Raw genomic sequence first — 143,165 nt, forward strand, 5'->3', positions numbered from 1 at the left:
TCCCTAAGATAAGGATGTTGCTGGACACTGCTAGTAATGGTAATTTTCTCAACAAGGATGTTGATGAAGGTTGGGATCTAGTGGAGAACTTAGCCCAATCTGATGGGCACTACAATGAGGAGTATGATCGCAATATTCGATCTTCTGGAGAGGATGATGCCAAGTACAAGCGCGACATGAAAGCACTCAATGACAAATTGGACAAACTCCTCAACCAGCAGCAACATGTCCATTCCATCTCAGAGGAAGACCGGTTTCAGCGACAAGATGAAGAGAGTGCTCAGCTAGAGGATGTGAACTACATGAACAATCAAGGAGGGTACAATAAAGGGTACAAAAACTACAAACTGAACCCGAATCTCTCATAACGTAACCCGAATGTTGCAAACCCTCAAGACCAAATCTACCCGTCCGCAGTCCAAGGCAACCAAGGCCAGCAAAAGCCTTTTGTCCAATACAATCAAGGTTATGCTCCTAAGCAGCAGTATCCTGGAAATTACCACCAACCAATTGCACCACCTAGATTCCAACCACAGCAAGGACCACATAACCAGTCTCAAGAAGCTGACTTACGCGACTAATTCAGTAGATGATATAAAGTCAAGCATCGGCAGCAATGGACAATGCAAAACGGTTTGCGGAGATGAGCAACAAGACCGATTCTTGGTACAATGACCTGAATGCCAAGTATGAGTCTCTCAACACTAAGTTAAGATACCTAGAAGGCCAACACAACACCCAACCACCTCCAAAACTCAACCAGCTTCCAGGTAAAGCTGTTCAGAACCCAAAAGATTGTGCTACTGCCCAGGCCATCTTTCTTGACGATGTTGATGACTACCTCACTGAGGACAGCGATGTTCTAGATGGGGAGGATATGGATCACAGTGAGATTTATGAGTACCAGTATGAACCCGATCCTTCACCTGAGGAGGCTGATCGAGCTGATGATTGAGCTCTGGTTCGAGAATCACAAACCAATGTACCACTCCAGGCTGAACCCGATGACGCACCCGATGACGCACCCGATGACGCACCCGATGATGGTGATCGGATGATCCATCGGGTAGATGTTCAGATGACCGATCAACCTCAACTGCCTGCAGATGAGGAAGGGGAATTCGAGGAAAGATTCTGAGCAGCTCTTGACATCCAATTAGAGGCGCTTGCAAAGCGTATGTCCAAACGAAAAACCCCACCTCCTAAGCTCTTGCCACCACATGCACTTTGAGAGGAAATCATCAAGGAGACAGCTCAACTGGAAATTGAAGTAAAGGAAGCTGTTAAAGAGATTGGGAATGCAATTCTGAGGAGTGGAGTGTGTTTAGATCCTGAACTGCAAATTGATGAGAAATTGGAGGATCCTAGCTCTTTTACTTTGCCATGTTCAATAGGCCTTCGGATTTTCAACAACTGCTTGTGCGATTTGGGAGCTTCGGTTAGCATCATGCCACTTTCAGTTGCCAACAAGTTGGGTTTCAGCAGTTTTAAACCAAGTAGCATGTATTTGGTCCTAGCTGATAGAATAATCAGACACCCCATTGGTATCCTGGAAAACTTGCCTCTCAGGATCGGAAGAGTGGAAGTTCCTACAGATTTCATGATCCTTGATATGGATAAGGAACCAGAAGATCCACTGATCCTAGGAAGACCATTCTTGGCAACAGTAGGTGCAGTGATTGATGTAAAAAAAAAAAAAAGGGACAGATCAGCATTGAGCATGGATAACACTTCAAAATGGAATTTGGCATCAAGAAAGGAATTAAAAGGCCAACCATTGATGGTCAAGTTTTCTCCATCTAGACAAAACCAAGAGGAATCAAGCATCGCCAAGAAGCTAATACTACATTTGCTGTGGAACCAAGACAAGACCAGAAAAATCGGTTGAATCAGTCTGTTCCAGTGGAGAGGATCCCAAAACCTCTCCCTTCCAAAAATCATGCTTGAAGAGCATGGAGAGTCAAGCTTAGTGACTTAAAACAAGCTCACTTGGGAGAAAGTCCCAAAGGTATCCCCTATTTTCTTATAATTTCATTTTATTTATTTTATCTTGTTTAATTTGGATTTTTACAATAATATATTGTTTCTATGAATTTACATATATATTTATATAAAAAAGAAAAAAAACAAAAAAAAAAGAGGAAAAAGGAAATTTTGGGGAACCCGAGGCTAAACCCGAATCGGTACCCGACGCATCTGATCGTGTTCCCACTCAGGCGGCGAGTGGAGTCCGAATTCCACAAAACCCTAGCCCACTCTCGGTGAAGCCCAAGGATCCAATCCTTTCTATTTAAGGAGTCTCAACTCCACAACTTCATAATTCCATAAGTTTTCTCTAAACCCTAAAACTCTTTGTCTTCCAAACTTCTTCTCTCTTCCTATAACCCTATTGATCTCGGTTTAGTATCTTTTTCTTTTTTCCAAGGAATCACCAATGGCTCCAAAGATGAGGACATATCAAAAGAAGGGATCTAAGTTTACTTCCGCCGCTGCTAGAACCGGAGGTGACGGTGTGGATGCTCGCGATTCCCAGGCAGGAGGAGACGTTTCACGTTCCCAACCGCTGAGTGGATGTTTCCAATCCCAAACCCGATGCTCAACCTGATTCGTCACCCGAGCGGGTGCTCGAGCAGCCAATCGTGTAGACCCCTGAGTTCGCTCACCAAGCCTGGTGGCGAGTGCTGTCCGTAAATATCTTCGACGTAGGGACCTGTCTACGTCCGAGCGAACTGTCACAGAACCAATGGAGGTCGATTCATACGCCGACGGAAGAGAACGGGAGGAGAACCAAACCTCACGGTTGATGAGCAGAGCCGCAGTTGCAAGAGGGAAGAGACCAGCTTCTGAAAAGGCTGAGTAGGTAGCTGAGAGGGTGGCGGAAGAAGAAGATCGAGACATGGAGGGTGAGAGTCTTGACCACGAAGAGGAGCAGAGAGAACACACCGGGTTGGCATCGAGGAGGCTGAAGCAAAGAGAGGTGGAGAGTCCGGACAAGCTATTCAAGGTCCTCCACAAGATGAGCTTCGTTGGGACCCGGTACCCCCACCGCGAAACGATGAAACAGTTTGGAATCGTTAGAGATGTCGAGTTTCTCTTTGACATGTGCCACCTTGGCCAGATGATGCGAGCCAACCTCGAAGTCTACGAGGAGGAGACGGTTCACTTCCTTTCCACGCTGCGGTTACATTATATTGAAGACCACCTGACCCTGCTACCCGATGGGGGGATCGGGTTCATCACCTTCTCCGTGCAAAACAAGGAATACCGACTCACCTTCAAGGAGATGGAGGAGCTGTATGGTTTCAAGGCTGGTAGTGGAGAAAATATGGAAGTGAACAAAGAGGAAATGAAATCCCTATGACTGACAATAGGAGATAAGCCTCCCTACAAGTCCACATGCTCCAAATCTGCTCAAATAAGGAACCCTGTTTTGAGGTATTTTCACAAGTCCCTAGCTTGCACTCTATTTGCTAGGAAGAAAACTGGGAATTTGAATAATCATGAGCTCCAAATGCTAGACATAGCCTTGTGTGGAATCTTGGATAATGCTAGGGATTGTAGACCGCTAGTAGGGGATGTTGCAAATACTAGTTTGGTTTTTGTGTTGCTTGATCTGTTCTTGTATCTGAAATCCTGGGCAATGAAATTTGAGAGGCGGGAAGGAGCTGGAGAGATCTCAATAGGAGGTTTAGTCACACCAATTTTGGTAGCTTGCGATGTGCCCCTGAAGGGAGTGGTACATGAGCCGAGATGGCTAGACATTGACTACCTCACATTGGCAAGATTCTTGGCTTATGAGAAGCCAAATGATAGGTTGCTCTTCAAGTTCGTTCATCCAGCAGTCGGAGCTACTCAAATGATTCTGCCTAACGTCGTGTGCGCAAAAATCCGGCTAGGGGAGAATATAGACTTCAGGCTACCATTGGAGGAGCTGTACAACCCTGACAAGGAGACAATTCGGAGGACTATGATTTTGAGGAGTATGTTTGCTCTCAAAAGCAACCAGTTGGGGTGAGAGAAGCTCACAAGAGGATCAGATGGTTGAAGAGAATGAATAAGTTCTTAGCTATGAAAGTAAAGGACCTTACCGACACAGTGAAGGTAATGGGAGGACCGATCAGGGAGTTGCAAAACAAGGCAAGCTGTGCCTCAGCTCCCACTTCAACTTATGCACCCACATCGATGGGGAGGAGCGGACAACTAGGAGGAATCCGAGGATTGGCACCTCCAGAGCCTCATAGGGCGTCATCCTACGAGCCCCAAGCAGAGGAAGGTGTCACCAGATCCGATAGATCACAGAGAAGCCATTCGGATGCCTATCCGACGCCTCACCTGACGGGGTACACGATGCAATACCCAATGCCTCCATCGAGCACACATTCGGGTGACCACTCGAGTCCTTTCCCTCAGACCTACCAAATGCCGTATCCAATGTCTTACTCGATGCACCCTGCGAGCAGCTACACTGGTGAACATTCCGGACCTCTTCCACCATACTTGTCGTACTACCTGATGCCCTACACGATGACCTACGCGATGCCTTACCCAATCAACCCCTCGGATGCTAGTCCGAGCAAGTCGTCCGTGCACATAACCGAGCTCTCTGATGAGCGAATTCCGGCACCTTCTGAAGCCGGTGATGATCCTGGGTACACGTTAGCGAGCATGGAGGCTGCCGCAACCTCCTTCTTCACCAACCCATGAGGTACCATTTTCATTCAAATCATTGTTTATACCATTGCATTTTATTTTGTTTCATTTTGTGTGATTCTCAGACTTCTTTTTCAGATTTTTCTTTACACAAGGGATTGTGTAATTTAAGTTTGGGAGAGGGTCTGAGAATGTATTTAACATTGTGTTTTATTTTCTTATTTTCTTAATTTCAAATTTTTGCATACTAGTTTTATTCATTTGAGTCTGCATCTATTTGCATAAAAAAAAACCAAAACAAATTTGAAAATTAAAAAAAAAAAAAAAAAAAAAAAAAAAAAAAAACCAAGATTGTTCATATAGTTGCATTTACATATTAGGATTGAGTCTAGATTGCTTCATATAAGATTGTTGCATATGCATTTTAGGGGACAATGATTAAAACTACCTTGTTTAAAGTCACACCTTAGGATTGAAGCTATAGCCCTTAATCACAGTTCATTGTTGCTAGATCAATCTTTGGAAAAAATGAAAAATATTTGGTTAAAACCTTGTGTCTTTTGAAAGCTTCCTCCACTTGTGTGAAACTTGCTTGAACATTGCATCATCTCTATATTATTGGACTTAACCTAAACTTAAATTATCTTGCTTATGGGATCTGAATGTTTGCTCATGGTAACTCTAAACTCGGGTTGACACTCCAATTTTGCCAATCTTTTGTTTAACCCGAATTGTTTTTCCTACCCTTGAACCCAAACCTTTCTTTCAAGCCTTGTTGTGAATTGTTGAGTGAGGCCTTTTCATTGTGCTATAGGTTGTGAAACTTTGAGAGTATTGAGTCGACAAAAAACTGGCTCTTGGTTTAGCTAAGTTTAGAATCATTTGGACTAGCTAATAGAATCGGTTTTGAAAGATAGGTGGTTAGCATGATTTTTTGGGGTTGGGTTGAGGAAATAAATAGAAACTAAAGAAGAGAGTCCTTAAGGTTGAGTTTAATTAGCTCTAAGTCTTTAAGTAAAAAAAAAAAAAAAAAAAAAAAAAGATCTTGCTATAGTCTCCGAAAAAAAAAAAAAAAAAAAACAAAGAGTTTAGTTAAGTGAACAAAAGAAAAAGAATTTTGTAAAATAGAGCAAGATGTTTAAAGTTAAAATCTTAGGGATTGTTTACAATTTTTGTTTCGATGTCTCGGAATTTGTTGTCATGTTTGCCACATACAAAGGAAAAAAAATTGTTGCTATTTGATCAAATAAGATTGTAAATAGTTTAATTTTCATCATGTATATGATTCTTCTTACATGTGTTTGTTAGAACTCCCTTTTAAAAAACACTCTCTGATTTCATTTGTTTAATAGTGATATCAAATGGTGGACTGATTTATGTACATATGTGATGATAGGGTTCAGGGTTGAGGGTTTAAATCTTTTTTAGCAATCTAAGCACAAAGATTTAGAGTTGTTCCACTAATTAATGAGAAATGGATCCTAACCTTAGCCATAATTATTGTGATTAATAGAAGCAAACATTAGACAAAGCAACCATTAGTGGAAACTCAAATGTATTATGTAGAATTAATATTATTATTATTATTATTATTATTATTATTATTATTATTATTATTATTATTATTATTATTATTATTATTATTATTATTATTATTATTATTATTATTATTATTATTCTTCTTATTATTATTATTATTATTATTATTATTATTATTATTATTATTATTATTAGAGAAATACCATAAACTAGCACTATTTTAAGTTTTTATTCCAAAGTTAGCATCTATTTTCAATTATTCCAAATGTAGCATTTTTAATATGAAAACACTAATTGAAAAAAATTGAAAATTAAAATTTGGAAACGGAGTGATTGTGATTCTTTGTGTCATCCCTTATACTTAACTCTGCTGACATGGCAAGAAAACTCCAGAGGGGTTTACGTTTCTTATGTCTCAACTCAATTATGCTGCTCTGATGGTTTGGCCGTAGTCTCTGCAGCTATGTTACAAACGGTGGTGGTAAAATCAAATTCACGATTTGAGATTTCTCCGGCAAAACTTGTGTTCATTCCTTTCATCTGAGATTTTCATTATTAGTTCATCCTCATCAATTTTTGTGAGAAATGCCAAGACGATTTGTTTATTTGATTCACCGTACTCCACCGCTTTAGCCGCTACAAACTCCGCATAGCAAGAAAACCCAACCCAACCTTACTCTGGACTCACGACGAGACTCTCTATGATTGTGGTCCTCTTAAATAGAATCAATTCACGGGGAAGAGATCGCCGTCGTCGTCTCTGCTTGTTCTAATGTTGAATGGTCATCTATCTCGATTTGGCCTTTATATAATCAAATGGAAGAGTTGGATTAGAACCTTGCTCTTATCTCAGCCTGTTCTCTCACACGACTGCCTCCAAATTCGAATAATCACTACCAAGAGGACAAAGATGAGGATTATGAAGAAGAAGATGAAGAGAGACATAGTAAATTGAGGAGTATTAACTACATACTGACAAGATCTGGTACAATTTATAGATTTGCTGGAGTTGGTGGATCAATGACTCTTTTCATGAAGACAAAGAGAGAGATCTTTAAGAGGAAAAGGAACAACTATGGAGATGGTGGTGAGAGGCAGAGGAAAAGAGCAAGAGCCGTGGTAGCAGATATTAGAGTGTTTGATGAGAAAGTTATGGTAATGGAGAAGAAGAAGGTAGAGTTTGCGAAGGAGACAATGAGGCTTGAGATAGAGATTAAAATGATTGATTTGATTAAGACTTTTAAGGCTCAACTTCTTTAGTTTTTTCAGCTCTTCCTTTGATTCCTCTTGCTAAAGAGAAGAAATTATTATATTAAGCCAATAAAATAGAAGATGATGATATGTTTATTGTTCTTCCTCTCTCATTTAGTTATGTGGAATAAACTGGGAATCTAAAGTTAGCCACATAAGTGTTGGTTTCAGACATTTAGGAAGACCTTCATAAAACTCAAGGACATCTTCCTAAGCAATATGAAATCTTTCTTAAATTTAAAGAAATGAGTTTTGACCTATCTTTTTATTCATGGTTTGCTTCAATATATTGCAAACTACTCCATTTAGTGAAGAATATTGATTTTATTTTTGTGAACATTCTGATGTTAAGAAATTCTAATTCTTTATGAAGGTCTTCCCGAATTTCATACAGTCCTGCCCGAATTTCATACAGTCCTTCCCAAATTTCATACACTCCTTCCCGAATTATATACAATCCTTCCTTAATTTCAAATAATGTTTCCTGAAGTTCAATCACAAGTAAAGCAAAGTGCTAACAGAAACATGTGACACTATTAAAATGCATACAAGTACCAAAACAATCTTAAAAAGTTTCACAAGTTCCATACATGTCTAAATAACAAATAAAGTAAAATTGGATCACATAGCTTGAAAAAATCTTCAAGCTCTATTTCCTGCGATAAAAGGTTATTTTTATCAGAGAATATGTTTCAGGAAAGCCTTCTTGGATTCTCAATAATGCTTCCTGAATTTTTAAATGTGACTAAAAAATACATCAATATACAATAAACAACAATAAACAACACACAAGCAATAAGCAATAAAGATGAAAACATGGTATAAGACTATAAGTACAATAAGACAACTGAGTACTTATCAATCACTCTCATAATAAGAAATTATTAATTAAGCCAATCACTCTCTTTAGTTCTTTCAAGCTTTGGCACTTAGTACGATGCTCAAGCTGTATATATCTCAAACCATATAAACATATAAGATGTTTTTGTTTAACTCACAAAAGAAACACTTCAAAAGTACCAATCTAAGCCAAAATAAACAACCTGATCAACAAAATTGTTAAGCGATTCAATACAAAGAATCTTCAGCCTTTCATTCTCTCTAGATTCCAAATTCTATTAGAACAATTTAGATACCTCAACAAAGACTAGCAAATATGATGAATGCAAAGCTAAAATTAAACAGCATCAACAAACATTTTTTTAAGAGGTTTATTGCTAATCTCAAGAACCTCTCTTCTGCTGGTATCAACATCGACCTCATTCAATCTGCTTCTAAAATCCTAAGAGAAACAAAATCATGAGCTATATATGTCGAATCCTTCTAACGACTTATAATCACTTTAATGCATTACGAGAGTCAAATTTTAAAATATGTATGGATTTGTTAGTACCAGTTTCAGTAACCCCAAAATTCCTCATGGCGAAGAACACTTCCGCAGCTTCAGAAACAATCTTCGATTATGTAAGTAATAGGAGAAATCGTGTTTCAACGACGATACAATAACCAGAAGACAGAGAAAAGCTCTTCCTGTGTAAATCTTATCTAATCAACGAAGAGAGGATACCACGAGCCGTTTCGATCAGATACTGCTGGAGAAGAACTCGAAGATTTTGTAGCTTTTGTGTCGCTCTTTCTCTCCGGTGATGGGAATCGCAGGCGGAGCTTGTTTGGGTTGAGAAGATGAATTGTGTCGGTGGAAGCAGAGAAGAAACGACATAACCTTTAGTTTTATAAATAATTTAGATGTTCCCAAAAATTAACAATCTATAAGTTTGTGCTAGTTTTGGAACATTTGAGAAAGTGTGCTAATTTTAGATTAAAAACTTCAATTGATGCTATTTTTGAGAAACTCTCTTATTATTATTATTATTATTATTATTATTATTATTATTATTATTATTATTATTATTATTATTATTATTATTATTATTATTATTATTATTATTATTATTATTATTATTATTATTATTATTATTATCATTATTATTATTATTATTATTATTATTATTATTATTATTATTATTACTGGTCTTTTAGTTTACCAATTTCTCTAATCTCTATTATCTTCTTCCGAAGAGGTTGTGATAACTCTCTGATTTACATGTTTTAGACACTCATTTTTGTCCATATTTTGCATCATTTATACCCTAATCTTAGAATTTTTAGGTCCTTAACTGTAGGAATTTGCATTTAGGCCATTTAGGGTGCTACATTCTGATATGAAACGAATTCCAGAAATTTCACAAACCAAAAAAATTGTTTCTCTTTAAAGATATATATCTAAAAGAAGTAAAAAATCAAAACAATTACACAATAAAGCTAAGAAATATAAAACTAAAAATTATAGATTTGTCGTAGTTTCTTAAAATCATAACTAAGTACAAAGGAATGGTTTTGTTTCTACTTTCAGACATGAAGAATCGATAATGTCAATAAAGAGGAGAAGGAAGCTTACAATTGATTGAGTTCTAGCTGTTTGTGGAGAACCCAAAGATGGGGCTATCGGGTATCGGAGGAAACAGGTTTGGAGATCGAGTTTGAGGGTTTTGGTTTATAAAACCAAAAGATTCTTGAAATCGGACAAAATCTGGCAAGTTCGGCATGGTTATGATTTTTTAGGAAGATTAAGAAGGATTCGAAGAAGGAGAATAAGGCAAACTGATTTCCGCAAATCTACATATGTGATACAGTGATATCTTGTATAAACGTGTTCTCGGGTATAAACAGATACTCACGGGTTCTCGGGTTCGGTTCGGATAATACCCGATACTTGTGGTTATTTAAAAATAAAAACCGATTGGTTATTTATACAAAATCGGTTTTGTGTCGGGTTCGGGTATTTTCGGGTCGGGTTCGGGTCGGTTCCTCGGGTTCGGTTTATTTGCCCAGGCCTATACTTGTATATAACATTTACATTGTACATTTTAGTTCATTAATGAGAAATAAGAAATTACTTGAATCTTTCACTCTCTCAACTTCTCTCTCTTTCTCTAAGCTCACCTTCCTCTCTCAGCTACGGGGCTTGGTTATATTAAACGACAATTAGGCTACAATCACGCATTTAGAAACAACGGCGCACTACAAAATAATGCAATGACCTCTCGCGAAAGATGGATGACTATAAAAATAATTGGTACTAAAAAAATCAATGCCCTTGATTGTTATACTAGGTCATCAACAACATATAAAGAAACAACATTCTCCAACGATCGACTCTACAATTTTGATTAAAAATCCTTCCATCTCCACTCTTATTCGCCTTTTGGAGACATCACGATCAATGAATTTTCCTAACTCTTTGCCGATGGTATGAATAATGAATTCTATGTGCCTGAGAGAGTTTCAAATTTGAAATTTGTCGTGAATTATTCAAAAACATCCTTTCCAGCTATTTCAAAAATTCAGGAAGCCTCTTCTAAACTAATTACAATGATATTTTAAATTATTCACAAATTAAAGAAAATATATATCTTTTTTGGGAGTTGCCTCTGGTGCTAACTCTTTTTTTAGAATGAGATTAATCAAAGAACTTTTTAATTTATGTGACAATGTAAACAAATTCCTCTTTTACATTTCTTTCACAATAAAGCTATTACATTTTATATCTTAGTTTTCTATCTTTCTAAAGATAAATAAGGTTTGATCTATGTATCATCTTGTTTTGAGATTACTAACAAAACTTACATAGATTTAAGTCACTATAGAATAACGATGAGTAATTCACAGTATTGGTTTCTTCTTCTGCGTGCTTCAGCTTCTTCAACTTCTTTTTCATAAATTGGTGCCATCTTCATTGCAGTGTCAGTTCTTCCAGGGAGAAGCTTAGCTAAAATACAATAAACTCTATATATTTTATTTTGAACATCAAATATATTCTCGTGAACCGTTACCCAATCGGTTCAACCGGTTTACTGGATCACAAAAGTGAACTTCTCTAGGTTTTTATATTTTTCCAGATAATTATTACTAAACCTAAATTAGAGAAGTATGATCCAGGTTATGGGTTAACCGGTGGGATTAGACGGTCCAGATTGGGCATGAAAACATTTCTTTGAAATCCAAAAAATAAACAAATGAAAGTAGGACAAAAGTTAAATTATAAATTTCACACTTTGAATATTGACTGCCGTACGTGCAGGCATGCAGCATGCTATATATAGAATTTGTCTTTGGGATGAACTACTCAATCATTTCTAATAATGATTTATTATTACCTATTGAATTAAAATTAATGACTATTACACGCGCATGCATATATATATATATACATATATATCTCTAACTACATCAATATTTAACGAAGGTCTCACACATCAACGTACGTTAAGTCGTTAACAACCTACAGTCTTCGAAAAACAGAAAACAAACTTTTCTTTTTTACCAAGGTAATCTTCTATTTCGATTTGGTTTTAAGAGATTCTCTAAATTACCATATATGTAATACTTCTTTTCCCAAAAATATTCAAAATCCAAGATTTCCATTGCCACAAATTCTTAGATTATCATTGGCAATGGAAATGGAAATTACAAGGTTTAGCTAGGAATTCAAAACTGTCAAAACCTTGTAATTTTTTTTTTGCCAAATTGGTCTATGAATAATTCCTAGCTAAATCTTGGATTTTCATTTAGCTAGGAATTATTCATAGACCAATTTGGCAAAAAAAAATTACAAGGTTTTGACAGTTTTGAAGTTTTCTTTTTGTCATCAAATTTGTGGTATTTTAATAAATAAGCTAAAAATATGTTATTTTAGAATGTTTCTTTTTAAACTGTTAAAGCAACTTAAATATTTTTAAAATTTATCTGCAGGTCAAAACACTTTTATAGTCGAAAATGACATCCCATATCGATAACAATACAACAGTAAGTAATTATTTTCCATGACTCACAAAGTGTATATGGATTAACATATATATATATATATATACACATTAAAAAGTAATGGGTCATAACAAATTATATATATAATCGTTGCATTTTCTAAATCGTAGGAGAGTATAATTTGGACAGCTGACCTTGACGTAACGTTTCTCACAATATTCCTCCAAGAGAGTAAAATAAAGAGAAATGATCCAATCAATGAAACCCAAATTGTTCGAACTTTTTCTGAGCAGACCGGTCATGAGCTCAGCTGGGAAAGTTTAGAAAAGAGAATTTCTTATCTTGATAATCTATACGGCAGCATATGCGAGTCATGTTCATGGGATCCAATGACTGGAATGCCCATAATGTCTGACCAAGTGTGGGAACAACTTACTAAGGTGTGTACATGTTTTAATGACTGGATTTTTTTTTGTTACATTTGAAACTTTTGATTTAGGATATATTTAAAACTTTTTGTTCATTAATTATTTCAGAGACATCGCGAATTGTCAGAGCCACTACTTGACTTATTTATAGATTTAATGACGTCGAGACTACAATCCAGTTTGAATTACTATTCTTCTCTTGATTCAAATGGCTTTGATTGTCAAAAGCAGAATTCCAATTGCTTGGCTTCTCAGATGGATAACACTCAAGAGCAGAATTCCAATTGCTTGGCTTCTCAGATGAATAACACTCAAGAGCAGAATTCAAATTGCGTCGCTTCTCAGAAGAATAACACTCCTCCCCATAGGCCAGAGTCGCTGGGGAAATTTGTTGATAGATTGTCTCATTTTGTTGAGAATGTCTTTTCAACAAAACAGAAGATGAGTTAATGCTTCGCTCCTCATATGTATAAGCCTCCTCCCAGGCCCCATAGGCGATTTCTCATTACAAAATAAGGCAACATAACAATGATAATAATATAAAATTTAGATAACAACAAATATATAAATCATAGTTTTCATTTCTGCTTGTATAATCTGAAAGTAAGAACACTTTAACAAGATTGAAGTTTTTAATTTTTCATTTGCTTAACCTTCAAGAGTATCTTTTACAAGAGTATTTATACTCAAAAACCATAAACCCTAGATGTGTTTTGGATTACTCTAGAGTGTTCTACCAGATGTCACAATCCTCTTGAGCTGCAAAGATCAAGGGTGGCAAAGCGATTTGACAGCTTGATCTTCGTAGTCCGTACGATCTTCAATGACTGGTTGTTTGCCTGGTTGTTTGTCATCTTGTGAGAGTGCCGTTGGAAGAGATGACTCAGTCTTGGTGGGCTTCATCAAATTGGTCTGGCCCATTACTTCCTTTTCCCGAGCGACACCGTTTTGAGCAGGAAACCAAAACTCTTGTTTTGGTGTTGTTCTGTTATCATCCCCCCCCCCCTGCAAACTTTGTGTAGATGGTAAGCCAACACCAAATTTGAGTCTCAGTCGAGCAAAAGCATCATAAGGGAGCGACTTGGTGAATATATCTGCTATTTGCAGGTGACCTGGAATATGCCTCACGATTAGAGTCTTCAATGCCACACGTTCTCGAACATAATGATGATCAACATCAAAATGTTTTGTGCGAGAGTGAAAAGCTGGATTCGCTGTTAAGTAAACTGCTGAGAGATTGTCACAGTATAGCTCAGGAGTCGTGGGCAGAGGAACATTGAGATCGCGTAAGACAGAGCTCATCTACTTTATTTCCGAGGCTGTTTCAGACATGCTTCTATACTCTGCTTCAGCAGAGCTTTTGGAAACAGTCGGCTGCTTCTTTGATGACCAGGAGATAAGATTTGAACCCATGAATGTACGGTAACCACCAACAGACCTTCTTGTGGCTTTGCAATTTGCATAATCACTGTCGTTGTAGGCTGTGAGAGCTTTGTCATCGTCATAGTCGCTGTCACTATAAGCACTGATTGTAGAATCACCAGTCCTTGTATAGATCATTCCCATCGTAATGGTTCCTTTGATATATCGCAAAATACGTTTGAGAAGATGAAAATCTGACGTTGTTGGCTTGTGCATCTTCTAACACACATAGTTTACTGCAAATTGAATGTCTGGCCGCGTTAGTGTGAGATATTGAAGCTTTCCAGCTAAACTCCGAAAGTAAGTTGGTTTCGGAAACTCTGTTTGTTGATCTGGTACTTTGTCAAGTTCCAAAGGCAGAGGCGTTGGCATTGGAGCACAATTCTCCATCTGAGCTGCAACTAGAAGATCTTCTGCATATATTTGTTGCGACATAAACATACCATCAGGAAGATATTGAATCTGTATGCCAAAGGAAGTAGTGTTCTTTACCCAAATCCTTCATGCAAAATTGTTTACTGAGTTCAGCAAGAAGATGAGTAAGAGTTTTAGAGTTGCTACCAGTGATGATCATGTCATCGACATAAAGCAATAGAAAAATCATGTCGTTGTTGTGTGAGTACACAAAGAGAGATGGATCCCATAAGCTGCATATGAAGCCAAACTCCAAGAGAAAGGTGCTAAACTTGTCATACCATGCTCGAGGGGATTGTTTCAGACCATATAAAAACTTGTGAAGGAGACACACATGATCTGGCTTATCTTTGTCAATAAACCCTGCTGGCTGCTTCATATAAACTGTTTCTTCGAGGTCTCCATGAAGAAAAGCGTTTTTGACATCCATTTGCTTTAATTCTCAGTTGTTACTGACTGCAACATGGAAGACCATTCGCGCTGTAGGAGTTCGAACTACTGGACTGTAGGTTTCCAAGTAGTATATTCCTTCTTCTTGGTCAAAGCCTTTGGCTACCAAATGTGCTTTTAGCTTGTTTAACGTACCATCAGCGTTTAACTTGGTACGAAACACCCACTTGCTTCCTAGTACATTCATATCAGGTTCTGGAGGTATTAGAGACCAAGTATTTACCTCTTTGCAATTATGCATTTCTTCTCCCATTGCTCCAGTCCAGCCTGCATTTTTCAGTGCTGCTGAAATAGTTTTCGGTTCTGGATAAGAAATCTTGAGAGACATTAATGCGTATCTTGGATTTGGCTTGCGGATACCATATTTTCCTCTGGTGATCATTGGATGTAAATTAGTGATGGGAGCAGTCTGTTCTTTATCATCACTCTCAGTGTATTTAGGCGGTGACACCGTTGAAGTACTTGCTTGTGATTGAGAAATGTTGTCGCCTATAGAGTCAGGATCAAGGCATGTCGTACGCTCAGGACACTCATTCACAGGTGTACTTGAGACTTGCTGATTTGATTGATTGCTTGGCGATGGTGGGAGATCTTGAGCCGGTGAAGCAGTGTGTTGTTCTGTATCTACGCTGGACGAGATGAAGCTTTTGTGTCAGGCAGATAACAAAGGAGTTACTATTTCCGGATGAAGTTCTATGTAGACTGTTGAGAAAGGATAAGTAGCTTCATCAAAGAAGACATGTCTACTTATGTAAGCTCTTCCAGTAGGAGGATACAAGCATCTACATCCTTTGTAGTTTTTTGTTATAGCCAAGAAAAACACATTGTAGCGATTTTGGATCCATCTTTGTCGAAGCATAATCTCGTAGTGTTGGAAAACACGCACAACCAAATGTCTGTAAAGAAGTGTAGATAGGCTTCTTCTTATGCAACTTCTCATACGGTGACATCGAGTCTGCTAGAGTCGACGTTGGTAAGAGATTGATCAAGAAGTTGGCTGTGTAGAACGCTTCCACCCAATACTTTAGAGGTGTCTTGCTCTGAAACAACATTGACATACCTAGTTAAGTGACATGTCTATGCTTGCCCTCAGCTAGACCATTTTGTTGAGGTGTGTGAGGGTAGGAGATAAATTGTTGTATTCCATGCTCTTGTAAATGTTTCAGGAATTGTGTACTAATAAACTCTCCTCCTCCATCACACTGAAACCCTTTGATTCTGCATTCAAACTGATTCTCCACCGTCTTTTGAAACAAGACAAATATTTGAAAGAAATCTGATTTCATCTTGAGAGGATAAAGCCAACTGAACCTTGAAAAATTATCAACAAACACTACATAGAATCGAAATCCTTGAACAGACATTATTGGAGAGGGTCCCCACAGATCACAGTGAACCCTCTCAAGAGGTTTTGATGTAGAAAAATAAGAAACAGAAAAAGGAAGTCTTGAGCTCTTGCCAAGCTGACAAGCTTCACTCACTGTCTTGGTGACCTTAATAATTGAGATGGAACCGCATTTCTCAAGCTGCTGGAGGACTTGCACATTCGGATGACCAAGCCTTTTGTGCCATACTTCATCACTAGTTGAGTGTTTATGTGTGGAAAAGAAGACATGAGGTGTTGGATCCTCCAGACGATATTGATCATTATGCAGACTTCCCATTACCAGGAGCTTCTTTGTGGCCTTATCATTGATACATACACCGTCACAGTCAAAATTAACCGAGCATGGATAATCCTTTGTAAGTTTTGAAACAGAAAGTAACGATTTAGCAATGTCAGGACAAACTAGTACATCTTTAAGAGGTATTTTACCTGAGGTATAAGCTATACTGGTTGAACCTGTGTGAGTGATGGGAAGGAAGGAACCATCACCCACCATTACCAAATCATTACCGTGGTATGGCTGAGACTGCCGCAGGTTTTGGACTGTATTGGTGACATGCACTGAGGAGCCAGAATCTGGAAGCTAGTATGTGCCTTGTTGATCAGTAACTTCTGTAATCCTCATCGCAGCTAGAGCTCTTGGAACATCTTCATACTGATACCCATTATCAAACCAATGCCAACATTTGAGTGCCGGATGTCCTGTTTTACCGCAGATCTGACAAACCACTGTACTTCGAGCCATTTGAGACCCATCGGATGAGATTTGTTGATGAAATCCTCGTCCCCGCGTAGAGAATGAGCCTCTACCACGACCAGACCTGTTGCCATTCCCTCTTCCTCTGAAGTTGTTCTGGTGGTAGCATGCACTTGCGGGTTGAAAGACGTGAAAAGCAACAGGAGGTGTGATAGATGAAGCAGTTTCAGCTAGATATCCTTGAAGTCGATCATCGTAACCAGTCAACTTTGGGATAACATCATCCAAAGTCAAAGCACGGGAACCATCAACAAGAGTCTCAATGGTGGTTTTGATTGGTTCATATTCTCTGCCTAGACCATTCAACGCAGCAAAAATCTTCATCTTTTCATGAACAGGACTATCAACAGAAGCTTACTGATCACAGATCCCCTTAAGATTTTTAAGATATGATTCCATAGACCTATCTTTCTTATCTAGGGTCTGTAAACGCCTCTGAAGCTCAAACAGCCTAGATGAGGACGCTCTATTAAAGTGGTTCGCAAGAGACATCCATACCTAATGTGAAGTAGAGCAGCTGGCAATGACACTTAGTATGTCTTCAGAGAAGGACCCTAAAAGCCACAACTTGACAACCTGATCCGTACGGTACCATGTCGAAAACTATGGATTTGTTGACTCTGTTCTGGTGCCGTCTAGACTCGTTGCAACCGCCGTAGTACTTGGTGCAGGGATGGAGCCATTGACGAAACCAAGTAAACATTGGCCAGCTAAGAACGACACTGACTTTTCCAGAGAATGTAGTTTTTCTGAGTGAAAGTAACCGTAACATAGTTTGAGATATTGAGAGAAGGAACCAAATAAAAGGCCATGGATGCGATTTCCATGTGCTCTGATACCATGAAAGTAAGAATACTTTAACAAGATTGAAGCTTTTAATTTCTCATTTTCTTAACCTTCAAGAGTATCTTTTACAAGAGTATTTATACTCAAAAACCATAAACCCTAGATGTGTTCTGGATTACTCTAGAGTGTTCTGCCAGATGTCACAATCCTCTTGAGCTGCAAAGATCAAGGGTTGCAAAGCGATTTGACAGCTTGATCTCCGTACGATCTTCAATGACTGGTTCTTTGCCTCATCGTTTGTGTTCTTGTGAGAGTGCCGTTGGAAGAGATGACTCAGTCTTGGTGGGCTTTATCAAATTGGTCTGGCCCATTACTTCCTTTTCCCGAGCGACACCATTTTGAGCAGGAACCAAAAACTCTTGTTTTGATGTTGTTCTGTTATCATAGTCTCGTTCACTAAAACTCTCATTATTGACTTTTGTAACTAAGTATCTTTCTATAGACAAAGAAATATATATAGCCAAGCTACTTAATATAATTTTTTTCATGATCTTAATCGCTATCAACTTTAATTTTGAAAATTTTCTTTCAACAGAAGGAACTAAAACTTGAATCATCCACATTATTCGTAATCAATCCATGAGTTTAGATAACAACCTCTTAATGTTTTCATAAAATGTAATACTTCCATAGATCTCTTGTAGTTTCTTGGCAGAGCCTCCCTTACAAATTTTAGCTCAAAATATTATATCATTCCTAGCAAGATCTTAATGAATTTCATGTTTCGAAAAGGCTTCATGACTGATAGATACTCTCTGAGTTCAATTTATGTAAAGCAAAAAAAAAAATGTTTGTCCATACATTGTATTTAAACTATTCAAAAACCTGATCTCAAGTGATTAAAGCGTTAGAATATTTGTTATTATATTATTAGTTCGTATATTTCATTTTATATTAGTTGTAAAACTAAAGGGTTGCTGTTTATGGCGGAGTTTGACTAGCTTTAAGGTTATAAATCGAGCTTTTCTCTCTCTTTTTTTTTTGGTATAGATCTTTCTTTCTGTTATGAGCTTTGACAAAACCTTATGAACGTATATATAGTTTTGATGTTTATTACATTGGACTAAATTAAATACAAGGATAGACTTTTGACATATTGTAAGTCTTAAAATTATATATCGATACAGTTTTTTTTTTTGTTAAATATAAAGTTATCCATTTTTCAAAAACAAAATACAAAAGTATAGATGTGAGTTTTTTTTTTCCAAAAGAGACATCTGTTTTATTCAAAATGAAGCTAAAAATGATTTTGAATTCCTAGGAGAAACAACAATGTTTCATTTTAAGAATAAACGACCATACCAAATGGAAAGTAGAGTTGTCTGTTTTAGCTTAGCTCTCATCTTGATATACATCAATGCCGCAACTAAGAAGCTGGATTGGATATATCTAGATGTATATATGTTTGTGCGCAGTCTCTAGTTACCCTTAAGGCAGATAAAAAGAGGACAGCTTGGAGGAGAAGAAGCAGGATATATTTGTGTAATGATCTGATCCCAAGGCCCACTGGCAAATGCAGAAATATATTTAGTATAGGGCACTTGGATTACTCTATTTTTTCAAGAAAATAAAAAAAAATAGAGTGGGGCACATGTCATACCTGAGCTCTACCTGCGTCCGCCGTGCCACTCCCAAGGCCATGAGGTCCAATAAATAGGATTAGCGGTAATTTTTTCTCTCCGCATGAAATCCTAAGTAATCCCCTATATAAACAGAGAGCCATAAGAGAGAAAGCTTAGAAACCCTAAAGAGTAAAAGACTCATGGGAAAAAGAGAGAGAGAGTCTCTCTGCCACCGTTATCGCCAAAAGCTGTGGTGGAATAAGAACAAGAGTGAAGATACAAAATTCTGAAGACAACAAGCGAATGGGAACATAAACTACATCAGGAGTCCATGACAAAGATGAAGAAGGCTATAACTTGGCACTAAGATGTTAGGGGTAGATCATCACCCCAAATAAACCTTCAAGGAAGGAGGGGTATTTTGGTCTTTTTGAAGGACGAACCGACACAATTCCCTATAAATACGGACGTACGGCATTCGAGAAAGAGAGTTGCACAAAAAGGAAAAGAATACGGATAGCAAGTACAAGCTCTCTCCTCGTCCAAAGTTAGAATCGACAAGCTCTCAGCTTGTATTAAGTCCCGTCATTTTAGCTCGTCTAATTTGCATTGTAGCCCGTCCTTTTGTGCCTCGGTACCGATCTATAAAAAGAAATTCGACCTCCCTTTTTACCGAACTAATCATACTAATTATAACTGATTTGGACATCAACATAGGAGCTGCTGATGTGGCGTGACGATGAGGCGGGAAGCTGACTTGGTATGTGGATCTATGTCTAGTAGCTGATACTAAATATTCAGTGTAACAGGTTTGGACAAAACTACAAACAAGTTTCTATTTTTGTGGAGATTTTTAAAGCTTTGGTAGGGTTTATGGGGTTAGTATGGAGGTCGTATGCCACCGTTAACACTTACAAGATTTGTGTAACGTTTGTAACTTAATAATTTTCAAAAACAGCGAGCTCAGCAGATTAGTGTTCATAATCTTTAATTCTTTATTGTGTTTCACTATTGGGTGAGTAAGATATATAATAAAAAATTAATCTTACACTAGATTTTAGTCGGGTTTTATTTAATGGTAGATTAGGTGTGAGTAATCTCTGAATATGTGTAATCATTTTTAAAAGATTATCTTAAAATCAAGGGTTTGACACTTTTGAAATCAAGGGTTTAGAGTTCCTTTGTACGTTCGAAAAGAATGAATTGGCTAAATTCCAATACCAAACAAGGATAAATAAAACAGATCGAGCTAAATTCCATGAGAGCTTTGAGACAAAAGCTAGATAGCTTATTGACACATGTGAGATTACGGTTAGTCGAACAATCTTCCATGAACGGATCGATGGATGACAAGGTGGTCACTGTCAAAGAACTATGTGACGTTGAACAAGAATCCAAGACCGAAAGTCTCGCCGGCACGAGAGGAACTACCCACGGTAGTGTAGCGGTAAGGATTTAAGTGACTATGGAATTGTAGTCTGTTGTGGATTGCAACAAGGAGCAAAGACGGGTGGTGAGGTCTCTTTTAAGATGCATAGCAGCCTCTTCTTGGTTTAGCAAAATCCGGAGCTTTAGAGATTTGCTTCTTGGAGAAGCCTTGGAATCGCCAGCTTGGATTGTGGAGGAGTGGTAATTGGGCATAAGTCTTCCAAAGACACACTCAAATATCCAACAATATGAAATCGGGAGCACAGCCACAGAACTCTTAAAGCTTTCGGATTTATAATTCCATATCCATACTTGGAAATAGTACCAGGGTTCGCAACAGATGATTGTAAGGCCATAGTAGGGATGGTGAATTATACCTCGAATGGAGTCTTCGGCCATTGAGGAGATAAACGCCACACATCGCTTGGCTATGGAACGACAATAGGAAGAATAAACCAGACCTGGATTTAGCATTAATGGGCTTGGACCTCAAGAAGTTTATTGGGCTGCTTTTTGAAAAAAAAGCCTTTTAGCTGAACCCCTAGTGTCGTAGAGAGTGACCAGAGTGTTTTGAGAGCGCAGCGGCCGGCTGTTGGTAGATGATAGATTTGCAAGAGCAGCTCAGGTGAAGATAGGTTCGACGTTAAGCTACATATGTGGAATGTATTGGAGTGTAGAATAGATCCAAACCGTATTGGAGTGTAGAATAGATACTCTGAGGAAAGGCTCGCCGTGTGCCGTCGGCGCCTCCACTGTGCATGGCACAACTGATGGTCCAAGAGGATACGCTCCTGCCATCAACGAAGCCCAGTATGAGGGTTTTCCCGAGGTGAATAGGATTTTATATCTAGAGAAGTACAGAACAGATAGATCCGATGACAAGGAAGCTGTGAGCAAAAGATGGAGGAGGGGAGTCGCCATAGTCCACCACTCCACCTCCTTTCCTTGCTGCTGTCAGTTGAGTAGCCGTCGGAGGGGGAAAGTTTCGAGAGGTTTCGAGAAGGTAGAAATATTTTTAAAAAATTGGGGAAAAAACTTAAAAACACAACACTGAATAAGAGAGAATTGAAACAAGGAAGAGACGGAGTCCAGATCTCTCAACGCCGGCGAGCAAAAGCAACGCCGGCGTCAGAAAAAGAGAGAGCAGAAAAAGTGCTTCGATGGTCGTGCCCGAGAGAAAAAATGAGACAAACGATAGAAATATCTTAAAATGTTATTTGTTTCACTACCATCATATCTTCTATATATACATTTTTAAAGTATATTTTGGGTTCTACCCTTTTATTCGTACTTATTTACAAAGTTTTCAAAAATTTCCAAAAATAACATTATTTCAGATTTTGTTTCCTAAATATTTTACATAGCATTCCAATTAAAAAATACAGCATAATCAATATGTAAACATAAACTATGCGATATTTTACCACACTTTCTATTGTGTATTGAAGATATTCCATTTCTGATTCCTTTGCAAACAAATAAAAAACAAATAAAACAATTTGATTCTTATTTTGTTTTCCAAAACCCGTGAGATTTGATTCTTAACGTAAGAAGAATTTCGATTCACCTGTATTTAAATATTAGAATCTTATTATATAAACCTTGATGACAAAATTACTTATTAACAAGATCGTGACACGTGTCAATTATATTATTCAGATGTTGACACATGTCAATTGATTATTAAAATTTTAAAAAATAAAAATGTAAAAATTCAAAACCTAACCTAAAAATATTTTATATAAAAGTAAATAGATAAAAAAAAACTTAATTTTATTTAAAATCTAATTATAAGATAAATTATATATATATACCATAAAATTCAAAACTATAATATTGTTTACTAATTATAATTTTTAGTTGCTATATTACAAGAAAAATATTACTTTTTATATAAGATAAAAATGATTGTGAAAGTTATACAATTAGTTATTGTTTCTAAAAAAATGTAAATACTCACCTTTACATAAAGAAAAAGATTGTTGAAGTAAAAAAAAAATAGATCGTTTCATATTTTTTTCACCAATCAAATAAAAAGACTGCTATTGTAATATATATGATAGAAGTATGTAAAATTAACGTATGCGTTTTTGTAACTATAAAAATGTTAAAGTGAAGTGACTTTAGTACAGTGGCAGGAGGTAAGTCCATTTGTAGAAGGAACCATCACACCAGGGATCGAGTCCTACTTCCTACAAATGTAGAAATTTGGCTAATGGGCCGGCCAGTTGTGGCCCAATGGTTGACAAAAAAGGTGAAGAGACATATAATAGATTATTTAATGTGTTCATAAAGACAATTTGTTGGTAGTAGTTAAGAGTTAAGACTAAAGAGTATATTTTAATAGTAAAATATATTTGTGTGTACAAATAAACTTTTAATGGTAATGTAGACAATAGATTTGTAAATGGATATACATTCATTTATTATAGCAAAAAAAATAACTATTTTCTATAACTAAAAGTTTATCTGTTTACTTTTATACATTGTTTTTACTTACAAAAAGAATTAAATATATATTTTTTGTTAAATTAATTTAATTTTAATACTTTTGAACTCTCATCTACAATTATTTTCTTTGACTAAAAGTGTATCTATTTTTTTTCAACCAAACAATAAATTAAAAGGAATTTCCTCGGTTTGTTGTCCAAGCCTGAGGAAAGGGGTTTACAAAAGAAACTTCAAAGATAAGAGAATGCGAAGCACGAACAAGATAATCCGCCTTCGAATTTGTCGCATGCATGATCCAAGAGATGGAGAATAGTGGAAAAAACTCCAGCGTATTAAACTCATCGAGCATGTTGAAGAAGGATGGCCAATATTCAGGGGAATGCACTATAGTGAGTAACTCAGCACTTATCCGCTCCATGGCCCACAACAACGTTTCTAACTCTGAATGCAGGGGGGAGGGGCTCCGTCTTAGACACTTGGCCCCCAACAACAAGGTTCGCTCCTCACCAACACAACACCACCAGCCCAATCATGAATGCTCATTGGTTGCTTTCCAAGAACCATCAATTTGACAACAAGGTGAAGAAACCTAGACATCTGAGGACAGAGACGGAGCTGACATGACCACCATAAAAGATAGCGCCTCTTCCTGGGCTAACTTATCGCCCAAAGCCTGAGAAATTATATCATTCGTCTCGATATCTAAACCTTAATTTTTTTTATGGTCTTCCAGATTGCCCATAAAAATCACGGTAATTGAAGAAGTTGATCAGGATCACCCTGTTGAGAGACATCCCTCTAGAAAACAAAATCCAAATTTGAGTACACCGACTCATATGGAAAAACCTCTGATGAGACCAGAGTTAGAGATAAATCCTAAACTTCCCACAAGTGAGGGTATTCAAAAAAAAATGTGATTAATAGTCTCAACCGCAAAGTCACACCTTTTACACCAGATATTTACATTGGACACCTCAGTGTATCTATTTACTTTTATAGATAGGTTTTACTTACTAAAAATATTTACTTTATATTCTTTGTTAAATTTTATTTTATTTTAAAAACTCTGAACCCGTACATTAGACGGGTCTAATCTAGTTAATATATAAAATTTAAATTTTAAAATATTATGAATATGTAAAAAAATTTAAAAATACTATATAATATGATTATACAATAGATGAGTTATAAAAAGACATGTTGGAATTAATAATATATCATTAAATTTGTGTTAACACGGGTTAAATCCTCATTTTATTATTTTTCAACACTGTTAATATTAGAATATTTGACATATAAAATTTAAGTTGATTTAACTAAGATTGTGTAAAATAATTAAATCGATAGGAAAAATGTGACTTAATCATAACGTATAAATGACATACTATGTATTTAGATCTTTTATTTTTTTATTATAATAATTAATAATAAAAATAGAATCTCAAACAGTAAACAAAACAAACTAAATATAATAAAAAGTGATCATGAAGTATATTACGGGTTAAAAAATTAACGAAACGACCAGACTTTTTAAAAAAATAAAAATAATAATAATAATAATATATATATATATATATATATATATATAATAAACAAACTACAATTAGTGGTCTCATACCCACTAGCCACCTAACCACAATCACAACCCACAGCGGAAATAAACAATACCAATATCCAATAAATATTCAATATTATAACATAATCAATATCCAAGTATCAAACAACAGGAATCAGAGAACCAGCAACCTAGCAATGTTTCTAATGACCCAACTCTAGCAACCTAGCAATGTCAGACAACAACCAATTGAGTCCCTAGAACATTCTCCTCTTCATTGTCTTGATTTCATGATCACACTTTGCCTTTACCTATACCACAAACACAAATTGCAATGCATGAGTATTTTATAAACACTCAGTAAGGCAATCCTCCCATCTACTGGGCTATACACACAAGCAATAGAGACATCTCTAACAATCAACCCAACAATCAACAATAACAAACCAGGACTCTGCATCGACCGACACCAAGCATGCATTGCCGACACCAGGTAGGGGTTGCGTCGACTGACGCATGATATGCGTCGACCGATGCTCCCATTGCATCGACCGACGCATGCTCGACATAGCACGAAAACCCTAGGTTTTACGCGCCATCCTCGCACTTGCATCAACCGACGCACAAAGTGCATCGACCGATGCACATGCCGAGCATCGTCCTCCCCCAAAGCTTCTCACCGGATCTTTGTTCCTACAACCACAAAACTCGACCCCAAGCCACAAGAAAGCTTTCGAACGTCCCAAATAACAATCTAACAAGCCTAACAACACATAACAAGCAAATCAGAGATATCTCCAGCTTAGATAAGCCATGGTCATGCACTTAGCTTTGCCAAGAAGTTTATGAACCTTAAACAAGCAAGAACACGCTCCTAGGAAGCTCCTACAACGATCTCAGCTACAGATCTCTACAGGAACGCCTCCAATCACCAGAAATCACCAAGAACACTCAAGAATACTTAGGAACCTTTTTCTCTCTTTTGTTTTCTCTCAAAAGCGGCTAAACACGACTAATGAGACAAAAAATCGATTAAGGGTTTTCCTAACCCAAAATGCAGCATTTAACTTAAACTAGTCCGCAGAAAACCAACCTTGCATCGACCGATGCAATCTCTAAACCGGGATTTTGGTTCGCGGATGTTACAATTCTCCTCCACCAACTTAGATTCGACCTCGAATCTCGAACAACCATCAGCCAAGGACCACCCGTGCAACCGTCTCCATGGTCCGTGTTAGAATTGCGGAATAGAGTCGTTAGAATGAGAGTAACTAGGTGAAGAAAAAGATAGAATGAATGAGAGACTTAATTAGTACTTCTCATATGTGGTTACATGGTCTAATATAGTAGAACAATGGGCATATAGCCGTTAGGAGTGATAGTGATATGAAAGAGACATAATGCAACTTGTCTTGATATCTCACAAGGTGAAAGCGACCCATCCTTCCCTTTGTTTGACTCGCACCGCTCGTATACCAAAGGTGAACACGTGATTCTTCTTCTTCCCTGCTTGATATTTAGGTTCTTCCAGATCCTTCTTTCCCACGGGCCTCACTACACTTATCAGGCCGCTTCTACACCATTCGCTCCATTGGTCTCTACGGCCTTATTGCTTCGACTGTACGGACACTCGTACGGACGCTTGTACGGACCCGACCTTGATCTCATGTTCCTTCTTCTCACCAATACTCCCCTTTAAGTTTAGCCGGATGCAATGGCTAAACTTGGAATCACGTGATGCATCACCTCATTAAAAACCTCAACATATAAAACCTCTTGGGACAAAACTATATTGAGGGAAAAAAAGTGTGATGACCACGGGAAGAGGATCGAGATCAAGGATGTGTCAAGTCCACAAGACCAAGTTTGCTGTAGATATGAGAGCAAACCTGTCGACTTGCGGCCTTTGTGAAGATATCAGCGAGTTGATCTTTGCTTGGTGTATGACATGGAAGTGTAACTCCTTCTTCGATCTTCTCCCGAACTTTATGACAGTCCAGCTCTATGTGTTTGGTTCTTTCATGAAATACAGAGTTGGTTGCGATATGAATGGTAGCATGGTTGTCGCAGTGCATTGGGATAGGTGTGGATGACTTGATGCCTAGATCTTCAAGCAGCGCCTTGAGCCATGTAAGCTCCGTAGTAAGCTTCCTCATTGCTCGATATTCTGATTCGGCACTTGACATTGAAACCACCTTTTGCTTCTTTGTTTTCCATGTGACTAGGTTTCCTCCAATGAAAGTGCAATAGCCGGTTGTAGATCGCCTATCTGTCCTATCACCGCCCCAATCTGCATCGCAATATCCTACTAGCTCGGTGTTTGAGTTCTTTTCCATCCAAATGCCTTGTCCAGGGCTCCCTTTGAGATAGTGAAATATTCTTTCCACTAGACTCCAATGATATGTGGTTGGGGCTTTCATATACTGGCTCACCTGATTCACAGCATATCAAATGTCAGGTCGGGTGAGAGTCAAGTAGATTAGCTTACCTACAAGTCGACGATAGCAAGAAGGATCTTCATATGGTGGATCCTTTCTCTCCCCTTTTCGTTCTACTTGATATCCATCAGGAAGCGGAGTCTCCATTGGTTTAGCTCCTAGCTTTCCTGTCTCACATAGCAAATCAAGTGTATACTTTCTTTGAGAGAGAAATAAGCCTTCCGGAGAGCGGCAAACTTCAATCCCAAGAATATATTTAAGCTCTCCAAGATCTTTTATATCAAAGACTGACTTAAGATGAGTTTTAATATCTTGAATACCTTCTTTGTTGTCCTCGGAGATGATTAGATCATCAACGTAGATAAGGACAACAACTATACCTTGGGGTGTTTGGCAAGTAAAGAGAGTGGTATCCATGTGAGACTTCTTAAAGCCATGACTCATAAGTGTGGTGCTCAACTTAGGGTACCAAGCTCTAGGCAATTGTTTTAAACCATATATGGTTTTTCTCAAGCGTAATACCTTTCCTGGAGTAATGGGTCTTCAAAACTTGGTGGTGGTGTCATATACACTTCCTCTTGTAGTTCTCCTTGTAGGAAGGCGTTTTTGACATCCATCTGCCATAGCTCCCAAGAAAGGTTAGTAGCTAATTAGAGTACAACCCTTACCGTATGTAATTTTGCTACCGGTGCAAAAGTGTCTCTATAATCTTCCCCATAGTTTTGTGTGAAGCCGCGAGCGACAAGTCGAGCTTTGTATCTCTCAATTTCCCCGTTGCTCAAATACTTGATGGTGAATACCCATTTGGAGCTTACAGCCCCTTTTCCTGGTGGAAGATCGGATTCATCCCAAGTATGATTATGCTCCATTGCTCCAACCTCATCATCAACAGCATTCAACCACTCCTTACTTTCCTTGGCTTCCTCATAGGTACTAGGGATATGGTGTTCATCGATTTTGCTGAGAAACGCCTGATGATCGGCCGGTAGTAGTGCAAGAGAGCATACAGCTTGAATTGGATGAGCAACCGCGTGGTTATTGTAGTATACTTTTGGATGAGATTTGAGTCTTTGGCCTCTTCTCAATGGTTGTGGCGTCGGCTCAGCGGCTTGTTGTTCATGTGATCGGATCCTTTGATTTCTTCTCAATGGTTGTGGCGTCGGCTCAGAGATGTTAACCGGCTGGAGAACTTGTTCCTCCTGTGTCGACCCAAGTATGTTCTCCCCTTCCGGCGCCTGAACCGGGAAGTCAGAATCAGGACAAGAGAAGGATCAGGTGACGTCGGAGGTATAACAGTCGAGTCAGGTGGAGTATCCTGAGACACATTTAGGTTTTGATGTATGGAGACGCCAAGGTGATCGAGTAAGAACTTGAGACTGGCGGATCGATCAGTAGGATTTGCAAGATCCTTGAGATCATCCCAATCTTTCTTGTCAAAGTAGCCTTGTTCTTCAAGAAACTTGACATCCCTAGATATAAACATGCGGTTGTTGATAGGTTCAAATCATTTGTACCCCTTTTGTGTGATCGAGTAGCCGAGAAACACACATCTTGTGCTTTTGGCTTCAAGTTTGTTCCTCAACTCTCCTGGTACAAGAACAAAACAAACACACCCAAATACCTTTAAATGACTTATTGAAGGTTTAAATTGGTTTAATACCTCAAATGGTGATTTATCTTCCAAAAATCTTTGTTGGAATGTGGTTGATAAGGTAACATGCGGTCAAGACTACATCGCCCCAAAATCTTTTTGGTACATTGGTATGGAACATCATTGATCTTGCGACCTCCATCAAGTGTTGATTATTTCTTTCAGCCACTCCATTTTGTTGAGGAGTGTAGGGGCAACTTGTTTGGTGTATAATGCCATGTTTTGCTAGAAGTTCTTTGAACCGATTGCTTGTATACTCGCCACCATTATATGTTCTAAAGACTTTGATCTTAGCATTAAACTGATTAGTAACATAATTTTGAAAATTGGTGAAGGCATCAAACACGCGATCTTTAGAGGGAAGCAATGTAACCCAAGTATATTTAGATTTTTCATCAATAAAGGTCACAAAATACTTGTTACAATCCCTAGAAACACATGGAGAAGTCCACACATCAAAATGAACTAAGTCAAAGCATATTTCATAAAAGGTAGTGGACTTAGAGAAAACAGTCTTACAATGTTTACCAAGAATACAAGCCTCACAACTAGAGTGATTAAACGAAACATTAGGTATCATCAATTCAAGGGCTCGAGAATGAGGATGACCTAATCTAGCATGCCACATAACATTAAAAGAAACACCTAAACAAGAAACATAAGGCGAGCTTGATGATTTAAGAGAGGTGTCTTCAAGAACATAAAGATCATCCTTTGAACCACCTTCTCCTATTAGTTTTCCAGTCTCAATATCCTGAAAGTAAACATCATTAGGCCCAAAGATTGCATAACAATTAAGATCATTAGTTGCCCTCTTTACCGATAGAAGGTTAGAAGTGAATTTAGGCATATAAAATGCCTTGGAGTCTTTATTAAATAGCTTTAGATTACCAATTCGTTGGACTGGTATTTTATCCCCATTAGCTATTATAACATTCCCATTAGCCGGTTCAATATTGCTTAAGATATTCGAGTTACTAATCATATGATGTGAAGCACCCGAATCAACAACTAGAGAACTCTTAGGACTAAGGGTTAAGAAAGTTTTACCGTCGGACTCTTTGAGAGCCAAGGACTTGAAGAACGCTTCCAAGTCTGATTTTCTCACAAAGTCACCGGATGCTGTCTCCTTTCCACTCTTTGATGAGCCGGCTTGTCCTTGTTCATCCTTTGAGTGAGATTGGCTCTCGGATCTTTGTTGTTGTTGAGGGTATTTGGTCGTAAGTGAGGGTGTAGAAATCAGCATTTGTCTCTTGTGTGACTCTTTCTCTTGCAGTGTTCACACCCTCCTTTTGATCAACGATCCTCCAGCCTAAATACTCCTTTGTTGGCCATGACTAACTCCCCTTTACCACTGAATAGGCCGAGAGAACCTTGCTCTTTCTGAATCTGAGCGCACACGTCATCGAGACTTGGGAGCTTATCAGACCTTAGGATGTGCTTGATGAGGTCGTTGAAGGTAGGATTGAGTGTGAGCAGGAGAGCAAAGACTTTGTCATGTTCTCTTCTCGCATTAAGCATAGCCGAATCCATGGTGTTTGGCCTAAGCATCTCAAACTCGGCCCATAGAGACCTAAACTTGCCAAAATGTTTGTTAAACTCCATATCTTCTTGATTCAAGTCGTTGATAGCTTTCTTAACTAAAAAAGCACGAGTGAGATTGGAGATATTGCCAAACACATTCTTAAGAGTCTCCCATAGTTCACTCGCCGTCTCACAATATGAGTAGGCTTCAAGAATTGGAGCTTCAAGAGAGTTTTGGAGGATGGAGAGGACAATCTGATCTTCTTGAAACCATTTGGCTTCTTCTTCGAGTCTAGCCTCCTCTTCATCTTCTTTGATGGTTTCATGCCCATCTTCCTTGGTGGCTTTCTTTGGAGCTTTTCCACCTTCGATATGGCTCCAAAGTCTGCGGCCACATAATGCGGTTTTAGTGGTTCTTGACCACAGGAGATAGTTTACTTCTTTGAGGACGGTAGGTAGTATCAGGGGTTTTGAGTTTTCCATGGTTGAGTGCTATGGACCGCTGGATAAAACTTTTACCCGGAGAATAAAAACGTAAACGGTGAACTAGAAGAACAAGAGAGAAAATACTTTGAGAATGAAGAGAATCTAGAGAATAGAGGAGTCAGATTGTCAAGAACAACAACCTGGCTCTGATACCATGTTAGAATTGTGGAATATAGTCGATAGAATGAGAGAGTAACTAGGTGAAGAAAAAGATAGAAAATGAAAGACTAAATTAGTATTTCTCATATGTGGTTACATGGTCTAATATAGTAGAACAATGGGCATATAGCCATTAGGAGTGATAGTGATATGAAAGAGACATAATGCAACTTGTCTTGATATCTCACAAGGTGAAAGCAACCCGTCCTTCCCTTTGTTTGACTCGCACCGCTCGTATACCAAAGGTGAACACGTGATTCTTCTTCTTCCCTGCTCGATATTTAGGTTCTTCCAGATCCTTCTTTCCCATGGGCCACACTACACTTATCAGGCCGCTTCTACACCATTCACTCCATTGGTCTCTACGGCCTTAAGTCTTCGACTGTACGGACACTCGTACGGATGCTTGTACGGACACGACCTTGATCTCATGTTACTTCTTCTCACCAATAGTCCGCACTCCTGCGACCGATCTACGAAAGGTCTCCTCTAGGCGATAGACTCACGCTCCAGGCATTATTTGCTCTCGACTTTTGGACTTTCCTTTACTCATAGGCCTTAATCTTGAGTTTTTATTGGCTCATCATCAGACCTAAGTCTGCATGCCATAATGTTGGCTCCTCATCGGGCATAAGCCCGCGTGCCATAATATATATAAGGAAGTCAAATATTCGTCTCTCGGGTTGCCACCCTACAGCGCGCCCCTGGATCGTCTTCCGAAGTCGATATACCAACCATACTTCCAAGCCACAAATTCTCAGAATATGGCAGTACTAGGAGAACCAAAGTCCCCTAAGAGTCGTGAGCAAAACAATTCTAAACACGTCTGAGTCCTATCCCTATCCAGGTTTCCTTCCCGTGGCTCGCGTAAAACAACACAATGTCCTACCAACCACATATCCCCTCACTGGAATACCTCATGACCACACAAGGATCATATACATGCCATAAGGGCCACCACAAAGGCCAAACAGATGTCCTAAACAGGCCTGTCCTATGGGAAAGTTGTTAAAGGGTGAGGACCAGGGTTCGAGGAACGCCTGGCGCACCAATAACCTAATGTGGATTTGGATGAATAGTTCCATTTGCCATGGTGAGGGGTTAGGATCGATGCCCTGCAGGGCCAGCTTGGGGTCCGTTGGGGCGGCTAGCGGTGGGCTAGTTGGGTCTGCGGGACGGGTTGTCACATAAAAATTGATTTTTATTGTAACACCCCGTCCCGTGGACCCCACTAGCCCCCCGCTAGCTTGCCTCCATAGGCCCAAAACTGGCCCTGCAGGGCATCGATCCTAACCCCTCACTGGGCAAATGGTACAGTCAATTGGTGACAGCTTGTCTTGTGGGAAGGTTGTTAAAGGGTGGGGACCAGGGTTCGAGGAACGCCTGGTGCACCAATAACCTACTGTGGATTTGGATGAATAGTTCCATTTGCCCAGTGAGGGGTTAGGATCGATGCCCTGCAGGGCCAGCTTTGGGCCTATGGGAGCAAGCTAGCGGGGGCTAGTGGGGTCCACGGGACGGGTTGTTATATTTGTGGTGGTCCTCCTCTAGTAAACTGATCAAGGTGATATCTAACACTACGATGCGGGCCAAGATACCCTGTCCTTGTGGGATATCCAGAGTCAACCAAAATATACTTCCCATTTGGCGGATGTGGAAAAGAAACTTCATTCTTCGCACAATAAGTCAACACCTTTGTATCGTATGCTCTACATGGTACTCCAACATATGCATATACAAACTTCATATTGAAGTTACATATAGCAAGGATATTCATAGTTGGTTCCAATTTTCTTCCTTTGTAAGCTTCTGAATTTGTACTTGGAGGACGAACCCCACAATGAATATCTATTCACTAATCCAAATTACATATTTTAAAAAAAAAATCTCATATATTATTTACAGATGTTAATTTTGTGATGCAATCCCAGCTTCGTCTTCTAAAAAAAAATATAATGTACTTTAAATATGTTTTTTTCCAATTTTTTGGGTTAAAAGCATTTGATAATATATATATATATATATATATATATATATATATATATATATATATCTTATTATATAAAGTTGGGTTTTGAAAGTTAGTCATTAACAAAATTTTGACATGTGTCAAGTTATCAATCTTAGATTTTGACATGTGTAAAAATTGATATTTAATAAGAGGAATTTGATTACAACAAAAATTAAATATTTTGTTTTTAAAAATATTAATAATGTAAAAAGATAATTATCAAAAACTACAGAATTTATAAAAAATACAAAGTTTTTTTAAAAATAATTATAAGGAGATTATATATATATATTTCATAAAATTTGAAATTATAATATTATTTACTTATTTTTAATTTTAAGTTATTAATTCTACAAAAAAATATAGAAAAAGGGATTAAGGAAAATATACAGTTAATTATTAATTCTAAATTTTATAAATACTCACTTTTATATAAACATAGATCGTCTCATATTAAAACAATTTATTCAAAAACACTGCTTTCAACTTTGTTTAATTGAGAAATTTTTTTAATGGGAAGGTAAATTTTTCTTATTTTTTTAAACCAAAATTTTCTCCTACTTTCTCATTTTTCAGTTGGGAATAGGTAAGATTAATATGTTTTTTTTTTTTTTTTTTGACAACAATAGAATCAGCTCAAAAGAGCCAATTTGGAGGAAAAGAGTTTACAAACAAAACATGCTGCAGTGACAGTCGCGCTTGGCGTGCCAGAGAATCCGCTTTGACATTCGCATTACGTAAGATTAATATGTTGACCTACAAAAAAGATTAATAATTTAATGTATGCGTCTTTTTTTCATAATACTGTATCTTAAAATTTATCGTAATATTTTTACATTGTTTTATTTAATTTATATTTTTATCATTGAATTATTAATTATTAGGGATTCATATATTATCATGCTTATAACTTTCTATTGTTTCTTTAATTATGCCAAATTATTTTTCTACTAATTTCTCAAACTTTTTTTTTTTGCAAACATAATTGTTACCATTATTCATTCAATCCCAAAAGGAGATAACGAGTAGAACCTCATCAACCTAATGGATAGATAAAATAGGCTAATCAAACATAAGTTTACAACAAACATAGATAGATAGGTTGGAAAAACATAAATCGTTGTTGATAGATCCATAGGAGCTCAAAGACTCTGACACCCTGGTATGTGGAAATGTTTAAAAGAATTGATTTGGCCACATATGTCACCAAAATGCACTTATTTTTTCGGTCAAGGGTCCTGAGAGAACTTCATGATGGTTGACCTTTCTGGAAGTGATTGTCGGAACTGTGCGAGTGAGGACAAAACACAGAAAAAAATCATTTGTTGATTTGTAGGATCGGTAAACAAGTTTTTAAAGCCTCTCATACGTAACAAACTGGCCATCGAATATAGGTGGGTTCACGGTCTGGGAATAGATGTAGGACCCACTTAGTAAGGTGGGCCCATGGACTGAGAGTGGACATGGGCTCACTAAGAAAGGTGGCGGTTGAAGCGTTACAGAGACAAACGCTACATCATGGTGTGTTAAAGGCACTTCCAGGAATACATTGGGAAATTTAACATTAATTACTATCAAAATATTTTGTGATGTTAGAAAAAGATTTTACTTTCATTGGTTGTCGGAGCAAACCATTTTGAGAAAGCAAAAAGACGTGAACATTTTCTCTCCACACAGGAGGAGGGCAGAGCCGAGGTTCTCTCTATGGTGAAGAAGGTTGGACATAAGGTTAGCTTCCCAAGGGAAGAAGGCGGAGCCAAATTTCTCTCCATGGTGGAGGAGGTTGAATGCAAGGTTCTCTCCATAAGGGATGAGGGCAGAGTCGAGGTTTTCTCCATGGTGGTCATACATTATTGTGATGATACATCATTGATTAGTATATTATGTAATATATAAACACATTAAACCAGCTATATTACTTTCACTTCTGCATAGTTACTATCACGAATACATTGGAAAATTTAACATTAGTTACTATCAAAAGATTTTGTGACGTTAGAAAATGGTTTTTACTTTCATTGGTTGTCGGAGCAAACCGTTTTGAGATAGCAAAAAGAAGTGAACATGTTCTCTCCACACAGGAGGAGGGCAGAGCCGAGGTTCTCTCTATGGTGGAGAAGGTTGGACACAAGGTTATCTCCCCAAAGGAGGAAGGTGGAAGAGGTTGGACACAAGGTTATCTCCCAAAGGGAAGAAGGCGGAACCAAGGTTCTCTCCATGGTGGAGGATGTTGGACGCAAAGTTCTCTCCATAAGAGATGAGGGCGAAGCCGAGGTTTTCTCCATGGTGGTCATACATTATTGTGATGATACATCATTGTTTAGTATATTATGTAATATATTTTGTTTGTTCAAAATGTTTTTTGAGCCAACACTTTTAGTAATTAAAAAACTTTGCAGAATTGAAAGTAAAATAGTTGGCTTAATGTGTTCATATAGACATTTTCTACGTGGTGATAAAGAATATATTTATAACATAGAGTATATTTAGGTGTAAAAGAATACACTTTTAATATTAACATTCATAAAAGATTTGTAAATGGATATAAATCAGTGTATTATAACAAAAATAAATTTATAAACAACAATCAACAAATTTTAATATATTTTTGTTAAATTTTATTTAATTTATAAAACTTTAAACCCGCACATCGGGCGGGTCCTCATCTAGTATATATATATATATGTTATATTTGTTATACATGTTATAAAATTGTAGCTCCAGTTGATAATATACCTTATGAGTAATTAATCTTTTCTTTCTTATAAGTAAAATATAATAATAAATCTTTATGGTATATGTTTCTACTAATGTTTCACTTCAATTTTATTTTCATGTTTAGATTTTTATAGATACAATTACATAACTTTTTTTTTTACTCCACCATGCATTAAAATCTTAATTACATTCTAATACTCATTAAACCATTCTAAATTTTGGAATATAAACATTTTTTGGTTATAATTTTAATAATAACATTATTACTAAAAAAAATTTATAGTATTACTTTACTATTTTAAAATTTTCATTTATTTTACTTAATTCATTTTTAGATAGTTATTATTTTTATTATTTACTAAAATTTTATATTATTTTTTATACTATTTTAAAAGGGAAATTGTCATAAATACCACTAAAATAGGTTTTTATTCCAAAATTACCAAAATTTAGTTTTTTCCCAAAAATACCACTAAAATATACTTTTTCCAAAAATACCACATAATTGAACTAAAGTTCTAATACTAAAATCTAATTACTAAATTCTAAATACTAAACCCTACCCCTAAAAACTATACCCTAAAACTAAATATGTCAACCCAAACCTAAAAAAAAAATTATACATCTTTAAAAATTAATTTTTGTGTTTGTGGCAATTTTGGAAAAAAAAATTTGTGGTATTTTTGGAAAAAAAAATCTAAAATGTGGTATTTTTGGAAAAAAAAAATTAGTGGTATTTAATGGAATTTCTCATTTTAAAAATTAATTAATTTTAATTAATTCGTTTTTATTTATGTTTTACTATTATTAATTATAAGTAATAATTATGTAATGAATGAATATTAAAATAATATTTTTTATGCAAAAAAAAATTGATAGGTGGATGTTGATGTAGTGGAAGGAGAAGTGAGCAAAATTAATTTTATCTATAAAAATATTTAGCAATTATTTGAATAACTAGAATTGAAGGGGTATTTGATGAAGAAAAAGAAAAAAATAAAATATAAAAAATGAATAGAAAATAGAATAGAATACAATTTCTCTCCTTCACTCACTAGTCACTAGCCACCGATTCTATAGTAATAAAAAAAGTTCTTCTATGTAATTCACCACTTTATCCCTACCCCACATTAATCTCTTATCTCACAACATTTTCTATTACACAGGACTATATCTCCAATCTTGAATAGTATTGTGACTCCTCAAGCTAATTGTTACCGCAACCTCCTCAAGCTACCCTCACCAATTCGCAGAATCACATCCACCTTTGTGGTGGTCGATTTGCAGAGCAACTCCAACCCTGCTCATTTCCTTGGCATAGCTCTTACGAGAGTCCTAGCTTTGGATGCTTCCTCGCCACTTAGTCTCTGTTTCAAGACAATGGCCACCCTCTCTTCCCTAGACCTGCTCTTGGAAGATGCATTGATATGCCTTGATCTCACAGGTTCCAGAATGCTGTCAAGCTTTTGGTCCATAGCTCTCAAGCACCTAATATCTATTGCCCCTATCTATCTGTATTGCTTTAATGTTTCAATTTCTGGGATGTCCCCTATGTTATCTCCTGAACTAGCCTATTGTCTTTGTATGTTACTCTTTCATTAATGAATGATAACATCTGTTTGTCCAAAAAAAAAAGAATAGTATTGTGACTACTTTTGTAATTATGTTTGTAAAATGTACTATATGTCAAAGAAGCCCAAATTAAAACCATCAATCTATTATTCTACTTGGAGCTAAAACCAAACTTTTCTTCATACTTGGATTTCATCCCATCACATTAGCTCCAAGCCTCCAAGTATCATGTTAACCCAATTGACACCTTCAGTAATGCGTGGGCTTTTCGAAAGGAAACAGAAAAACTATTTTAAGATCAAGTGCCACTTAAGGCCAAGGAGACTTCAAGACTTCTTCACTTCTCCGTATACTTTCTTTTTCTTATAATTAATGTCGTAACCATTTATTTTTCTATGTCTAATTTTTCTTAAAACAAAAGAGATATCTCAGAATGTAGAAATGTTAAAAACGCTCTCGAGAAAAGCTCTCTCTCGTAGCTATGGGGTGTGGATTTTGTGGTCTCTGATTCGTGATTTGATTCGGGGTTTGATCCGGTTGTGGTCGGGATTTGATGAGGGTGGATTTTGGCTTGAGATCCTTTTGGTTCGTTTCTAGTTTTTGGGACAAAGATTTCCCAGATCTGAGATGGAGATCTCCGGATCTTGGGTTTCTTTCTCTGGGTTCGTATCGGGCTTCTCCGGATCTCTATTCTGTCTCATGGGGAGGATTCATAGAGGAACGATTAGTCTTTAATTCTCACTCGGTCTTGTTTTTTTCTGGCTTGGATTACGGTTTCGTCGGATTGATATGGATTTATTTGGATTGGAGTGGGAGAGTTTTGATTCGGGAAATCGGAGTTTTTGTCTTCGGAGAACTCTTGTCACATCTAGCTTCCGTTTTTGGCTCATCATGGGAGTCAAATCAGGGTCGAGGTTTTGGGGATCTTGATTGCGGCTCTTGGGAGCAAGCTTTTGTTTCGTCTCCTTTGTGTTATTTGGTTTTTTATATGTTGTTTGCTGGGAATAAGTTACCAACGGCCTGTCCGTATGGTTGTAGTCGTCTCTCGTTTTGGTTTTCTCTTGTGTTTTGTTTCTGTAATCATTTGGGTTGTACCCGATGTATTTTTCTCGTACGAATCATAATAAATCCTTGCTGGCCCTTTTCTTGGTCCCCCGTTTTTCTTCTCTTGATGTTTCCATGTTGGGTTTGTTATGATTTCATTCAGCCTTTGGTTGCTGCTTTTATATTGGGTTTAGGTGTTGGGCTCTTGCTGGGCTTACAGCTCTTGTGTTCGACGTGGAAGGGTGCTTTTCTCCCAATCCTGCTTTTATTTTTGTTTGGCACGGCTCTCACTCATCGCGGGTTTTATTATGACTTATGGGCATTTCCCTTATCGGTATTATATGATAATTTGGGTTATGGATGCCTCAGGGGTATCGCGCGCATGTTTCTTTGGTTTTTTATTTTTCTTATTTTTCTTATCTTCTTAAGGGTGAGAGGAGGTGAGATTGGGTGTTTTTATGCCCATCAAAATCCACTGGTCCTATGAATATTGTAAGTTGGAATTGTCAAGGCCTAGGTAATAAGGTCACAATTGGAAATCTTAGAGATTTATGGTCAAAACATCGGCCAGATTTTTTATTCCTCATGGAAACCAAACAACCTTATACCTGTTTGGAAAAATTTGTTGGTCATTTTGGATACAAGAATTTAAAAACAATTGAACCTATAGGTAGTAGTGGTGGTATGGCTCTTTTTTATAATCAGGATGAGTTTCAGGTTTCAATTCTCTATGAGTCTAACCGGCTAATTGATATTGAAGCGGTTTATAAAGGTCGAATAATTAATTTAACTTTTATTTATGGTGATCCAGTTCCTAAGAATCGGGATTTGGTTTGGGAACGTCTTCTGCGTATTAGTTCCTCTCGGTCCACTCCTTGGTTTGTGGTGGGGGATTTTAATGAGCTAACGGGGAACCATGAAAAGCGTGGAGGAAAACTACGTCATCCTTCATCTTTTCTTGCTTTCAATGGAATGATTCAGGACTGTGGTTTTTTGGAGTTCCCGTATCTTGGGGATTGTTTGTCTTGGAGGGGTTGGCGTGATAAAAAACCTATACGTTGTAGGTTGGACAGGGCTTTAGGGAATGAGGATTGGCATGAGCTGTTCCCAGACACGGTTACAAAGTATTTGCCAATGATAGCCTCTGATCACAAACCGCTTGTGGTTAATATTGGCGCTAAAAGGCTGCGGGGGAAACGGAGTTTTATGTTCGACCGCCGTTGGATTGGTAAGACGGGTTTGATGGAAGCGATTACCTCGGGATGGGATGGGGGTTTAGACCAGGGGTCAATTCCTTTTGTAGATAAGATTGTGAATTGTCGAAAGGCGATCTCTCAGTGGCGAAAATCTCAAGTACCCTATGGTAGGGAAACTATTGAGGATTTAAAACAGCAGTTAGATGTGGCTCAAGCGGATGATTCCATCCCTCCCTCTACAATCTCCAATTTACAGAATCGGCTATGTGAGGCTTACAGGGATGAAGAGATTCACTGGTTTCAAAAAAGTCGGAATAAATGGATGCGATTGGGGGATACTAATTCTAAGTATTTTCATGCCCAAACAAAGCAGCGACGAGCTCGTAATCGGATTACTGGTTTGTTTGATAATAATGGTATCTGGTCCACCGAGGATGTGGATATTTGTCATACTGCGGTATCGTATTTCGAGGAACTGTTTACCTCAATTAACCTGGTCAATTTTGAGGAGGTTTTAGAGGAGGTCAACACGGTTGTGACGGAGGAGGAGAATGAGCGGCTCACAGTACCCGCAACAGAGGCTGAGGTCAAGTCTGCCTTATTTATGATGCATCCGGATAAAGCCCCAGGCCCAGACGGGATGACAGCTTTATTTTTCCAAAAATCGTGGAATATAGTAAAAACGGATCTAGTGGATTTGGTTAACAGGTTTCTTGTTGAGGGTGTTTTTGATAAGGGTTTAAATAGAACACATATTTGCCTCATTCCGAAAGGGGCCAAGCCAACTCGGATGACAGAATTGCGGCCGATTAGTCTATGTAATGTGGGATATAAGGTTATCTCAAAGATTTTGTGTCAGCGGCTTAAGAAGGTTTTACCGGGTCTTATTTCTGAGACTCAGTCGGCTTTTGTCCCTGGTCGTTTTATCTCAGATAATATTCTCATTGCTCAGGAGATGTTTCATGGTTTGCGCACAAACCCATCTTGTAAAGGGAAATTTATGGCTATAAAGACAGACATGAGCAAGGCATATGATAGGGTCGAATGGGATTTTGTTGCGGCAGTGTTACGGAAAATGGGGTTTGCAGAGTCATGGGTTTCGTGGATTATGTTTTGTGTCACTTCAGTTGAGTATAAAGTTCTCCTAAATGGACAGCCGAATGGGTTGATAATCCCACAAAGGGGTTTACGGCAGGGCGACCCCTTATCCCCTTACCTGTTTATTTTATGCACAGAGGTTTTAGTTGCGAATGTACGGAAAGCAGAGAGGAATAAGCTTATTACAGGTATAAAAGTGGCGAATAAATGCCCGCCTATTACACATTTATTGTTTGCTGATGACAGTCTATTTTTCTGTAAGGCGGACAAAGATCAATGTCGGGTTATTTTGGATATACTGAAGCAGTATGAGTGTGCTTCGGGTCAACAAATTAATTTTTCTAAGTCCTCGGTACAGTTTGGCCATAAGATTGACGAGGCAACAAAGACAGAGTTACAGGGTGTCCTCGGGATCACAACTTTGGGCGGCATGGGGTCTTACCTAGGTTTACCCGAGAGTTTGGGAGGGGCTAAGACAAAGGTTTTCTCTTTTGTGCGAGATAGAATTCAGAGTCGGACGAGTAGTTGGACAGCAAACTTGCTTTCTAAAGGAGGCAGGGAAGTGATGATTAAATCAGTTGCTACTGCTGTTCCGACATTCGTGATGTCTTGTTTTTGGTTACCAAAAACAATTACATCAAAACTCACTAGTGCGGTGGCTAATTTTTGGTGGTGTAATAATGGTCAGTCGAGGGGTATGCATTGGCTTGCCTGGGAAAAATTATGTGTTAGTAAACAACTAGGGGGGCTGGGTTTTAGGAATGTGGATGATTTTAATTCAGCCTTACTGGCTAAGCAGTTATGGCGTCTCATTGACGTTCCAGATTCACTGTTTGCTAGGGTTTTTAAAAGCAGGTACTACAGGAATTCGCACCCATTGGATCCAATTAGGTCATACTCTCCATCCTATGGATGGAGGAGTATATGTTCCGCTCGCTCTCTGGTAAATAAAGGGCTTATTAAACGGGTTGGTTCCGGGGACACCATCTCAATATGGTCTGATCCTTGGGTACCAGCTCAATTCCCGAGACCAGCTTTAAGCAAGGGCCCGTTACGGGACCCTTCTCTTCAAATGAATCAATTAATTGATCGACAGACAAACACTTGGCGTATGGATATGCTCAATGAGCATTTTGATCCGCTAGATGTTGCTTTGATAGGGGCTATACCTTTAGGAGGTAACCAAAGGGATGACTCATTCGGTTGGCACTTTACAAAAACGGGGAAGTATACAGTTAAATCAGGATATCATACGGCTCGTCTTGATGTACCACGGACTTTTTCGGCATCTGGGTGTGGTCCGGAAATAACCCCCCTTCTGGCTAGTGTTTGGCGGGTTCGTTGCCCTCCAAAGATTCAACACTTTATGTGGCAGGTTTTATCGGGGTGTATTTCGGTCTCGGTAAATTTGGGACGACGTGGTATTGCTTGCGACTTAGGATGTGTACGGTGTGGTGCTGATGCGGAAACAATAAATCATGCTATTTTTGTTTGCCCTCCGGCTCGACAGGTTTGGGCTTTGGCACACGTGCCAGTGGGACCAATTTCCTTTCCGACGGATTCTGTGTATGCTAATATTGATCATTTTTTAGGACAGCAGAATCCTGGGGCTTCTGTGGAGGCTTTTCCTTGGCTTATGTGGTATATTTGGAAAGCTAGGAATGCAAGTGTTTTTGAAAATATTGTGGAGCGGCCGGAGGATATTGTTTTGGTAGCAGAGGGTGAGGCATCTGCGTGGCAGCAGGCTCAGGTAGAGGGGGATTTGGAGACTTATCCCACCCCTCCTATAGCTTCAGGGTCACCGGTTAGGGTGGCAGCTGCTACCCTACCCACGGTTTTTTCGGGTTATCGCTGCTTTTTGGATGGATCGTGGAAAGCGGGTGACCCTTTTGCAGGAGCCGGATGGTGGTGTACCTCGTTCCAGTCCGCGTTGCCGACTATGGGAGCCAGGAATTTCCGACGAAGTCTTTCCCCATTACATCCTGAAGTTGAAGCTTTTATTTGGGCGATGCGCTGCATGATCGGACATGATTTCAAAGATGTGGCTTTCTTTACTGACTGTTCAGACTTGGTGAAGATGGTGTCTTCTCCTTCGGTCTGGCCAGCTTTCTCGGCGTACCTTGACGACTTCAAGATTGATAGGGAGGAATTTTCATCTTTTTCCTTATCTTTAGTTTCTAGAACTGCTAATGTATGTGCGGATTCTCTGGCACGCCAAGCGCGTACCTCTTCGCACCATGTTTTGTTTGTAAACAATTTCCCACCCAATTGGCTCGTTTGAGCTGATGTTTTGTTGACAAAAAAAAAAAAAAAAAAAAAAAAAAAAAAAAAAAAAAAAAAAAAAAAAAGAGATATCTCTATACATAATTATGTTAAATAACAAATTTTCTCTCTCAATATTTTATAAGCCATAAAGCATGATCATGACTTCCATACAAACAAAATATCAAGAACAATCTTCCAAAATATGTATATATAACTTTAAAGTAAGTTTACAATTAAATAAGGGATTTTGGAAACAAATAGGAGACGAATTAAAATATAGTCGGTTTACATTTTAAAGAAGGAAATTAGCAACAATACAGGAGACATTAGTTGTTTAATTAAAATAATAAATCCAAATTAGTGTAACAACATAGGAAAGTATTATAACCAGTAAATTCCATAAAACATCCGCTAACGGTTGGACAGGATTTGCAGCCACGACAGAGGTGAGTAACACAAGACCTGCCCCGAGTCTATCCATCATAAACGCAAGTCTCGGCAACGTACGAGCCGCTATTGCATTCGCTAGAATTAGATTGAAGAGTGCATACATGTTGAGCCAAGACATCAAAACTACCCTTGGGGCGAGACTTCTTGGATCATTATCCGCTTGTGCGTATATGCTGTTGAACTCAATCCCTGCTGTAAAGCAATAACCCAATGCCATCCAACTCAGTGCGTCCATACGGTGAGGCTCGGGTACTAACTCGGGGTGATGTCTCTCACGATAATGCCTTGGAGCAATGTTAAGGAATGAATGGCTATCAGAATAGGATGATGATGCTTCATGCCTCCTGTGTTGTGAACTGCTTGACTGTATCTCCGGAGGTGGTAAAGACGATGAAGATGGCTGTGTCCCACTTGGAGTGTGAAGTCTTGAGGAAGATGAAGATGGATGTGTCTTGATCTGAGGCTGAGGTCTTGAGGAAGATGAAGATGGTTGTGTCCCACTTGGAGGGTGAGGTCTTGAAGGAGATGAAGAGGGCTGCCTCTGGATCCGATTGTGTCGTCTTGAGGTAGATGAAGATGGTTGTGTCCCATTTGGAGGGTGAAATCTTGAGGAAGATGAAGATGGATGTGTGTGGCTCTGAGGGTTAGGTACTGAGGAAGATGAAGATGGCTGGGTTCGGATCTGAGGGTGGGGTCTTGAGGAAGATGAAGATGGTTGGGTCTGCATGGGAGTGTGAACTCTTGAGAAAGATGAGGATGAATGTTTCTGGGTCATGGGAAGGCGAGGTCGTGAGCGTGAGAAAGATGAAGATGGCTGTGTTGGAGGAAGAGATGGTGAGGTTGAAGATGGCTGTAATGGAGGAAGAGATGGTGAGGTTGAAGATGGCTGTGTTAGAGGACGATATGGTGAGGTTGAAGATGGCTGTAATGGAGGACGAGATGGTGAGTTGTTGCTGGCTTGTGTCTCAAGAGCGCGAGGTGGTGAGGATGATGAAGAGGGCTGAGTCTGATTTGTCGTTTCCTCTACACGCTGAGAATTTGAAGAAGAAGCACGTTCGGGATCATCTTGATCACCAGTAGATGATGTCTGTCGACTTTAGTTACAGAGAACAACAATGAAAACCATGAACGTTATCAATCCCATGAATGTCACCATTTTGTGAACAACAGAGCGAGAGAGAGAGAAAAGAAAATAAAATCGCTAAGAACAGAGGAACAGAGAACAGAGAAGAGAGAGACAGAAAAAAGATGATGGATTTTTCATATATAATGAGTTCCCTTCAAATAAAAATGTTATTATGATTTAATTTTTCTTTTCCTTTTTTTTTTTCATTTGGAATGTTATCAGTATATGTAGAATTATCATTTTTCATTCTAATTCAGTAGCAACTTAATACATAAGATATTTTAACCAAGGAAACTTCCGAGAAGATCCCATTTTGTTACCATTTGATAGAGATGTTTTTATTGTAGATAAAAATACGTATATGGGAGGAGCTAGACCGTTTAATTCAGTATTGAAAAATATTTTTGTATCCTATCAACAATTGATTTAAATTAAAAGAAAATCTTTACCAAAAATATACAAATTGATTACCGAACTAACTATAGAAAAGTCATAATTCTTAGTAAATAGATGTAAATATAACATATATAAACAAACTATCAAATCTAAGAGGATTTACTATGTCTATTAGGCCAAGCCTCCTCAATATATCCTACCATCATCAAGGCAAAATATATCATAATTTTGAAACCAAATCACTTTAGGGTTTAAAATTTGGTTTAGGTTGGAAGTTGATTCTATTTTACCTATGTAGCTCTTTTTAGAGTAAGCTATTTTCGTGTATTAATGATTTAATAAGCAAACCCAACAGAGTTTCCTTCAAGCTTTTTCTAATGCATTGTAGGTCATAAACTTCTATCTTTATTTTTGTGATATATATGTGTTGTACAACAACAAAAAAATGTTATGATATATGTTATTTATGATTATGAAGATATTATGTCTAGTACAAAAAAGAGTCATGGTTAAGCTTTAAATCTACTTCCATCGTCTGTGGTGTTATCAGAATATTATCATAGTTTTAGTGGAAAACAAACTAGAGCAGATAAATAAAATAACTATGCAATACGATATATTAAATATTGGCATGTGGGTTTCATGGAAAGAAAGTTTTTGGTGGTGGATAACAACAAGTTGAAAAAGATTAAAACAAGCTGGAAAGTCCAGACTGCAGAGTGCAGAGTATAGAGTGTAGAGTGTAGACGAAGTTGAGAGTGACCTATTTCGGTGTTGACATATATATAACCTATGACGATTTTTCATGAAATTTGAATATATACAAAACAGAATAGTTGTTCAAAACATTAACAGAAAACACAAATTACATAACTAGAGTCTATAATTGCATTCTCTACACTTTAACCCGCAAAAAATTCCATTTGAAATCAAACTTATGCAACAAAAGTCAAAAATTAATCTACTAAACTAAATGAATAATCAGTTGCGTTTTATATAGTAGTTCTATTTAGTTAAAACAAACATGTAGCTCTTTTAAATAAAATATTTTCTTGCTTAAATATTAAATCAAATGTGCTTATGAAACCCATAAAATATCTTGCATATCTTAAAACGACTGATTTACTTATTAGTTATCAAACATAAAATAAAAAGAATTACTTATCGACCAACCCAAACTCATTTAGATCTTCAAGTGAACAGAACCTATACCAAAATTTGACAATTTATATTTTCATAACTGTATATTAGCTGTAAAAAAACTACAATATATATTGCAAAAAGAAAACAAAAAAAAAAGATGATGAAGAAGAAGAAATATCTAGAAGTTGTTAGCAATATATTTATAGAGGACTAGGCATGTTAATTAGGACCAAAACCTGCGGGCTGGTCCGGTCCGGCCTTGAAAAATAGCGGGTTCGGGTTTAAATATATATGACCAGAAAAAATCGGGTTTTTTGGGTTCAGCCTGTTTGGGCTATAGAGTTTTTCGGGCTTAGTCCGACCGGGTTCGGACCAGCCCGAAAAGCCCTTTAACAAAAATATTTGTATATTTTTTGTTAACATTTTTGTTTGATTGCAATATTTAATAATCTATTGTAATTAAAGTTTTAAACTCTAATCCTAGTTTTTATATTTACTTAATAACCATACTTAATACTTTAAAAATTTTTATCTATTATACTTTATATGAATTATATATTAGTTTATTTGGTTAAAGTATCAAAATTTTGTTTAGTCTTAAACTTTTTATATTAAATTAAGTTGGTTGTAATGAATATAGATGAGTTATTAAATTTTTGATTGATTTTTTTTATAGTGCAACTTGAAACACTGTTTTTTAAGGCTTATAAATTTGAATTTTTGATCGGTAAAATAAGCCCGAAAGGCCCGAAAAGCCCTGTAGCCCTGTTAGGGTCGGGCTCGGGCTTTGAAATATATGCTCGGTAATATTTCGGGCCGGACCGGGCCGGGCTCAAACATATGCGGGCTTTACGAGTTTCGGTCCGAGCCGGACCGGGCCAGCCCAATTGACACTCCTATAGATGACTGTATAGAATAAGTATTCCTACGCAATATGTAATTAATATTTGCATCCAAATTTCATCATCAACAATTTTGTTACCGTACCCCAATAAAATTGTTTTAGACTCTATAGTTTTAGAAACTTTTACGAAAATAAACTGGAGCAAATATCTTAAATATTGGCATGTGCTACTAAAATAAATAAAAAAAGGTTATAAATAATAGAAAACAGAAACTGCAGAGTGTAGACAAGGTTGACAGTAACCTTTTTTTCTCACCTTAATAAACTATCAAATCAATAGTTATTGTAACCATTTTTCTGTTCTAACGATTAATTGCATTTTGATTTTCGTGTTATAAAAATTGAAAAAAAAATGATTAGAATGTTTCTCACATAAAAATTGAAACTGTAGATGCAAACGTAAATGTTAGGAACAAAAACAAAATTCCAATAGAATTCCATTATCTACATATGAACAAAAAAGATGGAGCAAAAACTATTAAAACAATTTAACCCCTTAACGTATTTTGTTTTTTGTTTTGAGTCCGGATATATAGTCAAAGTTGAAAGTGACTACTACTTTTTTTCTGATGCTATTATTATAGAGCAGATAATGAACGAAATAATGCTAATATATTATGTTCACCTATGGAAGAAATATGGGGTTCTTGCTGACGTGATAGTCAAAACCATTTCTTTTACGTGAACGCGTTAACTTATTAATATGCTTTTTCTTCTTTCTATTGGGTTCCCTTATATTGTTTTGGCTTTTGGTTTGAAACATAATTTGTTAGTTTACTTTGGTGATATGTTTAAACATTTGTTGTTAAGGTGTAATGTTTATAATATATTAATATATTACAAATAATGACAGAAAAAAGTTTTTATTTTGAATCGATCAGGTACGGATAACGGTTTATACTGCATTGATATATTTTTTCTATCGAGATTGATCAAATTGTAGAAGAACAAAGAAACTTTATACACCTATCTCTTATAAAGCCCATATAACTAAATTATAACAGTCCATCCCAACTTGGAGCACTTAAGTGGATCGGTTTTATGGTTTTGATCCACAACGGGACAAAACAATGTAATGAGGAAAAAGTAAAAGAAAAATTAGTTACTATTTTCAAAGGTAGTAATTCGGAAATAGAAAGAGTAATTTCCACAAAATAGTAGGAAGTGTAATTCGGCATAGAAAGTTGGAGACACGATATATTTTCGAAGTCTTGCTAATTCTTTAAATATTCGGAAAATCCATGTCGTTTAGAACAGATCCAATAGATATATGTGGAAACAAAATTATGATGATGCCATGAAAGTAAAATCAAAATAAAAAAGATTCAAACTTCATTAAGATAAAAGTAATCTAAGAATCAAATTAGATAAGCTCATTAAGAATTTTATTGTGCCATAAGGTCCAAAAAGGAGAGTGATTTAAGTTCTCACCAAGTAGGCAATGATTCATGATTCAAGAAAACTACTCTTAAGGTTACCTTACATTTCTATCGTAAACAAAAATTTCTATATGAATTTCCACTTGCTAAAATTTTAGTTACATGGACTAATAGAGTTCTCATCAGATTCTTTTTTGAGCTTCTTGTGGATAACCGACGAAATTGCAAAAAGGATGAATAAAGAACATACAAAAAAAAGAATCTGATAAACTGTAAACTAAGAGTCAGCATAAAAATAACATTTAAACCCGTCCAATATCCACTATAAACTAAGAGTCAGCATCAAAATACCATTTCTTATTAAAAAAACATATTACAAAAAAAAAAAAAACTCACATGTCGTATATCCTTTACGTGTACTATTATACAAAGAAAGATACTCTAAGATCCTAAATAGTATTCGGTTTAATTCTAACAGTGAAGGTCATGATTTGGAAATGTAGTCTAAAATTACATATTAGTTAAGATAATCCAAATAAAAAAAAAACTAAAATTACAGATATGTAATTAGGATAATCCAAATTTATACAACGTGAAATCAAATGGTGGACTGATTTATGTGCATATGTGATGAAAGGCTTGCCTAGCAAACTAAGCACAAAGATTTGGAGTTGTTCCACTAATTAGTGAGAAACTAGGATCGGTCCCGCGCTACAGTGCGAAAAAATATTCATCTATGTAAATATGATTTGTAGTAAAAATTGGAATATACATAAAGTTTCTTATAGAAGATTACATTTGTAAAAATACACACTCATATCGTAAGCTTTGACGGACCAACCATAAAAGATTGTATTCGTATAAAAATATACATTTATAATAATACGCATTGATATTTTATATTTGACAAACCAATCTATTAAAAATTGCATTTGTAAAAAATACACAATCATAATGTACTTTTTTACGGAACAACCCGTAAAATATGTATTTGTAAGAAATACACACTCACAATGTATATTTTAACGGACCAACCCACTAAAAGATTGTATTTATAAAAATATCCATTTGCAAAAAAAACACAGTCACAATATGTTTTGATGGACCAACCCGTAAAAATTTGTATTCATAAAAATATCAATCCTAACTCACTTTACCATATGATTGTGAGTTTTGCAACCAACCCGTGCACTTTTATAAAAGAGATTAATAAGTGATTGCCATTGGAATACTGATTTTTTACAAAGTTAAAAATATTTTTGTGAGCAGGTCATATTAATTATATTTTTTTTTTATCATTGGCTATATTTAAGAAACAAATTAAATTAGAATATATGTGTAATATTATGTATTAATTTTTTTAATTAAGTGTTTTCCCATATGTAGTAATTTGAATTTATAAGCATAGTTTTGTTTAGGAAAAACTCTAAAAATCTGAAATAAATGATGATTTGGTTATATAAAATTTGATTATCGTTTCCATAAATATCTCAAATAATATAACCAAATTAAATATGTTTATATTATATACTACAGTTTCGAATTTAATAGCTTGATTTTTATGGTAATAGCTTTAAACGGTTTCCGTAAATATTAGCTAATTATTATTTTCAAAAACTTAATTCGTTTTTTAAAATTAATTATTGTTTTTGATTTTCGGGTTTATATTCATACCCAACAAATTATCCGTTTGTTGTTGTTTAGAATTAATTATTGTTTTGGTCTCCTTTAACTGTTGCCAAATATGTTTATTAGTTCAAAAATATATGGAATATGTTAGTATAGTAATTAATTAGTTTCTTTGTTGGGAAATAAATTATGTGCACCAAATTCAGTACCTCAAATTTAGGATCTGTTTGGTAAGGAAAATATTTTGAAATATATTTGATATCTAGAATCATAATTGATTTACCTAAATATTTTCAGTGAATCACGCGGAAGATTGGTTTGATATGATAAAGAAAACATTCGAGATCGCCACCGTTTATAGGATATCAATCACGGGGGAGGTTGTTTATATTAAAGAGTTTACCTTTATTCGTTTTTTCGTAATTAAAACCGGATGATCCATTTACTTTGTTTTGGGTTTATCTCATCCGTATCCGATTGTCTTAATTTCAATTAACCCGACCTTTGTACTTCTCTCTTTACTTATATAAGGATATACGCGGTTGCACAAGTTTTATTATAGTTAGATATTTATATATATATATATATATTATATTTATGATGTATATATGTAGTAGATACAATAAATTGAGCTGGAATATACAAATGAAATAAGTAATCGTTCATACGAAGCTTATGAGTTACACAAAAGTCGAACCCAAGTAGCAACGTTTATACAAAGCTTATGAGTTACACAAAAATCAAAAATTAAAACATAGTAGCAACGTATATACAAAGCTTATAGTTACAACATGTATCATGTGACACTTAGGACTGAGGAGTCACCAAGATAGCAAAAGTTCACTATTTATACAATTTTTCCCTAAACCATTTTCCTGCAATGTAAATTCATAATGAAAACGGTACTCAACTTGTGTAGGAAAGATTTAGTGATTTATCATGACCACAAACGAAGTTTAACACATAAAAGAGTATGAACACAACCAATTGGTTCAAAACCATCGATTGAATTTTTTTCTTTAGAAACGCCATCGATAAAAATCTTGAATTAGGCCTGAGGACATAAAAGTCGGAATATTAATTGATTCAGATTAAAACAAAAGAAGAAATCTCATCAATAATGCATACTATAACAAAAAGGTTAGTGAAAAAGTTGGAGAAAACCTAGATTTCATGGCTTAGCAGTATTGATCTCAGCTGAGGCGTTTTCTTTAGTGGTTATAGATCCTAGTTTTATCCAGGGCCTGCAAAAATTACAACCAGAGAGACTTAGGCGACAACTAATACTGAATTTGAATCAAGCGATATACATGGAAATGTTATCGAGAACAAATGAGTAAGATCGCAGCTAGATCTGAAGAAGAAACATAAGGGAGAAACAGAACAAAACATACACAATCGACCTCTTCCCCATTGTTAAATTTTAGCCTCTCCAATCTCTCAAATCTTCTCTCCTCTTTGGTTGTAGCCTCTCCAATCTCTCATTTAGATGAAACCTTAATCTCCTCTTTATTTAGGACTACAATCTCTTCATTTAGATGAAACCCTAATCTCCTCTGAGAAAAGGGAGACCCTAAATAAATTGGTGATTTAAATAAGTTCTGAGAAAAAGGAGACCCATCTTAAAAACTGACCCGACCCTTAGTTTTTTTTTAACGTTTTCGGACTATCCGAAATGCTAAAAGGATAAACACGCGGATCTAAAATTAAATCTACCCAATTTTGATTTTAGCCGACCCAATTCCTTTTAAATGTCACATTTAACCTTTATGCAGTTGTTCTAATAATTGGCGTCAGGGGCATTTTCGTCCAAAGATGAAGTTGTACTTATAGGGATGGATCCTAATTAGCCATAATTATTGTGATTAATAGAAAGCAAACATTAGAGAAAGCAACCATCAGCGGAAACTCAAATGTATTTTGTAGAATTATTATTAATTTTATTTTGTTGTCGACGAAATAAATAATACTGGTCTTTTAGTTTATCATTTTCTCTAATCTCTATTATCTTCTTCCGAACAGGTTGATCCTTAAATAATCATATTCGTGGAAAATTTATACGCGTCGGGTCTTTACACTGTTTAATATTGGAAGTTGGATCCAAAAAAGAAGGAAGAGATCGTGTGAATGACCCCTTCGCCTTCAGCAATGGAAGGAGTATTATTACAAGAAGATCGGTAAAGCTTGGGAGAGACGTTATTTGTTGTATGGACCGCTGTCCACCATGAACAAGTAAGTCCAACATGATTTCAGCCATGGCTAATCTTCTAAAACTATGATCTCGAACTTACCGCGGTAAAGAACAACTCGGAGCTGAAAAAACTGCTTACAACAACGTCTAGTAAGTCCATTATTGTGATTGAAAACATAGACTGTTCTGTAGAATTCACCGCAACCGAATCAAGAAAGAGAGCAACTCAAGGGAAAGATATCAAAAAGATGATAAAGACGAAAACTCTGTTACACTCTATGGGCTACTCAACTTCATTGATGGTATTTGGTCGGCTTGCGGACAAGAAAGGATTGTTGTATTCACAACAAATCACTTGGAAAACCTTGATCCAGCTTTGATCAGGAGAGGAACAACGAATAGGCACATTGAGTTGTCTTACTGCACTTACGCACCACCGTTCAGGATTCTTGCCAAGAATTTCCTGGATCTTGATGGTGATGATGCTCATCCCTTATTCAGAGAAATCAAGGCTTTGTTGGAGAAGACAATGATTTCCCCAGCTGATGTTGCAGAGAGTCTTATGGATAGAAACCATCAAATCGATGTTGATAAATCCCTGAGCCTTCTAACCAACACTATAGAGGAAAAGAAGGACAATCAGAAAAGCCAACAAAAAAAGTTCAAAATATTTGGTTGAGGATTACTATTTAGCTCAATCTCGTTTGATGAACTTAAAAGCTTATTTTGTTTTTTCTTTTACTATTGATTCCACAATGTTTGAGTTTAACAGGTATAACCCTTTCTCTAATAATAAAAGAACAAAGTAAGAAGATATATACAATTTGGTGAATTGAGAAACTGAAAGAGAGAAACTAACTTAAATTGCAGAGTACAAAATCTTAACTATAAAGGACATATGAATTAAGGATTGTCCCACCATGTGAAGTCCATGAAGGGTTTTGAGTTGGGAAGCTAACTGCGCCTAGGATTATGTTTGCTAGCCAAGTGATCGCAACGGTCGTACTTGGATTCATGGTGACGCTTTTAAGTTTCTTCTTGTTATACAAAGCATATAACATTGAAAACCCTAAATGGCTAGTTTAAAAAAATTTACTGTTGTTTCTTATTCATACATTTTAGTATTTAATTCAATCCCTTGGATGCTCCAATGGGTTTGAGCGGGGAAAGCTTGGCTTCGCCTACGACTATGTTTTATTACCAAAGTGACCAGAATGGTCGTCCCTTGGATTCTTGGTGACGCTGTTAAGTTTGTGTTTTTAACAGAACGTATGACATTGGAAACCCTAAACGGCGAATTCACAAGGCTCCTATACGCCTTGATTTACATAAACATGGCAATTCCACGGGTGCAAGGCTTCTCTGATCATACAAATCTTGTTCTTAGGTTGGACTTGCGTAGATTTGGTCACCATTTTAGTTTTTGTTTTGTTGATCATACAGATTATTTCCCGTAAAGTAACGGCCTTCACATTATATAAAACACGTATGACAAAACAAAATCAATCTTATATGTCGGATAAGTTACGAACCATATATAGCATTAAACCAACCAAAAAAAAAATTAATTTATTGATAAATATTGCAACATAGCATTATATTATCGATATCTACTATTCTATTCTAGAAAAAAACCATCATGAAATATTTCATAAAAAGAAAAAACCAAAAGAGTTTGTTCAAAGAAAAAAAACAAAAACCAAAAGAAAGAATAAGTTATAAGCATGATATAAATAGTTAAATATTAGAAGTGGGTTTAATCTGTCAATAGTCTCCGGCCTGTGCAACACCAAACACATACAGTTGCTAACATGGTGATGACCAATACAGCTACAAAAGATCCGATATATTGGATGAGAGCAGACTCCATATTGTTCTTCACCAACACACACAAAAATCTGTTCGTTCTAACTTTTTTTTTCTCTTGTTTTTTTTCCTCCCTTTTTCCGAATGCAAATTGTAATACTGTATATACTTAGGGGTTCTTATACATGTATTTACAATTTTGTAAATAAATCGGTGAAATTTGTATTTTTACATTTCACATTTTTCACTAATAAGGAACCTTAACTAGGAAAACTAGAAATTTTACATTTTATCGTTAAGGAGCATTAACTACGAACACAAAAAGAGAAAATTTACATGTTATGTTAATATAATTTTATTGATTCGTCATGCATGCATCTAGGGTAACATTCAAACCTAGTACAATATAGTGACAATGTAACGCTTAAACCTAGTTAAGTAAGATAATTATAATAATAATTATTATTTTAATTAAGATAATTATTATCAATTGAAAGAATGTAAAATCACATGGTTGACTGATTTATGTGCATAAGTGATGAAAGTTTTTCCTACAAACCTAAGCATAGAGACTTAAAAGTTGTTTTAGAAATAGATCAAACGTCCTTGGCCATAATTATTTTAATGTAGAAAAGAAAAAAAGCAAACATGAGAAGAAAGACCGTCTCTGAAGTAATCGGTTTGTTAATATAGAAATACTTTTTATACTTTGAGCCTTTGAGGGAATTTTTGTGTGTTGATACTTTATGAGGCAATTTTTGGTTCAGTAGTGTCAGTCAATCTTCAAAGATTTTTAAGACTGGTCTTTAGTTTCTTTTTTTATAAGTATCGATTGTATACACTAATTTAAGTTGATACTTGAAGTAAATAATCATATTCCTTTAAAATTTTAAATGCGACGGGTCATTGACCTATTTGACACATCTTTAAAAATTCGGACAACGCAAGACATAAAGAACAAAAAATAACAAATACAAAAAGAAGTACTCTAGTGCTTAAGTGATGATGATCGGCTACTTTGTTATTTAGGAGTACTTAAACCCAAACTAAGCTAAACCAGACGATTACAAAACAAACCGCATAACCACAATTTGATGGTGTCAGATCGACACCCACCTAAAATTGCGCTCAAAATATTACAATAAGGTTTTGTCAAAGCTCATGACAAAAAAGAAGATCAATACCAAAAAAATAAAAGAAAAAATAAATAAATAAAGAAGAACTATACCGAAACTTAAACTAATGATCCATAACAGTGTATAAAAGACTTAAAGCTTAGAGCTAGTGGTTTTTTTTTTTTGGACAACGAGCTAGTGGTTAAGGACTAGTTAATGGACATCTACATACATAAACTGAGAAAAACTCGTTTGTTTGAAAATAAAATAAAAAACTGAATAATATGTTACCAAATATGAAAATAAAAAGACGTTTGTTTGACAGATGTTGGAAATCATCTTCGTGAAAGGTGCAAATTCTTAGTGATGAAACTTCAAAAGATCGTGATTCGTGACTATATCAACTTTCCGTTCACATCTTAGCTCACCAATTGCTAATAAAAATCTCATAGTGGTAACTACGGTTAATTAACCCAAAACTATTTGAAAGTCAGTCCTTTATCACAAAATAATTAAGTAACTAAAATAGTGTAAACTCAAACCATCCTCACATCTTGACTAATAAATATTCACTTGTATTTAACAAGTAACCTATACTTGAACTCTACGGCAACCACGAAGTTCTATTTTGACTCAACCATTCACGCCATGCATCCAAAAATTTACAAAAGAGTTAAGCTTTAGAAAAAAGTAAGTCACTCATATGATCGTATCTATACACTAATCTTTAACAATTTTTTTTTAACTAAGAAGTCTAAATTCTGTAATGCATGTGGGATGGGGTTAGAAGAAGGAGAAACATAGGAACCTCGAGAAACAACAGGAGTCCGAAAGAAAAAAATGGTTTCCATTGCTGAGCTTTATGACTATCTATCCAAAACTAACGAACATGTATTTATAAATACTCAGTTATTCACTAATTAGTTTTAATATTTACATAATGTACAAATTAACAAGGTACTCCTAAATAACAAAGTATGCCTTTCAAATAATAAAGAGAATTATTATGTTATTGTATGCACCAAAGAACAATCTTGAGAGCATAACTGAGAATTATTATGTTATTTTATGTTATAAAGGGAAATATTATGTCGACCGACACCTAAGTCTCGTTTTAAAAGGTACGAGCAGTCTCTTTTCTTTGTCCTAGTTGTGTTTGTCGCTTCTGGGAGAGAAAGAGAAAGAGAGAGAGGTTATGAGTTTGATCATGAGAACAAAGGGAGCCTTGAGGAGGGTTAAGAGGAGCAAAATGATCTGCTTTGGGGGTTGTCAAGGAGAGGAGAAGGAGTTTTTGTAGTTGTTGGTGTGAGGGAGGTTGTTGTGGTGTTGTTGTCTCGTTCATCCTAAGCAGTTAGGGTTTGTGTGATTGATTGGGTGATTGTATCATTGATCCCTTTCTGTTTTGTGTACTTTTGTGGTGTTTGTATGGCCTTGTGTGACTGTTCTTGGATTTTTCATCATTGGAGATGATGTGGTGGAGTTTTAGGGTTGATTGATGGTAAAGGTCGTCAACGGAGGTGTTGCAGAGTTGCGGTGTCAGATGTCTGTGAACGCAATTTTAGTTATGATTGTCTGTTTTTACTGTTTTTATGTTGTTTCCTTTATATGGACTTAATTGCTTGTGTTTATAGTCTAGTAGATGGGGGGATTGTCTCACTAAGTATTTGTTATAATATTTACGCATCTCAATTGTTGTTTGTTGTTTAGGTAATATGCAACGTGTAATCATGGTGATGAAGAGGAAGATGATCTAGGATCTCAGTTATGTGTTGTTGGTCTTGGTTATGTTATTCTTGTTAGAATCTTGTATAAGAGTATGCTAGTTTTTTGGATAGAATAATTATGACTGATATTGTGTTGATGATTTATTAAAGATGGTTATTTCATATGTATTTCGTTGTGCATGTTGGTCATTATTGATATTATGGTTAATTAATGATGTTCATGTCATTAGTTTAACTAAGTATTATTGGATATTTAATTAATATATTAGTAAAAAAAATAGGTCGGGTTGTTTCACTTATAAACATATAGTTTTGATGTTTAGTGGATTGGACTACAGACCGGGATAGACTTTTGAATTATTGTAAGTCTTAGTATTACTATTATATATCGATACAATTTTTTTTTGTTAAATATAAAGTTATCTATTTTTCAAAAACAGTGGCAAACAAAATCCGAAATTATAGATGTGAGTTTTTTTTGTTTTCCCAAAAGAGACATCGGTTTTATTCAAAATGAAGCTAGCTAAAAATGATTTTGAGTTCCTAGAAGAAACCAGAATGTTTCATTTTAAGAATAAACGACCATACCAAATGGAAAGTAGAGTTGCTGTTTTAAAGGAGGATCCTGCGAAGCTTAGCATAGCTCTCATCTTGATGTACATCAATATCGCGACTAAGAAGCTGGGATTGGATAGATCTAGATGTATATTTGTGCAGTCTCTAGTTACCCTTAAGACAGATCAAAAGAGGATCGCTTGGAGGAGAAGAAGCAGGATATATTTGTGTAATGATCTGATGAAACAAGTATTTATTGGTGTGGTGGATGATGATGATGATGAATGTATGCAATGGTGAGATATGAATGGAATGATGGATGGGTGTTTCAATTCCCCTTATGCTGTTGCAGTATAAGAGGTATCAATCCTATCTGAGTGTTTGTGAACAGTTAAGATATGCATATGAATCTAAGTTAAGACAAATGTAAAGATTGTTTGTCACTAACAATCCTAAGATGGAAATGTAAAATGCAGAAAATAAACTACAAGAACTAAGAACTAAATGCAAATGAAACAGAATGATTGTAACTGTAATGAAGCAAGAACAGAAACAGAAACTACTACTAATGAACTAATGCAAGACAATTAATGAACTGAAAACTAAATGAATGCAACTGGAATGAAACAAGACAATCACAAATCATAAACATAAGTTCTGGGGATGAACTCGAGCAAGCACTCGACCGAGTGTAGGTCGAGTGGGAGGTCGAGCTGGTTAAATCCGGAAAACAGAGCAACACAATAAAAACAGAGCAATGCTAAAACCAATCAAACAACAAGCAAGCAACAGGATTAAGACTAAGATTTCAATAAACAAAGAAGGTCCTGAGGATGGATTCATGGGATGAACTAATCATTGTGGTTATCTAACTTGGTCAACAAATCTCAAGCAAACTTTGAGCTAACCTCTAGACATACAAATCTAAGACAAGTTTCTCCCACTCTCATGGCCAAGAAACAATCAAACCTATGCAATTCTAGACTTGTTCTCACACAGTAAAGAATCTACACAAGCAGGCATTAAGCAATACATCTCAAACCAAACAAGACCTCTAATCTCTTAGCAAGCCTAATGGTAAGCTCTAGATCTAGCCTTATCTATGCCTCTTAAACATTGGTGTGATGCTAAGAAGCTTGAAATCAGATCCTACCCTCTCAGATATAGGATCAGCATTAAGAACATCTAGCCTAGAAGAGATCTACAACAATCAAGCTTGACCAAATCACAGAAACCACAAGATCAATCCATCCTAACCCATCCTCAAGATCCTAAGCAAACTACTCACAACAATACATGATGAACAAAGTCAAAAACCCAGAAAATATTGAAACTTGCATTATTAGAAAGATAAAACAAAGATCTATAATATTGATGAAAGTATGAAACTCAAATTGTCAATATCTTGAAAGTTATAGAACCAACAAAATACAAGAATCTAGTCTTCTTTCTTAAGAAAGTACAAGATCTTAAAAATAAAAATGCAAAAGGAATAAAGCTAAAAAAGGTAAAAATTAGGTTTAGAGAATATCTAAAAAGCTGGACTCTTTGGTGGCTGCATGTACAAAGCCTTATATAGTGGGGGAGTGGAAGCCCTAAAAATAGAGAAAGTCAAAGTAGTCAACGGCTCGGTCAACTCGACCTGTGCTCGGTCGAGTGAGGGGTCGAGCTGGCTTCTCACGTGCAATCTCCACTCGGTCGATTCCTCCTCAGCACACGGTCGAATGTCTGGTCGAGTGTGCGGTCGAGTTGGACTCCGGACCTTGTTGTTTCAGCCTTAACTCCCTTGTTTCCTCCTCATGATTGCTTCACATCTCTTCTCCATTGCTTCCATGCTCCTTATGCTCCAAAATCACCTGTTTATGCATGAAAATATGCAAATGCAATGCAACTAAACTCTAATGCATGATTAGTGCTAAAGCTACACAATAATGGCCTAAATGGATAGCAAAAGATGCAAAATATGTGAATAAACTAAGGGAAAACAAGGTAAAATATATGAACATCATCTGATCCCAAGGCCATGAGGTCCATTAAATAGGATTAGCGGTAATTTTTTCTTTCCGCATGAATTCCTAAGTAATCCCCTATATCAACAGAGAGCCATAAGAGAGAAAGCTTAGAAACCCTAACTCACGGGAGAAAGAGAGAGAGAGAGAGAGAGTCTCTATGTCGCCGTTATCGCCAAAAACTGTGGTGGAGTAAAAACAAGAGTGAAGATACAAGATTCTGAAAACAACAAGCGAATGGGAACATAAAGAACATCAGGAGTCCATGAAAAAGATGAAGAAGGCTATAACTTGGCACTAGGAGCTGCTGATGTGGCGTGACGAAGAGGCGGGAAGCTGACTTGGATCTATGGCTAGTAGCTGTTACTAAATATTCAGTGTAACAGGTTTGGACAAAACTTCACAAATAAGTTCATTCTTTATGTGGAGATTCCAGATTTGTAAAGTTTTGACAGGGTTTTTGGGGTTAGTAGAGGTCGTATGCTACCGTTAACACTTAGACGATCTGTCTAACGTTTGTAACTTTGAAATTTTCAAAAACAGCAAGCTCAGCAGGTTAGTTTTCATAATATTTACTGTGTTTCACGTTTGGGTGAATATGATACAAAAAAAATTAAGCTTACACTAGATTTTAGTCCGGTTTTACTTAATGATAGACTAAGTAGACTTAATCTCTGAATATGTGTAGTGTAATCATTTTAAAAAGATTATCTTAAAATCAAGCGTTTGGCCCTTTTGAAATCTAAGGGTTTGACATTTTTGAAATCAAGGGTTTGTATTGTTAAAATTTCCTTGTACGTTAAAAAAGAATGAATTGTCAATTCAAATTGTTGACTGATTTATGTGCATATGTGATGAAAGCTTTTCCTACAAACTTAAGCATAGAGATTTAAAAGTTGTTTGAGAAATAGGTCAAACCTTAGCCATAATTATTTTGATTTAGCCAAAAGAAAGCAAACATGAGAAGAAAAACCGTCTCCGAAGTGTGGGGAATCAAATGTATTTGGTAGAATTATCTTTCTCATGTCATTTCTTCTTCTATAAGATTCAAATTAAACAGTTTTAAAAAAACTATATATGGTTTGATAGATCCATCGGTTTGTTAATAGAGAAATACTTTTTATATATACTTTGAGCCTTTGAGGAAACTTTTGTGTATTGATACTTTGAGGCAATTTTTGGTTCAGTCATCAGTGGTGTCACTCGATCCTCAAAGATTTTTAAGATTGGTCTTTAGTTATCTTTTTATAATTATCGATCTATACACTAATTTAAGTTGATCTTTAAAGTAAAAGCTCCTATTCCTTTGAAAATTTTAATGCGACGGGTCATCGACCAGGGAAAACAGCCAAAATCAACCCTAACTATTTGCGGAACGCTTTTTCATACCTAAACCTTAACATCCTGTAAATAACAACATGAAATGTATTAAAATTCAAATTTACTACCTAAACTATAAAAATGTTGTCAATTTCAACGTCTGTTCGAACAATCTTTAGTTAGAGTTTAACGGTGTTGAGTCAGACGATCCATAACATCCACATAGCACTAAGACTTACCAAAACTACGTCATTTTTGGGTTTGTTATGGCAAGAAATGATCAAAAATGAAGTCTCACAACACTGACTTCCATACCCTATTTTTTGTTAAACGTTTTGTTTCTAGCCACAACACACCTAAAATGACCAAAACAACTTAGTTTTGGTCAGTCTTGGTGCCACGTAAATGCCACTAGTCGTTCGAATCAGTACCGTTAAACTCTGACTTAACACCATTTGAGTAGATGTTGAAATTGACAATATTTCATATAGTTCAGATAGCAAATTTGAATTTTAATACGATTCAGGTTGTTATTTGCAGGGTGTTGAAGTTTAGGTATGAAAAAGCGATCGGCAAATAGTTGGAATTGATTTTGGCCATTTTCCCGTCATCGACCATTATTTGACACTATTTAAAATTTCGTACCACGCAAGACTTTATAATAAAGAACAAAAAAAATAACAAATACACAAAGAAGGAAAAGAAAGTTAAAAAAACTGTTTTTTGGTGCTCACCTTGGTTTGCAGATAAATTTTTAAAAATTTATTTTGCCACCTGTGTCACTAAAGTTCACCTATCTTTTCGGTCAAAGGTTTTGAGATAACAAGAACATGGATCAATTCTATGCAATGGATCAATATGCAATGCTTAAACTCATTTGGCTTGGTAATAAAGGGTTTTGAGACAATGATGGTCTCTTTTTAGAGTGGGGCTTGTCAATATCAAGGTTCTCTCATGAAAATAGATTGAGCTTTAGAAGAATGCTAAAGGTAAGAACACTTAGACACATACAAGAATAAAACCTTGTCTACCCAAAGGCACCCAAAGATTTCATCCTATCAATCTAAACCCAAATGATCCTAGTGCTACCCTTTGCTTCTTCTTTTCTCTTTAACCCTTTTCTCTTTTGGTTTTCAAATCTTAGGAGATGTCTTCTTATTTGATCTTTATAGTGGGATGGAGGATTCTTACTTATTTGCTATGGTTCTCTTTTCTTCTTATTCTTAAGACATTTAAGCATTTTGCTAAATTTTTCTTTTCTTTCTTTTCTTTTCCTTAACTAGAACCATCTTAAACAACACTTTACTTCCCATCCTTTCACTAGACTTTGCTTAAACACAATCTCCTCTTAAAGACTCTACCCTTTTTCTTTCTCTTTTCTTTCTTTTCTTTTCATAATAGCCAAGTCCCAAACCCAACAAGTGAACCACCTAGTCCTATCTAGTTTGAAAAATGCAAACTAGAACTACACAAGGTCTTACTCTTGTCAGTTCAAACCTAACACTTTCTACCAAGCTCAATCCCAAAAATAGGCCTCACATACTCAAGAATAAACAAGGCTTGAAAGAAGGTTTGGTTTAGGGGTAGGGGAACTGATCTTAATGATTTAATCAGCTACTTGGATCAACAAGAGTGGTAAAAAGGAGAAAGATGATCCAAGTATGTATATGGTATCCATGAGTTTAAAGCAATGCACATATTGATAATTATATGTCAATATTAGGTTCTTATAAATAGGAAATGGTTTCAAATCTCAACATGCTTCAGTTTAGACCAAATGCAATGCAGGAATTCAATGCTTGGTTCAATCTTATTCTTCTAACTACTCAACTAGCATCAAAGTACTAATAACTTGGGCATTGATCCTAGTCTAGTGAATAAGCTAGCTAACAAGAAAATACTCATCATAGATCCCCAATGCAATTATTATACAATTCTACATGAAACATGCTAAACAAGATCCTAATATGCAATGCAAACTACATGAACACTCTTTTTTTATGAAGATTTTTTCAAAATTTTTCAAATTTTTATGGTTTTTCTATGCCATAGATGCTAATGCAAGTGCTAACATGATGATGATAAGAACACAAAACACAACATCAAATGCTATCTCAAACCCTCCCCCAAACTTAAATCACACAGTCCTCTGTGTGAAAGAAAGTTGTGAGAGGATTCAAGATTTAAAAACATCACAAAACACAACATCAAATGCAATGGTATTTACAAGTGAAGGTGATGATGGTACCTTAGGGGTTTTGGAAGAAGTTGTCCACATCCATCTGCATGCTGTCATAGGAGTAGTTGGGGTCAGGCTGGTGACTTGGAGATGGACTTTGGGGCAGCTCGACGATGGCGATCGACCGTGACTCGGTCGAGTGCGTGTCCGAGAGGGGGGGTCGAGCTAGACCGCGGGTGTCAAAATGTTGACCTTGCTGCTGGCAAAACTGCTGGTAGAGAGCTGGATCCATGTAGTATTGAGGTGGGATGGGAGGGTAACTTTGATAACCTGGATAAGCAGCTGGAGGTGGGAAGCCATAGGGTGATCTGGGAAGGTGCTCGGCCGAGTGCATTGGAGGTGCTCGGTCGAGTGGGTGCTCGAGTGACCCGGTCGAGTGCCTTGAAAACTGATGTTCGCGGGTACTTGAGCTCCTCTTCCTCTGATTTGGCTCATACATTGAAGCCCTAGCTGGCTCCACAGGGTTTGCAACCCTTGAAAGTGCTCTAGTTGAGCTGCTTCTCCTCAAGGGGCTTGAATGTTGGCTAGGAGATGAGTTTCCACTCTTCAGCTCAGCAATCTCCTTCTTCAAGCCTTTGATAGACTTAGCCATGTTGGTCACCTTCTTCTTCAGCTTATCAAACCTCTTTCCATGCCACTTGCCCCATTTTTGCAAAAGAGTCAACCTCTTGGCATTCTCCCTCACTCCTCTACTATCTCTTGGGTTGGGCTCATAATCCTCAAAGTAGAACTGCTCCTCTCCATCAGCTACTTGTGCATTCCCAGCTTCCTCAACTCTATGTTGAATCACTCCATCAAACCAATGCTCCTCAGCTGGCCAAAAATCAATGTTTGCTCCTTTTTGAATGGTGGTGAGCTCTTGGTTAGGCAATATGAATTGCTTCTTCCCAAGTGTTGGAAGCTCAAAGTTGAAGATGTGGTTCCCTTGATGCATCTCCTTGGCTAGGATGAGAGTAGAAGTGAGGTAGCTTGAGTCAACCCATCTTGGTGAGACCCTTTCTCCTCTAAGTGAAACTCTAGCAGCTTGTAGGATTGGAGTGATGATGCCTCCAATGGTAAGTGCTCCTCTTGACCCTTTATTCTCCAACTTGCCTACCCAGCTTCTCAATTGAATCATGTGGTCAATGAGTACCATTCCTAGATCAGTCTCCACAGTGCTCCCAAGGATGATGGTACCATTCCTTGCTTGTAAGATGACTCCATTGAGAGCCAAGTCAATCATCTTTAGCTCCCCCTCATTGATGTTCCCAGTTTCCTTCCTTGCAAAGAAGGTATTGGCAAGAGCCTTGTGGAAGTACCTTAGGACTGGGCTCCTTATCCTTGAGCTCTTGGAGTTGGAGGATGAGTAGTACTTGTTATCCCCAATGGTTTCCCACACAGCTAACAGTTCTTCTCTTGGGATCATCAAATTCCTATTGCTCCCAACCTCAAATCCAAACACATTTGCTATCTCCTTCATTGAAAGCTCATGCTTCTTCCCTTTGATGGTAAAGGAGATGTGACCAGCTCCATGTTCATCACTCTTCCTTGCATATGTGTGCAGCTTGATAGTGGCTAGGAACTCACAGCTTTCCTCCTTGTAGCCTTCCATGCACAGCCCCATGAACTTGGTGAGGTTGCTCTTCTCAAATAGATATTCCACATCCTCATTAATGGCAAGCTTCTCCATGGTCTCCTTGTGAGGATATCTAGTTCCCAGGAACTCCATCCTCATGAAAGCATCATAAAGCTGCCTCTTTGACAGCCCACAAGACTCAGCTCCTCCATCATCCATCAATTTTTCTTCTTCACTCTCCTCCTCACTTTCACTTTCACTCTCTTCCTCAACTTCAATAGCTGGCCTCTTCCCTTTGGCCTTGTGTCTCCTCATAAACTCATTGAGAGTAGGCTCCCTTTCCTCCTCACTCTCAGTCCTCTCAGGATCTTCCTCAACATGCTCTCTCCTTGGACACGGCATCTGGCTCGACCGAGTGCTCGAACCGCCACTCGGTCGAGTGGTCGATCGAGTGCTCCGTCGAGTGACTCTCCCAGCTTCACCTCTTGATTCAAAGTTAGCATCACGACGTTCCATGGAGCTTGCAGCGGTTTGGTGAGACTTCTTGGTGATCTTGGAAGACATTTTCAAAAGAAACTGAAGGGAATAAACTCAAAGCTCAAAGTTAATAGGTTAGTGACCCAAAAACTTGAAAGAACAAAGCTTGAGCAAGAGATGAACTTTGAAAGAGATTTTAAAGCTTGAATTTAAATGTTTTGAGCAAATGAGAGAGTGTGAGAAGTTCAAGATCGTGCAAGGGCTATATAAAGAAGCTAAGGGGACAAGGAGACAAGGGTGGAGCGTCCATACCATTCAAATTTGAATTGAGAATCTTTGACTTGCTTTTGGCTGCCACTCGACCCCACACTCGACCAGCACGTGGTCGAGCTCCTTGACCAAATTTGAAATTTCAAAAAATTTCTCCTTGTTCTTCCCTCCACTCGATCGTTCTAGAAGAATGGGAATCGAATGGGCCTTACTCCTTATCCAGCTCGGCCGAGTACCTCTTGTGGGATGGTCGAGTGGGCCTGCGAATCTCCCTCTCCATCTCTCCTTACCCAACTACATTTTCACCTAAAAGCCTGTCCAACAAAAACATAAAAGAAAACACATCAAAACTACTAAGAAATTAAAGCATATTTACAAAGGATACCTTAGGGACTTCCTCCCTAGTGAGCTTGTTTAAAGTCACTAAGCTTGACTTTGGTTTCCTTCTTAGACTTGATCTAGATACCAAGGAGGTGATGAAATCCTCCCTGGAACCTCTTGGTCACTGTGAAGTTGATCCTTGATCACCTCACTCTTAACACTCAAACCATATTTCTTCTTAAATTTGAGCCTTGGTCTTGCTTTCCTTAAAGACCTCTTGTTCAGCTTAACTTGGAGATCCTCAACCATACTGGACAGCTCTTGAACTGACCTCTTAAGCTTCTCCACAGAATCCTCTTGAAGTGGAAGCTCAGCCTTTGGGGTTGCCTTATCACCTAAGCCTCCTTGACCACCTTTGTCCTTAATAGTAAAAGGCTGGTCATCAATGGTAGGAAGGTTGGTTGGGTTATAGATGTTGAACTTCATGACTGTATCCTCAGCAATGTTCAAGGTCACAAGACCTTCCCTAACATCTATTACTGCTCCAACAGTGGCTAAGAATGGCCTCCCTAATAAGATTGGATCTTCAGGCTCCTTGTCCATCTCTATGACTACAAAATCAGTATGAACCCTTGCCTTCCCTATCTTGAGTGGGACATTCTCCAACCTTCCAACTACCTCTCTATTTGTCCCATCAGCTAGGCACACATGGAGGTTGGTGGATTTGAAATCAGTTCTCCCAAGCTTTTGAGCTATGGAGTATGGCATCACACTTGTTGAAGCTCCCAAATCACAAAGGCATTGATTGTAGTGGAGGTAACTGATTGTGCAAGGCAGATAGAATGGCCCTGGATCCTTAAGCTTAAGTGGGATGATCACTCCTCCACGGTTATCAAGATCCTTCTCATCTTGAGCTTGAGCCTTCTTTTTTGACAAATCAAGCAGAAAATCCCTATAGAGAGGATATGGTTCATACTGTTCCAAGGCAGGTCCTCTCTCCTCTTCTTGGTAAGCTATGATGATCTCTTGAATGGCTGACACTTGTTCCTTTTTATCAACCAAAGCTTCTTCTTTCAAAACCCTTTCTTCCTCTTGTTGCTTAGCCAACATCTCCTTTTTCTCAATTATTTCCCTTAACTCCTTGATCTTCTGTGCTTTGAAATGCCCAGGAAATGGTAGTGGAGGCTTGTAAGCAGGAGGAATGTACTTAGCAGGCTTTAGAGCTTCGGAGTCTCCAGCTCGATCGACCACTCGAGCATGCACTCGGTCGAGTGTGTGGTCGAGCTCCTGGTCGAGTTCGCTTGTGAGCTCCTGTTGCTTTGCACAAATGTCACTTGGGGCTTCAGTAACTAATGAATTCCCCCAAACTTGGACTTCACTGTCCTCAGTGACGTCTTCCTCTTAAATTAGAATGGCTTTGGCTGTGAACTCCCTTGGATTTTGAACAGCTTTTCCAGGAAGTTGGTTGGGTTTTGGAGCTGAAGTAGAGGCAATGTTACTCTCCATATACTTCACCCTTGAATTAAGACCCTCAAAGTTCATATTCAGATCATTGTACTGTGATGTTAACCTTTGGTTCAACTCAGCAAACTGCTTGGCTTCCTCAATCTTTCCTTGTGTTTGCCCAATCAACAACTGTTGCATCATTGCTCTTAAGTCTTGTTCTTGGCCTTGGTTAGTCTGAAACCTTGGTGGGGGACACAACTGAGGCTGGAACACTTGGTGTTGTTGTTTGGGGATGTAATTTTGTTGCTGTTGAGGCTGTTGAGGTGGATAGACTTGGTCTTGAGGATTAGCCACATTGGTACTCCTATAAGAGAGGTTGTTGTTCTTAAACCCTCCTTGGTTGTAGCCTTTGAATCCTCCCTGGTTTTGCATGTAGCACAACTCAGCAAACTCAGTCTCCCCCTCTTGAACTGGAGCTTCTTCTTCACCAATGAAGTGTATGGACTTGGACTGGCTAAGGAGTATCTTGTCATGTTTCTCATTGACCATCTTCAAATCCTTCTTATACTTGTCCTCTTGATCAGTTGAGGAGCTCCTTATGGTTCTATCATAATCTTCATTATAGTTGCCATCAGATTGAGCTAGATTCTCTACCAATTCCCAGCCTTTTTCCACATTCTTGTTGAGGAAGTTGCCATTAGAAGCTGTGTCAAGAAGCATCCTTATCTTGGGAAGCACTCCTCTATACAAGGTACTCAAGAGTGACTCATTGCTGAAACCATGATGAGGACATTGAGTCTGATATCCTTTGAATCTCTCCCATGCCTCACAAAAGGTCTCATTGTTCCTTTGAGCAAATCCAGAGATTTCATTTCTCAATCTAGCTGTCCTAGCATTTGAGAAGAACTTGGCCAAGAAAGCCTTCTTGCAAGCATCCCAAGTGGTGATTGCTCCAGTAGGAAGAGTCTTCTCCCAAAGGTGAGCCTTGTCTCCAAGTGAGAATGGAAAGAGCCTCAACTTGAAACCATCTTCACTGACTCCATTTATCTTGGTTAGACCACAGATTCTGTCAAACTCATCCAAATGATCAAGTGGGTCCTCCATTGGCAATCCATGAAATTTGTTGGCCTGGATCATGGAGATTAATCCACTCTTTATTTCAAAGTTGTTGTTTGCTACAGTTGGAGGCACAATTCCAGCCCTTTGGTTGTGAGTATTGGGTGCATCTCCAGCACCAATGTGCCTAGGTCTCTGCTCATGGTTAGCTTGTTGCTCCATGATTACTTGATCCTTTTGCTGAACTTGAACTACCCTCCTTCTCTGATTTCCCAAACATTTGTTCAACTTGTGGATGTTGTTAATAGGCCTTTGTAGATTGTCTTTTCCTTTAGACCTTGTGTGCATCAACAAACACGAGTACTGATTCGAACGGGTTCACAATTGAGCTCAGGCTCGTCTGGGGGGTCAAGTCGACTGGGAAGTGGTGTCCAAATGTACACGGCTTCTGGCTCGATCAAGTGCTCGATCACTGCTCGGTCGAGTGGTGGTCGAGTGACTAGTCGAGTGGTACCTGAAATGGAACTTCAACCCAGCAACAGAAGATTCAAGTGTATAAACGAACTTAATCTTAGACTAATATGGATCCTAAATGTCACAAAAACACACTCAAATAGGCAACGGCGCCAAATTGAAACAAGTATTTATTGGTGTGGTGGATGATGATGATGATGAATGTATGCAATGGTGAGATATGAATGGAATGATGGATGGGTGTTTCAATTCCCCTTATGCTGTTGCAGTATAAGAGGTATCAATCCTATCTGAGTGTTTGTGAACAGTTAAGATATGCATATGAATCTAAGTTAAGACAAATGTAAAGATTGTTTGTCACTAACAATCCTAAGATGGAAATGTAAAATGCAGAAAATAAACTACAAGAACTAAGAACTAAATGCAAATGAAACAGAATGATTGTAACTGTAATGAAGCAAGAATAGAAACAGAAACTACTACTAATGAACTAATGCAAGACAATTAATGAACTGAAAACTAAATGAATGCAACTGGAATGAAACAGGAATGAAACAAGACAATCACAAATCATAAACACAAGTTCTGGGGATGAACTCGAGCAAGCACTCGACCGAATGTAGGTCGAGTGGGAGGTCGAGCTGGTTAAATCCGAAAAACAGAGCAACACAATAAAAACAGAGCAATGCTAAAACCAATCAAACAACAAGCAAGCAACAGGATTAAGACTAAGATTTCAATAAACAAAGAAGGTCCTGAGGATGGATTCATGGGATGAACTAATCATTGTGGTTATCTAACTTGGTCAACAAATCTCAAGCAAACTTTGAGCTAACCTCTAGACATACAAATATAAGACAAGTTTCTCCCACTCTCATGGTCAAGAAACAATCAAACCTATGCAATTCTAGACTTGTTCTCACACAGTAAAGAATCTACACAAGCAGGCATTAAGCAATACATCTCAAACCAAACAAGACCTCTAATCTCTTAGCAAGCCTAATGGTAAGCTCTAGATCTAGCCTTATCTATGCCTCTTAAACATTGGTGTGATGCTAAGAAGCTTGAAATCAGATCCTACCCTCTCAGATATAGGATCAGCATTAAGAACATCTAGCCTAGAAGAGATCTACAACAATCAAGCTTGACCAAATCACAGAAACCACAAGATCAATCCATCCTAACCCATCCTCAAGATCCTAAGCAAACTACTCACAACAATACATGATGAACAAAGTCAAAAACCCAGAAAATATTGAACCTTGCATTATTAGAAAGATAAAACAAAGATCTATAATATTGATGAAAGGATGAAACTCAAATTCTCAATATCTTGAAAGTTATAGAACCAACAAAGTACAAGAATCTAGTCTTCTTTCTTAAGAAAGTACAAGATCTTAAAAATAAAAATGCAAAAGGAATAAAGCTAAAAAAGGTAAAAACTAGGTTTAGAGAATATCTAAAAAGCTGGACTCTTTGGTGGCTGCAGGTACAAAGCCTTATATAGTGGGGGAGTGGAAGCCTTAAAAATAGAGAAAGTCAAAGTAGTCAACGGCTCGGTCAACTCGACCTGTGCACGGTCGAGTGAGGGGTCGAGCTGGCTTCTCACGTGCAATCTCCACTCGGTCGAGTCCTCCTCAGCACACGGTCGAGTGTCTGGTCGAGTGTGCGGTCGAGTTGGACTCCGGACCTTGTTGTTTCAGCCTTAACTCCCTTGTTTCCTCCTCATGATTGCTTCACATCTCTTCTCCATTGCTTCCATGCTCCTTATGCTCCAAAATCACCTGTTTATGCATGAAAATATGCAAATGCAATGCAACTAAACTCTAATGCATGATTAGTGCTAAAGCTACACAATAATGGCCTAAATGGATAGCAAAAGATGCAAAATATGTGAATAAACTAAGGGAAAACAAGGTAAAATATATGAACATCATCTGATCCCAAGGCCATGAGGTCCATTAAATAGGATTAGCGGTAATTTTTTCTTTCCGCATGAATTCCTAAGTAATCCCCTATATAAACAGAGAGCCATAAGAGAGAAAGCTTAGAAACCCTAACTCACGGGAGAAAGAGAGAGAGAGAGAGTCTCTATGTCGCCGTTATCGCCAAAAACTGTGGTGGAGTAAAAACAAGAGTGAAGATACAAGATTCTGAAAACAACAAGCGAATGGGAACATAAAGTACATCAGGAGTCCATGAAAAAGATGAAGAAGGCTATAACTTGGCACTAGGAGCTGCTGATGTGGCGTGACGAAGAGGCGGGAAGCTGACTTGGATCTATGGCTAGTAGCTGTTACTAAATATTCAGTGTAACAGGTTTGGACAAAAATTCACAAATAAGTTCATTCTTTATGTGGAGATTCCAGATTTGTAAAGTTTTGACAGGGTTTTTGGGGTTAGTAGAGGTCGTATGCCACCGTTAACACTTAGACGATCTGTCTAACGTTTGTAACTTTGAAATTTTCAAAAACAGCAAGCTCAGCAGGTTAGTTTTCATAATATTTACTGTGTTTCACGTTTGGGTGAATATGATACAAAAAAAAATTAAGCTTACACTAGATTTTAGTCGGGTTTTACTTAATGATAGACTAAGTAGACTTAATCTCTGAATATGTGTAGTGTAATCATTTTAAAAAGATTATCTTAAAATCAAGCGTTTGGCCCTTTTGAAATCTAAGGGTTTGACACTTTTGAAATCAAAGGTTTGTATTGTTAAAATTTCCTTGTACGTTCAAAAAGAATGAATTGTCAATTCAAATTGTTGACTGATTTATGTGCATATGTGATGAAAGCTTTTCCTACAAACTTAAGCATAGAGATTTAAAAGTTGTTTGAGAAATAGGTCAAACCTTAGCCATAATTATTTTGATTTAGCCAAAAGAAAGCAAACATGAGAAGAAAAACTGTCTCCGAAGTGTGGGGAATCAAATGTATTTGGTAGAATTATCTTTCTCATGTCATTTCTTCTTCTATAAGATTCAAATTAAACAGTTTTAAAAAAACTATATATGGTTTGATAGATCCATCGGTTTGTTAATAGAGAAATACTTTTTATATATACTTTGAGCCTTTGAGGAAACTTTTGTGTATTGATACTTTGAGGCAATTTTAGGTTCAGTGGTGTCACTCGATCCTCAAAGATTTTTAAGATTGGTCTTTAGTTATCTTTTTATAATTATCGATCTATACACTAATTTAAGTTGATCTTTAAAGTAAAAGCTCCTATTCCTTTGAAAATTTTAATGCGACGGGTCATCGACCAGGGGAAACAGCCAAAATCAACCCTAACTATTTGCGGAACGCTTTTTCATACCTAAACTTCAACATCCTGTAAATAACAACATGAAATGTATTAAAATTCAAATTTACTACCTAAACTATAAAAATGTTGTCAATTTCAACGTCTGTTCGAACAATCTTTAGTTAGAGTTTAACGGTGTTGAGTCAGACGATCCATAACATCCACATAGCACTAAGACTTACCAAAACTACGTCATTTTTGGGTTTGTTATGGCAAGAAATGATCAAAAATGAAGTCTCACAACACACCCGAAACTGACTTCCATACCCTATTTTTTGTTAAACGTTTTGTTTCTAGCCACAACACACCTAAAATGACCAAAACAACTTAGTTTTGGTCAGTCTTGGTGCCACGTAAATGCCACTAGTCGTTCGAATCAGTACTGTTAAACTCTGACTTAACACCATTTGAGTAGATGTTGAAATTGACAATATTTCATATAGTTCAGGTAGCAAATTTGAATTTTAATACGATTCATGTTGTTATTTGCAGGGTGTTGAAGTTTAGGTATGAAAAAGCGATCGGCAAATAGTTGAGATTGATTTTGGCCATTTTCCCGTCATCGACCATTATTTGACACTATTTAAAATTTCGTACCACGCAAGACTTTATAATAAAGAACAAAAAAAATAACAAATACACAAAGAAGGAAAAGAAAGTTAAAAAACTGTTTTTTGGTGCTCACCTTGGTTTGCAGATAAATTTTTAAAAATTTATTTTGCCACCTGTGTCACTAAAGTTCACCTATCTTTTCGGTCAAAGGTTTTGAGATAACTCTATAGTTAAGCGTACTTATGCTGGAGCAATTTTAAGATGGGTGATCTTCCAAAAAGTGATTGTCAGAACTATGCGAGTGAGGACAAAACACAGAGAAAGATCATGTGGTGATTTATAGGGATGGTAAACAAGTCTTTAAAGTCTCTCGGACATAACTAACTAACCGTCGAATATGGGTGGGCTCATGAGTCTAGTGAGAAGCTGTGAAGCCCACTAAGCGAGATGGGTCTATGGGCTGGGAGTTAACATGGGGTCCAATGAGAGGTGGTGGTCGAGGTGTAATAAGTGATATCAGAGCCGAACCTAAACGAGTATGGAGTCGAGTAAGCTCACACTATCAATTATAAATTACAAAGAATAAGATATTTATAATCAAGTTTTAATATGTTTTCTTAAAATATGTGGAAAAAAAACTGAAAATTGGATCAACTAGGAACAGAGAGAGTATTAGGTTAGTGTTTTAATATTTTTTACATACAATTAGTCAAAGTCATATAACAATTTAACATTAGAATCATTTTCTACCAAATTAACTTGATGTCAGATTAGTTTTTAAATTTTATTTTCGTAAATTAATTTACCCTACCGAACTTACTAGGTAATATATCCCTGGTCAAACTTTCAAGAATTATTTTTTAAATTATAAATTAAATTGTATAGGAAATTATAAATTACAAAAAAAAAACAAGAAATTTATAGTCAAGTTTTAATATGTTTTTTTTTTTTAAATGAGTGAAAAAACTAAAAATTGGAACAACTAGGAAGAGAGAGAGTATTAGGTTTCGTTTAGCGTTTTAATATTTTTTACATTCAATTAGTCAAAGTCATATAACATTAGAATCATTTTCTACCAAATTAACTTGATGCCAGATTAGTTTTTAAATTTTATTTTCGTAAAATAATGTATCCTACCAAACTTACTAGGTAATATATCTTTGGTCAAACTTTCAAGAATTGATTTTTAATATTTCAAAAAGAGTCAATTCGTTCAAAATATCCGTTATATTTTATTTAGGAGTTCATGTAACTAGTTACCTATATAAAGGACCTATTAGATCTCAACGAAATTCATCAACAAAAACCATAGGAGTATAACACGTTATACAAACAAATTAACACTTCAGAATCCAAAAACAAAATATGGCAAAGATCAAATCTTTAGTTGTTGTGAGTACCATCACAATAATTTTGTTGTTGGTCATTACAGGTTAATCAAACTTTCTCACTTTTTTTAATAGTCTCTAAGCTATGTTGTAGGCTTGTAGCTTTCTTTATCAACTTCGACATTAACTATTATTTTATTTATATTTCTAAGACATTATGTTTCTTTCTAACTAAATTATTTACTTTGCAGAACAAGCAAGTGCAACCGGTCAAGATATTTTCTGTTATGGACCGTGCATTGACCCTGTGAAATGTGAGCAGTTGTGCAAGTCACGAGGTTATAATACATGGTTGTGTCAATCTATTGGAATTGGAACCAAGAGTTGTTGTTGCGTGCCAACAAAGAAGGAAATCTATGAAGAAACAGTTCACCTGAACAATTAAACTACTTTCACATAATCTTTTATTTTTATGACAATTATATATATATATATATATAAGAACTAAAAATATAAAAAAAGTAATTTATAAAAATTATAAGATATGTTTTCTCCTTTTAACCACAGAAGCTATGCTAAAAATATGTCTCATTATGAATATTTTTTTGTATGTGGCATTGCTCTTACTCGTTTGAGAAGGGCCCATTACAGTATAATAGCAAATTTTAAATAATCATGTCTACGATGACATTTAAATAGCAGATTAGAATATGTAATAGCATATTAGGTACAATAACAGATGATAGCAGGTTTGTCCGAGAGTCTTAGGCTGGCATATACACAAATTTACAAAGGACAGTTAAACTTTACATATACGGTTTCATTTACACCATGTTCACCTTTAACCCATAGGAATACGGATCCAAATTTTTTGTTTATGGTCATTGTTGGTACCGTAATCCGTCACCTCAAGTTATGGGCTTGGACCTAGGCCCAATGGACAATATGAGCCAAGGCCGCGACTAGGTCGGCCCATTGTTCCTGATCCAAAGAAGTGAAGTGAAGTGAAACAGAAGAGTGAAATCATCTCGGAGCTCGGGGCAGCGGTCAAAGATTCTCTTGAATACATTGAATAGAAGGCGAGATTTACGGACTAAATGGATAAGTAATTAATTGTAATTGAGTAGTATAAAAGTAAGAGGGGGGAGAATGTAAAGGGGATCAGAAAACTTTCATTTAGCAATAAGAATACATTTTCACTTTGCAACAAACAACAGGTCTTTTATTCAGTTCGGAACTAGAATGGTGGTAAGCACCCCCGCTCAGAAATCACTCCGGAAATTGAAGTTCAACTTCAGTTCTCACATTTGGCGCTAGAAAGATGGGGATTTATCACCTATACTCTTGCTAGTTCCGACTCTACCTCCGGATCCACGCCGTCAGTGCCGGCTTAGATAGGGGGGCAAGGGGTGCGACCGCCCCAGATTCATAGATTAAGGAGACAAATAATGTAAGATAAAGAGGTACAAAAAAAAATTCAAGATAAAAGAGCACAAAAAAAGAAATAATGCAAGATAAAAGGGCACAAAAAAATAATGTAAGATAAAAGAGGTAAAAATAAAATTTGTAACAAAAAAATAGTTCATTAAAATATGTTTTAACAATTTATTTTTACGTAACCAAAAAGACTTTTTATCTTGCATAATTATCTCAACTGACTCCAACATAGAACAAAAATAAAATTTTCTAATCTTATCAAGTATTTATATATTATCAAAATAAAATCCATATTTTTTTAACATATAACAGAGGTTAAATTTTTTTTTTTTTGTCTTTTATTCAAAAAGAAAAAAAATTGCCCAGGGCCCCCTAAAAAACCCTGAGCCGGCACAGCACGCCGTGCAAGCATCGCTATGGCTAACGAGACCTCCAGTCATGTAACTTTGGAAACAATCCAAAACATTTTGCAGGATTTGACAGAGAAATCCGACCGTCAGCAAGCAGCCTCAGCTGCTCTGTCCGAACGCTTCGACAACCTGGAAGGACAGGTCTCTACCCGTTTAGAGACAGTCACCAGTTCGGTTGCCGATCTTTCAGCCTCTCACCGCGTGTATGCCGATCGGGTCGATCTCCTGTCTTCCGAGCAAAACCCGCGACGATGTGCTTTAGATTTCACCGGTGTCATTCCGCCATTCACCTCGCAGCCGGCAACGATAATAGCGACTCCAGGGAATACTTTCCCACCTCAGATAAACACACAGGCAGCACCACCGCTGGTCAGAGATAGCCACACTCCGGTTCAACTCGAGGTCGCTGGATCCTCTGAAGTTCAAGTTCGGATTCCTCCCCCCGTGTGAGGAAATGTCCTTACTCCGGGCTATGCTTCCAACCGGATGCAGAGCGAGATCCGAGACATGCGATCTATTATGCACAGTGCAACCACTTCGGCACCAGACAATTCTCGAGTAATTGAAGAATTGAAGCGAACACCTTTCTCTGATCAAATAGCCCGAGTTCGCGTCAAGGACACCGAAAAAAAAAATTCACGAGCTACGAAGGAAAAGGAGATCCCACTACTCATCTCAAAACCTTCTTGCTGACGGCTAGCCGCGTGGACCTCGAGCCTCACGAAACAGATGCTGGATACTGTAAGTTGTTCGCAGAAACGTTTAGTGGACCAGCTCTGCTCTGGTTCGCATCTTTGGCGGCTAGCTCCATTAACAATTTCACAGAGCTGTCAACCTCTTTTATCAAGCAATATTCTAGTTTGCTTGAAACAGCGGTAACGAACGCCCAACTTTGGAACCTAAACCAAGTTTCTGGGGAGTCACTCCGGTCATACATAAATAAGTTCAAGAAAATTCAAGTACAGATTTCGGGCCTTTCAGATTCAACTGCTTTGGCCAACTGAAAAATGGTCTCTGGCACGAGTCCCGTTTCCGTGAAGCGCTGAATGTGAACCAGTTCGCTACCATCCTGGACGCACTGCATCGGGCTTCGAACTGGATAGTTGCAGAGGAGGAAAAGGCAGCTGCAGCTCAAAATCATAAAGTTGCTACCAAACCTCGATTCGAAGCACCTGCTAAGAAGAAACCTCCCTCTACTCCGAAGTCCAGACTAGGCACCTTCACCGCGGACAAGTCTCCTCAAAAAGGTTCCCCGAAGAGTTCACCATCCAAGCCGTCGTTCTCACCACGCTCCAAGAGCGGAGTGCTCCCAAGTAACAAGTGGGTCCGAGACGAGAACGCGTACTACAAAACAAACGGACACTCAACTCGGGACTACAAAAAACTGATGCACCTTCTTGCGGAAAAATTCGTGTATGGCGAAATGCCAGACGTTACTATCAACGAACTCGATCAGAAAGCACCATCCGAGACCGACGAGGATGTCCCACCATCAAAAAAGCTGAAGCAAGCTGCTGGTGATACAGGTCCCAAAAAAAGGATCGATGTCATTATGGACGGTTCGTGCCTTTTCCACAACTCGATTACAGCGATAAAGGATCACCAGCGAAAGCTCACAAACCCACAGGCCAAGCGAATTAAAATCACCACGAGTGATTTACCTGAAGTCACCTTCTCGGAGAAGGAAACCGAGGAACTGAATACTCTGCACGATGACGCACTTATCATATCACTGGATGTTGCAAATCACGAAGTATGCCGGATCCTAAGAGATACTCGGAGCTCTGTGGATTTAATCTTCTTGGAGACGCTTACTAGAATGGGCATCGGAAAAGAACACATCATAGGTCCACCTTCTCCTTTGGTTTCATTTACGAGTGAAATGTCAATGTCGTTAGGGACAATAACTCTGCCAGTTTCCACCCAAGGAGTGGTCAAAATGGTAGAGTTCACAGTTTTCACCGACCTGCGGCCTACAATGCGATAATGGGGACGCCTTGGCTCTACCAGATGAAGGCAGTGACTTCAACGTACCATCAGTGCGTCAAGTTCCCAACCCCGCAGGGAGTTCGTGAAATTCTAGGAAGTCAAAGAGTGTCGAGAAGCTGCTACCTCGCAAATCACAAGCTATTTGTCCAATAGCAACCACAGCTCGAGGTCACGAAGCACCCAGTTTGGAAGCAGCTCAAAGGTGACCTCACCGAATCCATTTTTATTAACGAGAAGTTTCCGGACCAAAATATCAAGATCAGGGCCGGATTAGGAAGCGAACTCCGAACCAAATTAATCTCTTTCCTGAAGGAAAACATGTCCACCTTTGCTTGGTCTGTTGACGAAATGCCTGGGATCAGCTCATACGTCATCTCGCATGAGTTGAATGTGGATCCCACGTTCAGGCCGGCAAAGCAGAAGCGTAAAAAGCTCGGTCCAGAGCGAGCTGAAATTGTCAACAAAGAAGTGGATCGCCTACTTAACGCTGGTCAAATCCACGAGGTAAAATACCCAGAATGGCTTGCAAACACCGTGGTCATAAAGAAGAAAAATGGAAAGTCACGAGTTTGCGTTGACTTCACCGATCTGAAAAAGGCATGCCCCAAGGACAGTTTCCACTTCCGCACATCGACAGGTTAGTCGAGTCCACCTCGGGACATGAATTGCTGTCTTTCATGGACGCTTTCACCGGTTACAACCAAATCCTCATGAATCCGGAGGACCAAGAAAAAACAGCATTCATTACGGACCGCGAAACTTACTGTTACAAAGTGATGTCGTTCGGACTGAAAAACACCAGAGCAACCTACCAGCGTCTGGTAAATCGGATGTTTGAGCAACAGCTCGGAAAGACCATGGAAGTTTACATTGACGACATGCTAGTAAAGTCCATGGAAGCCAGCTCGCACCTGACGGATTTGACAGTTTGCTTCGACACTCTGAACCAGTTCGGAATGAAGCTTAACCCTACAAAATGTACTTTCGCAGTTCAGTCTGGAGAGTTTTTAGGCTACATAGTCACAGAGCGGGGGATCGAAGCTAACCCGAGGCAAATCAACGCATTCTTATCCATGAGTTCCCCAAGGACGTTACGAGAAGTGCAGCGCCTTAACGGACGGATCGAAGCTCTCAGTCGTATTATCTCCCGATCAACGGACAAGTGCCTCCCATTCTACCAGCTATTGAAAAAGGCAGGGAAAAACTTCGTGTGGGATACAAAGTGCGAAGAAGCTTTTGCTCAGCTCAAAGCATACTTATCCGAACCTCCGGTCTTGGAAAAGCCCGAACTAGGAGAACCACTTTTCCTCTATGTAGCAGTCTCTGCCAGCGGAATGAGTGGAGTTTTGGTTCGCGAGGAAAGGGGGGAGCAGAGGCCAATTTTCTATGTTAGTAAGTCATTCACGGGGGCAGAATCCAGGTACCCAATGATGGAGAAATTGGCTATTGCGGTGGTTACCTCGGCAAGGAAACTACGGCCTTACTTTCAGTCTCACTCGATTGTAATCCTAACAACACAACAACTTCGGGCAGTGCTGCACAGTCCGAGCAAGTCTAGGAGGTTAGCTAAGTGTTCAGTTGAACTTAGTGAGTACGACATCGAGTTCCGAACCCGAACTTGCGCAAAAGCACAGATACTAGCAGATTTCCTTATAGAGCTCCCGCTCGCCAGTTCGGTGGAGGACAACATCGGGGTCCCATGGACTTTACACGTGGATGGTGCGTCTTCTAAGACAAGTGCATGAATTGGGGTTTGCCTTGCCTCCCCTACCGGTGAAGTGATCGAGCAGTCGTTTCGCCTAGCGTTCAGTGCGTCGAACAACAAAGCCGAGTACGAGTCTTTTCTGGCTGGATTGCGCCTCGCAATGGGAATTGGTGTGCGAAAGCTCCAGGCTTTTTGTAATTCTCAGCTGGTTGCCAACCAGTTTTTGGAGGAGTATGAGATTAGGATGGGCCCATGGAAGCCTACCTAGACACAGTCCGGGAGTTAGCAGCTAAGTTCGACGATTTTGAAGTAACTAAGATCCCACGGGATGAGAACTCCGCCGCAGACGCTTTAGCAGCGTTAGCCTCGACTTCGGACCCCGCAACTACAAGAATTATCCCAGTAGAGGTCATCGAATTTCCAAGTATATGTTTAGAAAGTTCGCACGTGGTAACTCGGGCAATGAAGAAAAAGATAGCTGCTGAAGAAGAAACTCGAGCAGCAGTATCCGACCCCTCCCCAGGGATAGATTTGGCACCCAGCGCGGCAGTTCCTGAAGTCACCTATCCACCTACAGGTGATCAGAGTTTCAATTAAAACCCAAAGCACACTCAACCACGATCTAGTGGTGTCGTCGTAGCACTTCAGGGTCGAATCCACAGAGACCAAACGATACACTATGAAATTATATAGACCGAGTATAGCTAAAGCAAAGAGGAAGTTTGTTTTGCAAGTAACAGAATTAAAATAGAAAATAAATAAGAGTTTGTACATTTAAGAGAAAATATTGGGCGCAGGGAATCAATCAAGGGTTAAGATCACGAAATTGGACGATGGATTGGGATAGCTTTAGGAACCGTTCTTGAACTCGAATCTCAAATATAAAACTAACCTACCGTCGCAGTATTAGTTATCTAAGCAAGGAATCGAATGAACCCTAAACCGTAGTTTGGATCTAAACAATCCTAGCAAGCATTAAGTTCCAATCCGATTATGTTCACAAGGTGCCCCAACTTCAACTTTCGTTGGATGAGGATCACCTTGCTCATCTAAGTTCTTTCCAGAAATTCAACAACACTTTTGATGCCTAGATGAATTAAACCTATGATCATAAACTAGGTAGCTAATCTAGTTTAAGCAATAAGAATACCCATAGGTGAAGAACACAATAGATCAATCCCAAATCTAACAACCTAAATCAGTAAATCATAAAACTCCCTTTTAAAACCCGAAACCCAACAGTAAGACTACTCAGACATCAAACAGAGGCAATCACAAATCAAATATGAAGAAAACATGTTTGAATTGCAAAAGAAGTAAAAAGGGTTCAGAATTCTTCTCCAAAAGGTTAGAAAGGATAAGAGATCTTCTCTCAGGCTTACAAGTGCTCAAAAACGGCGTAGAGTAAAAGTTCTTTTTCTAGTGGTCGAGCCCCGTGCTTAAATAGTAAAATAAATCCCTAAAAAGTTGGTTTAAATCGAAAAAGGAAAGATTGCGTCGGGGACGGGATTGGTCGATCTCGCGAGGATCAGTCGATCCGGAACGTATTTCTGCTTTCACTCCATCTGCCTTCTAGCTCGATCAGTCTTCAACCAATTAAGCTCCAGATGCATATTTTCATCCCAAAACGCTCTGATTCCTCCTAAAGTCACCTAGGACCTGTAAAGACTCACAAAAGACTAAAAGGACTCCAAAAGCACACTTGGACCTAAGAAAAGACTCAAAACAATCCTAAAAACTATAGTTAAAACTCTATAAAATACAGACACATCAATTCCCCCGGACTTGAATCTTTGCTTGTCCTCAAGCAAGAACAGACAAAAACTCAAGAACAGAGAAAAGGTTTGAAAGTGGAAACTCACAAATTTGAGGGAACCTCTGCTTTGCACTCTTCATCACATCAAATGGAGAACTACTTTCCGTACTCTGCCCATGATTAGGATCAACACTCCCTACTCTAAACTCCACGGCCTTAGAGAACCTTCAGTCTCCCCATCGTTGTCTCTCTACATCAGATTAGTAAAAAGGTGTGGTCTTACCATGGGAGTATCGATCATTGAACTGTTGACTCCTTCAACCTCTTATCGCCCAAGACCTCCTCTTATGCTCCCTTTCCTCTCTCTTTTCTCACTTCCAAAGGGTTGATTTTTCCCTAATTTTCTAGGGTATCATTTTATTTTATTTTATCAAATCTTTGCTCTTTTCTTGTGGACAGGTTTCCATGAGTTCCGAAGGATGCACGGCTTTACGCACAACCCTCGGTTCACTTCTTTTATTACCTATATCCTTTTCTTCTTTCTTCTTTTTTTTTTTTTTTTTTTACTGAGTACTGAAGCATACTTTGTGAGGAGATGCACGTCTTGTAAGGCTTGAAGGGAGGAGTATTGTCCGATGTATACCAAGCCCCAAGGTAAGCAATTAAATCTGTTTTAGTCATGTCAAAGCTAGAGACAATTTCTGGTTCGACTTAGTGTTCTCCTTGGCGAGTGTCTTTTGGGGCGTGTTGAGACTGCTCATGTTCATTCCAAGCTTCATTCCAAATCAGAGGTACAAAAGTAATCATAAGAGTGTTAGTTCAAAGCAAAAGATTCCTAGGAATGATAATAGTTTCCCATTTTTTTTGTTAATTTTTTTAGACACGACAAACTGACTCAAATAAAAGAAAAATCAAAAGAAACAACCAAAGAAAACGACATTAGAAACTTAGAGACATCCCTCCCCCGGACTTACTTCACACCGTCCCGGTGTGAAAGCAAAGCTAAGGAAAAGAAACCTCCGACAGAAAAAATCAAAAGATAAAAATAAAAATCCTAGAAAAGAAACAGAGTAACCCGGAAATAGGTAGCTACAGGTCAGGTCTGCTGCGATGGTGAGGACGTCGCGGGATGGTTAGACCCAAGAGGCTCAGTCGCTGCGTCCTCCTCGTCTTCGGTATCGATGTGAGCTGTTGGAGGTTGTGCGAAGCAGGATGCTGCGAGACTCTGGAGCCAAGTGGCCAATCGAGTGAGCAACATGTTGTTCTTCCGCTGAGTGTTGTAGACCCATCTCTCAAACTCATTTCGAGCTGGCTCCTTAGGTGGTGCAGCAAGAAACTGGTTCACATCAAAAGGAGGAAATGGTGGGAGCGGTTGAGACGATTGTGAAGGGGTAGATGTCCCCGCGGTTTGTGGGTGGCTACGGGATCGTAGGGCCGCAGGCTCTCGCTCCTCTCCCAAAAGAACATCGTCAATATCCATAAGTATGTCAACAGGAGGATCAAAATCGATATTCTGAACCTTGCGGAGGGAGGTGACGAAAGGTATAGGGATCAGCATATAACGAAACTGACCGGTCTTGGTCTGGTAGCGATAGCAGAAGTTGTGTCTCACCAAAATCTCACTAGTAAACATGTACTTGAGGTCAAGCAACTTCCGCTGTGACACCTTAGCGTGCGGTGGCAAAACAACGCCGCAATACTCGATGATAGGGGTCACCAAACTGCCGATGAGAACTCTCTTGTTCTTAGCATGAGCCATGCTCCTCCGAACCTGCTCAAAATCCTTAGATAGCAGGAAGCCAAAGTTGACATCATGAGTTTGCTGGTACAGAGGGGAATCCGGAGCGTGAAGGAACCTGCGAAAACCATGGAAAAACATCCACAACTCAGGTAGCTGCAATGTGCTAGCCTCAGCCCTAGCATAAATTGTGTTACTCAGGAACTTCGCCGTGATTCGGAGGACGGGGTTGCGGATGCGAGACTGCCTGGCGCTTCGAGAAGCATATTGCCAAACAGCAATAAGCTTCCAAATTTTTGTCCTACTGTCGAGCTTCTCCATCGTGCACAATGTGTTTCTGGGGAAACCGAATATGTCACATAGATCAAACATGGAGACGACATAGTGTTTCTTGAGTAGGAAGAAGCTGATCGAACACTGCTCGGCCATCATATCAGAGCCGCCTGGCGAATCCACTTGCACAGTGGCAAGAAACTCTCGTGCGAGCCGATCATGCAAGTCCCATGCTTGCTCAACAAAAGTACCAAATCCCATGTTTTCACCAACTGATCGAAATCCGACAGCATACCCATCTTCTCAAAGAGCTCCCGATCGACGAAACGAGTTGGCTCCATCTTGCATTGTCCGAGTAGCTTCAAACCCTTAGTATCCTCATCACTCCAAACTCTCGTTGGCGGTTCTTCGGAAGGAGTGGCAGTCTCCTTACCGCTACGGCTTCGTTTAGGCATTGTCTACAAAAGAGTAAATAGCCAACATATGAGAAAAATCAAAGCAATCGAAAATTTCCTAAGCTAAATCAATCCATGTTACAAGCCTATGCTAAATTCGAGCTATTGCAACCGAAATCTATCTCCAAGATTATGTAGCATAATCAATCTCACTAATGCACTCATCAACGGTAAAGAAGAAGAGAGAATAGCATAAATCTCAAAAATTGAGAGGTGAAAACCTTGGAATTGCCGAAACCAAATATAAATTGGGAGAGAGAACACTTACCTTGTTCGAATGATTGGCACAAAAATTGGGTTGGGTAAAGGATGAAAAATCAAGTTGAAGAAACCCAAAATTCGAATCAAACAAGAGAGGATTTGAGAGGAGAGGGGAATCGAGTTTGTGTACGGCGAGGGAGGAAGGAAGAAGAAAAGAAATTAGGTTTTAAGGGGTGTGAACCCGAATCCGGTTTAACCCGGTTCAATTTAAGTTCATAAACCCGAAAACTATTTTTCTTCCTTACTTTTTTTTTTTTACGTCCCTCGATTTTACTTACCTGGAACAGGGATCAGTCAATCCAGAATTGGATTAGCTGATCCTGACCACCACGGAACTTTCCTTGAAAAGGGTTTCGCATCTTCTACATTTAGAACCTGTTCCTGAAAATAAAACTCACTACCAAACGTGATTCTCGAGTGACTATGTAAAGAATACAAAAATAGCAAATTTCCTAAGAAAAGAAAAACAAAACCAAAAAGAGAAGGGTAAGCAAATGCAAACTCTTTGGGTTGCCTCCCATTAGCGCTTGTTTATAGTCTCGAGCCTGACTGTTCTTACTGCCTAAACAGCTTGTGGTTCCTCCAGAGGGAGGGAGGTCTCAATCGGGTCATACTCCGCTAGGTACGGTTTAAGACGTTGGCCATTGGCATTGATTTCTTTGCCCTCTTGGTCCCAAAGTACAACAGCACCATAAGGCATGACGTCCTTGATTCGAAAGGGACCGGACCAACAGGAACGCAGCTTCCCAGGAAATATCTTCAGCCTCGAGTTGAAAAGAAGGACCAAATCGTTCGCAGCAAAATCCGTGGAGATAATCTTCTTGTCGTGTAAGGCTTTGGTCCTTTCCTTGTATATCTTGGTGTTCTCATAAGCATCCATGCGGATCTCATCAAGCTCATTCAGCTGAATAAGGCGTCTTTCTGCTGCGGTCTTGACGTTGAAGTTCATCTGCTTGGTCGCCCATAAAGAATGATACTCAAACTCAACAGGCAGGTGACATGATTTCCCATAAACCAGCCGGAAAGGGGTGGTGCCAATGGGTGTTTTGTAAGCAGTCCGATATGCCCATAATGCTTCATCGAGTTTTAAGGACCAGTCCTTTCTGGTTGAGTTGACTGTCTTCTCCAAGATGCTCTTGATTTCTCGATTAGAGATCTCGACTTGCCCACTGGTCTGTTGATGGTAAGGGGTAGCAACCTTGTGTGTCACGCCATGTTTTCGCAAAAGGTTTGTAAAGAGCTTGTTGATAAAGTGAGTGCCCCCATCGCTTATTACCACTCTAGGAACACCAAACCGTGGAAAACTTATGTGCTTGAACATCTTGAGGACCACCTTCGAATCATTAGTAGGACTTGCGACAGCTTCAACCCATTTGGAAACGTAATCCACTGCAACAAGTATGTAGAGATTGCCATAAGAGGGTGGAAAAGGCCCCATGAAGTCGATTCCCCAACAGTCAAACACCTCAATCTCCAAGATAAAGTTTTGTGGAATCTCGTTCCGCTTGCTGATGTTCCCACGTCGCTGGCAAGAGTCGCATCGGGAGACAAAGTCGTGTGCATCTCGGAATAAAGTAGGCCACCAGAGGCCTGCTTGGAGCACCTTTGTCGCGGTTTTGAAGGTAGCGAAGTGTCCCGCGTAGCTAGAACCGTGGTAGTGGAAAAGAATTCCGTGTACTACTAATTCTGGAACACATCTCCTGTAGAGGCCATCAGCACAATGCTTGTAAAGAAAAGGCTCATCCCAGAAGTAGCGTTGCACATCTCTGAGGAACTTTTTCTTAGCATATCCAGTGAAGTTCGGAGGTTCTTCTGCAGCACACAAATAGTTTGCGATATCGGCATACCATGGCGAATCGTTAACTGTCTGTTGGAGTACCTTAACATCGGCTTTCTCCTTGTAGCAGTCGATGAAGGCTGCAACCACATACACATTCTCCTCAGGGAGTCGGTCATCTTTGGGGATCTCTTCATCGATTCGCAGCCGAGAAAGGTGGTCTGCAACCCCATTCTCAATCCCCTTCTTGCCCCTTATCTCAAGATCGAACTCCTGCAGTAGTAGTATCCATCGCAGCAATCTCGGTTTAGCATCTTTCTTGGTTAACAAGTAGCGCAGTGCGGCGTCATCTGTGTGCACAATAACCTTGGATCCGACCAGATAGGACCTGAACTTTTCAAAGGCAAAGACTATGGCGAGTCATTCCTTTTCTGTTGTGGCGTACTTGGTCTGTGTCCCATCGAGTGTCCTGCTAGCGTAGTAAACAACATGCAACTTACCATCCTTGCGTTGTCCTAAAACCGCTCCCACAGCAAAATCACTTGCATCGCACATAACTTCGAATGGCAGATCCCAATCGGGTGGTTGGACTATTGGAGCCGAGATTAGTGCTTGTTTGATTGTTAGGAAAGCCTCCAAACAATCTGCAGTAAACTCAAAAGAGATGTCCTTGCATAGTAGCTGGGTGAGTGGTCTGGCTATCTTGGAGAAATCCTTAATGAACCTCCGATAAAACCCAGCATGACCAAGGAAACTGTGTATATCTTTGACGGTTTTAGGAGGTTGTAGACTGGACATGACTTCTATCTTGGCTTTGTCGACTTCAATTCCTCTCTCAAAAATTCGATGGCCAAGAACAATCCCATTGGTGACCATGAAATGACATTTCTCCCAATTCAGCACGAGGTGTTTATCCACACAGCGTTGAACCACTTTGTACAAGTTGGATAAACAGGAGGAGAAGGATGAGCCATACACCGAAAAATCATCCATAAATACTTCCATGATTTCCTCAATCAAGTCGAAGAAGATCGACATCATGCAGCGCTGGAAGGTGGCTGGGGCATTGCACAACCCAAAAGGCATTCGTCGGTAAGCGAATGTGCCATAGGGGCAAGTGAAAGTGGTCTTCTCCTGATCATCTGGGTGAATCGGAATTTGGAATAAACCAGAGTAACCATCCAAGAAGCAGTAGTAAGGGTGGTTCGCTAAACGCTCAAGCATTTAGTCAATGAATGGAAGAGGGAAGTGGTCCTTCCTGGTGGCTGCATTGAGCTTGCGGTAGTCGATGCACATGCGATGCCCTGTTACCGTCTTGGTGGGGATCAACTCGTTTTTCTTATTTGAACCTACTATCACCCCTTCTTTCATCGGCACTACATGGACTGGACTCACCTAAGTGCTGTCAGAGATTGGGAAAATAACTCCAGCTTCCAACAGTTTGAGGATCTCCTTCTTCACTACTTCCTTGAGGTTCGGATTTAGCCTCCTTTGGTGTTCGATGGAAGACTTAGATGGATCCTCGAGGTGAATCTGATGTGAGCACAACTCCGATGATATACCTGAAATGTCATCTAAGGAATAGCCCAAAGCCTTCCTATATTTTCGTAACTCGCAGAGCAAGAGTGCGGTTTCAACATTGTTTAGGTTAGAGTTAATGATAACTGGATATGTGGAGTTAGGTCCGAGATACGCGTACCTTAGCCCTTCTGAGAGTGGCTTTAAGTCCAACTTTGGAGCTTTGAGTTCACTCCAATCCTCCTGATTCGATTTTGTCCCAGGGCAAGTTTCGGGATCAGCTGATCTGTCGCCTGGAATGGTCAATCCATCGCCTTTATCGGATGCTTCCACAGGAGGAGTTGGATCAGTCAATCCAGTTTCCGGATCAGTCAGTCCAGGTTGCAGATTGATGAATAGGACTTCATGTTTCAGAACTGCTGCAGCATCGAGTGTTCTGGCCAAATTCTCAGTCTCCTCAGAGAGATATCCCAGCTCTGGTTTCGTCTTGGTGAGTGCTACAGCCAGATGATCACTTGTACACACTTCATCATAGATCTCATTAGCTATTTCGCCTATTGTATCAACCCAGAAGGTTTGACCATCAATCGTAGGCTTCTTAGCTGCTTTCTCCAAATTGAATCTCAAAATCAGATTATCCATTTGTAAATCGATCTTTCCCTCCATGACGTTTATCATCGCACCAGCCGTGGCCAAGAAAGGTCTTCCAAGTAGAATCGGTTCTTGGGATTCCTCGTCAAGCTTCAGAACTATGAAATCAGTAGGAATGTAGCAGTTCCCAGTTTGCACTGGTAGGTTCTCCAACACTCCTTCTGGGCGTCGAGTGGAACTATCAGCAAGGACAAGGGTGACGGGTCGGTTTGAAGGTGTAGAGGCCAAGTCGCGTCGCAACACTGAGTGGCATAAAGCTCACGCTCGCTCCTAGATCGCAAAGGCATTTGCTCAACTTGAGATCTCCTATCGTGCAAGGCAAGGTAAATGGTCCAGGATCCCTACATTTTTCAGGCATTCGATTTTGGAGCATAGAATTGCACTCTTGTGTGAGGTACATCACTCCTTTCTCTAGACTGAGCTTGTCGGTCATAATTTCTTTCATATACTTCTTAAGAGCTGGAACCATCCTTACTGCTTCGAGGAAAGGGAGTTTAACCTGAAGCTCTCCTATTACTGACTTGAGCTTCTCATATTCTCGCTCCTGAATCTTTGATTTGCGGCGAGTAGGGAAAGGTAGTCTGGGTGCATAGGGTTGTTGTGGTCCGCTGGGTTGTTTTTCTTCAGGAACTGTTGATCCATGTTTAACAACATCATCAGGAATGTTGTGGAGAACTTCGTCATGGATGCCTTCCTGATTTTGTGTTTTAGCCTGGTCAGTCCCGCCGCTGGATCGGTCATTCCCTGCTTTCTGTTGCGGTTCCGGAAGCTCCTTGCCGCTTCGAAGGGTGACGACATTCACATACTCTTTTGGATTAGCCTCGTTCTTTCCTGGAAGTGTCCCTGGAGGTGCCTTGACTCTAGCTTCGGATTGTGCCACTTGGTTTTCCAACACTCTCATGTGAGAGTTCAACGATTCGATTCAGAGCATGCATCATCTGGTTCTCCATCAGAGCATGCATCAGAGCATGCATCATCTGTTCCATCAGAGCATGCATCAGAGCATGCATCATCTGTTCCATTGTCGATCTTGATAGTCACCTCAGTGGCGTTTTTCTTCTGGTTCTCCATCAGAGCATGCATCATCTGTTCCAGTTTGCTCTCCAGTGAGACTGCTGCCTGCGGTGCAACCGGTTGATACCCTTGCGCGAAGTTGTTGACCTGAGGTTTCTGTTGGAAATTCGATCCTCCAAAGCCTGTACCCTTGTTCTGGAAGCCCTGTGCAAAGTTGCTCTGCTGAGGTCGCGGTGGGTAGACCTGATCCTGAGGATTCTCGACATTGTTGCTCCTATAGGACAGATTAGGATGATTCCTAAAATTCTTGTTAAAACCTCAATTTTGGAAGTTCCCTTGTCCTCCCATGTAGTTTACTTCCTCCATACCCTCTTGGTGTGTCTCAGCCCCAAAGTCTGCATATCCCCCAGCTTGTTCCTCGCACAAGTTAACACTTTGGTGATCCCTTTTCAGCAGGAGATTCACCTTGGCTGTGAGGTCTTTAATAGCATCAGTCTCGACAGCATTGACCCAAACCGTACGGTCATAGTCTGTGCCGTGATTGCTATTGCCTGCTGCAAGGTTCTCTATTAACGCATTGGCTTTGTTCGCGGTGTTGATGGAGAAATCGCACTTGCTGGCCGTGTCCAATGCCATCTGGTACTTCTGTTCGATGCCCCCATAGAAGATGTTCATCAGATTCTCGTGGGTGTAACCGTGGTGAGGGCAGTCTCGAAGATATTCCTTGAACCTTTCCCATGCTTCACAAAACGACTCCATGCCTCCTTGCGAGAATGTAGTGATCTTGCTTTGCAGCTTGGCTGATCGTGACTTGGTGTAGAAGTGATTCAAGAAAGCTGCTCTACATTGCGCCCAAGTGGTGAGTGATCCAGCATCCAACAAGTTCAGCCATCTAAGTGCTTTATCCGCCAAAGAGAACTGGAACAGAGTCAGCATTAGATAGTCATAGGGTACACCATTGGACCTCGTTGTGATGGTCAGCCTCTCAAAAGCCTCAATGTGATCTAGAGGACTCTCCGATGGTAACCCGTGGAACACGCGGTTCTGAACCAGATTGATAAGACTATGCTTGATCTCATAATTTTGCCTTGCAGGTGCGGGAGGTTGAATCGCAGATCGATTCGCAAATAGCCTGTTTTGAGCATCCTCATCCCTTAAGGTGGCTTGCCTTGCGGGTGGATTCAGTACAGCTTGCTCTTGCTGCCTCTGCTGTTGTTGGACGATTCCCAGCTGAGGATTTGGCGGGTTAGCCCCTGTGTTTCCTCCGTCAGCCATAGGATTGGCTTGGGCTCTTGCTCTTTGGTTCTTGCGTTCAAGCTGTGCTAACTCCTTGTTTCCTAGTATGCGCAAATCAGTTTTCTTGCTGCTCCTTGTATGCATACACCTGAAACAAGGAAAGAAAGTTGCAAGAACTCGTTAGTAACTAAAATAAAGAAACCTTAGACTAAACGTGAATCTAAAATTTCAAAGGCAACGTTTTGGTCCTCGGCAACGGCGCCAAATCGATCAGAGTTTCAATTAAAACCCAAAGCACATTCAACCACGATCTAGTGGTGTCGTCGTAGCACTTCAGGGTCGAATCCACAGAGACCAAACGATACACTATGAAATTATATAGACTGAGTATAGCTAAAGAAAAGAGGAAGTTTGTTTTGCAAGTAACAGAATTAAAACAGAAAATAAATAAGACTTTGTAAATTTAAGAGAAAGTATTGGGCGCAGGGAATCAATCAAGGGTTAAGATCACGAAATTGGACGATGGATTGGGATAGCTTTAGGAACCGTTCTTGAACTCGTATCTCAAATATAAAACTAACCTACCGTCGCGGTATTAGTTATCTAAGCAAGGAATCGAATGAACCCTAAACCGTCGTTGGGATCTAAACAATCCTAGCAAGCATTAAGTTCCAATCCGATTATGTTCACAAGGTGCCCCAACTTCAACTGTCGTTGGCTGAGGATCACCTTACTCACCTAAGTTCTTTCAAGTAATTCAACAACACTTTTGATGCCTAGATGAATTAAACCTATGATCATAAACTAGGTAGCTAATCTAGTTTAAGCAATAAGAATACCCATAGGTGAAGAACACAATAGATCAATCCCAAATCTAACAACCTAAATTATTAAATCATAAAACCCCCTTTTGAAACCTGAAACCCAACAGTAAGACTACTCAGACATCGAACACAGGCAATCACAAATCAAATATGAAGAAAACATGTTTGAATTGCAAAAGAAGTAAAAAGGGTTCAGAATTCTTCTCCAAAAGGTTAGAAAGGATAAGAGATCTTCTCCCAGGCTTACAAGTGCTCAAAAACGGCGTAGAGTAAAAGTTCTTTTTCTAGGGGTCGAGCCCCGTGCTTAAATAGTAAAATAAATCCCTAAAAAGTTGGTTTAAATCGAAAAAGGAAAGATTGCGTCGGGGACGGGATTGGTCGATCTCGCGAGGATCAGTCGATCTCGCGAGGATCAGTCGATCCGGAACGTATTTCTGCTTTCACTCCATCTGCCTTCTAGCTCGATCAGTCTTCAACCAATTAAGCTCCAAATGCATATTTTCATCCCAAAACGTTCAGATTCCTCCTAAAGTCACCTAAGACCTGTAAAAACTCACAAAATACTAAAAGGACTCCAAAAGCACACTTTGACCTAAGAAAATCCTCAAAACAATCCTAAAAACTATAGTTAAAATCCTATAAAATACAGACACATCAACAGGCGAGCACGAACTCATCCCAACACCAGTAGTACCTAGTTCACCAACTCTGGACCTAACCGATCCCTTACCTCAGCCTTAGGGCAATACAAACACCAACAATTGGGGGCAGGAGACTGGCGGAGCCCGATCTGGGCTTACTTGTAAAAGGGTGAACTCCCAGCTTATAAGTGGGCCGCAAGGAAACTCAAAATTGTTAGTGCACGGTATTGCACTTATAACGGAGCACTCTTACGCCAAAGTGTAACCGGTCCTTACCCAACATATGTTGCTAGTGAAAAGCCCGCGACAAAAATGCGAGCTGTTCACAATGGCCCTAATGGAAATCCCTCTGGGGGTCACACCCTGGCTTTCAAGATCAAAAGACAAGGATACTTTTGGCCCACCATGGTCGCTGACTGCAAGGGATACTTCCGAACTTGCGAGAAATGTCAAAAAAATGCTCTGTCGATCCATCAGCCTACCGAGCTCTTGTCGTATGTGTCCGCACCTTATCCGTTCATGAGCTGGTCTATGGATATCATTGGCCCCTTACATCGAGGACCAGGAGGAGTTCAGTACGTGCTAGTCCTTACGGACTATTTTTCCAAATGGGTGGAAGCAGCGGCTTATGCAAAAGTGACAAGTGATAAGGTGGAGCAATTCGTATTAAAAAGCATAGTCTACCGTTATTGTGTTCCCCACGAGATCGTTACAGATAATGGTCCGCAGTTCATTTCTTCGCAGTTTGAAGATTTCTATGCGAAGTGGAAAATACGATTCAGCAAGTCAACTCCTCGTTATCCGCAAAGTAATGGACAAGCCGAGGCAATGAACAAAGTCATATTGGTTGTACTCTCGCAAAGGATGCTGGCCAGATGAGCTGCGAGGCGTACTTTGGGCAATCCGAACAACACCTCGCCGTGCGACCAATGAAACCCCTTTCTCTTTGGTCTATGGAGTCGATGCCATAGTCCCAGCTGATATAGAGGTACCTGGAGTCCGCATGACCCTGAATCCACTTCGGGCTACGGAGAACGAATAATTTTTACGGGACACTCTCGATATCATAAACAAGCGTCGGGACCAAGCCTCTGTTCGGATGCAGAATTATCATAGTGCAGTAGCTCGTTATTATAATTCCAAGGTTTGGGGTAGGCCATTGGCCGTCGGTGACCAAGTCCTTTGGAAGGTTCATGAGAACACAGAAGAGGATAACGCGGGAAACCTGGAAATCAATTGGGAAGGTCCATATAAGATCACCTGTGAAGTACAAAATGGCGTTTATCGTCTAGAAGATTCAAATAGAAAACCAGTACCGAGGCCGTGGAGTTCTTTACATCTTAAACGTTTTTACACATAATTTGATTTAAATATTGTATCGAACTACAATTGGCTTGATCCCAAAAGGGTAAATAGGCAGCCCACTTTGGGTCCAGCTAACCGCACTTAATAAAATTAAAAGTTTGCTATAAACTTTTTGTGTTACTTCGCACAGACACTAAAAACCGAAGTCCTACTTTGTAAAAATCTGTGAATGCCGAAGTCTTACTTCGTGACATTTATTTAAACCAAAGTTTTCACTTCGTAACATTAAAAACGAGTTTTCACCTCGTAATACTAAAAACCGTAGTCTTACTTCGTAAAAATCTGTGAATGCTGAAGTCTTATTTCGTGATAATTATTTAAACCGAAGTTCTCACTTCGTAACAGAAAAAAAAAACGAGGTTTCACTTTGTAATATTTAAACCGAAGTTTTCACTTCGTAATACTAAAAACGAAGTTTCACCTCGTAATATTAAAACAGAAGTCTCACTTCGTCATATCAAAACCGAAGTCTAACTTCGTGATATTTAAATCGAAGCTCCACTTCGTAATTTTGAAAACCAAAGTCTCACTTTGTAATTTTGAAAACCGAAGTCTCACTTCGTAAAACTCATGAATACCGAAGTCTTGCTTCGTGACATCTATTTAAACCAAAGTTTCACTTTGTTGTACTAAAAGTAAGGTCAACCTCTGCAAACCCTGCTAAAAACCGAAGTCTTACTTCGTAGAACGTCGTAAATACTGAAGTCTCAATTCATGGCATTTGCTAGACACCGAAGTCTTCTTACCTCGTACAATTTTGTTTATCCGAAGTACTACTCTGTAACATTCAAACTAATGTTTACTTCAGAGTATTCGTAAAAACTGAATTCAGATTAAAGGGGAAATAGTTTTGCCCGGAGCGGTCACCGCGACAAAAAACTCCGAGCTAGGTCTACCAGATATATAAAAAAAAAAAAAAAAACAACAAATGGGGGGCACTCATGCCAAGACAACCCCAAACTAGGTCTACTGAGGGCCAGAAAGCGGAGCAGTGTCGGACGTAGCGGTTTTTTCTACTTCAGGAAGAACCGGGTCCATCTCTACGATCACCATCTCCGAAGTAGCATTACCTCGGATGGTTTCCAGTTCCTGGTTCGACATTTGCCCGAAGTTAGTTCCACACTCATCAATGGTGATACTCAGGGGGGCTCTTTGCATAACAGCTCGGGCGTGTCCACCAAGAGGTCAGACAACTATGAAAGGTCAAAGTCACGAATAATTACCTTCGTGACCTCATCGTCGGCCTTCTCCTCAATAGCCCGCAGGACTCCGAGTTCCGCCTCGATGTCCTGAATCTCCCCTCTTGGGATCTCCTCGATGAGCATCTGGTTGGCCTTGATCACAGCAGCTCGGATCTTGGCTGGTGCCAACCTCTCCCTTTCCTCAAAAGGCACCCTCACCTCCTCGATCAGGGGACGGAGAGTTTGCCTCATGGACTGTCTTTCCTCCCTCCGCACTCTTTCCATCTCGCAGTTGTTACCGGCTTCGAGAAGTTGGTTGCGGAGCTCGATCTCGTGCAGCTTGTTCTTGGCAGCTTTCTCGTTCTCTACGGCTTCATAGTAGAGCTCGCCCGCTTTCTTTAGTTTCCCCCGAAGATCCTCATTGGCGATCCCTAGGTCCAACACATCGATCTCAACCTTCTTCATCCGTGCTTGGATCTGCTCAGCCTTCTCCACGGTTTTGGCATTAACAGACTCTAACCGAGTGAATTTGACCACTTGGTCCTCAAGTTCAGCCACTCTCTGCTGGTGTCTATTTACCTCGGAGACTGACGGAGAGGCAAACAGCTGCTCTTCATAAGACGCCACCGAGTTGTTGAACTCGATCATCATCTGCAGGAGTCGGCACGTTAAGTCGAAACAAGGAATATTCATTTGTATAAAACCTGAGTTAGTGGACTACCAACCTCTACGACTTTGTCTGTGAACCGGAAGAAGTTCCCACGGTTGGTCTCGGACATATCAGCAAAAGTTGGGACACGAACTCGAGGTCCGGCATTGCTTCTCATCAAGTCTGCTGGAGAAGCATGAGGAGCTGTATAAAATAGATAATTTATACAACTTTAAAGTCAAAAATGTACACCCATTACCCCGGAGATCCTACTTACCTCGAGGTAAGGGGCGTTGTTCTTTTAGGGGGAGACTAACAGAGGAACCTCCTGATTCCTTGGCGCTCTGGGGACCCTGGACTTCTTTTCGGAGATGGAGGCTCCATCCCTGGACTTCTTCTCAGAGAGGGGAGCTACATCCCTCGGGCAGGATTTACCGCGCTCATCCTCTGAGGAACTGGTTCGAGCTCAAGTTTTCTCGCGCGAAGAAGAAGAAGATTCAGGTTCTTTCCTCTTCTTCGTCTGCTCAGCCCTCTGCAAGCTCCCATCGGCACGACCACTATCGGGAACTGGAGGAGGAGCCTCTACCTCCCGGGGTTCCCTCACTAGAATCCGCGATGACAATCACGAAAGGTTCGGAAGGATCTGGGAGGGGAGCTGGCACCCCGCTCACATCAGGGGTGGTGGGATCAGCATTCTTAGCAAAAATGTGAGCTTTCTCTTCGGCAAGAGCAGCAGCCATCTGCCTCTTCACCTCCTTCTATGCGTTCTCGAGCTCCCTCTTGAAGTTTCTTTCTTCTCTATAGCCCATGGAGGAAGTGTCAAAAACTCGAGGAGGGGAAGAACGAACGAGGGTGCGCCTTCTAAGTCTGGCTGCGGACTCTCTAATCCTCTCGCACGAGAAAGAATCCCAGGCGATCTAGCCTTGGCTGCAGAATCGGGAAAAGTATTCCGCGAATGTAGCGGATAGCTGGCCTCGCTCGAAGTGAACTGAAACAAAAAGAAGTATTGGTAAGAAGCAATAATATTAGATTAGCTAACACTAAGCGAAGTGCGCTACGCTACCAATTTTCGAAGCCCACTTTGAAACGTGCGAGCTTGCTAGATGTCCGAAGGTGAGCTCGTTGACAGGGAAAAAGAAAAATGACTTTCTCCATTTCTCATCTTTCTCCCGGAGGTCGTCAAAAACTTTGAGCCCGGAGAGCGGACTCACGTAGAGGGTACCTTTGGTATGTCATGTCTTAACGGTAAAGACATGGAGAAAATCAGCCAAGGATAACGAGTAATTAAACTCTTCTGCCAGAGTTTGAAGGCATAGAACAGTCCAAACAACGTTCGGACACATCTGAGGAAGGGCGAAGCCCAGTTTGAACATCATCCGCACGATGAGTTCGGGAAGTGGGAGGGATAATCCGCACACAGAGAAAAAGTCTCGAACGCACAGCAATAACCAGGAAGGGGATTTTCCGGTGACTCGTGCGCTTCGGGGAACTGGATTTCGATCTCCGAGGGGATTCCGCACGACCCTCTAATCTCTGCCTCGTCGCTCTGGGAAAGAACAGACGGCTGATGAGGACCGAAAGCACTGGGGATGAGCGGTTTAATAACTTTACTCGGGGTAGATTTCGGAGGAGTCATGGTTTTCGAGTGAGAATAGAGTTGATCTGAAAGGGTTGACGAATTTTCTGGCGACAAGCGGAGAACAGAGAAGACAAGGGCGAAAAAGACACGAAAAGCAAAAACTGAAAAATAAAGAGGAGGAGGGAGAGATTACCTTTATATAAGCCGGGTCGGAGAAAAGTAATGATTACCTGGGAAGACGAGAAGTCCCGTTTCTTCTCTCTCTCTCTTATAGCGTGTTGCTCCGTGTAGTGGGTCCCGATGCTTGTTCGGAAAGGTAAATCCCATCATTAACACGATCAAATCATGGGATACGGAATATCTTTAGTTTCCCAAAGCGTTTAGCGAAAGATCAAAAGTCCCTCGAACTCGTCATCTCGGGAGACTTGGGAGCAACTGTTGGTACCGTAATACGTCACCTCAAGTTATGGGCTTGGGCCTAGGCCCAATGGACAATATGAGCCAAGGCCGCGACTAGGTCGGCCCATTGTTCCTGATCCAAGGAAGTGAAGTGAAGTGAAACGGAAGAGTGAAGTCATCTCGGAGCTCGGGAGAGCGGTCAAAGATTCCCTTGAATACATTGAATAGAGGGCAAAATGTACGGACTAAATTGATATGGATTAATTATAATTGAGTAGTATAAAAGTAAGAGGGGGGAGAATGTAAAGGGGATCGGAAAACTTTCATTTAGCAATAAGAATACATTTTCACTTCGCAACAAACAACAGATCTTTTATTCAGTTCGGAACTAGAATGGTGGTAAGCACCCCCGCTCAGAAATCACTCCGGAAATTGAAGTTCAACTTCAGTTCTCACAGTCATAATGTCACTTCAAGGTGACCATTGAATTAAGAATTCAAATGAAACCGTATACAAAAACATTATTGTGTACATTATGACCAACATATAACCTTTGTGTATGGTGAAGTCTTTATCCATTGAATTAAGTGTCACTTCAAAATTAATGTTACATCTTGCGTTTGAATGATGCTGTTGATTTCCATCGTGATCGTTTTCAAATGAAAATTTTACCAAAGACTTTCAATCTGACTGAAAAGATACAAGATCATCGTCAATGATCTGTCGTTATATATGATTACTAAACTACTCTAAAGAGTAAAGACTATATAAAAACTGTCAACAATTGATTTTTTCTATTTATATATCTCTAAATTGTTGACTAATGCTAAAATTGATTTGGGTGTGTACTAATTGTTATATGTTTTGTCAACAATTGATTTATTTATTGACTTACCTCCCTTTACCATTGAACTTGGAAATTCGAAAAATAGAGAAACACAATCTTGAGTTTTAGTTCTTGTGAAAATACAACCTTGTTATGTAGATGTTTTTTTTTTGTCAACCAAACACTAATTAGAAAGTTTATGTTGATGTTTAATATATAGAGTCCTCATCATATCTATAAATATTGTTACAATCAAGAACTTATATCTTTCAAGAATCCCCTACCCCCAGAAAATCTATAAACTTCGGGGGTATTTTGGCCTTTGTATCTTTTGCTTTTGATGGTAATGATGATGATGATGGTTGAGAGATGGGGACATGCGGTGTGAACATTTCCAAGGAAACTGTAGGGATCAAGTAAGAAAAGTGGTGATGACGAGCTGAGTATTCCATTGCTTCTGTGAGATGCTTCGATCTGAGATAATTGGTTGTTTCCTCTTGTGGTATCTTCAAGCTAGAGTTATTTATCTTTGTGTTTTCATCACGTACACTATCTGTAAACCCTAAAACAGAATCTATGAGATCGTTAGTTTTCTAAAAGAGACAAATTAAAATCAAGAACAAATATTGAATCTTTTCTCTCACCTTCTGTTTTGTCATTGGCAGTTACTTGATGAGGAGGTGATGGCTTTTTCAGTTTTTGTTTCATAAGTTTGTCCCACTGGTTATGCACTGCTCTATCTGTCCTTCCATTAAAACGCCTAGCGATCTTAGACCATTTGCTACCTAATTCTTTGTGAGCTTCGAGTAGCTTTTTATTTTCCTCATCACTAAAAGCATCATCGTTGATCCTTGGATCCAGATGGTTAAACCACCTTGATCTACAAGTCTTAGCTTTCACACACGAAAACGAAGATAAGAATTTAACTTTCAGAGAAACAAAAACCCTAAGATATATATCTCAAGCAAAAACAAAAAGCACATTTCTGACCAGTTCTTCCATGCATTTTTTTTTCAATCTGCGTCCAATTTCGAGGACCAGAAATAGCCACAAGCCCTTTGAGTTTCAAATCCTCTAAAAAAGTCCAACGTCTGACCTGTTTCTCCTTCTCCTTCTCCTTCACCTTATCCGACCTTCTCAACAATGCATTGATTTCTTCCTGGACATCATCATCTAATGGTCTCTGCAAAATAGACTTAATGTATTTTGGAAATATACGTGAAGTATCAAAATCCATACACACAAACAAAAAAAAAAAAAAAAACAGATACAACAAATATATGTGATATTCGGGTCCAAGGAGAGTGAATTCAACAAACAAAACTAAATACTAGGGATCTAATATTCAATCCAAGACTCATTTTAGATGTAGACAAAATCTTGATATGGATCCAGGTATCCTAAAATATATTGAGTCCATTTCGCTATATATACGAAAATAAATCATATCAACAGCATTAATAAAACATATCAATAATAAATCACACAATCATCGTATAATTAGAATATTGACACTATAAAAACAAAGCAAAAATATATAAAAATATGTACTCTACAAATTACAAACTGAAAAATTATTGCTTTTGTTTTAAATATAATTTAATAATTATCTAATAGAAAAACCATCAATGGTAAAGAAAAGATGGATGATTATCTGTTTATACCTTGAAAGCTGACGAAAGAGACGACTCCATTGAAGTGATACTCGAATGTTTGATTAAGTTAATTAGATGAAAAACTACTAATTAATATATATATATATATATAGCTTTCACTTAACCATATACCATACAATAATATTAAATGCTTAAAAGTTTTGACTGTATTGTTAGGTTTTTATTTGGATTTCCTACCATAAGATGTTAGTGAAAAGTTTCAATAGTATTTTGACTAATTTTTTGGTAAATTTTGTTAAGAAGAGTTGCTGGAAATAAAATAGTTGTTTGACTATGGTTTTTATTTAAGTTAATATACTTAATTCTGTAAGTTATTTCCAAGTTTAGAGTAAAAATACACAAATTATTTTTCTAGAATTTGAAAATATAAAACAATAAAGTTGATATGATTTAGATCATGAAAATGGTATAGTCAAAATATAAATTATATATTGGATGTTTAAATTTTACGTATATAACAGAAAAGAAGTTTCCTGTAAAATAGAATTTTTATTTTCGTAATTGTGAATTTATTTTAGATATAGCATTTCAGTGTTAAGAACAAAAATCAATATATGTTACAATGATCGTGGAAAGCGAACAAAATTCTCTCTCTCGACAGAGACTTTTGCATCGATTCGTCGCGTCTTTTCTCTGTTATGAGCGTTGATCGCTGGTTACTGGCAGTTTTTTCAGGGGGATGATAACGGTAAAACGGTTACACCTTCCATAACCATCTCTTACCCGAACCTATTTAAACCCTGCGTTGTTCTCTGGATCCGTCAGGTTGATCAGAGTGAAAATTACTCTTTTCTTTTGTTCATATTGATCATGGCGGATAAACTCCAGCGACAACTCCAAGAAATTGCTTTAGGAATTGAAGATGATACGATCAATCTCCCTGTTGATTTGTGTGAAGAAGCGATCCAAGAAACTCGCTTCAGCCTGATTGTGAAGCCAGTCAACCTTCGCAAGCAAAATCTCCGTGCAATGCTGAGCACATTACCACGACTGTGGGGAGTCCCTGACGAAGTCTCAGGACGGATTATGGAAAACAAGAAAATCCAATTCTTGTTTCATTCGGAGGAATCCATGGCTGCAGTTCTCCGGCGAGGCCCATAGTCCTTTAATGATTGGATGTGTGTGACCCAAAGATGGAATTCAGCGATTGCTGATGAGGAAATTCAATCCATTCCGTTTTGGATCCAGATTAGAGGAATTCCTACTCATTTCCTCACCCTCCGTATGGTGACTTTTATTGGCGAAACCCTAGGCCAATTTATGGAGACTGATTTCGGCGGAGAGGCTGTTGTGATGGTGGACTATGTTCGCATACGCCTCATGTGGAATATCGACACCCCCTTGCGGTTCCAGAAACAATTCCAGTTTGGGGATAGGACCTTTGTTCTGAAGTTTCGGTATGAAAAACTCTAAAACTTTTGCTCTACCTGTGGTCTAATGACTCATGATGCATCTGATTGTCCGAATGGGAACAACCCTCCTCCGCCACCACCACCGGAGGATGATGATGATGACCCTGAATACAACTCTGATGGCCCTGCAGATAATTCTGAAGGGCAACCATTTGCACCGGTTCGTCAGACACAGGACAAGCATGATGATGGGAATCCGACTGCCCCTAAGAAGAGGAAAACAGAGGCATCTACCTCTACAGAATACGTTACTTGGCCTCTACTTTGCTGTGACATGCGACACACTTTTGCTACAGATGATACTCAACAATGTTTCTCCAAGCGTAACATTCGTCAGTCAGAAGTCTACGAGGTTCGCAACTGGTTCCAACCACAAGAGACATCCGCACAACCAACACAAGGAATAGGGAGAGGGACTCCGATTAACCCAACAACCAACAGTGACGGTACGGTGGGCCATAAGCCACCGGAGGCGCTATGAATACAGCATTTTGGAACTGTCGGGGCTTAAAAGGGTCCCTTGTAGTTCGACGCCTGAAGGGAATTAAGGCAACTTATTCCCCAGACTTACTCTTTCTGGTCGAGACCAAGAATCCCGATGATGTCATTCAGGATGTTGCTGTTCAGTTGGGTTATGATAATGTTAAGTGTGTTTCTCCTTTGGGAACTGGGGGTGGTTTAGCTTTACTTTGGAAGAACTCTGTTTCAGTTTGTTTCTATGATGTAAACGACCGACTAATCGATTGCAAAATCAATAATAAAGAAGTTTCTTTCTATTTCTCTTGTGTTTATGGCCATCCGACTCGCAAATTGAGACATACATTATGGGAACGTTTACAAGGAATCTCTATTACTAGACATGGAGAGTGGCTGATGTGTGGTGACTTCAACGAAATACTACACTCAAATGAAAAACGTGGTGGTCTTGTTTGTGAAAACTGGAGTTTAGTAGATTTTCAGAACATGGTAAAGGCCTGCAAAGTCTCTGATCTTCCCTTCAAAGGAAACAATATGACTTGGGCTGGTAAAAGACGTAAACACACAGTCCAGTGTTGGTTAGATCAAGCAATGGCAAACGACCAGTGGAAGGCAACTTATCCTGCTTCTGAAGTTATTTACCTCGAAATGATAGAATCCGATCACCGGCCAGCTATTATCAGAATAAAGTGCACTACAGACAGTGGGTTCAAGCCATTTCAGTTTGATACGAGACTGTGTCAACATCCAGACTTTGAAAGTGTGGTTAGCGAGAGCAGGAATGGCATGAATTCCTATGATCTCACACTCTATGAGCGTATTCAGAATTGTCGACGAGAAATTTCTGCTTGGAAACGTACTCATTGTACCAACTCTACTCTTCGTATTAAGGAGCTTATTCAAGAAATTGACGATGCTCACACAGATGCATCTGTTACTACAGCTCAACTTCATGACCTGCAAAGTTCTTTGGCAAATGCATACAAGGATGAGGAAAAATACTAGCACTTAAAAGCCGTAACTTATGGTTGAATCATGGAGATCGAAATACCAGGTTCTTTCACGCCTCAACAAAAAACAGAATAGCAAGGAATCGGCTTACTTCTATTCAAGACTCCAATGGGATACTGGTTTACGGCAATAAGGACATTGCCTCAGAAGCAACTAACTATTTTCAGGATCTATTCACCAGTCAAAGTCAGACTCTCGATCCCCATGTCCTCCGTAATGTACATCGTGTAGTCACGGATGAAATGAATGCAGGCTTAACAAAGGAGATATCTGATTTGGAGATTAAAACTGCACTGTTTTCCATTGGTAGAACAAAAGCTCCCGGACCGGATGTATTTAATGCAGCTTTCTACCAACAATACTGGGAGATCGTTGGACCATCAATCATACCAGCAGTTAAATCCTTCTTCGAAACTGGAGTAATGCAGCAGAATTGGAACCACACTAATCTGTGCCTCATCCCAAAGGTGATAGAACCAAAGACAATGAAGGACCTACGGCCCATCAGTCTATGCAATGTCACTTACAAGATCATTTCAAAGATCCTCACTAAGCGTTTAAAGGCAGTACTACCAAATGTTGTCTCCAAAATCCAAGCTGCCTTTATCCATGGTCGCTACATTATTGATAAAATCATGATCGCCCATGAGATATTACACTCTTTGAAAGTTCGAAAACGTTGTGCTAATTCATATACGGTGGTTAAAACAGATATAAGCAAAGCTTATGACCGGATTGAATGGCGGTTTCTTGAAGACATCCTGGCTAAGAAAGGATTCGCCTCTACCTGGATCAAATGGATAATGACCTGTGTACGGTCAGTTACGTTCTCTGTACTCGTTAATGGTAGTCCATACGGTTTATTCTCCCCGAGTCGAGGCCTACGTCAAGGTGATCCCTTATCACCGGCTCTGTTTATTCTATGTGCTGATGTACTCAGTTCTCTAATGAGTGAGGCAACCCGAGAAGGACGCATCCAGGGTATTCAAATCAGTAATGGGGGGCCTCGTGTTTCTCATCTATTGTTTGCTGATGACTCTCTGCTCTTTATTAAAGCGGATCACAAAAATATCTCAAATCTTATGGCAATATTCAAAGAGTATGGTGACGCTTCAGGTCAAATCATAAATTTCGACAAATCGTCAATTACTTTTGGAAACAGAGTATTTCATCATACTCGAGAGAGCATCAAACAGAAATTGCAGATCCCAAATGTTGGAGGAGGTGGCAAATATCTAGGATTACCAGAGCAATTTGGCAGAAAAAAAGAAGGAGATGTTGCAATACATTCATACTCAAGTAACAAAAAAGACAGGTGGCTGGCAAACCAAGTTCTTATCACCTGCAGGCAAAGAAACTCTCATCAAGGCTGTAGCATATGCAATGCCAGTATTTTCAATTAATTGCTTCCAACTACCGATGGAGTTATGCTCAGAACTGGATAGTCTAGTAGCAAACTTTTGGTGGGGCTCAACAAAAGATAAAAGGAAGATTTCGTGGGTGGCTTGGAAAAAACTTCTTTCAACAAAGAAAGAAGGTGGACTAGGATTTTGTGACTTCCACTTATTCAATCAAGCACTTCTGGCTAATCATATTTGGAAAATAATCAAGAGACCGGAGAGTTTGATATACCGTCTTCTCAAGGCCAGATACTTTCGGGATACAAATATCTTTAATGCATCAAAAGGTCATAAACCTTCTTATGGATGGAATTCCCTCTGTTTTGGTTGTGAACTATTGGCTACAGGAATCCAGTATACCATAGGAGATGGTCAAAGGACAAAGATGGGAATAGACCCGTGGTTACCAACCTCACCCCCACGCCCTCCGACTGTCCTTAATGTGCATAGTCCTGAGCTACCAGTGCAACTACTGATTGATCAGTCCACCAAACAATGGGACGAGGTTAAGCTAGCCAAATATATTGACCCAAGTGACCATTATCTTATACGGAAGATATATCTCCCTCAGACAGATGCGTTAGATAACTATCTCTGGACTCTCACATCAGATGGTCAGTACAGAGTGAAATCTGGTTATTGGCAGGCCTTAGCCTTGACAAGAAATGAAGATACACCTAAAGCTCCACTAGCTACTAAGCCAGATATTGCTGCTAATATTTGGAATTTGGATATTAGTCCAAAACTAAAACACTTCCTCTGGAGACTGGCTTCTCGAGCAATAGGAGTTGCTGATAACCTAAGACGCAGAAACATTCTTGTCAATCCGTACTGCTCCACCTGCTGTATAGAACTGGAAACGAGTGAACACCTATTTTTCTCATGTTCTAATGCTATTGCGATATGGAGAACACTAGACATCCCTACCACTATGCTAGCAGATCCGACTATTGCCTTAGATAACAAACTCAGGTACCTCTTCAACATCCATCAGAACAATAGCCTCCCTAAAATTACTAGATATGCTCCGTTCTGGTTGTTGTGGCACATATGGAAAAGTCGTAACAACATGGTATTCAGTCATAAACTGATTGACCAAAACGTCATCAGCACACAAGCATTTACTGATGCAGAGGAATGACTTACCAATACGTCACTACAAACAGATCAAGGACATGGGGATCACCGATCCAGATCACAAGTTACGAAATGGACACTACCAGACCAAGGATGGGTTAAATGTAACTATGATACCTCCCACCATGAAGGCGATAGAGATTCAGGCCTCGGATGGATCCTCCGCAATACAACTGGTGCTTTTCTTGAAGCTGGTATGGGAAAATTCCAAGGACGAGCTACCATTGAAGAATCAGAATGTACAGCACTCATTTGGGCAATTCAATCATCATGGGGTTTAGGATATCGTGTTGTAGAATTTGAAGGCGATAATTCCACCATCATCAGGTTACTCAATACTAAGATGACAAATCCTTGATTGCAACACTATCTAAATACTATTATGGCGTGGTGCTCAAGATTTACCGCCATACGATTCTCCTTCACATATCGTGAACAGAATACATGTGCAGATATGCTAAGCAAAGCGGCAGTCGCTAGTAATCACTTATATGCTCTGTATAATGTATGCCCAATATTTATATACTCTGCTGTAAACTCAGACCTTACTTTTGATTCTTAATAAAGTCATTGGAAAAAAAATAAAAAAAATAAAAAAAATAAAAAAAAAAATCAATCGTCATTCGAACTCTTTCCCCATTACATGTTGAAGTGGAAGCTTTTATTTGGGCGATGCGCTGCATGATCGGACATGATTTAAGAGATGTGGCTTTCTTTACAGACTGTTCAGACTTGGTGAAGATGGTGTCTTCTCCTTTGGACTGGCCAACTTTCTCGGCGTACCTTGACGACTTCAAGATTGATAGGGAGGAATTTTCATCTTTTTCCTTATCTTTAGTTTCTAGAACTGCTAATGTACCTCTTTGCACCATGTTTTGTTTGTAAACAATTTTCCTCCCAATTGGCTCGTTTGAGCTGATTTTTTGTTGAAAAAAAAAAAAAAATCAATCGTCATTAATTTGTGTCAGTCACTGTTATTTCAATATTCGTAACAAAATATGTTTAACTTTCCAAGTGAGAATCTTGTATTTTTCCCCTCTTTTCTTGTAGTTATTGCTAAACTCATCAGATTTTTCGAGCCGTTTGTCCTGTTTATTCGAGATATTCTAAGTTTAGGGCGAGTTAGAGGGAGCACAACCCCTCTCCAAACAATTCATAAGACACTCTCTTAATCAAGCCAATATATTTTATTAGCACGAAATTGTTTCGTTTGTCTGAAGGTGTAATCCGATCCGGTTAATCCATATTTTTCAGACCTTTTAGAAAACAAAAATACTCAGCAAAGTAAAAACCAATGTTATTACTAAAACCCGGAATATCAGGCCGGTTTGGAAATAATTAAGTCAGAGGAAAGAAAACCGACCTATTTAATATTCGGTTTTGTTTTAAAATTACTAATCTTCTAGTATTTCACAAAGAATCATTCTACTACCATTTTCACACGTGTTAAGAAAAATGTATAAATCTTTATTATAATACACTAAATTTAATTTTTTTGTTGAAAATATAAAGTGACATTCTCCATAAATCAAAATATATAATTTAAGAATAACATTTTTTTATGAAACTTAGGCCTGAGGGTGTGGAAAACAAACAACAACAAAAATTGGTAAGTATGTAGAATATACTAATGGAGAATAAAACGTATAAAGCTACAAACAGGAGAAACGACTTGGTGAATTTAGAAGTTGGAAGAATAGACACTAACTTTAAGAAAATAAAAAGGCAGAGTACAAAATTTTCACAAAGGGAACACTTCAACATCTCAAAATTCCAATCTGATAAATCTGAGAAAAATGTGCCAACTACAACAATACCTTAACAAGGCATGTTGTGTAGAGCAACAAGACAAATACTTCCCACAGCCATAGCCTAATTGTTCTGTATCTTCACTTATATTCTTTGACTAACAGAGGGATTCTATCAGATCCTAAATCACATCTAATCCCAAATAATCAAGGCTGCTACACTCAACCAATCTCTTTGATGGCGTTCTCTAAGATATTTAGATCACTTGCACTGTTTTGGTCTGAAATTCTCAGTGGATAATAACCAAGTGACCAGATTCTCTAACCGCTTAGCGCCTGGACCAGGCCTGATAACATTAGTGTCACCAATAACAGCACAAGGGTCACTCCCATTCTCATTGCTTCCAATGCACCAACCTCCAGGTGTAGCCATCCCAGAACCTCTATTAAGCAGCTCATCATCGATCTTATCAAGTACAGGATCTTCTCTTCTGAATTTTCTTGCAAACGGGGCATTGCTATTTACCATTTTAGTCATGTCTGCAAGGTTGAGATGGTGTGGATGCTGCTTAGGCGGATTGTCCCACGCAATGTAGTGCAGGTCGCTATTTACTGTCGTGTTTCTGAATTCCTCAGCGTTGCAGAGAACAGTATGAAAATATCCTTCCGGAGAAGAGAGAAAATTCGAGTAATACATTAAGACAATACGAGGTAGATTATCCCAACCCCATATACAGTAGTCGATGAATGGCCGTGATAACGCCATCCAAGCAGAGCCTGTTTCCAAGAATCACTTGTTAGTTAAAGAGAAACTGAAATCAATACAATGTAACATAAGTCTCCCCAACAATCAAAGGCAAGACACAACACCAACTTAAATACTAAGCAAAGGTTCTGAATATGATGAAAGTTTTGTCTAGCAATCTAAGCATAATGAATCCACATTGTTCAACCAATGAGAAATGTAGCAAATGTAAGAAACACCGAAACTAAAGAATCAAAGTCTATGAATTGCTCAGAGATTATAAAGTTTTGACTAGCAAAAAACAGTCTTGAACTTTACAAGTCTCAAAGAGATCAAGCACCTGTGAAGAGCTTGAATGCTGTTGGGATGCTTCGTCTTTGAGTAACCCAAAAAACATCAGACTTCTTGTTCAAATACAGTCCTGGATCTATAATCACTGGTTTAGCTCTTTGTGATCTGAAACAACCAAATCAAAACATGAGCTTTAAACTCTATGAAAACAACAGAGAGAAACAAAGAAAGCTCTAATAATCATCTTACGCTTTCCATCCAATGTTACTCGTATGATCAATGAAGTTCAAATCCCGCGGCAAATGCGAAAAGATATGCAACAAATCTGATACAACAACAAAAAGGTCAAATCTTTAGTTAAGAAGAATCCACACAAGTCACACAGAGAACCAAAAGTTTCAATCTTTTTGGGAAACCTCTCACCATCTTGAGTCACTAGAGGATAATCTGATGAGCTAAGATTAATAAACCAATCCCAATCAGCTCCTTCCCTAAGCAAAATCGCAGCAGCGTGAAGTGTATTGGCAACCATGGTAGGCCCACGATACGTGACAAGGTTAGCTTTCTCAATCATATGAACATTCATAAACCTCGAGAACAAAGACGAGTTCTTGATGTACCCATGAAGCTCCTCTCTCTCCTCATGAGAAGACTCTCTGTCCAAATGAACAACGTACCGGTTATTCGGATGGTAAAGAGCCAAAAGAGTTCGCCGGAGGGATTTGCCGTCGCCGGCGGATCCAGAAACCAAGTAAGCAAAACGTGGGGGCGAAGGGAGTGATGAGACTTGTTGAGGTTTGATCTTGGATTCAACGAAAGCTGAAGAGCCAGATCCGGATAACAAAACGGGTCGGGTAAAAGGGAGGAACCTGGCTCCGGATGGTGAAGTTAGGGTTGTGAGGAAGAGTAAGAACAAAGCGAAGATTGAACCAATCAAAAGAGGGAAAAATATCCATTTGTGCTGATGTTGTTGTTGATGATGATGATTCTGATGATGTCTCACATTTGAGTAATAGCTTCTCAATTTCTTCATCGAATCCCCCAAACCCCTCACCAAAAAAATAAAATTAAAAAAAAGAGAGGTCAATTCAAAGTTGACATCTTTTTCACTATTTTCTCGGATTTGGAAAGAAACGTTACAAAAACCACATTTTTTTTATAAAAACTGAAACTTTTTGTTGATTCTTTAGGGGTTGTTTATTCTTGTATCTGGATAGAGAGATATATGGAAATAAACGTTACTAAGAAGAGAGATTGAAGAAGACCTGAAATTGGGAGAGACAAGCGAAAAAGAGTAAGGGATGATACTGGTCAAGCGCATTTAAATCAGATCAGATCTCTTTTAGTAGGTAGGAAATAAACAAAAAAAAGATCTGGAATCTATGTGATGGGCCACTAAAAAGCCCATAAACTTGGAACATTACAAGTCAACGAATGATTTTATTCGTTAAAATGACAAAAACAGACACAAATAGATAAGTGATGTGATGATGATAAACTAACTAATTTAGAGACTTGAGTGTTTATTTAGGCTTTTGTCCATTTTCAGACAATGATGGATGAGATCATATGTCATTATGTTGGATATCGTGTTGTATAAATGTTTAAGAGAAATACCCTAGAATAGCATAATTCTATGTTTTTCTTCAAAAACTAGCACACACGCTCAACTTTTCCAAAATTAGCATTATTAATATTTCTTTAAATTAATTATTAATTTTATAACAAAAAGAAGAAAAAATATATTCATGAGCTTCTCCTTCTTCTTCTTCTTCTTCTTCTTCTTCACCAATCGTATGTCAGATCTGGAGAAACTGTAAAATTAGTAAATCAAGCAGATTTGTAAGCGGAGAACTGAGATTTTGGATTTCTCTACGCATGTCTCTGCTCTCGAATCGGAGTCATCAGATCTCTGAGAACTTGTCACCGAGAAAGATAAATAAATTGCTGAGCTGCAATCTCATGTTGAGTCTCTCCATGCTTAACCAACAAGCTCGATTTGGTAGGAAATAGAGATCGATTCTACTGTAAAAAGATACGTCTTTTCACATCCTTCTCTGCAGTTTGCTTTACAACTCTTGAAATATATAAATTCTGAAACTTTCCTGGAGATTGTTAGCTTGAATCGTTACTGTGCTATGAAGGATTTGATGTTCAGTCTCTACATGTTTCAGTAGATTATAAGAAGCTTGATTTTGACTACGACTACCAGTGTGATTCAGATATTTGGAAAAAATCGATTTTTCTTTGTTAATTTCTTTTGGGTTTTGTAGTTTTTGTTAATTAGATTAGAAATAGAGAAGGAATCAACCAAGGATTAAGCATAAGATGTGAACCAGCGCAGTGGATTTTGAAGTCTTGTAGGTTACTTTAAGTTGTTCTTGTAGAGAGAGAGAGAGAGAGAGAGAGAGAGAGAGAGAGAGAGAGAGAGAGAGAGAGAGAGAGAGAGAGAGAGAGAGAGAGAGAGAGAGAGAGAGAGAGAGAGAGAGAGAGAGAGAGAGAGAGAGAGAGAGAGAGAGAGAGAGAGAGAGAGAGAAAGAGAGAGAGAGAGAGAGAGAATCAATGGTAGAGGTTGTTTTTCACATAATAAGATGTGACCAACAGTTGATCAGAGAAGACTAACAACACTATCTGTGACAAGCTTGGTGTTCCAAAGATCCCAGGTAAAGCCATAATTTGGGAATTAGAGTGTGTGTGTTCATGTGTGTTGGCCTTCAAGGCTTATATGACTGCTTGGGTTCTGTCTCTTAACAGGTTGGGTGAATTGTTTTGCTCATGCTGGTGACACAGTCTTGGAAGTGGCAGGAAACACAGCGTTGCAGTTGGGTTCTCTCTCTTTTTGGTTTGTCCATGCTTCTTTCTTACAATGTTTATGGATGTTAAAGCCTTGAGAACTGGGATGTTTTTTGCAGGTAAAGCAGTTCAAAACTGAACTTGTGTCAGCAAGTAAACTGAACACAATGAATGGTTCGAATGACTCCAATGGATTTCCACAACGATCAGGAACTCTCAACAACTCAGACAACGGTAGCCTTTGTGAACTGGGATGTTTTTTTTTATGAAAGCTATCATGAATTTTAAAGGATGCTTCCTAAACATTATTCAATTCTTCCTAAATAATTTTGTTTGCATCCAGCTTGGTGTGTAACCTATATTAATGTTTATTGTTATACTTTCTGCAAATGAACAGCTTTGCTTACTGGTTACACTCTTTTATTCCTTTCGTAATGTCAAAGAGCTCACTTTTTCTATTTTGTTTATGAAAGTTGTCCTAAATTCTAAAGAATCATTCCTAAACATGAACAATCTTTAGAATTTAGGACATCAATCTTTGTGTTAACAATGCATGTTCTTTGTTTACAGGATGTGCTTGCATCCTCTATTCTCAAGTTCTTCTTTTCAAGAACAAAATAGAGAGTTGATGATGAAGATGAGAAAATAGGCATTTGAGTGGAAGTTTGAGTTCATGTCATTATGGACGGTCTTCCTAAAATTCAAGAATGCCTTCATAAATTTTTTACAAAATAAGTTTTTAATCTCTATATATGTTTTTTTGCTTTATTGTATCACATATTACTCCATTAGTAGTGATGTATAATGATTTGATTTTGTGCACATATTTGTGTTTTACAATAAAGGTAGCAAACATGATTATCCAGCATGATGTTTTATTTTACTTTTATGAAGTTCTTACTGAATTGCGAGATATCCTTCCTAAACTTTTTGTTGTGAATAAAAATAGTGTAATATAACTTGGTTATCAACAAAAGTTAAAACGTTTTGTAGTAATGATAGATGTTGGTTTTTCAAGTTACAAGAACAGAAGAAGGTACTCTACAAGCTATCAATGAACCATCTATGAATAATGACTTTATGAAAACAAATTTGAATTCATAAAACAAAGAAAAGTTCAACATAAAAACTCAGCATTACTAAACAAATTGTAAAATATAGAAAGAAAATTCCATTAGTAAAGGGTAATGGTATCATTTTTGTGTTACCCTAGTGTTTACCAATATTCAGATTTTTTATGAAAGTCATCCTGAAATCGATACTTGTTATAAAGGTCATCATGAAGGTCTAAGAATCCTTCCTAAATTGCGTGTAATCCTTCCTGAATTTCACCAGTATCACTACCAAGTGACATCATACATTTTCTTGCTGCAATAGTTGCTGATCCTCCTACTGAACCTCCTAGTACGAGTCAAATCCCACAGATTCTCAGTTACCTTTAGACACAATCTAAGCACTCCCTTGACTGAACACAATCTTAACCACAATAGAGAAAAAACAAATCAGAAGTCAAACCTTCTCTTCCTTCTTCTTCTTCTCTCGCTCAAGTTCCTCAACTATAGGGATCTTCTTCTCTGCTTTGGACTGCAAACTAAGAAAACAAAAACATTTCATTCTTAAAAGAATTTCAAAATTCAATGATAATCAATGACAGAGTAAACAGTGAGAATATAAGCATAAACACAGAGACCAAATTCAAGCTACTCTTGGTGTAATCAAAATTCAAGCTCTCTTTGATTACAAGTGGTTCATGAGCCAAATGAGTAATCACAAAACCACTAATCATAAATGCAGAGACCAACAAGGCAAACAACATGATCCCCACATAAACAGCCCACAATAAACCCCATGCTAACCTACGCACAGCCTCCAACACAAGCTTATCATCTTCTCACCCTGAGTCACATAACTCCACAATCCTAGATACTAAAAAGCGTCTACCACGCCTCATTGTTCCATAGGGATCAGAAACAAAGCTCAAGCGGCTATGAATTAACAATGAAGGAAACCTTATAAAGCTAATCATCAAACTAACTTGAAACTCGATTGACCTGAACACTAGTCCTGTCAATGACCAATCCGTCGAAGTAGGTTCCGGTCCGACATAACCCTTACCTCGTTCATCATTCAGGTGGTTGCTGTAAACGGGTCAATCCGACCCGATTCAATTACTTCAAAGTCTTCTTCTTTTACCGGAACTGGGTCGATTAGGCTGCTTCCTGAATCATTTGCATCGACATCGCTCTCAGTTGTTCCGAATTGAATCGTGTCGGTGGAAACAAATAATAAACAATATAAACTTTAATTATATTAATAATTTAGTTTTTTCTAATATTAAGGATAAATAAAATTGTGCTAGTTTTGGAACATTTGAAAACATGTGCTAATTGTGGAAGAGAAACTTAAAATTGTGCTATTTTTGTCAATTGCCCAATGTTTAAAGATATCTTGTCCAACTCCATTCGCTCCATGTCTATGTGGAGTGGACGGAACTGAGTCTGAGATCATGTTTATTAATTATGCTTCCATGTTTTACTTTTTTTTTTTCCTTTCACTATGGGACAATTTTTATAGGATTATAATCTATTATCTGTAAACCTAAACATTTTTCATTTCATTTAAATATTTATATTCTTAGCAGAATTATATACTGTTATTTATAAATTATTATCTGAAGTTTTAGTAGAGTAAATGTTTTACTTTCTACCAAACGTTACATATACTGAAATCATTTTTGCAAATTATATATACATATATATATATATATGTTAAAAAAAAGTTTATGTGATACTTAATTTTAAATATTAATAGCTTCTTATAATAGAAAATTATATTTTTAAATAAGTCATATGCTAATTTTATGTGTATGATAGTCAATGTAACGTAAGGTATAATAATTTATATTGATACACAATTTCTAGACCTTAAACGCGTTTGAGGTGCAGTTTCTTCGTTTTAATTTTTGTTGTAAGAGTTTTCAAATATTTGTTTCACAATCTCAACAAATATTTTTTGAAATTCAATTATAAATGTGTTGTAATGTATCATAGTCTAATCATAGTTGAATATATGTTAAATTTGGGGGAATCATAATTGAACATTATTGTAGTTATGATATGGCTGCAAACAAAAAAAAGGTAGTCGATGCACTGTGAATTTAAGATAAAAGTGTATCTTCTATATACAGTATAAATTAATACTCTTTTAAATTAATACTCGCTATAAATTAATAAATTTTTCTGGTCCCGAGTTGGGTCAGTGTAAAAAATGACACATTTCGATAAATTAATAAGATAATATTTTTTTTGGAAATCCTATGTAAAAATATAGTCCCATCAATATCATAAATTAATAATCTGATAATATTAAAAATATATATATATATATATCTAAAAAAATATAGTGAAATACTGAAATATAACTCTATTGTTGTGTGTATATTCATGAATTTGCATTATTATTGGAATTCATCTCTAATATCTTTCATTGTCGTCTTCTCAAATTGCATCCAAAAATTATGAAGAGTTCTAAATGCGACAATTGCTTCTTTATATGTAATTGGTTCTAAAATTACTGCAATATTTTATTCGACTTCATCATTACTATGAATGATACTAGTAGAAATTTCTTCTAAACTCTAAACTTCTAACATCTATCATTTTTACCTAAACTCTAAACTTAGCAATTACAATAGACAAGATTATAGATTAAGAAAATTCTTTAAAAATAAGAATGATAACAAAAGTATCTTATTTCGTAATACATAATTTTCAAAATTATGAAAATTAAAAATATCTTCATAAATTAATATTTTATTAATTTATCGATAAATTAATAATTATTAATTTATCGATAAATTAAAACCTCTTTAAATTAATAAAATTTCATGGTCCCGACCTTATTAATTTATAGAGGTTCTACTGTATACATTTGAAATACATTTTGGGTTTTACTCTTATAGTTTTGCTTATTTAAAATTTTAATTACAATCTTAATCTCTAAAAGATTGCACAAAAAGTGAAAACTTAAATATGGTAAATCGACAATAATCTTTATTGTAGTCATTTTATTTTGGTAACAACTTTATAGTAATCTTTATTATTAATTCACAATAATCGTAATATTTCCTTTTTTTATTGACACATTGTGATTGAGCTGAGAATCCATTTTTGGTTATCTTAGATATTCCACTTGCTCCCCAAGATTTTCCCAAATCGACTCCACGTTAACCTTAGACACCTAATTTCTCTATAAATATCTCTTTTCGGTCTCACCCTTTCACCTCATCAAGCACTTACACCTCTTCATCAAATATAGCAATGATGCATTGCTCAGAGATGTGATTATCCTACAAGACAATATAGCTATTTGGTAAGATGAGTCTATAGTATGATCTTACATGATTATTCTTTTTAAAACATATCTTTTCACAGGTATAAAAATTGATGTTGCAGTGATAGAAATATGTTAATCGTTTCGAAAGCTGATAACCCGAGAAGGAGAAAAGAATAAAAACCCATTGAAAATTATTTGTTGATTTATGCAATTAGACAATTCAAGCCAACCAAGACGTCGTCATACGGTTATACGGGTGTTATTATTCTTTCTTTGTATCTTATTCGTCTATGTTATATTAGTACTTAGATTTTGTAACCAGAAACAATGATAATATGTAAATCAAACAAAGCCAAATGGAAAAAAAACTATTAATATAACATTCATGAAATCATGCCATGTAGATTGTTTGAGCAGTATTTAAGATTATGCTTACAATTCTCACATAACCTTTGGAACATCTTTACTTTACAAACTAAAGAGAAGATAACTATACTCTTCAATGTATACTTATTACTTCCACTGAGAATTAAATAAGTCTTTAGTTTATACTTTATACTTTGAATTGACTCTTTTACCAAAAAAAAAAAATGTTTCTAATAGTTTTTAATAGTTATTTAAATATCTAACCTAGGCAAGCTGATGAAACTACAAATATCAGATAACTGATTAGATCTAAAGCAAAATCAAAGATTGATCATCAAAAGAGATCAGTTATTTACCAAAACAAAACCCTAGATCTAGCATAATAACGTTGAAACCAACTTAAACATGAAATAGAAAAGCCCGAACAAAGCTGTAACTTAACGGCCAAGAAACACAAAAGGAAGGCCCATCAAAGATGGATGCTACGCTGCATCATAAATTCCAAAAAAAATGAAAAAAAAAAAAAAAAAACAACCCAAAACTGACTACTCCTCTAACAATAGGCCATGATTTAATGGGTCGGCAGTAAGCCCATTCTAAATTAGGTTTCCAGAAAACCCGTGAGCATATAAATGCACCTCTTCTTCTTTTCAATATCTCTTCACGATCTTTTTTTTTTACGATCTCATCCTCGTAAGGTAAACCCCTGAATCTAAGATCTTTTGATTACTATTAGATGGATCTAGTAGGTTCTAATCTTTTATCTGATTAAGTTCTTCGATCTTTTTTGATGATACTATTAGATGAATCTTCTAGATTTGCTTTAGATCTAATCAGTTATCTGATCTTTGTAGTTTCATCTGATAACTGATCTCTTTTGATGATTAAGCAAAATCATATATGAATTTTTTTTTAAAAAAAATGGAAAATCAAAACTTAAAAGTGATAATCACTACTTTCATAGTTATTTCTAAATCACATCACCTCAAAATTAATGAAATACTAGGTATCAACCCGCACATATGTGCGGGATAAATCGATTTAAATAAAATATTATGCGTAAAATTATTATTTGAGATTTAAGATTCGTTTGAGTAAAACAAAATATGTAAGTAATTCTTTTTTTGTTTATTCAAATTTAAGTTTATTTTCTGTTAAATACGTTTCACCCGTGAAAGTTTTGAACTTAATTTTTTTTTTAAGGTGGTGTAGAAAGTTTTGATGTCTTTTTGTGTTTCTAAAAATAACATTCACATATTTTATCATTCATATTATTATCTACATCACTATGCCATTAAATAGATAAAGCAATATTTTTTAGACTAATCAATTTAATTTAAACTACTTCTAAGTTTAAAAATGCAATGAGAAAAATGTATAATAGTGGTAAATAAATAAATAATTTTTTTCTTGTATTTTTGAAATGTAATTTACTTATAATAATTAAATATATTATGCAATTTAAAATTAAATATATTTATGGAATTTAATTTTTGATTACATCTTTTATTTTTTTTTTAAGTAATAAAAAAGAAAATTGTCTTATATATATCAATGACATATTTATGTAAATAATAAAAGATGTAAGACAATAAAAGCATTTATTAAAAAGACACAGAATCTATGTGAGCGCGATACATCATCTTTTTGTGAGAGTGCTCTCTATCAATATATAGGAGATAAACCTATCGGGAAATTATCTTGGGCTTTGTTACGTGTGAGTGACGTTCTTTTTTATTTATTTAATCTCTATGTGTCATCGATTGTGTTGTACTCATCTGTATTCGATCTGCTAATTGTGTAATGTTTTTGTGATCCTCTCTTAATTACTTCGATCTCATTCGTTAGTGCTAGCTCATTCGTTATTGCGTTTATTCTGAGTAATCTGGTTTCGTTGATGTGTTTATTTTTCATTGATTTGACGATGTTGAAAACTCCCTAATGTAGTACTAATTTTAATAAGCGTTTTCTAGATCCTTAGCATTGTTGAGGTGTCTAATTTGCAGTGTGAACTTACGTCATTTGATTTCTCTTGAGTCTTGAGCCTAAGTATTTTTAAAAAAAATGCACGAATTCGCATGTTGCCCATTTTTATTGTTTTTGCAGATTGTGGTGAAGAAATGAAGCACAACAATGTCATCCCAAATGGACAACACTTCAAAAATAAATGAGAAAACTTTCATGTTTCACTAAGTTAATACTATATTCTCTTTGCTTAGTCAGCGAGGCATAAAAAGACTGTGAAGATCTTCCCCCGTCCCAGTGCTGGACCTCTCCGACCTGTTGTGCATGGTCAGACTCTTAAGTACAACTTGAAGGATCAGAACCGGTAAAGGATTCACTCTTGAATAGCTCAAGGTTTGTAATATCTCTATGTTCTTCATTTTATTGGATATTGTTGGATATTGTTCAGATTGTTATTAATTTCTTATTTTTAATCAACTTTAGGCTGCTGATATCCCCAAGAAGTTGACTCCTGCAGTAGGTAATTCTCTTGACCATCATCGCAAGAACCGATCTTTAGAAGGTCTTCAATCCAATTTCCAGAGGCTAAAATCCTACAAGGCTAAGTTGGTTATCTTCCCGCATGGTGCTCATAATGCCAAGGTACTTCTTCCAAATTCCAAGATATTTTTACTGGTCTTGATCATTGGATTAGATTTGGTTCTAATCTTTTAGTTATTTCGTTTGTGGTATCAGGCTGGTGATTTTTCACCGGAAGAGTTGGCCAATGCAACACAGGTCCAAGGAGACTACATGCATATGGCCTGTGAGAAGCCAACAATGGAGCTTGTGAAGCTGACCTCTGACATGAAATCGTTCAATGCTTATGAAAAGATCCGTCTAAAGAGCACGAACAAGAGATATGCTGGTGCTAGAGCCAAGAGAGCTGCTGAAGTTCTTCTTTTTATCTTTATCATATTTCGTATTTTTTTTTTCTGTATTAGCAAGGATCTGTTTTTGGTTTCATCAGTGTTTAATCATTCAATCTTCGATTTTGTTGCTACCTTGATTCTCTGGATTTATGAAAAATATCATATCACACATTCTACTAGCTCAAAAACTATCATATTATATTTTATATATTTTGTTATATAGTTTCATATAGTTTATAAACCTCATCTTAATCTGTGAGACTTGACTCTAAACAAAACACTTCTTCAAGACAACACTCTCAATCGGAATCAAATCAGACGGAAACACACAGTCCTGATTCTTCTCCGGCAACAAACTGCATGGCTCCGGCTTAACTCTGCTCGTAACTCCAGCAACATTTGTACAATTCCACTGCACCTTTTTAGCATTAGCCGCCAACTCCATAGTCACATTCGAAATACAAATACCCTTAAACGGATCTTTATCAATCCCATCGAGACTCGCAGACATCGTCACGTTCTCAGCCGTCATATCACGGTAGTTTATATTAGTAACTTCCGGAAACGCCTTAGGATCGTAACCTTCGTCAGGGTGCTGGTTGTAGTCTCCATTCATCCAGAAAACGAATTTCATCGTCTTCATTGTGATCCTCCTAGCGAAAACGTCCTTTACGTAACCGCCACGCCCCGCAGCGGTTTTGATTCGGATGGCTGATTCTGTGTTGGTTAGAGTAACGTCTTCGATTCTAACGTCTTTGATTCCTCCGGACATTTCACTTCCTAACGCTACTCCTGCGCTCTTTGGGGAGATGCATGTGAGCCGTCGGATAGAGAGCTGCTTCGTCGGCATTCCGAACTTGATCCCGTATTGGTCCCAACCACTCTTCACGGCGATGCAGTCGTCTCCGGAGACTATGTGACAGTCTTCGATCAATGTGTTTGTGCAAGAATCTGAATAACCAAGAAACAGAGTCGTTTATTAAAAAAAAAAAAAAAAAACACAAAACAGAGGATGTAACAATGTGCCACGTAGGATAACTAAACATTACCTGGATTGATTCCGTCGGTGTTAGGAACGGTGACGGGAGCAAGAATGGTGACGGATTTGATAATGACGTTTTCACAATAGACCGGATGAATGTTCCACGACGGCGAATCGATCAATGTGATGTTCGAGATTTGAATGTTTTTAGAGAACAAGAGCTCGATCAAGTACGGTCTTGTCAACTTAAACTGCTTCTTTTCGAATTTATCCCACCAATACTGTCCTTGTCCGTTGATCGTCCCATTGTTGCCTTTATAATCAAGAAAAACAATCAAAATGAGAATCGGAAATTTTTTGATTATATAATCTGACAACATGGTGTGTAGTGATTGTGTTGGAAACTTACCGGTGATAACCACGTCGGTTAAGTTTGTACCAGAGATGAGACTGTTGAATCTCCCGGCTCCGGTTCCGTCTCTTCCCATCCCGTACGATGGCAATGGACCGATCACTGGCCATTCAGATTCGTCCTGTGTTTGTCAAAACAGTTATAGGTGGAACCGAACCGGACGGTTGTATAATGCATACACGTTTTAATGCATTAATTAAGATGTGTATTCAAGTAGCGAGAGGTGCTAACTGAAAAGAATTCTAAGTTCTAACGTCAAAACCCTCTATTAGACTAAATTTGATTCATTAGGAACAGTTTGATTTGGTCAAATCAGTATAGCTTGATATGGTATATGAAATGTAAAGACGTTTAACTCGGATCCATCAAACCCTAAACCAAAAACTGATACAAAACTATTGTTTGGTTACTACTGGTTTTTAGAAATATGAATGAAACGGATTTAAGCACACACTTACCTGAGATGCAAGGATGGTAGCACCATGTTGGATGAACAAAGTAAAGTGGCTGGTAAGGTTGAAACTTCCGGTAAGCCATTTCCCGGGAGGAACTACGAGTTGAGCTCCGCCATCGGTTGCCATTTGGCTGAGCTTGCTTATGGCTTTTTTAAACGCTTTTGTATTAGAAGTTTTTCCATCTCCAACCGCACCAAAATCAGTCAGTATTGCACTATGTTTCCGACAACTCAACGCTTGGAACTTAACCTTGGAAATCTTCCGGTGACTCCGGGATTCAATTGCCGGAAAATGGAATATAGCCAAAATGGCTAGTATAGCAAACACCGGCCTAATCATCTACACAACATAAAACATGCACATAGATGATTAAAACTGACGATGATATATTGAAAATTTAAATTAATCAAATTAATATTTCCGTGATGTATTGGTTTAGATATTTTGATCTTCTATAGATTTGATAACGAACAATAACGCAAATTATTAGCGGATATAAAGAAGTTTATGACAAACAAGTAAATTAGGACAATATTATTATGGAGGAAAAATGAGAAGAAGAATATGTTGTTTGCCTTAAGATACTTTAACCTTTAAGAACCAAAGAAAGAACAGAGAAATATGTCTTCCTTCTGGTCAAATTGTCTGCGAGTAACATAAGAGATTCATATATATTTATAGATTTATTTCCAAGCACATTATGGAATATAGTCTTTTATCTTCCGATTGAAATTATGTACAAATTTTTAAAAAATCCAATTGTAATATTTTAATTAATAATTTTCCTAAGAAAATAATCAAAGAGTATAAAAAAGGAAAGTCATAATAAAAAGACTACCAATATATCTCATATAATCCATTTATTAAAAGCATATGATCTCTTTTCCATCTTTACAAGAATACAATTCTAAATTTGGAATTCTACAATTAAACCTCTTGGGATTAGCAGGACTCTCATTGCAGACCTGATTCTTACCAACTTTATTTTTGGACCACTACATTTATAGAGATATGTTAATTTTTTTTTGGGATCAATTATAGAGATATGTTATTAAATGTATGGATTTTATATCATTGAGAAAATTGAAAAAATATTTAAGTTTAAGATTTAATTTTCTTTACTATATTTGTCATTGGTTATTGAGAAACAATCCTAAAATAATAAAAAAGTATCATGAATTATATTCAACAAAGTTATTAGTTAGGACTCATATTTATCAACACACTACACATGTTGACTAACTTTAGAGTAATGCATCTTTAGCAATAGAAATTGGCCACTGTTGTAAAACATTGGATGATGGACTCCATAACCAAGCCCATAGACGGTTCATAAGTGTTCAAGACTTTAGGCCCATCGGCCAAGGCCTCTCTCGGCCATAACCTATTCCTAGTCGGTTTATCTTTAGTCTTTGTACTCTACTATATATACATCTGTAATCTCGAGTTTAATCAATAAGAACAAGAGTTTTCTACCTTTGGATTCTCTAGTTTTATAACACGTTATCAGCACGATAGCCTCTAAGTCCAACTGAAAAAACGCTTACCCTAAAAACCCTAAAAACCGCCGCCTCCTTCCCTTGTTCAGAGTTGCTATCGGCGATCAATCCTTGCTCATCCGAGTTCTGTCCGGGGTGAGTTCCTGTTCGGGTTTTTGTTCGAGATCTGATCGAGGTTCCTGTTCGTGATCCTGTCCGAGAAATCCGACTCCTGCTCGTGTTCGTGATCGAGTGCGATCCGGTTCCTGCTCGAGTTCTGTCCAAGTACTGTTCGATCCTGTCCGCGGTTTGTGATCGAGAGAGAGGTACGACCGAGGTCTTTAGCTCCCGGTTCATATCCAGTCAGACCCCAAATCGGTGAAGGTAAATAAGATCTAAAACCCCCTTAGAACCTATGAACCGAATTCAATACATAAACAGAATGGAACCCTAAAACTACAAAGTATACAATCAACAAACAAGTTTTATGCTAAAACCCTATTAATTTAAAACTTAAAATCGGATGGATTGATGCTTAGGGTTGCATAGATTGTTTGAGAATTAAACCATATTAATCATGATTAAAACTTGGTTGATTGTTATTGCTTGGTTGTTCATGCATCATAAGAAAATCGGATAATGTATAGGATGTTATAGAATCGATTATAGCATAACTTGTTCTTGTAAAAACTCGGCTGCATGAACCCTAAAAACTCGAACACATAGACTTGTTCTTAGGTTGTTAAAACTTCCAATTCAATCTTATAGTTACCCTAAAATTTAAGAAACATTAGCTTTATTGTTCTAGGATTGAATCCAATTGATCTTAAAACTTTTGTTAAAATTCTATAAAAATTAAAACATGAAATCGGAATTAAAAACATAGATTAGGATAGATTCCTAAATTAATTATAGTAATTATCTAAAAGCCTAGAACAATATTTACTAAAATCCTAGATTAAAAAGGAAAACTTAAGAAAAGGAAATCATATCTAGTAATAAGGAAATTGTTGCATGATAGTTTCTATTTAGTTTTGTTGTCTTGCATGCATGAATTTAAACCACGAAATCTTATAAGAGGCAAGGCATGTTTCGGTCTCAAATACCGCATGGCCTATGGCATGTTTTGGTCTCAAATACCGCATGACCTGAATTAATATTGATTGCATGGTTCGGTCTCAAACACCGCATGCTAATGATCGGTTGTCTATTTCTGTTTTATGCAAATGGCAAGGCTGAAGAACCTAGAGTATGGTATCTTGAATGCTTTTGGAGACAACTACTTGCAATGGGCAATGGACACTAAGATCCATCTGAAGTCAAAGGACTTGTTCGAATGCATTGAAGAGGATAATGACTGTTCTGACAAGCAAAAGTATAAGACCATTCAGCACATACACCATCACCCTGCTGAGAGTCTCAAGAATCAGTACCTCACCATAGAAGATCCTCTTGGCCTTTGGACAGCGCTTAAACGCAGATACGGACACCAAAAGACGGTGCTCCTACCAAAGGCCGAGTTTGATTGGAAAAACCTAATGATCCAGGACTACAAATCCGTGGATTAGTATAACTCTGAGCTCTTTAGGATTGTCTCACTCCTTAGGTTGTGTGGTACTGAAGTAACAGAGAAGGAGCTGCTAGAGAAGACATTGTCTACCTTTAGCACTCATAACATACTCCTTCAGCAACAATACCGGCAAAAAGGTTTTGATAACTATGGGGAACTTAACGAATGTCTACTGCTATCTGAGCAGAATAATGAGCTGTTGCTGATGAATAGTGCTATGAGACCTCCTGGTACTGCCCCATTACCAGAAGCACACAAGGTTGATTTGGGAAAGAAAAATGCTATAGAGCCTAAAGAGCTTAAGGAGCCTAAGGAGACCAACTATGTCCACAGAGAAAGACACTATGGCCGTGGCCGTGGTGGCAGACACTACAAGAAAACCTGCAATATGTGACCATTGGTTGTGACAAAAATTGTGGTCGCAAATATTAGCGACTACTTTATAACGTATTTGTGACTAATTAACGACCAACACTAATACCAAGACAAATCAGTCGCAAATTAACGACGATGTGGGGAAGTCGGCGAGTAGTCGCAAATTACGGACCCTTTTGCTACGTTTTTCAGACTTGTCAAAAAAAGGTCGTAGTTTGCGACTAATTTGGGACGTAACTGATGGGGTTGCAAAAAGCCATCGCTAAATCGTCACAAAATAAGACTTATTTGTAACTCTCGTAAAGTTTTGTTGTTCCGTCACAAATCAATCGCAAAATAAATTTAGAAAATGCTGGAAACATTAGTATCTAATCACCTAATTTTTTGAGACGCCCAGAATGTAGTCGCAAATTCGTCACAAATATTCGACAGATGGGCAAAAACGTAATTTAAAAACAATTCATCTTCTTCTCTAAAGGACGTGGTGGTCTTGTATCTAGAGGACGTGGTGGTCGAGGAGGCCAAGCTAGCCGATTTGATGGTTACGGCCGTGGTGGTAGGGGCCGTGGGTCCTTTAAACCACAAACCAAGGCTAAATCGGTCTGTCATCAATGTGGTATGTCAAACCATTGGGCAAAGAATTGCAGAACACCCAAACATCTCATTGATGCATATCAAGAGGTCTTGAAGAAGAACCCAGAAGCAAACTATGTGCATCTCGATGATGAAGGAGACTTCGACCATGAGAATGATGACTCACTAGCCTGTGAGACTTCCGATTGCCTTAAGAATGATGATTGAATTTCGGTTTTATTTTGGTTTAATTTCTATGCTTTTATGCTTTAATTTCCTTCTATGTATTGGATAATTATTTTGGTTTAAATTCAAAGATTTTATTTTATATAAGTAATTGCCTTATTAAATCAAAACACAAAATGTTGTTTTATATAGAAATGGCTGAGGATATGAGTGTACTAGTGGTGGACAATGGATCCAGCCACACAATATTGAAGGATAAAAGATATTTCATAAACCTCATAATGAAAAGTGCCAATGTTAGTACAATTGCGGGTATAGCAAGTTTAATAGAAGGCTACGGCCAGGCTCACATATTATTGCCTAATGGCACACATATTGAATTAAGTGATGCTTTGTACTCACCCAGCTCTAAGAGAAGCTTATTGAGCTTTAAAGATATCAGATTGAATGGTTATCATATTGAAACTAAGGGTGAAGGAAATAAAGAATTCCTATACATTACAGAAATTGTGAAAGGACATAAGAAGGTCCTAGAGACTATACCTGCACTAGCCACTGGTTGATACCATGCTAAGATTAACATGATAGAAGCTAACTTGGCAAAGCACAAAATGTTCAATGAACAGTTCACTCTATGGCATGACCGGCTAGGCCACCCGGGTTCGAATATGATGCGTAAATTGATTAAAAATTCGAATGGACACAATCTTAAAGAGAGAAAAGTTATCCCTAAACATCTCACTTGTGTAGCATGTGCACAAGGGAAACTTATCATAAGGCCATCACCAGTAAAAGTCACTAAAGAGACTTTAAACCTTCTAGAAAGGATACAAGGTGATATATGTGGACCAATACACCCATCTTGTGGGACATTTAGATGTTTTATGGTTATGATCGATGCATCAACCAGATGGTCACACGTTTGCTTGTTATCCACAAGGAACCTAGCATTTGCTAGGATGTTGGCTCAAATTATAAGGCTAAGAGCACACTTTCCAGATTTTCCACTTAAGACTATACGTCTAGAAAATGCTGGTGAATTCACATCCCAAGCGTTTAATGATTACTGTATGTCCATGGGGGTGAGTGTGGGACATCCTGTGGCACATGTCCATACACAAACGGATTAGCTGAATCCTTCATTAAACGAATACAATTGATAGCTCGGCCATTGCTAATGAGGTCGAAGCTCCCTGTGTCGGCTTGGGGACACGCAGTCTTACATGCAGCAGAACTTATACGCATCAGGTCATCTAGTGAACACAAATATTCACCATCCCAACTATTATCGGGTCAAGAGCAAGACATATCCCATCTCAAAACATTTGGTTGTGCCGTTTATGTACCTATTGCTCCACCACAGAGAACTAAGATGGGACCTCAAAGGAGGATGGGAATATATGTTGGATATGAGTCTCCCACCATTATAAAGTATCTTGAGCCAACCACAGGAGATTTATTCAAGGCTAGATACGCGGACTGTCAATTTGTTGAGTCCGAATTCCCTATGTTAGGTGGTGAGACTAGCAAGTTGGTCAAGGAATTAACATGGAATCAAACATCCCTAAATTGGCAAGATCCTCGAACTCTAGCATGTGATGCAGAGGTTCAAAAGATTATTCATTTACAGAAGCTAGCTAATCAATTGCCAGATTCTTTTGCTGACCCAAAGAGAGTAACAAAATCGTACATACCAGCTTGTAATGCACTAGTACGTATTGATGTTCAGAAGGAACACAATAATCAAGTTGCTAGAGAGTCTAAGCCACGTTTGAAACGAGGTAGACCATTAGGTTCCAAAGATAAGAACCCTCGGAAGTCTAAAGGTGCAAAATAGACCGAGGTTAAGGGAATTACAGAAAAAATACAGACATAGCCGCGGCAAATCCTAAGGAACCAAGTGAGGTTTGGGACGCTGAACCTCAAGGTCCTGAAGATATTAATAATAATGAGATCTCAATCAATTATATAATATCTGGAATACAATGGAACCGAAAAGATGTCAACATTGATGAAATATTTGCATATAAGATAGCACTTGAGATAAATGAGGATCATGAACCCACGTCTATATTAGAGTGCACTCAAAGTAAAGACTGGCTAAAGTGGAAAGAAGCCATTGACGTGGAGTTAAACTCTTTGAAGAAGAGAAGTGTGTTTGGTCCGATCTTAAGGACAACACCTGAAATTAAACCAGTTGGACATAAGTGGGTCTTTGTAAGGAAGAGAAATGAGAATAATGAAATTGTGAGATATAAAGCATGGCTTGTAGCACAAAGATTCTCTCAAAGACCAGGAATAGACTATGAGGAGACATACTCCCATGTGATGGATGCAACAACATTTAGGTACTTAATAAGTCTAGCTATAAGAGAAAACTTGATTTGCGGTTAATGGATGTTGTAACCGCATACTTGTATGGTCCACTGGATAATAAAATTTATATGAGATTACCAGAGGGTATTGAGCTCAAAGATAAGAGTGGTTCTCGAGAACAATACTGCATAAGGCTAGACAAATCGCTTTATGGACTGAAATACAGTGGTTGAATGTGGTATAATCGATTAAGTGAGTATTTAGCTAAAGAAGGCTATAAGAATTACCCAATCAGTCCATGTATATTCATAAAGAAGTTTGCAAACAAAGGATTTGTGATAATAGCAATATATGTGGATGATTTAAACATCCTTGGAACCTCTGGTGAAATTGCCCAAACAGTAGAATATCTCAAGAAAGAATTTGAAATGAAAGACCTAGGTAAGACTAAGTTCTGTTTGGGATTGCAGCTTGAGTACAGAAACAATGGGATCCTTGTGCATCAAAAGGCATATACAGAAAAGGTACTCAAGAGATTTAATATGGACCAAATTCACTTATTGACTAGCCCAATGGTTGTGAGAAGTATTGAAGTGAATAAAGATCCATTTGCTCCAAAGAAGGACAATGAAGAAGTCCTTGGTCCTGAAGTGCCGTACCTCAGTGCTATAGGAGCGTTAATGTTCTTGGCTAGCCACACTAGACCAGACATATGTTTTGCCGTGAACCTCCTAGCAAGATATAGTTCTTGTCCGACTATAAGGCACTGGAACGGTATTAAACATGTTCTGCGTTACCTACAAGGAACGACAGACTTTGGTTTATTTTATACTAACTATAACAAAGAAGGTTTAGTTGGTTTTGCTGATGCAGGTTATCTATCTGATCCACACAATGGTAAGTCACAAACAGGTTATGTGTTTACACACGGTGGTACTGCGATCTCATGGCGTTCTATGAAGCAAACCCTTGTGGCCACATCATCAAATCATGCGGAGATCCTAGCAATTCATGAAGCCAGCCGTGAGTGTGTTTGGTTGAGGTCCATGACTCAACATATTTGGACTGATAGTGGCATGGACGACAATAAGGAAGCAACCGTAATCTATGAAGAAAATACGGCCTGCATCGCACAGCTCAAGGAAGGTTACATCAAGGGAGATCGGACGAAGCACATTCTACCAAAGTTCTTCTTCACACATGAACTACAAAAGGCCGGAGAAGTTCAAGTGGTGCAAGTTCAATCATGCGACAACTCAGCCTATCTCTTCACCAAAGCATTGCCGACAACCACATTCAAGAAGCTCACGCACCAGATTGGAATGCAGAGGCTTAAGGACTTAGAGTGATGCTTGGAACAGGGGGAGCAATGTGTGCTGTACTCTTTTTCCTTCACCATGGTTTTGTCCCAATGGGTTTTCCTGGTAAGGTTTTAATGAGGCAGCATCCCCAAGCACATTGCGTAGATCCTTCCTAGCACTTGCATGGTTATGTCATCCAAGGGGGAGTGTTGTAAAACACTGGATGATGGACTCCATAACCAAACCCATAGACGGTCCATAAGTGTTTAAGACTTTAGGCCCATCGGCCAAGGCCTCTCTCGGCCATAACCTATTCCTAGTCGGTTTATCTTTAGTCTTTGTACTCTACTATATATACATCTGTAACCTCGAGTTTAATCAATAAGAACAAGAGTTTTCTACCTTTGGATTCTCTAGTTTTATAACAGCCACATCTTATTTTCTTTTGGCTTTTGCACACTTGATAGATTATATATATATATATATATATATATATATATATATATATATATATATATAATTTGTTGATAGTTTAATTGGTTGGCTTCCCAAGAGGAGGAAATACATACTAGGAATCCCCTATATATATATTAATAGATAAACACTCTCACAAAAAGCTGATGTGTCGCGTTCACATAGTTTTTTGTCTTTTTTTAAAAAAATACTCTTACATCTCATTATCATTTACATAAATATGTCATTGACAAAATATAAGGCAATGTTATTTTCTATTAGTTTTTAAAAATCAAATATTTAATGAGCAACTAAAATCCAGAAATATATTTAATTATCAATTTCATAACATATTTAATTATTAGAAGTAAATTACATTTTACAAACAATAAAAAAAATTATTCATTTATTTGCCACTTGGATACATTTTTCTCATTGCATTTTTTAAACTGATTAGTCTAAAATTTGTTATTTTATCTATTTAATGGTAGACAATTCGTGGATTCACCCCTAGGGGTGAACTTCTTTTATTCACCCCTACATAATTAAGGAAACAAATTATTATTTAAAGAAACAAAATCTGTATATCATTTAATTTAAACGTTATTAATTCTAAACATTATATTATAGTTTTTAATTATAACATCTAAATCTAAATTACTTTTTTTATAAACCCAAACTGATATATAATTTTTTTTAATCGTATAATTTAAACCATAACCACTCTTTTATAAACTTAAATTGAAATACAATACTGTTTAACTAGGATTTACCCCGTGGTACACCACGGGTCCATTTCTTTTATTTTTGTTGTTTGTTTTATAAATCAATAACCCTGTGCATTATGAAAAAATTAATTCAAATATTTACAACAAATATATCAAAATTTAAGTTATATTTATGTGTTAGTTTTGTTTAGTGTAAGATTATATAATTGTATTTGACTGTTAATTATAGGATTTAACCCACTGTTTACCGCAAAATAATTTGTTCTCTACATTATCATAAATTACTCAATTTAATATATCTAATATTGATAATGTTAGCAAAATAATGAAATGATAAATTATCTGTGTAACACCAAATTAATGATTCAAATCATTCGCACAATAAAATTTTATTGCGTGTTATTTTAACTTTTAATTGTAAATATTCATTATATATTAAAATAACTCAAATGTAAAATAATATATATCTGGAAATACTTGTTTGGTTATAAAAATCCTAAAACAGTTTTTAAAATATATATCCGTTTATAAAAATTCAAATCACATCATATGCTGAAAAAAATCTGAAATTTAATTAACTTTATGTATTAAATAGTAATTCAAATAATTTAATATAAGATTAAATAAAACTGAAAGGAAAATTCTATTTTAATATAAAATATTGCTTTAAATTAGGTAGATAGATTTTAGGAAATTAATATTATCAAATAAGGAAATGATTGTTTTTGGTTGTAAGGATTGTAGAGAATTTAGTTGGGACTTGTTTGGATACAAAGATAAGAGAGGGTGACACAAAAATGTACTTCAAAAATATTAAGATAGATTGTAAAATCTAAACCCTAACTACTATTTTATAAACCCAAACCGACATATAATTTTCTTTAATTGTAAAATCTAAACCCTAACAACTCTTTTATAAACTCAAACCGACATATAAATTTGTTTGATTGTAAAATTTAAACCCTAAACTCTAACCAATCTTTTGTAAAACCAAACCGACATATAATTTCGTTTAATTATAAAATCTAAACCCTAACCACTATCTTGTAAACCCAAACCGACATATAAAACCCTAATCACTCTTTTGTAAACCCAAACCGATATATAATTTTGTTTAATTGTAAAATTTACACTATAATCATTCAATTCTTTTATAATCCCAAACTGACATTATTTCCTTATTAAAAATCTACAGAATTTGTTTCTTTAATTTGTTTTTTATTTTTATTTTGATTTTGATTTATTTTATAAATATAATATGGCATGACGTTTTGTTGTATTTTGATTGGTTAATTAAGATGGGGTGAATAAAAGAGATTCACCTCTAGGGGTGAACCCAAGAATTTTTCTTTAAACACAAAAATATGTGAATCTGTCGGAAATCTGTCAGAAACGACAGAGTTTCTCGAAAACATACCATCGGTAATCTGTCGGAAAATACAGACATTTTCCAATACATGCCGTTGGAATTAGTCGGAAACGATAGACTTCTCGAAAACATACCATCGGTAATCTGTCAGAAAATACGGACATTTTCCAATACATGCCGTCGGAAATTTGTCGGAAATGACGGACTTTCTCAAAAACATACCATCGGTAATCTGTCGTATATGACGGACATTTTCCGATACATGCCGTCGGAAATCTGTCGGAAACGACGAAGTTTCTCGAAATTCCATCGTTAAATCATCGGTTTTTCCGTCAGTTCGACGGATATTTTCCGATATTGTTCGGTCGGTAATATCGTCGGAAATATATCTCCGACGGATGTCTGGCAGAAAATTACCGACGGACTTACCGACAAACCCGTCTCCGATGGATTTCTGACAGGTGATTACCGACGGATTTACTGACAAACCGACCATTAATATATTTATCGGTAATCTGTTAGTAATTGCTTGTCAAAAATCCGTCAGTAATTACCGACGGATTTTCGACAAATTTATTTTTTCGATGATCTAGAACCGACGGACGTATCCATCAGTAATTTGTTGGTAATGGATGTTTCCGACGGCTTACTGGCAGTTGTGCTCGTCAGTTGTAAGCTCTTTTCTTGTAGTGGTTTGAATACATAACCAAAGGTGTTTATCAAAGACGATAGTCAATGTCAGTAAGTTGTACAAAGATTAGGAATAAGTTGCTTAATTTATAGATGTGTAATGGTTTTACCAAAATAAGTGAGAGCTATAAAAATCAAACGCACGGCTCCATATCCTTTAATTTATAGTAGAGGCTACATTTAAACGCTCTCTTTATTTTAATTAGGTAATATCTTGTGCATATGCGCGGGTTGTTGTATTAGTTATTTTAATTAATTTTAGTTTATGTAATAATTATAAAATTGTAAGAATTTTTTGATAAGATTTTTTTTATAAAGTTTTTTAAAATGGTATTTCTAAAAAAAGGTATTGAAAAAGATGTATTATTGAAATTCTCTCTAAAAATACATATATACCAAAAAAAATTCTAAATATCAATAATACACTATATTTATTCAAATCATACAATATCAAAATATACCACTTATTTTAAAAATATTGTTAATGATAAAAATACAAATTTACTATGATATTCATTTTGATTTAATAATTCTATTATAATAGTTTATTTTGTTAAAACATTGCATACTTTTAAAATTAAAATAATATACATGAATGAAGATGAGTTCTTTAGCTTGATTTCCTCATTGGGCTTTGAACGAAATCAGTATTGTTGAGTCTGCATCGATAATTGTTTTTTACAACCACCAAAATTTTATTATACATGTGTAATTGAAAATTAAAAATAATAAGAAGACAAAGAAGGAAAGAAAAAATACATTAAAACTAAAAAAAATAAAAGTTTGAATAAAAATATAAGATAAATCTAACAAAATATATAATTACACTTATACCATGAGTTTTGAACCCATGCAAGAACATAAACAAAACAAAAAAAAATATTTAGAATTTGAGATATAGTGGATGATGATGTGAGAATGGTTATTTATAGGATTTCAAGGGATGAAAGTTACATTTCTAATATAATTTATTATACATATGTAATTGAAAATTAAAAATAATAAGAAGACAAAGAAGGAAAGAAGAAATACATAAAATTAAAGAAATAAAATTTAACAAAATATAAAATAAATCTAACAAAATATATAATCACACTCTTACCATGAGTTTTGAACCCATGCAAGAACATAAACAACACAAAGGAAATATTTAGAATTTGAGATATGGTGGATGATGATATGAGAATGGTTATTTATAGGATTTCAAGGGATGGAAGTTACATTTCTATTAAAATTTAATTAGAGGAGTTACAATTATAATTTATAGTGTGTTTGAATGAAAATGAATTGAAGAAAATAGTCAATTTATAATTTATGTAATTTCAGTTACAATTAAGTAGTAAAGTGTGGATTAATCTCTATTATTACATATTTATTTATTAAAAATAAAATTTATTTTTTAGAAATTAAATGCTAAATAGACCAGTAAGAAGATAGTGAACAATTATCTTTTACAGCCACCAAAATTTTATAATACATATGTAATTGAAAATTAAAATTAATAAGAAGATAAAGAAGAAAGAAGAAATACATAAAAAAAATTGAACAAAATATAAGATAAATCTAACAAAATATATAATCACACATTCACACTCTTACCATGAGTTTTGAACCCATGAAAGAACATAAACAAAACAAAGAAAATATTAAGAATTTGAGGTATGATGGATGATGATGTGAGAATGGTTATTTATAGGATTTCAAGGGATGAAAGTTACATTTGAAAGTTTTTATACATATGTAAATAATTATAAGACAAAGAAGGAAGGAATAAATTCATAAAAACAAAGAAATAAAATTGCATAAAAATATAAGATAAATTTAACAAATATATAATCACACTCTTACCATGAGTTTTGAACCCATGAAAGAATATAAACAAAACAAAGAAAATATTTAGAATTTGAGATGTGGTGGATGATGATGTGAGAATGATTATTTATAGGATTTCAAGGGATGGAATTTACATTTCTAAAATATATTATTATACATATTTAATTGAAAATTAGAAATAATAAGAAGACAAAGAAAGAAGGAATAAATACATTAAAAAAAAGAAATAAAATTGAACAAAATATAAGATAAATCTAACTAAATATATAATCACACTCTTACAATGAGTTTTGAACCCATGCAAGAACATAAACAAAACAAAGAAAATATTTATAATTTGAGATATGGTGGATGATGATGTGAGAATGATTATTTATAAGATTTCAAGGGATGGAAATTACATTTCTAAAATAATTTAATTATAGGAGTTACAATTATAATTCATAGTGTGTTTGAATGAAAATGAATGGAAAAAGATAGTCAATTTAAAATTTATGTAATTTCAATTACAATTTAGTAGTAAAGTTGAATTTAAAGTTTAGATTAATGTAAATTATTACATTTTTATTTAATTTAAAATAAATATTAATTTTTAGAAATTAAATGCTAAATGACCAATAAGGAGAGAGTGAAACCTTACTTTTATGTATATGATTTTCTAGAAAGACATAACCTTCGAGGTACGTAATAAAGATGAAAATATTTGAAGAAGTTCACATTTGTTTTGGTTTAAAAAAAAAATTTAGTACAGATCGATTTGAGTATAAATATTAGAGAAGAATCAAGACATGTAAATGTCAGTGTGAATGTCTAAAGGCAAGCTGATGAAACTACAGAGATCAGATAACTGATTAGATCTAAAGCAAAATCAAAGATTGATCATCAAAAGAGATCAGTTATTTACCAAAACAAAACCCTAGATCTAGCATAATAACGTTGAAACCGACTTAAACAGAATAGAAAAGCCCGAACAAAAATGAAGGTCCATCAAGGATGAATGCTACGCTGCATCATAAATTCCATAAAAATGAAAAAAAATCCAAAACTGAATACTCTTTAATGGGTCGGCACCAAGCCTATTCTAAATTAGGTTTCCAGAAAACCCCTGAACATATAAATGCACCTCTTCCAACGTACAACGTGGCCATAAGCACAACCTTTAAAAAGAAAACAATAACAATCTTTCTTTATATAACTACATGTTGGATCATCATACATATATTAAAGATTTGAGATATGGTGAGTGGAGGATGAAAAAGTAATTATTTATACGATAAATGAGGTAGATTATCCCAACCGCAAATGCAATGGATTGTTGCAAAGAACAGTGTGAATATACAATTGTGGTTACTCAAGAAAGCACAAGAAGAATCATATGACATTTGTCATCCAGAAAACGGCTTTAAGACTCCTCGTTCTCTCATTCGATTCATGACTCTTGAAGCATCGTTTAGTTTATCTGCTCTCTCGTACAAAGCGGCCACAACCAAATGCAACTCCTTGCTATTAACATTAGGATCAGATTCCAATATCTCAAACAACGATTCAACCATCTCAAAATCTTTCTTCGATGAGTATAAACTCAGCATTTGGAAATGAACTTCATCAGGGAAAACACATCCTTCCTCTTGCATTTCTCTGTAAACCGTATCTGCCTTTTCAAACTCTCTCTGTTTCCCATACGCGTTCAACACCATAGCTATCGCATTTGAATCCGGAAAGTAACCAGCGGTTCTCATTTTCTCAAACACTTCGATGACATTTACATACCTTTGGTTTCTTGAGTAAAGATTGATCATACAGCCAAAAACTGATATGTCTTTTACTTCCCCGGAGTAAAAAGCTTGACGAAAAACCCATGTCGCCTCTTCAGTTCTCCCGGCTTTAGCCAGAATAGTGATAGCGGTTTCCCGAGGGATATTATCAGGGAGTTTTAACTCGTGAAGCAGACGTTTAGCATGACCCATTAGACCAACTCTTTCATAAGCCACAATCATGGTTTGATACAGAACTTGATCGATTTCCACACCCGAGCTCCTCAGCTTCTGAAACAGTGTCGCAGCTCGGTCCAATTTCCCAGCTTTCCCCCATATTGATATAATAGTTGAGTAGGTAATGGCGTTAGGTTCAATTCCTCGGCTCTGCATCTCTTGAACAAGATTCGTGGCCTTTTCATGCTCCATAGTTTTCCCATAGATCTTAATCATCGTGTTGTACGTAACAACGTTCTGTACAATGTCTTTCCTCTGCATCAGCCTGAAAAGATGAATCGCTTCACCGAAAAGCTCAGCCTCGCCGTAAACACGAAGGATGGTATTGTAGCTAACAACATTTGGTTCGATATCTATTTTCCTCAAACTCCAAAACAACCTATCAGCTTCTTTAACCATGTCAAGCTGACCATAAACATCGATCATTATATTACAAGTCGTGAGATCCAACTCACAATTCACCTCTTTCATCTCCGCGAAAACCGACAAAGCTTCTAAAAACTTCTGATTCTCTACATAAACACTCAAGAGTGTAGAGTAACTAACTGTGTTTGGTAACACACCCGCTCCGTTCATCTCTTTTATAAGTAACCGCGCCTCTCTAAACAATTTGGCCTTTCCATAAACATTGATCATCGAATTATACGCAACAAGATCAGGAGTAATACCAGACCTCTTCAACCTCGAGAAAATCGAAATAGCCTTAGAATAATCACACAGCCTCCTAGAAAGCTCAATGAGGTTGCTATACAAAACAAGGTCACCTGAGACACGGTCTTGTTCCATCTTCTGAAGCCAAGACAAAGCCGAATCAAACATACCCTCTTTCCCAAACGAAGTAATCAGCGTCGAATAAGTATACCTATCAGGGGTAAGAGCTCTCTGACGCATTTCGTCGAACAGTCCGTGTGCAATATCAAACTGCTTACTTCTCAACACATTACGAAGTACCACATTGTAGGCGAACACAGAAGGTGTGTATTTAGCTTCCTCGTGAACCCAATCGAGCAACGCCAATGATCTCTGCCAATCATTTTCTCGAGAGAGAAGAGAAACCATGAACCGTATAGACAACTGTCTGTCTTTGTAAGTTGAAAGCAGAGAAAAAAGCTCACTTTCGTTCTGGGTCTGGTGAATCGAGGCTAAAAGCTCGTCCATATCGACGTCGTGATCGATAAAAGCGGATCTTTGATACCTCCGATGTTTCCTCAACGCTTGAAACGACGACGTTGAGTTCTTCTTCTTCTCTGGTTGTTGTTTTTTCCATACCTTTCTGGTTTGTGAAGGTGATGAAGAAGCAGAGACTGTGAATATGAGATTGCGTTGTCTAGCTTTAGGAATGGTGGAGATATGAGGTCTGGTTAAGGGTAATAATGGAAGAGAAAGTGAAGGCGAAGAAGATGAAGCAATAATATCTGTGCACAACATTGGATTTTGCAATCTTTTCAAAAAACACAAAGATAAAATCTTTATATAGCACCCAAACATTGTACACTGAGAAACAAACGACGCCGTTTTGTATTATTATTATTACTTTTTGTTTATCTTTTACCTACTGTTTAGCGTTGTTGACTTGTGTTTACCATATAGTTCAATAAAATAAAATAAAAAATCAATGCTCAATGGTATGTTATTTTAAAACAAATAAATTACTAGCTAAATAACATTAAAGTCTTGAATAATTTAAATAATTTTCTATAAAATTTTAAATTCAAGAACATGGGGTTTGAGAAGGTAACTAAATAATATCAAATAGCATATGATTTTAACAAAACTTATATTCTTTTAAAATATTTTTTCCAATATATCATGACAAATAAGATAACTATATCTTTTTTTTATATAAAATCCCACAATAGGACAGGTATACTGAAGATTGCTTTTTTTAAAAAAAACATAGAATTCTAGTCAACAATATTTATCATATTGCTTTCCTTTCTTGGTAACAAATCACAACATATCCAGTCAAAAAAAAACATTTCTTAATTAGTATATTGCTTTCTTTTTGGGTCATAAGGAACAATATAAATAAGTAGATTAAACATTTTTTCAATCACAATAAAAATATGATGAATAATATCATGAGGCTCTCTCATATAATAGTTGTGGTTACTCTACTTGTTCTTGCATCTAGTCTTGCCCAGGCTAGGACCATGCAAGACCTTCAACAAGTAGACTCTAAACCGATCCATCTACCACCGATTATCCCAACCGAGCCATTTCCTCCACCTCCACCAAGACAGGATCCGCATACATCAGTGAAGCAGTTCCCAGTCCCAATTTATTGTCCTCCGGGTAAACACTATTGTATTTCTCCTGGATTCCCCGGTCCTCCTCCCGCATAAACTCAAGTGTTCCTTTTGTAATATTAAGCACCTAAAAATAAATATAATACATGACAATGTAAAACCTGTTTTGTATTAATTATTGTGCTTTCTAATCATAAATCTACAATAATTCGTTAACTAAATTTCATTACTTTGTCTCACTTTGATTATCAAGCAGAACATTTATTCTCTACAATTAGTAAATTACATTAGGCTGACAAGTAAATCAACACGAACCAACGATAATCTTAAACAAGATATCCGAACATGCTCATGTTATAAAACTGATGTGAAGTTTAACGTATATGACAAACAGAGCACCGAAGCACCCCCAAAAACAAAGAAAATAATGATATATGAACACAAAAAGATAAATTAGAGAAAAGTTGTCAACACAAATGTATGCATATGGTAGAATAAATTCTAGAACTAAAGCCGAGACCACCATACCAACATGCATATGTTGCAATATTTGACACTAAAAAGGTAAAAGTAAAAAAAGTAAAAAAATAGTAGCTTCCACCAAATATTCTTCTCTTTTTTTTACATAAAAATTTCATATAATTTCGCATGTTTGTGCATACTACTATACTAGATACTGGTAACACAAATTAGAGTAACCCTCTTTCTGAAATAGTGGCTTTCATAGCTTGGAGAGAGTCCTCCATTTCATCACAAAGCTTGTGAGGATTTGGAATGACGGTAGGATCAACTCCTAGCGAGATTACCATCTTTTCCGCATAACTTAGAAAATGTATTGTCAATGCCTATACAAAAACAGAATCATGATCATATGAGAAGATAAAAGAGAAGGAGGTTACTAATGATAAAGAAGCAGATTTAGTTTCAAATTCCCCTTCATGTATACGTACATGAGCGTGTCCATAGACACTTGGAGCGATGTAAGCAATGGGGTGGCCAAGGAAACTGATTTCTTCCTCGGGACCAATCATGTTTGAAATTAATGTGGTCGTGTTCGAAACAATTCGTTCTGGAAATATTGCACCTACCTACAATGACAAGAGTCTCATTTTTAAGTTCATAAGCGTGACAATAACAACAATCTCGAACTCGTTTAATCAGATCATATACCTTAGTTCCGAAAATATTGAAGATATATTCTGTCATCGAATATGCCAAAGCAGCTTGAAGTGAGTGTTTTTTCCGATCCATAGCTGATTGAGCCTTTGATAGATACAACAATGGATCGGTCTCTAAACCGATCGAGATGGGCAAGGCAATAGAGCTGAAGTAGTTGCCCCATCTGCATTTTGAATCCTTGGCCATCATATCTGCCAATGGCTTCATTCATGTATTAACCTTGTGTCACAATTTATGCTTTCCTTTCTATGTATTTAGACAGATGGTTAGTTAAATCTAGTTGTGTAGGTTTCTAACCTTGATTCCAACATTTGACCTTAGGTTTACAAAAACACCTGCGGTAAGTCGTATTTTTCCAGGAAAATCGCTTAGATAACGCGAGAGAGCGGCTTGTGTAACTCCAAGTAGTACATCATTGATAGTCTAGAAACAAACCCAAGTTGACGCAAATTAAAGAGAAAAAAAATCTAGAAAAATAGTTATTGATGAGCTTCAAGAAATCAACCCAAAACGTAACATACCATGTTCATAACTTTCTTTATAAGTTTTATGTCATCTAACGAGACAATTCTGTGACAAAACATCTTCTGATTATTTTCGACGCCCACATCACCTTTCAGAGGCGTCTTTGTATCCTTCAAGAACAAAGCTGAAGCCAAGAGAAGCAAAAGATCCACGAGAGTATTGCAAATCAATCTCACTGAAGAAGAAATCAGTAGTACCAACCTTAAGAACCATGGGACGTCTATATCTTTATGCACCGTCCGTTTAAGAACAGGAATAGTAGGACTTGTATCTCCGTGTGATGTATTCTGAGTACACGCAACTAGCAGAGACATGAGGGATGTTCCATCTCCCAATGAATGGTGAGATCTTATTACACAGACCGCTTCGGCATCAAGCGTTTTGACGTTGAGGATGTGCATGTCCCATAAAGGTCTTGATTTATCGAGAGGAAGCATTGTTAGACGTGAAACATAGTCCTCAACATAACCTTCTCCATTGTCGCCGATCTCCCCGGGGTCTATATCAGGTTCAACTACATGGTTTTCAACGTTGACTTGAGTCTTAATCCAACATGCACCATCATCAGACTGTGAAATTGGAGACTAATTAACCACCAAACTAATTAAGTCATATATTAGATCGATTAAACACTAAATAAATTTGGTCTAATTATAATGTGCGTTCTTACCAATCTGCTAGAGAAACGAGGATGCTTAGAAACATTAAGCTTCAAGGCATGTTGTATAATATCAGCATTGATCTTAGTTTTGCAACCGATCATGGTGAGGATGCAACAGTCGTTGCCCGGCGATTGGAACACACGAGCCATAGGGCTGAGCGGTTCTCCATCTTCGTCCTCCTCACTGATCATATTGTCTCTTCTTGCCTTCGCTACTTGCATACGTGATACGCATATATCATTTCCCGGGATCGCACGTTCTCTTACACGTACCATATGTAACTTAAAGTAATAGTATAATGATAATGATACAGCTTTTTTTCTTTTGTCGATTAGTTCTCTTCTTTACATATTCACATAATCACATTTATCAAAAAGAAAGCATCTTTTACCTGTTAGTTGTTGTATCTATGGCCATTTATTACAATATACTCATTATTGTTTTCGGTTATGATTTCTCTGACACCCACCAAATTACAACAATTTATATAAATATCATTACCGTGAGAATTTATTAATATATAGAGATATTACTTTATTGATAAATTATTAATTTATAGTAAAATCTTTCTATATAATAATATTTTTTAAAAATATATTTAAAAATAAAATTTAATTGTTATAATTAATTTTTCTTTTATAAATAATTGCAAGGAAAAAAACAATTATCATTTTTTGAAAAACTTTCGGTTCATTAATATATTAGAAATTAACTCTAACCAAAATTAATGTAAAATTTAAAAAGGTAAAAAACACAAGAGTCATAATTTACTAAACTTTCTCACACACATATATATATATATATATATATATATATCAATAATTTTATACAATTACTCAGTTATAGTATTGATGAGACCATGTATTCATATAAGATCTTAAAAAAATATTATATAATTATATTATCGAGTTGTGTTTAAAATTACAATATCTCAACTTAGGAACGGAGAAATTTATAATTGTTATTAATTTATAGATGTTTTATTACTAAAACCTCAATAGATTAATAACATAAGGAATATAATATTTTATTAATTTATTGAGTTATTAATTTATCATAATTTATCATATTTTATTAATTTATTGGGAGCTGCCAACATTCGCCGTAGTCTCTCCCCTCTTCATGCCGAGATTGAAGCCCTTGTTTGGGCTATGCGGTGCATGATTGGAGCGGATAACCAATCTGTAGTCTTTATCACCGACTGTTCTGACTTAGTGAAGATAGTGTATTCGCCTTCCGAGTGGCCAGCTTTTACGCCTTATTTGGAGGACATACAGGCGGATAGAGAGGAGTTTGCTTTTTTTTCCTTAGTCTACCTCCCTCGATCTCAGAATGGTAAAGCGGATAATTTAGTGCGATGAGTTTGCACAGTTCTGCACTTAGTTACCTATGTAAACAATGTTCTTTTGTATTGGCTTGTTTGAGCCAATTTTGTTCTCTTGTTGTAAAAAAAAAAAAAAAAAAAAAAAAAAAAAAAAAAAAAAAAAAAAAACCAAAAAGGTAATTTAGAACCAAATAAATCATTAGCTATTCCCCTCAAATGGGAGCCGTTTAAGTAATCTTATTGAGGTATTACCTTACGTTACATATGGTAGCGTGTAAGAGAACGTACGAGCCCGGGAATGAAGTTTTCCCCTTTGAAGTTTTTCCCTCTGGATCTCAAGGCTTCTTCTTGTCCCTTCTCCTTCTCGTGTTCTTTGGTTTTTGGAGTGATAGTTAGGGTTAGGATCCGTGATCTGATCCTACCCTTCTTGGGCCTTTTCGATTGAAGTTATTAATCTATTGATGTTAGCTTAAGATCATAACTCATTGTGTTATAACTTTTTTGAACGGATCTTAATAAATGTTCATTTTCTCTACATTACAACCAAAATAAAACACCAATTAGCTAGGAAATTTATAACAAGAGTACAGATGTTGTTAAGTAGTCTTTTAGACGACGAGGGAGACGGTGGAGAACGATCAGGCTGTTGTGAAGGAGGTAAAGACGTTGTGTTTTCAAGAGAGCAATGGAAATTGCAGCGGCTCGGGCGAACGATTCTGTATATACCAGTGCTTGCAAGTAAGTAGACGTCTTTATTGTTGTCTTGTCCAAAGGAGAATACAAAGCCAAGTGGTGGTGATGAAGAAGCAGATGACTCTGTTTCAGATGAGCAAGGGACTGGCGAATCCGAAGCGCATTGTAACGGAGGAATATGAGAGCTCGTGAAGTTTCCACTACCAACTGGAATTTCAGTCCCACCATAAATAACTCCGGCGTATAAGTCTGCAAAGAGATAACTAAAACACACAAACAGAGGAAATGTTCTTGATTTGACAAATACTGACATGAATGATATATATAAGGAGAAGAAGAGGGAATGAGCCAACGTACGTTCCATACAAGCATGGATCAGTGGAGGAACGGTAAAAGTATCCACCAGTTATTGATGCTGATCCTTCTGAATGATTGTACCACATTACAGGCAAGATCGGATTTGTAATCTTTGTTGTTGAGTTGCTTATTTTAGAAGAACTTGAGGGATTAAACGGCAAAGTTCCCTCGTAGTAATGCCAACCATAGTTTCCTCCCTTAGTGATCATATCCACTTCTTCATATTTGTCCTGTAAACTCAACATATAAGGAAATGTTCATTACTTAGTTTGACAAAGAGAGAACATAAAACATGTTGTGTTATACCTCGCCAACATCTGCACAAAGAAAATAAGACGGCCTCTCTGAATCAAAACTGCATCGCCATGGATTTCTAACTCCCATGGCCCATATCTCCGGAAGCAGATTCTTATCTTGAGAAAACGGATTGTCCTTTGGTATAGAATAGTTTCCCCATAGCTGAAACTTGCTTAGGGCTTTTGTATCTGAATACCAATAAAGAAACAAGAACCAAAAAAATCAAATTCCATGTTCATTTTGTGATGTATGCGTCTGTTGTATAAATAGCATATTTATTACCAAGAACATTATTATTCACATCAAGTCTCATGATCTTCCCGAGCAACGATCTCTTGTTTTGTGCAAAGTTGTGTGGATCTCCTTTACTTCCACCATCTCCCATCATGAAATACAAGTACCCATCTTTAGGTCCGAACAATATCTGTCCACCGTGATGTGTTGTAAAAGGAAGACCCATTGTAAAGATTCTTCTTACCTCCACCGGTCTAACATAAGTCCCTGATTACATATCAGTAACGTTCTCAGAAACATTTAAGAGAAGGGTAAAAACAAACGAAGGTGGTAATATTTAATACCATTGGTAAAGAACTCTGATATGACACTATGGTATTGACATGGGTTTGCTCCACTATCAGAATCTAGCTTTTCAGGGTCACAGTCAATATCTGAGTTGCACGCGCATTTGCCAGAACACTCTGGCCACTTAACTTTATCGCAGTTGAAAGAAGCGAAGAATCTACCGTTTTGCAAGAAGTCAGGATGGAAAGCTATTCCCAAGAGACCGAGCTCAGCATCAAAGTGCACTTCTCCAGTAAGATCAAGAAACAAGTTAGTTTCGTCTATTTTCAAAACTTCTCCAGATCCTTCAGGTGGAACTGTCGCCAAGTATATCTTCCCAGGTTGATCAGACAAAAAGACACGATTAGAACCATCAGGATGAGGTACCATGTTAAGATAAGACCCGTTTCCAAGCTTCTCAAGACATATGCCTGAAGGAGATGGACTAGTAGCTTTTGAAATGTTAAATGAAACAGCCTGGCCAGTGAAGCACACAGAGGACTCATCTGAAGCTCCACCAAAAATCTTGCAGAAGTCGTTTCTTGATTTCCACGTATCAGATATTGTGGAAGTGTTGTTGCCTCCATCTCCGGCTTGAGATGCAAAAGGAGTGTTGGTTACAGAGAGATTATGGCACTCGTTCCAAAATCTGGCGCAGAAATCAACGTTGGCCAGCGATTGTGTTGAAGAAACTGTCGAGTTGCAAAGCACAGGAACTTGTCTAGATTCTGACTCAACACGGTAAAGCTCTGCTGCGAAA

General features: G+C 37.5%; 8 protein-coding genes, 4 long non-coding RNA genes, 2 other non-coding genes and 6 pseudogenes across 30 annotated transcripts in view; 10 read left to right on the plus strand and 10 right to left on the minus strand.

Moving 5' to 3' along the window:
* The first annotated feature begins 4,050 nt into the window (after positions 1-4,050).
* LOC147933370 (uncharacterized) lies at positions 4,051-7,449 on the plus strand (annotated as a pseudogene).
* A 183-nt stretch (positions 7,450-7,632) lies between these two features.
* LOC147933371 (uncharacterized) lies at positions 7,633-9,144 on the minus strand. Its single transcript, XR_015573537.1, has 3 exons — positions 8,834-9,144; positions 8,031-8,096; positions 7,633-7,924 (listed from the first exon to the last, which is right to left on the minus strand). It is a non-coding gene; the product is annotated as an uncharacterized LOC147933371 (long non-coding RNA).
* Positions 9,145-27,411: 18,267 nt separating this feature from the next.
* LOC109128023 (uncharacterized) lies at positions 27,412-30,299 on the minus strand. The gene is made up of 7 exons (XM_087477425.1): positions 29,874-30,299; positions 29,582-29,807; positions 28,917-28,989; positions 28,697-28,871; positions 28,071-28,637; positions 27,925-28,019; positions 27,412-27,877 (listed from the first exon to the last, which is right to left on the minus strand). The coding sequence occupies exons 1-7, from the start codon at positions 30,297-30,299 to the stop codon at positions 27,412-27,414; spliced, it is 2,028 nt and encodes a 675-aa protein (XP_087333551.1).
* A 3,381-nt stretch (positions 30,300-33,680) lies between these two features.
* LOC147933372 (uncharacterized) lies at positions 33,681-35,251 on the plus strand. Of its 2 annotated transcripts, XR_015573821.1 has the most exons (3): positions 33,690-33,753; positions 33,863-33,970; positions 34,911-35,251. It is a non-coding gene; the product is annotated as an uncharacterized LOC147933372 (long non-coding RNA). The 2 variants fall into 2 exon arrangements; XR_015573820.1 differs by lacking the exon at positions 34,911-35,251 and having other exon boundaries at positions 33,681-33,753; positions 33,863-34,110.
* Positions 35,252-50,771: 15,520 nt separating this feature from the next.
* On the minus strand, positions 50,772-51,772 carry LOC104732848 (uncharacterized). Its single transcript, XR_758994.3, has 3 exons — positions 51,548-51,772; positions 51,318-51,397; positions 50,772-51,207 (listed from the first exon to the last, which is right to left on the minus strand). It is a non-coding gene; the product is annotated as an uncharacterized LOC104732848 (long non-coding RNA).
* Positions 51,773-52,424: 652 nt separating this feature from the next.
* Positions 52,425-53,023, plus strand: LOC147933373 (AAA-ATPase At5g40000 pseudogene; annotated as a pseudogene).
* A 14,933-nt stretch (positions 53,024-67,956) lies between these two features.
* LOC147933374 (small nucleolar RNA R71) lies at positions 67,957-68,063 on the plus strand. Its single transcript, XR_015576745.1, has one exon. It is a non-coding gene; the product is annotated as a small nucleolar RNA R71 (small nucleolar RNA).
* A 5,798-nt stretch (positions 68,064-73,861) lies between these two features.
* On the plus strand, positions 73,862-74,456 carry LOC147933375 (uncharacterized). Its single transcript, XR_015575619.1, has 2 exons — positions 73,862-73,999; positions 74,147-74,456. It is a non-coding gene; the product is annotated as an uncharacterized LOC147933375 (long non-coding RNA).
* A 15,115-nt stretch (positions 74,457-89,571) lies between these two features.
* LOC147933376 (small nucleolar RNA R71) lies at positions 89,572-89,677 on the plus strand. Its single transcript, XR_015576908.1, has one exon. It is a non-coding gene; the product is annotated as a small nucleolar RNA R71 (small nucleolar RNA).
* Positions 89,678-97,741: 8,064 nt separating this feature from the next.
* LOC104733971 (uncharacterized) lies at positions 97,742-99,304 on the minus strand. 4 transcript variants are annotated; one of them, XM_087477635.1, is made up of 4 exons: positions 99,244-99,303; positions 98,570-98,774; positions 98,224-98,472; positions 97,742-98,141 (listed from the first exon to the last, which is right to left on the minus strand). In XM_087477635.1, the coding sequence occupies exons 1-4, from the start codon at positions 99,271-99,273 to the stop codon at positions 97,849-97,851; spliced, it is 777 nt and encodes a 258-aa protein (XP_087333761.1). In that variant the 5' UTR covers positions 99,274-99,303; the 3' UTR covers positions 97,742-97,848. The 4 variants fall into 4 exon arrangements, with proteins under 4 accessions (XP_087333761.1, XP_087333760.1, XP_087333762.1 ...); XM_087477634.1 differs by having other exon boundaries at positions 97,798-98,153; positions 98,570-98,762; positions 99,244-99,304; XM_087477636.1 differs by having other exon boundaries at positions 97,798-98,132; positions 99,244-99,295.
* A 722-nt stretch (positions 99,305-100,026) lies between these two features.
* On the plus strand, positions 100,027-101,148 carry LOC104733972 (uncharacterized; annotated as a pseudogene).
* Positions 101,145-102,149, plus strand: LOC147933377 (uncharacterized). Its single transcript, XM_087477426.1, has one exon. It carries the CDS (start codon positions 101,145-101,147, stop codon positions 102,147-102,149), a length of 1,005 nt encoding a protein of 334 aa, XP_087333552.1.
* A 4,231-nt stretch (positions 102,150-106,380) lies between these two features.
* LOC104732849 (beta-glucuronosyltransferase GlcAT14A) lies at positions 106,381-108,816 on the minus strand. 3 transcript variants are annotated; one of them, XM_087479453.1, is made up of 5 exons: positions 107,900-108,816; positions 107,726-107,801; positions 107,526-107,641; positions 106,729-107,217; positions 106,381-106,522 (listed from the first exon to the last, which is right to left on the minus strand). In XM_087479453.1, the coding sequence occupies exons 1-5, from the start codon at positions 108,507-108,509 to the stop codon at positions 106,458-106,460; spliced, it is 1,356 nt and encodes a 451-aa protein (XP_087335579.1). In that variant the 5' UTR covers positions 108,510-108,816; the 3' UTR covers positions 106,381-106,457. The 3 variants fall into 3 exon arrangements, with proteins under 3 accessions (XP_087335579.1, XP_087335578.1, XP_010450743.1); XM_087479452.1 differs by having other exon boundaries at positions 106,381-106,525; positions 107,900-108,804; XM_010452441.3 differs by lacking the exon at positions 106,381-106,522 and having other exon boundaries at positions 106,561-107,217; positions 107,900-108,804.
* Positions 108,817-111,896: 3,080 nt separating this feature from the next.
* On the minus strand, positions 111,897-112,740 carry LOC104733973 (seipin-3 pseudogene; annotated as a pseudogene).
* A 4,163-nt stretch (positions 112,741-116,903) lies between these two features.
* LOC104733974 (large ribosomal subunit protein eL13y-like) lies at positions 116,904-118,644 on the plus strand (annotated as a pseudogene). Its single transcript, XR_015575592.1, has 3 exons — positions 116,904-117,328; positions 117,419-117,577; positions 117,671-118,644. The product of XR_015575592.1 is annotated as a large ribosomal subunit protein eL13y-like (transcript).
* On the minus strand, positions 118,024-120,494 carry LOC104732850 (putative polygalacturonase). 2 transcript variants are annotated; one of them, XM_010452442.3, is made up of 5 exons: positions 120,287-120,494; positions 119,699-120,034; positions 119,238-119,361; positions 118,896-119,141; positions 118,024-118,797 (listed from the first exon to the last, which is right to left on the minus strand). In XM_010452442.3, the coding sequence occupies exons 2-5, from the start codon at positions 120,032-120,034 to the stop codon at positions 118,115-118,117; spliced, it is 1,389 nt and encodes a 462-aa protein (XP_010450744.2). In that variant the 5' UTR covers positions 120,287-120,494; the 3' UTR covers positions 118,024-118,114. The 2 variants fall into 2 exon arrangements, with proteins under 2 accessions (XP_010450744.2, XP_087336004.1); XM_087479878.1 differs by having other exon boundaries at positions 120,271-120,344.
* Positions 120,495-122,399: 1,905 nt separating this feature from the next.
* LOC147933378 (uncharacterized) lies at positions 122,400-123,919 on the plus strand. Its single transcript, XM_087477427.1, has 3 exons — positions 122,400-122,672; positions 122,742-122,973; positions 123,597-123,919. Exons 1-3 carry the CDS (start codon positions 122,400-122,402, stop codon positions 123,917-123,919), a joined length of 828 nt encoding a protein of 275 aa, XP_087333553.1.
* Positions 123,920-133,811: 9,892 nt separating this feature from the next.
* Positions 133,812-136,008, minus strand: LOC104732851 (pentatricopeptide repeat-containing protein At5g39980, chloroplastic pseudogene; annotated as a pseudogene). Its single transcript, XR_015573833.1, has one exon. The product of XR_015573833.1 is annotated as a pentatricopeptide repeat-containing protein At5g39980, chloroplastic pseudogene (transcript).
* A 1,377-nt stretch (positions 136,009-137,385) lies between these two features.
* LOC104732852 (wax ester synthase/diacylglycerol acyltransferase 7-like) lies at positions 137,386-139,579 on the minus strand. Of its 4 annotated transcripts, none has more exons than XR_015575118.1 (6): positions 139,182-139,579; positions 138,508-139,080; positions 138,284-138,409; positions 137,978-138,177; positions 137,758-137,895; positions 137,386-137,652 (listed from the first exon to the last, which is right to left on the minus strand). XR_015575118.1 is itself a non-coding variant. In XM_010452445.3 (6 exons), the coding sequence occupies exons 1-6, from the start codon at positions 139,446-139,448 to the stop codon at positions 137,497-137,499; spliced, it is 1,470 nt and encodes a 489-aa protein (XP_010450747.3). In that variant the 5' UTR covers positions 139,449-139,579; the 3' UTR covers positions 137,386-137,496. The 4 variants fall into 4 exon arrangements, 3 of the variants coding, with proteins under 3 accessions (XP_010450747.3, XP_087335505.1, XP_087335506.1); XM_010452445.3 differs by having other exon boundaries at positions 137,978-138,187; XM_087479379.1 differs by having other exon boundaries at positions 137,978-138,187; positions 138,508-139,095.
* Positions 139,580-140,982: 1,403 nt separating this feature from the next.
* LOC104732853 (HIPL1 protein-like) overlaps positions 140,983-143,165 on the minus strand; it is a 4,447-nt gene continuing 2,264 nt past the window's right edge. For 4 of the 5 annotated variants that reach the window (XM_087479377.1, XM_087479378.1, XM_087479376.1 and 1 more), the window contains 5 exons: positions 142,423-143,165; positions 142,127-142,345; positions 141,854-142,032; positions 141,548-141,777; positions 140,983-141,453 (listed from right to left, as the gene is read on the minus strand). The exon at positions 142,423-143,165 is cut by the window's right edge and continues 11 nt beyond it. In XM_087479377.1, the coding sequence (XP_087335503.1) occupies positions 141,030-141,453; positions 141,548-141,777; positions 141,854-142,032; positions 142,127-142,345; positions 142,423-142,795 (1,425 nt within the window). In that variant the 5' untranslated portion in view covers positions 142,796-143,165 and the 3' untranslated portion in view covers positions 140,983-141,029. The remainder of the gene's footprint in view (positions 141,454-141,547; positions 141,778-141,853; positions 142,033-142,126; positions 142,346-142,422) is intronic. The other variant, XR_015575117.1, reaches the window with a different exon arrangement.

This window comes from Camelina sativa, chromosome 12 (assembly GCF_030686135.1).
Source record: "Camelina sativa cultivar CO46 ecotype springtype chromosome 12, ASM3068613v1".
NCBI classification, from domain to species: domain Eukaryota; kingdom Viridiplantae; phylum Streptophyta; class Magnoliopsida; order Brassicales; family Brassicaceae; genus Camelina; species Camelina sativa.

Bases quoted from the DNA above. Each gene is read 5' to 3' on its own strand.
- LOC147933377 (XM_087477426.1), top strand. From the start codon at position 101,145: ATGAATACAGCATTTTGGAACTGTCGGGGCTTAAAAGGGTCCCTTGTA.
- LOC104732852 (XM_087479379.1), bottom strand. From the start codon at position 139,448: ATGGTACGTGTAAGAGAACGTGCGATCCCGGGAAATGATATATGCGTA. The intron at 139,096-139,181 runs GTAAGAACGCAC...GTGGTTAATTAG, and splicing joins CTCGTTTCTCTAGCAGATTG to TCTCCAATTTCACAGTCTGA. The intron at 137,653-137,757 runs GTACGTATACAT...GTTTTTGTATAG, and splicing joins GTGTCTATGGACACGCTCAT to GCATTGACAATACATTTTCT.
- LOC104732850 (XM_010452442.3), bottom strand. From the start codon at position 120,034: ATGATTAGGCCGGTGTTTGCTATACTAGCCATTTTGGCTATATTCCAT. The intron at 119,362-119,698 runs GTAAGTGTGTGC...TGACAAACACAG, and splicing joins CTACCATCCTTGCATCTCAG to GACGAATCTGAATGGCCAGT. The intron at 118,798-118,895 runs GTAATGTTTAGT...TTGGTTATTCAG, and splicing joins CACCGACGGAATCAATCCAG to ATTCTTGCACAAACACATTG.
- LOC109128023 (XM_087477425.1), bottom strand. From the start codon at position 30,299: ATGCTGATTTCTACACCCTCACTTACGACCAAATACCCTCAACAACAA. The intron at 29,808-29,873 runs GTAAAGAGGGCA...GTTTACTTTCAG, and splicing joins TCACTTCTAACCTTCTATCG to GATATTGAGACTGGAAAACT. The intron at 28,020-28,070 runs GTAAGGGTTGTA...GAGCTATGGCAG, and splicing joins CGGTAGCAAAATTACATACG to ATGGATGTCAAAAACGCCTT.
- LOC104732849 (XM_087479452.1), bottom strand. From the start codon at position 108,509: ATGAAGAAATTGAGAAGCTATTACTCAAATGTGAGACATCATCAGAAT. The intron at 107,642-107,725 runs GTAAGATGATTA...TGGTTGTTTCAG, and splicing joins AGTAACATTGGATGGAAAGC to ATCACAAAGAGCTAAACCAG. The intron at 107,218-107,525 runs GTGCTTGATCTC...TCTTGGAAACAG, and splicing joins AGCATTCAAGCTCTTCACAG to GCTCTGCTTGGATGGCGTTA.
- LOC104733971 (XM_087477633.1), bottom strand. From the start codon at position 99,273: ATGGAGTCGTCTCTTTCGTCAGCTTTCAAG. The intron at 98,775-99,243 runs GTATAAACAGAT...AAATACATTAAG, and splicing joins CTCTTTCGTCAGCTTTCAAG to TCTATTTTGCAGAGACCATT. The intron at 98,154-98,223 runs GTGAGAGAAAAG...ACGATCTCATAG, and splicing joins TGCCAATGACAAAACAGAAG to ATTCTGTTTTAGGGTTTACA.
- LOC147933378 (XM_087477427.1), top strand. From the start codon at position 122,400: ATGGCAAGGCTGAAGAACCTAGAGTATGGTATCTTGAATGCTTTTGGA. The intron at 122,673-122,741 runs GTGCTCCTACCA...TCCGTGGATTAG, and splicing joins GATACGGACACCAAAAGACG to TATAACTCTGAGCTCTTTAG. The intron at 122,974-123,596 runs GTACTGCCCCAT...TCTTCTCTAAAG, and splicing joins TAGTGCTATGAGACCTCCTG to GACGTGGTGGTCTTGTATCT.